This window comes from Pseudophryne corroboree, chromosome 6 (genome assembly GCF_028390025.1).
Source record: "Pseudophryne corroboree isolate aPseCor3 chromosome 6, aPseCor3.hap2, whole genome shotgun sequence".
NCBI classification, from domain to species: Eukaryota; Metazoa; Chordata; class Amphibia; order Anura; family Myobatrachidae; genus Pseudophryne; species Pseudophryne corroboree.
Genome location: NC_086449.1, coordinates 661134609 through 661278787, shown reverse-complemented (window position 1 = coordinate 661278787; position 144179 = coordinate 661134609).

Here is a 144179-nt window from a genome sequence, read left to right as displayed (position 1 = left end):
ACATAAAGCTGCACTACACAAAGCAGCATATCCATCCGAAGGACTATATTGTATGGATATGATACTGTGAGGAGTCGCAGTAATGGGGCATACAGTCCATATCCGTAGTAAACCTAGCGCATATCGCACCGCTTGTATACAGCTTGCTATGCCGATGCACGCTCCCGTGGGGTCGGCATTGCAAGTAAATATAGACTATGCAGGCAGGTCAATTTTGACTATAAAGTGTACAATCTAGTACATTGTATAGCCAAAACTGACCAGAGCCAAAATCGCACTGTGTGTATACTCAATATCAGTGGATTTTGGGTCTGGGGTGATAAAGGGATATTGCATAATGCAAATCTACCTATAGGCAGAATCGCACCATGTGCATGCCTCTTAAGATAGGTTTTCTATTTGTTTAAAAAAAAATATATATATATATATATATATATATATATATAATTCCAAATAAGGGGAGCACTCACCAGTCTTCAAGAAGGTATAAATTTTATTCAGGTCATCAATGACAAGCAGGTTAGATCGACGTTTCGGTCATGTTTCTGACCTTTGTCAGGATACCAGTACAGTGAACTGGTGCTACCTAAATACCCCCATAAGTCCCACCTCCCAATTAATCATAGCAACTCCCCCACACCCCATAACAAAAGATAATGTCATTAATTTATGTTATCAAATGAATCAACATACATACATGTAATAGAGAACAAGAGATCATATCAAATATCAGGCATAAATAATGTTATACTGACCTCCTCATGTAGTCACAAGCATGCAGTCACACACTATCAGCTTCGCGTGTGGCGTGCGTTCCACTGCGGCCCGTACTTCCGGTCCGTGGAACGCACATCCAGTACTTCCGGGATAGAGATCCCGGGGTGTGCATAGATGTTGCCAGGTAACCATGTGAAGATGCGTCGTCATGTGCCATTAAGGCACTTCCTGTGCGCACGATAGTAGGGAAGTTATGTATCAACATAATATGGTTGCTTAGCAACCGTTATCGTCAGTGTGGAATCACAGGTCACTATATCAAAGCAAGAGCAATGTAGATCTATATAAAACGGGTTGTTATATCATGATCAGTGATATAGAGTAAAGAAAGGGCATCACATACCCAGATCTGAATTTAGATATAAACAAATAAATAAATAAAGAGCGATGTCCCACTAGTCATATACTAGGGGTAATGATATATTATATTATAAGTATCCCCTTCTAAAGCTATAAGTTGATAATTGCTATTAGGTTCCCGTGGTCATTGCTGAAATGTGTGTGACTACAAATAGTGACCTGGCAACATCTATGCACACCCCGGGATCTCTATCCCGGAAGTACTGGATGTGCGTTCCACGGACCGGAAGTACGGGCCGCAGTGGAACGCACGCCACACGCGAAGCTGATAGTGTGTGACTGCATGCTTGTGACTACATGAGGAGGTCAGTATAACATTATTTATGCCTGATATTTGATATGATCTCTTGTTCTCTATTACATGTATGTATGTTGATTCATTTGATAACATAAATTAATGACATTATCTTTTGTTATGGGGTGTGGGGGAGTTGCTATGATTAATTGGGAGGTGGGACTTATGGGGGTATTTAGGTAGCACCAGTTCACTGTACTGGTATCCTGACAAAGGTCAGAAACATGACCGAAACGTCGATCTAACCTGCTTGTCATTGATGACCTGAATAAAATTTATACCTTCTTGAAGACTGGTGAGTGCTCCCCTTATTTGGAATTACATTGGAGTTGGAATTCTTTTCCCTCATTGGATGTCACCCCAGCATATGACTGCTCTAACGTGAGTGCGGACCCTCTATCTGTATGTAATGATTTGTAACCTGTTTCCAAATCTGGTCCTGCACCAGTGACCATATATCCTCATTTAAATGGAACATTAATATTGATGGATTGAATTTGGATGATTCTTGAATTTCCAGTGGATTGTACTGGTGGCTTCTATGGAAACTGGACGACAGTGGACTGTCTATTTTTGTTTGTCGTTTTTGATTTTTTCTTTTTTCTCCTTTTTCTAATTTTTTCAATTTTTTTATTTTTTCCTTTTTTATATAAAGAGGTCTCTTGACGTCCTCCTTGTAACATTCTTCTTTTTTGGAAGCCTAATTGGTGGTGTAAATTACCTCTATGGAAGGGATTGTTTCAACAGAATTACTATTAGCTGCTGAACGTGATGTATTAGTATTTACTGATGATGATGCAGAAAGGGTACTGTCTGAATTTAATGATTTTGAACAAATACCAGCTGGGAGTGTTATTGACATATATCACAAATTACTAAACCTTGAGAAACGTGAGATTGACCTTTTGCTGCATGGGCAGTTCCTTTCGGATTATTTCCGTAAAAAACAGATACCTAGAGGCTTTCGTCTCAACAATACCCCCACAATTGGGAGAGGTAATCCAGCCTTCTGCAGCAAATGGTGTTCTATTTTAAATAAATGTTCGTTTGATTTACTTTTACTAGTTATTGAGGAGGTGGGTAGCGAATTAAAAAAATTGAGAACAGAAATCGTTGACTTCAAACCAATAGCGGTTGAGACCCTACAGAAGGATAACACACAACAGTGGTTGACTAAACTTAAACAACATATTGACAAACATCGTAAGGATTTGATCACTTTTAAGAGAGCCAAACTAGAAAAAGTTGATAGAGACTATAAAGATCACAGAGTATATCGGTGGTTGGTGGGTAATGACAACTCCTCCTCTAGATATAGAGGCAATAGGTTTAGACAGGACCGCCCACAGTTTGAGAGTTACTCCTCCTCTGAGAGGGATTCCTCTGACTCCCAGGCATATAAAAAACCCCCATTACCAAGAGCTAACACACGATCGCGATTTGGTGAACAGAATTTAAACATAGAAGGCCCCACCTCCGGCGGGGCAACTACAAAAGAAAAGAAAAAAACGACCAAAGCCCAGAAGAATTAGTAATTAATTTATCTTCACATAAACTTACACCAGCGGAAATGAGTGTCCTCTCTAGGGGTTTAAGTTTTATCCCCACCCCCAAATTTGATGACTTTAATTGGTCAATTGATACATTTAAGACCAGTAGGAAACTGAGATTAGCAGAAAAATTTGCCAATGATAAACCTATGACTGAGACAGCTAATCCATTTAAAAATAAAAGTACATATGATCCAATATCCTATAACTCTAGCATTAGAACGTTCACCAGAATGCTTGACTCAGAAGTCAAAAAATCACTGACTAAACAAAAAATGATTAGACACAACCTTTCGGCCATTGAGAGGAAGGCACTATATGAGATTAGAAACAACTCCAGCATTACTGTGAGACCTGCAGACAAGGGGGGAGCAGTTGTAATACTGAACACCACAGATTATGATGCAGAAGTACGGAGACAACTTGCTGATGCAGGAACTTATAGACTATTACCGGGGGATCCTGGTGTAGTCTTTAAGAAAAGGCTAGATAATGTCCTAGACATGGCATTCACTCAGAACTGGATAGATGAGGATACTGTTGCTTTTCTTAAAACAGACTTCCCTATTACTCCTATCCTATACGTGATACCTAAAATACATAAGACTTTGGACAGACCTCCTGGCCGTCCAATAATTTCCGCACGCAATTCACTCTTCTCTAAAGTAGCACAATATGTAGACAGTTTTTTACAAGTCTGTGTTAAGAAGACCAACAGCTATCTAAAAGACACTGAAGACTTTCTAAGATTATTGAATCAACAGACCCATACTGGCCAGAGGATTCTGGTCACTATGGATGTGGCCTCACTATACACGGTGATCCCTCATAACCAAGGTCTAGCCATGACCAAACGAGCACTGACCGCATCACATAGGGGTCAACCCCCGATAGATTTTCTGATGGATCTGTTGGAATTGATTTTGAATTGCAACTATTTCTCCTACGGAGGGCGATACTATCTTCAAACGGCCGGGACAGCGATGGGGAGTAACATAGCCCCGTCGTATGCAAACCTCTTTATGGATGCATATGAGACCACTAACATCATACCGCCGTTTGGAGATAGTATCGCCTTCTATCGAAGATTTATAGACGATGTTTTTCTGATATGGGTGGGTACCCAGGAGGCCCTGGTGAACATGGTTGAGCATCTCAATGCTCTAGATTCCACAATTAGATTTACAATGCACTCCAGTACTGATACTGTGGACTTCCTGGATGTCAGTATTTACACCACCAATGATGGCTATGGTTTCAAATTGTATAGAAAACCGACTGACAGGAACAACCTACTGTCTTTTGACAGTCACCACCCTGGACCATTGAAGCAGAATTTACCAATATCTCAATTCCTAAGGGTCCTCAGAAACAATTCAGATGAAGAAGTAGCTGTCAAGCAACTAGATGAGATGAAAAAAAGATTTGAAAAAAGAGGGTATGACAAAAAGACCATCATGAGATGCCTATATAAAGCCAAAAACATCTATAGGGGAGCCTCACATAAAAAACATAAGAAGGATAATCCATTTGTCATCTCCACAACCTTTAACACAGCAGGTCCGGTTATCCGGAGAGCAGTTAGAAACCTATGGCCAGTGGTCAAAACGGACCCCGTACTCAGGAAAAAATTACCTGACAAACCACTACTCAGTTTCAGACGTGCACACAATCTGAAAGATATACTGATGCAGCCCGACAGGATGGTACAGCAAACATCCAATATGTGGCAGATACCCAAAAAATTAGGGTGCTTTAAATGCATCAACTGCACCACATGCAGAAGCATGACCACGGGCCAGTTTTTCCATCACCCACATACGGGAGAAAAAATAACCATCCGTCATAGATTGACATGTACCTCTGACTATGTGGTATACACCCTGACATGCCCATGTTCCCTGGTATATGTGGGGAAGACGGTTCGTCCATTCCGTGAGAGGATGGCCAACCACCGTCTCTCCATCAGGAATGCAATATCAAGTGGCACCTCGGACAAACCTGTTGGTAGACACTTCTGTGAGGCAAAACACTCTTTGGCATCCTTAAGAAGTATGGTAATAGACAGAGTGGAGGCACCGAGAAGAGGTGGTGACCGAGCAAAATTGCTATTGAAGCGAGAAGCCGCCTGGATATACAGATTGGACACAATAAGACCACGAGGCCTTAATGATGGAATACACTATAGTATCTTTTTATAAAGGACACTCCGTGTTGGTTTACCTCACATTAACCCTCCATGTGGGACTGTTCTGAAATTTTTTTATATATAATTAACATAATTCTATTTTTTCTTTTTTCTTTTTTCTTTCCTTTTTTCTATTTTTATATTTTTGTTCCTGTCGTCGGTTCTTTTGAATTTTTTCTATACAATCCTTGAAACCAAATACTAATGAGATATAAATATCCAATATATACCTGGATGGTATCTGATTATCTATCTTTGTATGTGATATTTATTTTTTGGAATTCATTCTTTGGGACCTCTATTTATACTTATGTTAAATGATACCCCAAACGACCTACCGCCCACCAACCTACTTACCCCCCAAGTGGTCACTATTTGTAGTCACACACATTTCAGCAATGACCACGGGAACCTAATAGCAATTATCAACTTATAGCTTTAGAAGGGGATACTTATAATATAATATATCATTACCCCTAGTATATGACTAGTGGGACATCGCTCTTTATTTATTTATTTGTTTATATCTAAATTCAGATCTGGGTATGTGATGCCCTTTCTTTACTCTATATCACTGATCATGATATAACAACCCGTTTTATATAGATCTACATTGCTCTTGCTTTGATATAGTGACCTGTGATTCCACACTGACGATAACGGTTGCTAAGCAACCATATTATGTTGATACATAACTTCCCTACTATCGTGCGCACAGGAAGTGCCTTAATGGCACATGACGACGCATCTTCACATGGTTACCTGGCAACATCTATGCACACCCCGGGATCTCTATCCCGGAAGTACTGGATGTGCGTTCCACGGACCGGAAGTACGGGCCGCAGTGGAACGCACGCCACACGCGAAGCTGATAGTGTGTGACTGCATGCTTGTGACTACATGAGGAGGTCAGTATAACATTATTTATGCCTGATATTTGATATGATCTCTTGTTCTCTATTACATGTATGTATGTTGATTCATTTGATAACATAAATTAATGACATTATCTTTTGTTATGGGGTGTGGGGGAGTTGCTATGATTAATTGGGAGGTGGGACTTATGGGGGTATTTAGGTAGCACCAGTTCACTGTACTGGTATCCTGACAAAGGTCAGAAACATGACCGAAACGTCGATCTAACCTGCTTGTCATTGATGACCTGAATAAAATTTATACCTTCTTGAAGACTGGTGAGTGCTCCCCTTATTTGGAATTACATTGGAGTTGGAATTCTTTTCCCTCATTGGATGTCACCCCAGCATATGACTGCTCTAACGTGAGTGCGGACCCTCTATCTGTATATATATATATATATATATATATATATATATATATATATATGTTAAAATAAAGATCGAAAATTAACGTAAAAGAATAAAAACACGGAGAGGTTGAGGCAAACACTAATAATAAGAGTGTACTGGAAGAGATGAGCAGAAGATTAAACTGAAGGTGGACAGTAAGTACAGGAGACTAAGGGAGGTATTCCAAAAAACGGCACTAATTCAATTGCAGGCATTTTCACCCGTTTTTTTTTTAATCCCAATTTCGCCCATGTTTCACTTATTTATTTAATTTTCCTCTTGCGTACTAGAGGATACTGCGTCTCTTTCTCATTGCGGGACAATTTACTAGAAATATTGGAAATCATTCCCCTAATGGAATCCAGCCAATCTGGCTCTGCCCCGCTAGCCTGGGAAGTTGCACTGCACTGAGTACACAGCAGTGAACCCCCCCCCCCCTGGAGAAGAGGAACACTGTGCCTTACATGAAACACACTCTTTGTCTGACATACTGTGTCAGTGATGGCACACACACAGGAAAAGGTTAAATGCACAATAACTCCACAAAGAGCCCTTCAAGAGAGATGCATAGATAGCCTGGAGCCAGCACACAGCGCCCTTACTGCTAATGCCAAGTTTAGCTGTGTCACAGACTAAGTACCCAGATTGGGGATTTAGTAGACTAGAAAGCGCTCCCTTCCCCTGCTATGACCCCCTGGTACAGCTGAGGTAATCTGGAGTCTCTCCGGAGGAGCTGCGCATCCCTGACAGTCAGCGTCTGTGTCCACTGCGGAGGGAAAATGGCATTGGTGAGCTGCTGGATCTGCTCATAGTGAAGTCCCTCCCCTTCAAAGGTGCGCATTTTTCGCTTTTTTTTTTTTTTATACTGGCTGAGGTAATTTTAGTGCTTAAAATGGAGTCAGCTGCTTTTTAAGTCTGTAATGCCAGTCTGGGTATTGTGTACACCCGTAGTGTACTTAGACTCACGTAGAAACCTTGCGTCTCCATACCCTCATGCCGCTAAATGGCCGGCGACCCGCTAACCGGGGCGCTGGCTTAGTACTCACCACTCTTCTATCTTCTGGCTTTTTTAAGGGTGGCGGTGTGCTGCGGGAATGTACGCTCGCCGTGGTGGGGATTGCGAATAGTTCCCTCAGGAGCTAGTGTCCTGTCAGCGGGGAACGGGACCATTAACCCTTCAAGAGGTTGGGCTGTCCCATGAAACAGGCAGGCTGGTGCCATCCAGACCTGCCTGAAAATAACATACAAAATTAATGCAGAAAACTCTTCAGAAGCTTCCAGCGATGTGACCAGCTCCGGGCACATTTTCTAAACAGAGTCTGGTAGGAGGGGCATAGAGAGAGGAGCCAGCGCACACTATCAAATTCTTAAAGTGCCCAAGGCTCCTAGTGGACCCGTCTTTACCCCATGGTACTATATGGATACCCAGTATCCTCTACAGCAGTGATTTTTAACCTTTTTTTTTTTTTTTTTTTTTTTTTTTTACTCGCGGCTCACCGAACAACATTTTAAAATTGTCAGTTCCCCACAGAAAAAAACAAAACACGCACATTCGTTCTCATAGTAAAAAAATAATAATCCACACATACATTGGCCTGCACAGAAAAAACAATCACATTGCTCCCCACATGAATTATTCACATTGTTTCCCCCCCATAAATTCTATTCTCCCACATAAATCCTTTTGAAATCCTATTGTTTCCCACAGGAGAAATAAAATAAATATTATAAGCTGTCCTCCTCCCTGTCCCTCAGTGGCGGGGGTTGTTCATAGTGGAGTTCTGCGAATACTGAGCAACAAGCGGTCAGGCAGGTGTGGATGTGGGTGGGCAAGGAAAGCTGTGTATGCAGGCGTGTGGGCTGGCTGGGTGGTGAGACGCGGCGGCTGTGACCTATGATATCAAATTGTTTTCAAGGCATAAGTCATGGCCGCAGCACGACTGATCCTCTAAGACAGGCTTTTTCAACCAGTGTGCCACGACCAGTTGCAAGGTGTGCCGCGGAGCCAGAGCAGCTTCCTGCACCTTCAGAGTGAACTGTTGGCCCGGGATCTTCTTAGAGGATCAGTCGTGCTGTGGCCATGGCTTATGCCTTGAAAACAACGTGATATCATAGGTCACAGCCGCCGCGTCTCAAAGGCATATGTCATGCCCGGAGCACGACTGATCCTCTTAAGAAGAGCCCGGGCCAACAGTTCACTCTGAAGGTGCAGGAAGCTGCTCTGGCTCTGCGGCACACCTTGCAACTGGTCGCAGCACACTAGTGTGCCACAGCACACTGGTTGGAAAAGCCTGCTCTCCGGAATACGAGAAAAGGATTTACTGGTAGGTAATTAAAATCCTATTTCTGCAGCGGGATACACTGGTATTCCACAGGGAATAACATCGGGGTGTACAGTTGGATCTCGATCCGGGGCACCAACAGGCTAAAGCTTTAAGCTTTGACTGTTCCCAGGATGCACTGCACCGCCTCCTCTATAGCCCTGAGTCCAGGCACTGGAGTTCAGTTTGTAAGTTGGTGCCTGCAGGTGGGGGTGCGCTAGGCAGCCCTGAAAAGAGCTTTTTTAAAGACGAAAAGACTTCAAAGGCTGCAGCACAGGCATGTCAGTCTGACATTCTGTGCTGCGGCTCCATCACCTCCCTCAGCGGCGCTGCATACTCCCGCACCCTGGTTGCTGGGTACTTGCAGCGGAGGCTCTCCGGTTCCCTTAAGGCACACATCACCGCTGCTGCTCTCCTGAATCGCGTGGCCGCACTTCAAGAAGGAGGTAGCTCCCCTAGCTGGGACCCACCGAAATCGCGATCCGGTCGTGGTCCCAGGAGACGGGCCGCCCCGCTGGCGTGGACACTGTGGCCGTGCAGTTACCGCACTATATCCACCAGAGCAGGAAGCACAGGTCAGATTTACTAAAATCCGTTTAACATAGGCTCCAGAGTATCCGGTGGTGAAGTCCAGCAGAGGTTATAAGGCGCTGACCTGTAGCCCCTCACCCAGCTCCAGGCGCCATCTACAGCAGGTGTTCCTGCCCTGGAGCTGCATCTCTCTCCCTCACTCCCTGTCAGCGTTTGGGCGCCATTTCACAGAGCTGCGCTGATCCTGGGACTGCTGGGCACTTTCTCCTCTGTAAAGTCGCCTGTCTCATCGGCGCTGTGCATTTATAGGACACTTAAGTATTCAACATGTTGTTTAGACAGCGTTAGTTAAGAACAAGTGCACTCTATATGAATATTTAGTACAAGTATTCTGTGATATACATCCAGTGTTTACTGTGCATTGTTATATCTGTAAACATAGCTACTGTATATGTAGTATTACAAGTCCAGTGCAGTTTTATTGATTATATGTAATAATTTCTGCATTGTACCTGTGACTGTGTGTGCCTATAGCTGCTGTGTGAATTCTTTTCTGTGTATCACACATATTGCTATCACTATATTCTGTACCCTGCGGATCTAAGTGCGTCAGGGTCCCATATACCGTATAGTGTTCCACAGGATATACTGTTTAGTATTTTTCACTGTGTGTTTCAGTCACTTGATACCGCTTAAATCCGCTGTTGTGCTGTGAATTTGCAATCACATAACACAGGGGGGTTTTGTCAGGTATTGTGTTTGTCTGGCTATATTGTACTGTTACGCCCTACGGTTACATTCCCAATAATGTCTGCTACACAGGGCGGGAAATCCGCAGACGCTCCTGCATCATGCAGTGCTGACGTCACGGATTTATATGAGGAAAAGATTGCTACTGAGGATTCAGGTAGTGGGTGTTCTTCCCCCCCCTAGTCAGCCAGCAGCACCTGTGGCACATCAAGACTCACCTTGGGCTGCATTTTCCAATATGCTGACTACGCTTGTAACAAGGCTTACGCCCCCTGTGGGACCTCCTGTGCCATTACAGCCACATATTGTCCCTGTAGTTAATCCACCATGGGCGATTACTCTGTCAACCCAGTTACAGCAATTAAATCAGTTCTTGGTTAAACAAAAACCTAACCCTTGCCTTACTGGGACCAAAGGGTCATTGAAGCTGGCAATTTCTTCCTCACAATCTACTAATATTTTGGATGATTCTTCTGATTCGGATGGGGAATATACTGATCCATCAGATGTTGATACTGCTGCTTCTGATGATGATTCTACAACACATGTTGATGTCCCTGACCTAGTGGAGGCTATCAAGCTGATTCTTCAGATTGATGATGACGTTGACCCTCCTGACACGTCTAATAGGCCCTACAAACTGGGCGATATCACTCAAAGATATGAACGATCTTGTTCATTAATGAACGAGATACCGTTCATATCTTTGAGTGTGGAGGCACAAGCGATGAACGATGCGCGGCCCCGCGCTCGTTAATCGCTGGTGCCCCGTCGGCTGTGCATGCAGGCCAATATGGACGATCTCGTCCATATATGCCTGCACTTCTATGGAGCAGGGTGACGGGGGGAGTGAAGAAAGTTCACTCCCCCCGTCACTGCTTCCCCGCCGCCGGGTCGGCCGTATCCGCCGTCGGGCAGCTCGGCGGTGGATCGGTCAATGTGTAGGGCCCTTAAGAAACCTGATAAGTTCAAACGTCAGAAGGTTACTAAATTAGTTTTACCACATTCTGACAATTTAATTGACATACGTCAAGAATCTTGGTCTTCTCCAGGAAATAAATGTTCCCTGTCTAAAAAGATTCTAGCTCGTTATCCTATTTCTGCGGAGTTGAGTAACAAGTGGGAAACCTCGCCACCAGTGGACTCAGATGTAGCCCGTCTTGTGGTGTCATCTACTCTGCCTGTCACTGCCGTCACCTCTTTGAAGGAACCGACGGATAAACGTGTGGAAGGTTGCTTAAAGTCTATTTACACCCTTACAGGTGCTGTACATAGACCCACTATGGCAGCCTCTTTGGCTGCAAAAGCATTGACGCATGGGTTCAAGCTACAGAGAAAGAACTACCTCTTAATTTTTCTACACTGCCAGACAATATCTTTCATATATTACCGCAGCCTCCCATTATATTCAGGAGGCGGCCTCTGATGCAGGTGTTATGGCAGCTAAGGCATCTACTACATCTATCCTAGCTCGCCGAATTCTGTGGTTATGGTCCTGGTCGGTGGACCTGGACTCTAAGAAGACCTTGGAGGTGCTCCCTTTTACGGGAGATATACTATTTGGGGAGGATCTGATCTGAACAAGATTGTGACCGACTTGGCGTCGGCCAAGACTGCGTTTCTCCCAAGTACTAATCCTTCGGCTTCGAAGGCTAAGAGTACTATTCGTTCCTTTCGCACTGCAGGTAAAGCAAAGGGGCAGGCATACCCGAGACGGTCTCGCACTTCAAAATCCTCTAAGCCCAAACCTAAACATTCTTGGGGTACCCCAGGGTGGGAGGCCGACTTCTGCAGTTTGCCCAGGTATAGTTAAAGACCACTTCGGACGCCTGGGTGATGGAAGTGGTCTCTCACGGGTACGTGATCTCCTTCAAGAGACGTCCCCCTCGCCAGTTTTGCTCGACTGTTATCCCTTCGGGTCCATTAAAAGCACAAACTCTACATTTGGTTGTACAATCCCTCCTGGATACTGGAGTGATTGTGCCGGTACCTCTGTCTCAGAGAGGCAGGGTATACTATTCGACGCTGTTTCTGGTTCTGAAGCCGAATGGATCCTCCTATACTCAACCTCAAATCTTTGAACAAATTTGTCAGAGTATCCAAATTCCGTATGGAAACCCTGCGCTCTATTGTACTGGCTTTGGACCCCAAGGATTATATGGTATCCCTGGACATATAAGATGCTTACCTACACATACCTATTGCCATGTCGCATAAGCATTATCTGCGGTTTGCTATTGGCAGCCTACATGATCAATTCCAAGCCTTACCTTTTGGACTGCACACGGCTCTTCGGATCTTCACCAAATTCATGGTGGTCATGACGGCCCTTCTCCGCCGTCGGGGTATCAGGATCCTGCCATATCTGGACTACTTGTTGATCCTGGCGAACTCCCCAGAGGTTCTCCTCCGTCATCTGGAACTGACTGTCCAATTCCTACAAGCCCACGGGTGGCTCATCAACTGGAAGAAATCCTCGTTGGTCCCTGCTCAGAGCATGGTGCACCTGGGGGCGTTACTGGACACACAACCAAAAGTTTGTTCTTGTCTCCAGAGAAGGTCCTGAAACTTCCAAGAGCGTTGATACACTCGGCGATGAAAGTACTAGGCCTCATGGTGTCGGCTTTCAACATGGTAGAGTACGCTCAGTTTCATTCCTGCCCTCTACAAAGGTTAATCCTTTCCAAGTGGGACGACCTGCTTTACCGGATCATGTCTCAAATGATCGCCTTGACTCCGGAGGTCCGTCTGTCACTGAGCTGGTGGCTACAGGACCAACAATTGAGCAGGGGTCGTCCCTTCTGGATCTCCAACTTTGTCCTCCTATCGACGGATGCCAGTCTGCAGGGTTGGGGTGCGGTGTTGGAGCAACACTCTCTTGAAGGTCGGTGAACCAGGGAGGAAAAACTCCTCCCGATAAATATTCTGGAATTGCGGGCAGTGATCAATGCGCTGAAACTTGCCCTGCCTCTGGTACAGAGTACAGTCAGACAACGCGACCACGGTGGCATACATAAATCATCAAGGCGGCACTCGAAGCCGCATGGCAATGATGGAAGTGTCAAAAATCCTTATATGGGCAGAACGCCATCTGCCAGCCATATCGGCAGTGTTCATTTCGGGAGTCCTCAACTGGGAAGCGGTCTTCCTTAGTCGTCAGGACGTACACGCCAGAGAGTGGAGTCTTCATCCTGAAGTCTTTCAACTCCTAGTGGACAAGTGGGGCCTACCAGATGTAGACCCGATGGCGTCTCGACACAATCACAAGGTTCCGGTCTTCGGAGCAAGAACAAGGGATCCTCAAGCAGCATTCATGGACGCACTGGCAATTCAGACGATATTGCCATCGTTGGTCTCATTGGTGGAAATGATGACTCACAATTTGTATCTGAAGTAGGTAGGTTGAAGGAGTCGAGTCAAGAAAATCACTTGATTCTTAATGTGAAAAAGACTAAGGAGATGATTATCGATTTTAGAATTAAAAATAGGTATATTTATGGTCCCCTAGTTTTAGATAAGCAAGAGGTGGAGATTGTAACATCTTTTAGATTTTTAGGCTTGACTATATCTAATGATTTGTCATGGAACTCTCATGTTAATGCTGCTACAAAGAAAGCTCAACAGCGTTTATATTTTCTTAGGAAGATGCGATCAGCAGGTATAAAAGAGGTGATTTTAATTAACTTTTATTCATGTATTATCGAGAGTGTTCTTACTTACGGTATTTTAGCCTGGTTTGGAAATTGTAGTATTATAGAGCGTAAGTCGTTGGAAAGAATAGTGAAAACTGGCAAGATTATTGGTTTACAATTGCCTAGTATTCAGTCTGTTTATGAGAAGAGGCTCCTTGCGAAGGCTGGGAGTATACCGGGTGATGCGACTCATCCGAATTATGGGATGTTTACTCTGCTTCCTTCAAACTCCCGCTATAGATCGATATTGTGTAAGACCAGCCGGCTGAAAGATAGTTTTTTTTCCTAGGGCTATAACAATACTTAATGGTTCTAAATGTAGATAGGATTGTTGTATCTGTCTATGTGTTACTATGTCCTTATGGCTCTTTTAAAGTATCTTATGGTATTGTTCTTGTGTTATACATATTTTGTGGTGTTTGTTTTTTTGCTTACATGAAAATTTCATTGATTGTTCATGCGTTGAATATTTAATGACAATAAAACCAAATTCCAATTCCAATTCCATGGAACTTTCGGCTGTCAAACGTGTTCCCTTCCGGTGTCTCTTCTGCCCAGGGTGATACGGAAGTTCAAGCAAGAAGGAGGAATATTACTTCTAGTCGCTCCAGCGTGGCCCAGACGGCATTGGTTCTCAGACCTGCAGGGTCTCTCCATAGAGCGGCCTCTTCTACTTCCTCAATGACCAGACCTCCTCACTCAGGGCCCTTGTGTCTACCAGGACCTGGCACGACTGGCTTTAACGGCGTGGCTCTTGAAGCTTCACTTCTGAGGGCCAAAGGATTCTCTGAGGTGAACATTCAAACTATGTTAAAAGCCCGTAAACCGGCTTCGGCTTGGATTTATTATAGGGTCTGGAATTCTTACTTCACCTGGGGTGCTACTAAGAATTATGATGCACACAAGTTCAGCACTGCCAGACTTTTGGCTTTTCTTCAATAAGGCCTGGACTTAGGCCTTCGTTTGGCCTCCCTCAAGGTTCATATATCTGCCTTGTTGGTGTGGTTTCAGAGAAAAATTGCATCTCTTCTTGACGTTCATACTTTCACTCAGAGTATTTTACGGATTCAGCCTCCCTATGTCCCTCCTGTGGCTCCATGGGATCTGTCTGTCTGTTCTGAATGCCCTACAAGAGTCTCCATTTGAACCTCTTGACTCTGTGGATCTTAACTGCCTTACGCTTAAGGTCGTTTTTCTGTTGGCTATTGCCTCTGCTAGGGAGGTGTCGGACTTAGGCGCTTTGTCCTGTCGTCCACCCTTTCTGATTTTTCACCGTGACCGTGCAGTTCTTAGAACTCGCCCTGGTTATCTACCCAAGGTGGTGTCATCTTTTCACCTTATACAAAAGATTGTGGTTCCGGCCTTTATCTCTCCTGGTTTGCCTTCCAAAGAGCAGTCTTTGGATGTGGTACGGGCTCTCCGTATATATCTGGAGAGGACTGCCTCCATCTGGAGGTCAGATTCTCTTTTTGTCCTTTTTGGTTTTCACAAACGTAGCTGGCCTGCGAATAAGCAAACCTAGGCCAGATGTATTAGAATGGTGATTGCACAAGCTTATGCGCAGGCTGGGCTTCCCGCTCCTGCTGCTATTAAGGCCCATTGTACTCGGTCTGTTGGACCTTCTTGGGCGGTCCGCCATGGCGCGTCCCCGGAACAATTGTGCAAGGCGGCTATGCGGTCCTCAGTGAACACGTCCATCAGTTTCTATGCCTTTGATACTTCCGCCTCCCAGGATGCTACCTTTGGACGCCTAGTTCTTGTACCCGCTACAGTGCGTCCCCTCCCATGAGGAACTGCTTTAGGAGACATCCCCGATGTTATTCCCTGTAGAATACCAGTGTACCCCACTGCAGAAAAGCAGATTTATGGTAGACTAACCATAGTTAAATCTCTTTCTGCGAGGTACACTGGATTCCACAGGGCGCCCACTCTGACGCACTTAGCTTCTTTGGGTTTGTATGGCATTAGCCGCTGGTACCTTCTCCTGTCGTGAGACTGGTTCAATGTGGCTAACATCTTCTGTCTCTATTTTACCTGCTACTCTATTGGGCTGGTTAATGCAACTGAGCTCCAGTGACTGGAGACGGAGCTATAGAGGAGGCGGTGCAGTGCATCCTGGGAACAGTCAAAGCTTTAGCCTGTTGGTGCCTCGGATCAAGATCCAACTCTACACCCCAATGTTATTCCCTGTGGAATCCAGTGTACCTCGCAGAAAGAGATTTAACTATGGTAAGTCTACCATAAATCTTTTTTTGTTGAATCGCAAAGGGGCAAAAATTATGCCAAAAATGGGCGAAAACACCCGGGAATTTGCCAAAATGTGTATGAGCGGTGTATTCGCCGTAACACGTGGTTTTCGCCAGTGCCACATTTTTAGACCAGTCAAAAAAAACGACACGGGCATTGAATAGGTCAAATGTAAATTCATCCTAAAAACGGGTAAAAAAAATGCAGTTTTTTTGACTGTTTGAAGAAAACGGCACTAATTGAATCCGCCCTAAAGATTTTGCATGATTTTATGAAAAAATTAAGTCTGATAAAAATGAGGACTCGTGCTTAAAGGACTTAGTGAAAATTAAATATTTTGATGCAAAAATACAGTGTAAATTTAAAATGTGACAAGCAAAGACCTAGTTTAGAACAATGTAGTATTTGTTTCAGCAAATACTAATCTGAAAGAATATTTATTTGAGCAGTGTTTGTTTGTTACTTTTATTACTATAAAAATTGTGTATGGGAACTTTTGCATGAGTCACAGCTCCATTCATTCAGATCAGTTTGCTAAGATTCTACTTTTGAATTGTGTCTAGTATAAAATACTAAAAGATACTTTGAGCTCCATTTGTTCCATGGAGTTCCAAACCGTTAATGTGCATTTTATTTTGGTCAGTGCGATTTTCATGTGCATAGGTTTATGGATACTGGTAAGTTCTATTTGGGTCAGTGCTTCACCTGTCATACACCAGTATACACCAGAGTTCTGACTATAGAAATGATTAAAATGATACAAAGAAGATATTTATAAAATCTGTATTTTTTATATTTTTGCCATTAGGGTGCCACTAAATATTTAATATGCAAATGTTAAGATTGAAATTTTGTTCTAGATGCATCAGAATGCAGTGGTAGTATTTCCTTTTAAAAACAGCGATAATACCATGCTCTGTTTTTGTATTTAATGGTTTTACTTTTTAAATCACAAGGACCACACTCCTGCAAGTCAGCTGCTTTGAAAACACTGCATAATAAATATTCCCCCAAACAAAACTTAAAGTGAGCAACTATACCTTGGCTGTGAATTATCCAGAGATTGGAGTTCACAAGCTCCAAACCATTATACCAGACTGAGCAAAGTGGTAGGAGTGAGGATAGATTTGAAGGTTGTATTGTTATGTGCAATGGGGGTAATTCCAAGTTGATCGCAGCTGGACTTTTTTTAGCAGATGGGCCAAACCATGCGCACTGCAGGGGAGGCAGATATAACATGTGCAGAGAGAGTTAGATTTGGGTGGGTTATTTTATTTTTGTGCAGGGTAAATACTGGCTGCTTTATTTTTACACTGCAAATTAGATTGCAGATTGAACACACCACACCCAAATCTAACTCTCTCTGCACATGTTATATCTGCCTCCCCTGCAGTGCACATGGTTTTGCCCATCTGCTAACAAAAGTCCTGCTGCGATCAACTTGGAGTTACCCCCTATGAGCCTAATTCAGAGTTGATCGCATCAGCAAATTTGTTAGCAGTTGGGCAAAACCAAGGCCCTCATTCCGAGTTGATCGCACGTAGCAACTTTTTGCTGCTCGTGCGATCAATTTGACGCCGCCTATGGGGGAGTGTATATCTGCGTAGCAGGGCTGCGATCGCTTGTGCAGCCCTGCTATACTTAAAAAGTTTCCTGCAAAACAAGACCAGGGTAAGAGTTACTTACCCTGTGCGACGGATCCAGCGACAAAGGTCCCGGGATTGATGTCAGACATCCGCCCTCCAAACGCTTGGATCCGCCTGTGTTCGCCTCACCACGCCTTGAAAACGGTCAGTTGATGCCCCGGAATGCTTCCCGCCTGTGTCAGTCTTCATGCGATCGCCGCTGCGATCACTTTCTGTGCTGGCGGCGTCGCTGCCCGGTGAAGACTGTCATCGGGTAATGACGCACATGTGCATTGCGGGCGCCGTGCAGCTGCAGTCCCTATCCGTTCGCACTGCAGCGAAGAACCGCTGCGTGCGAACGGGTTGGAATGACCCTCCATGTGCACTGCAGGGGGGGGGCAGATATAACATGTACAGAGAGAGTTAGATTTGGGTGGGGTGTGTTCAATCTGAAATCTAAATTGCAGTGTAAAATTAAAGCAGCCATTATTTACCCTGCACAGAAACAAAATAACCCACCCAAATCTAACTCTCTCTGCACATTTTACATCTACCCCTCCCTGCAGTGCACATGGTTTTACCCAACTGATAACAAATTTGCTGCTACGATCAGGTCTGAATTACCCCCAATGTTTAGCTTTCGGTCGGTTGCGGTGAAGGAGTTGACGATCGCATAGAGGCATATAATAGCAAAACACAGTGTTTCTACTCTGAACTAACTGACCTGTCTACATTCAGAGCAGTTGTGGTATTTATGGGGTTTATGTACTAAGCTTTGGAGGGAGATAAAGTACCAGCGAATCCTCTCCTAAATGCCATGTTGCAGGCTGTGTTTGAAAAATGACAGAAGCTGGTTGGCTGGTACTTTATCTCTGTCCACTTTATCTCCATACATGGCTTAGTACATAGACCCTTTATACCCCTTTCAGACATAGGACCCGGGAATTTCACCTCTGAAAAATCCGGTGTTTTTGCTGGGACCCCCTTTCACACTCAACCTGAGACCTGGGAAATTCCTGGGTCGTCCCCTTTCAGACATAAGCCAGGTCTGCCCTGACAGCCAGGTCAGACCAGGCTACTCTCATGTCACATGTCTTATATACACACACACAGTCACACACACGTCACACTCGTACATTTACACACACATCTTACACACACACATGTCACACTCAAACACACACATACATGTAATATACACACACATGCCAAATTCATACACACACACACACACACACACTCTCACTCACTCCAACAGGCTGCCTCTCTGTTTTTTGGCTGCGCTGGCTGCTTCAGCTACTCACAGCAGCACGGACTACAGCAGCCGGCGCACGCCTCCTCCAGGCAGCCCCGCCAATCAGGTGCAACCTGGGAGCAAATTCCCAGGTCGCACCTTTCAGACCTAAGCCGAGTTGTCTTCCCGGGACTTGAGTCCCCGGAAAAACCTGGTCAATTGCAGGGTTTGGCGACTCTGATTACGTTCCTGGGTCGGTGCCTTTCAGACATACCAAATTCCCGGGTTGATGCGTATTCATGTGCAAAATCCCAGGAATTTGGAGCATGTCTGAAAGGGGTATAAGTCACATGAGTAATAAGCCTCCATTGTATAGGGCAGGACTATAAGGTGGGTACTAAAATATTTGTCCCAGATTCAAAGAGGAGGCCTTCTGAGTATTGATGATCCTGCTTGTGAACTGCTTATTAACCTCAATCAGATGCCTGCCTGCAAGTAAGAAATTATTTGATACCGGTATAGGCTTTTATAGATCACCTATCATATTGGATGTCAGCATGTATTACACCTCACCACCTACTCTCCTTCATTCCCTTTCCCTGCTTCCATTCATGTACCTGCCATAAAAGCCATACTGTTTCCATAGTAATAGAGGCAAACATACTGTAAGTTACTCATGTGTGCCCCTGCCCTCCCTCACCTACTTCTTAAAAGTGCGTGTTACCCCAACGGTACCCAAAAGTGTGTCTCTGACCCTGCCCCTATGCTTAGCTGTCACTTTGGCTCCCCTCCCTGTTCCTGTGGGCTGCTGATCAGAAGCAGACTGAATGAATGGTGACAAGACAATATTCAACTCCACTTAACCTAAAGACACAGTACCATGTAAGCACAATTATTTTGTTTTTCATTTCAAAGGTTTACTCTAGTCTTGCAGTGCTCCACCTCTCTATTCAAGCTTCAACAAAGTGATTGCAACTCACTGGAAGCACACAGAGAGAGAACAAGTGCTGGTGCACTATACAAACATTACTGAATAATAATAATAATACAATTTGCAATATACATCTTTTTGCAGAACGATAGCCAGTGGAGTTTTAGTTCATGTTTTGATCAATGCATTTAAGCCTGCAGTTCCCGCCACGGGACCCCACTATACTGCAGGTCCCTAACAATCTCGGGGTTGAAGTCCAACACTTGACTTGTTTGTTTGTATATACGTAACAATTTAACACATTTATGTTTTCATCCCTATAACATGCAATATCTGCTCTTATTTATCCTATGCTCCTTCACACTTCACTTTCTTCACTAGTGTGATGCCTTGGGGTAGCTCTGGCTGGAGGTTTTTTTGGGGGGTGTCCTGTGCCTTAGACTTGAACCCCGAGATTGTTAGGGACCTGCAGTATAGTGGGGTCCTGTGGCGGGAACTGCAGGCTTAAATGCATTGATCAATACATGAACTAAATCGCCACTGGCTATCGTTCTGCAAAAAGCTGTATATTGCAAATTGTATTATTATTATTCAGTAATGTTTGTATAGTGCACCGGCACTTGTTCTTTCTCTGTGTGTAGCACTACAGGTCTCTGTATTGTGTATTTTTATACACTTGAAGGTTTCGAGATTACCTTCAGCCTAGATTAGCAACCCTCCCCCACCTGTCACAGATTGATTTTTAATAGAGAACCAAGCATCTTATGACTGCACCTTTAAAATCAGGCACAATGAAGGTAAGACCTATAAATTTATGTCAGTTGTGGGGGTAGTTTTTGGGGCGCAGGTCCCCCTGAATCGCTTTGGCTGGGTCGCTCCGGGGCATAACTATTATACCTACCGTAGCACTCTCCAACACTTGAATTGTTTGTTTTTATATATGTAACAATTCTAACACATTTTTTTTTTCACCCCTATAACACTAATACATGAAATATCTGCTCATATTTATCCTATGCTCCCTCACACTTCACTAATGTGATGCTTTGGGGTAGCTCTGGCTGGAGGTTTTTTTGGGGGTGTCCCGTGCCCTAGACTTGAACCCCGAGATTGTTAGGGACTTGCAGTATAGTGGGGTCCCGTGGCGGGAACTGCAGGCTTAAATGCATCGATCATTACATGAACTAAAACTCCACTGGTTATTGTTATGCAAATAGCCGTATATTACAAATTGTATTATTATTCAGTAATGTTTGTATAGTGCACCGGCACTCGTTCTCTCTCTGTGTGTAGCACTACAGGTCTTAGCTGGTAGCACCTTCATTACTGGCAGTTAGGGTGTGCAGTCTAGGGCCCCCTCTCCTTAGATCAACTGGAAGCACATCTGTCAACCACTGAGGTACAGTATAAGAGCCATTCCATTAAGGAGACAGCACAGCACTGAAACAGCCCTGGTATGCGTGTGCTTAATGGTCTTCTCTGATGGCTAGGGACAGAGGTGATTGTTCGATCTTCAGCCTATTTGCTGTAGCATTTGATACCATGGACCAGAAGCGTAACTAAGGTGGGTCGAGCAGGGCACATGCCCTGGGTGTCGTGACAGGCCCAGCAGAAGGGGGTGCCACCGGCCAGAGCATCGTACCTGCTCGCCCGCCCGCCTCCATCAGAGAGTAACCTGCTGACAGTGGGGGTCAGAGGAGCATGTGCTAAGCCCAGATTGGTGGAGCCCAGCACATGCTCATCTGACCCGAGTAGGGGGCGGGGCTACATCGTCATCTTCTACAGCTCTTCTCCTGGGCCCTGGCTGGCAGCGTGGAAGAGGAGGGAGCAGCTGCTGGAGGTTACACGTCATCAAAGGTGAGGGCACCTCTGTGTGTGTGACCCTGACTGCATGTGTCTCCATGTCCCTCTCCCCCTATCAGCAGTGTGTGTACGTGTCTCCATGTCCCTCTCCCCACCAGTGTGTCTCCATGCCCCTCTCCCCCCATTAGCAGTTTGTGTATGTGTCTCCATGTCCCCTTCCCCCCACCAGTGTGTGTCTCCATGCTCCCCCCATCAGCAGTGTGTGTGTGTGTGTCTCCATGTCCCCTTCCCCCCACCAGTGTGTGTCTCCATGCTCCCCAATCAGCAGTGTGTGTGTGTGTGTGTGTGTGTGTGTGTGTCTCCATGTCCCTCTCCCCCAACCAGTGTGTGTCTCAATGCCCCCTCCCCCCATCAGCAGTGTGTGTCTCCACTCTCCATGTCCCTCTCCCCACACCAGTGTGTCTCCATGGCCCCCTACCCCCCCCCCCATCAGCAGTATTTGTGTGTGTCTCCATGTACCCCTCCCTCTGCCAGTGTGTCTCCATGCCCACTCCCCCACCAGCAGTGTGAGTATCTCCATTCAACATCGCAGGGCGATGTTAATTGCATATGTTAGTACATATGCGATTAGCATCGCTGCGGTAGGTGGCGATTGGCGGCAATGTATTTTAATACATCCCGCCCTCTATGTCAAAATGCCAGCACAGTGAGCTCAGGTGTGGTGCAGTCAGCATGGGCTCTCAGTGCATGGGACACACACACAGAGACACAGAGTGCAATGGTGTGTGCTGAATGACGACTCAGGGGGAGGTGATGTTGTGCTGAATGATGACCCAGGGGGAGGTGATGTTGTGCTGAATGATGACCCAGGGGGAGATGATGGTGTGCTGAGATACATTGCAGGAGGAGGTGATGCGGGGGGTGGTGATGGTGTGACTGAGAAATGACACGAGAGGAAGATGATGGTGTGGTTGAGAGACGCAGGAGGCAGGATGTGAGTCTTGTTGAACCGCTGTTGTATGATGCTGACCTTGTTAATATCCCTACACAAACAGGCATCTTCTGGACGATGGGATCTCCTACATGAATAGTGATTACCGACTGGAGATGCCATCTGCCTCAGAGGATACAGGGGGCCATTCCGAGTTGATCGCTCGCTAGCAACTTTTTGCAGCGCTGCGATCAGGTTAAATCTCAGCAAAACTGCACATGCGTATGCACCGCATTGCGCAGATGCATCGTACGGGTACACAGAGGATCGGTGCTGGGCGATGGATTTAATGAAGAATCCTTTCGCATAGCCGATCGCAAGGTGATTGAGAGAAAGAGGGCGTTTGTGGGTGTCAACTGACCGTTTTCTGGGAGTATTTGCAAAAACGCAGGCGTGTCCAAGCGTTTGCAGGGCTGGTGTCTGACGTCAATTCCGGGACCAAAAAGATTGAAGTGATCGCAGCGGCTGAGTGAGTCCAGATCTACTCAGAAACTGCAAAAAAACGTTTTTGTGCCGTCGGCTGCAAAAGCGTTCGCATACACTCCTTCATAGGCAGCGACTATCTGATCGCAGTGCTGCAAAAAGTTGCTAGCAAGTGGTCAATTCGGAATGACCCCCACAGTTCTTCAGAGGTTCCATATTGTGAGAAACCATCATACAGGTGAGGTGCATGTTGAATTGAAAAGAATGTTCCCAGTGGGACATGAAACAGGTGGTGTGTCATGTTGTCACGCCCCATTTTCAGTGACCACGGCCATTTTTTCAGCACGCGCCACAAAATTTCTTTATAAGGCCTATCTTTTCTTTCTTTCTTTTTGTTTAGGGGGAGGGGACGCCATTCCTAATCTTGCCCTGGGCTCCAAAAACCCTAGTTACGCCTCTGTCATGGACGCATGGGATTCTGATTTCTATATGGCACTGTTCTAAGATTGTACAAATGCTAGAGAAAAAAAAAAGTATCTTCAGGAGTATTTGATTGCGGCAAATGTAATTGTCTTTGAGTGTCCCATAGAGCTACTACAGTACAGTTTGAGACATCTGCTTTAGAGTACAGATATTTTTAGTGTTAATGCTAGTATTGTATCTATTGGTTATGTAGTGGTGGCTTCACTGAAACAGCAACTTAACCTATGCAAATAAATTGCCATTCTCATTATTGCTGCAATTACCAAGGTACTAGAAAAAAGAAGAGGTGTTTGGGTTTTCACTAAAAAGTCACTATACATTATGTAAGAGACATCATGCTAGGTAATTTAAAAATAGTAACAACTCATACCTCCCAACTTTTTCAAATCACAAAGAGAGACCTTGTCGTGCGTGAAGCGCGCAGCCAAAAGGGGTGTGGCCTATGTAAAAGGGGGTGTAGCCTCACAGCAGAGCCGCGGTCGTGAGCCACGCCCCCATTTACAGTCAATGAGGGGGCATGCCCAGCGCTCTGTGAGCTGCTGGCATGTCCCCTCTCCCTCTGTCACCTGTGAATAGACGCTGTGCACAGCGTCTATTCACCGTTGCTCTGCAAAGCAGAGCAGCAGTGACAGGAGCCTCACAACTGCCCCCCACTGCAGGACACTGCGGCCCGCAGGTGGGACAGCGAGACAGTCCCAAAAAAAGCATGCTTATTAGTTATTACCCACCAGGCCAACTCCTCCTTCAATCAGATCTAGCTCTTTTTCTCCTCATTTTAAACCACCACAGTGCATCCTGAAAGTATTCACAGCGCTTCACTTTTTCCACATTTTGTTATGTTACAGCCATATTCCAAAATGGAATAAATTAATTTTCCCCTCAAAATTCTACACACAATGGGGCTGATTCCAACCCAATTGCACGCTGCACTTCTTCGCAGCGGTGCGATTGGGTCTGGAATGTGCATGCGCAGTGTGCGCATTGAGCCCCCGGCTATCGCCGGGCAACGACACTGACTACGTGGAAAGCGGTCGCAGCGGCGACCTCAAGAAGATTGACTGCAGGAAGGCGTTCCGGGCGGCAACTCACCGTTTGGAGCCAGTGTTAGGGAATGGTAAGAAAAACGCAGGCGTGTCCAGGCGAACGGAGGGCGGATGTCTGACGTCAAAGCCGTGACCCTCATTGCTGGACACGTCGCACAGGGTAAGTATGTCCAGCCCTGGTCTTGTTTTGTGTGAAACTTTTTTTAGCATAGCAGGGCTGCACAAGCGATCGCAGCCCTGCTATGCTAAAATACACTCCCCCATAGGCGGAGATTAGTTGATCGCAACAGCAGCAAAAAGTTGCTTGGTGCGATCAACTCGGAATGAGGGCCCATACCCCATAATGACAACATGAAAAAAGTTTTTTTTTTTTTTTTTTGCTAATTTATTTCAAATAAAAAACTAAGACATCACATGTACATAAGCACTGTATTCAAAGCCTTTGCTCAGTCATCACGATCCTACAGCTTAATTGGAGTTCACCTGTGGTAAATTCAGTTGATTGGACATGATTTGGAAAGGCACACACCTGTCTATATAAGGTTCCACACTTGACAGTGCATGTCTGAGCACAAACCAAGCATGAAGTCAAAGGAATTGTATGTAGACCTCCGAGATAGGATTGTCTCGAGGCACAAATCTGGGAATGGGTACAGAAAAATATCTGCTGCTTTGAAGGTCCCAATGAGCACAGTGGCCTCCATCATCCGTAAATGGAAGAAGTTTGCAACCACCAGGACTCTTCCTAGAGCTGGCCGACCCAGCACCCGATAGTCACTCTGTCAGAGCTACAGCATTCCTCTGTGGAGAGGGGAGAACCTTCCAGAAGGCCAACCATCTCTGCAGCAATCCACCAATCAGGCCTGTATGGTAGAGTTGCCAGATGGAAGCCACTCCTTAGTAAAAAGTACATGGCAGCCAACCTGGAGTTTGCCGAAATGCACCTGAAGGACTCTCTGACCATGAGAAACAAAATTCTCTGGTCTGATGAGACAAAGATTGAACTATTTGGTGTGAATGCCAGGCATCATGTTTGGAGGAAACCAGCCACTGCTCATCACCAGGCCAATACCATCCCTACAGTGAAGCATGCTGGTGGCCGCATCATGCTGTGGGGATGTTTTTCAGTGGCAGGAACTGGAAGACTAGTCAGGATAGAGGGAAAGATGAATGCAGCAATGTACAGAGACATCCTGGATGAAAACCTGCTCCAGAGAGCTCTTGACCCCAGACTGGGGCGACAGTTCATCTTTCAGCAGGATAATGACCCTAAGCACACAGCCAAGATATCAAAGATGTGGCTTCAGGACAACTCTGTGAATGTCCTTGAGTGACCCAGCCAGAGCCCAGACTTGAATCTGATTGAATATCTCTGGAGAGATTTGAAAATGGCTGTGCACCGATGCTTCCCATCCAACCTGATGTAGCTAGAGAGGTGCTGCAAAGAGAAATGGGTGAAACTGGCCAAAGATAATTGTGCCAAGCTTGTGGCATCATATTCAAAAATACTTGAGGCTGTAATTGCTTCCAAAGGTGCATCAACAAAGTATTGAGCAAAGGCTGTGAATACTTATGTATATGTGATTTCTTAGTTTTCTATTTGTAATAAATTTGCAAAAATCTCAAAAAAACTTTTTTCACACTGTCATTATGGGGTATTGTGTGTAGAATTTAGAGGGAAAAATGAATTTATTCCATTTTGGAACAAATAACATAACATAACAAAATGTGGAAAAAGTGAAGCGCTGGGAATACTTTCTGGATACACTGTATGTTACAATATCCAAGGTACTTTAGGGTTTCATTATCACGTTCATTAAAACACTGGTGCTCCCAGCTATATTATGCATTAAATAAGTAAACTGACTAATGAAACCATCACAACCATATACATAATAGCTACATGTTCATGTTTTAACTCTGTCCACCAATGTAAACACACTGTCCACCATGTTTATCACTGCACACTGCCCACCACCACCCATATCCCTCAGCGCACATGTGCATTCTGTATTTACTATATATGTCTCCCATTGCTGTCTCAAAGTGGGTTTAACCTGTTGATGCCCATCTTGATTACACCCCACTGTACCCCTATTGTGTCCCATTGCTTACTGCTGTCCCAAAGTGGGTTTAGCCTGTTGATGCCCATCTTGATTACCCGCCACTGTAACCTTAGTGTGTCTCATTACTTACTGCTGTCCCAAAGTGGGTTGTGTTGATGCTTAATGATGACACATTGCTTTCCAAACCAACTTTATTTCTATAAAAAATGTCAACCATAACATTTTAAAACCCTAATAAAACAACACTAAATAAACAAATAAAAACATAATCATAACTAAAACAAAATTTTAAACTTTTTTTTAGTCTTTGTTATGTCTTTAGACAAGAGCCTTGACTTTATTAGAAGCTTCTTAGAATTATTCCAGTCCAAGGAGTGTCTTTGGAAGGCAATGTACAAGGACTATGCTAACAAGCACAAGCGTCTTGCGGCCAATGAAGATCTGGTCAAGTTCTATAAGCCATGTTATGCAGCCGCCAATGTTGAGTGGGTGAAAAAGAAGTGGCAGAACCTGCAAACTGGGTTCCGCAAAGAGCACAAAAAGATGGAGGACTCAAATCGGTCCGGCGCAGGCACAGACGACATGTACAAGCCTAGCCTGTAGTATTTTAACCTGATGACATTCCTTGTGGAAAAAGAGCCAGCAAGAGGTGGATTTTCCTCCCTCCCATGGCCTGATGCAGCGGAGTCTGAAGTGGGTGAAGCGTCGCAGGCCACATCTGTAAGTACTGTATATTGGGGGTCATTCCGAGTTGTTCGCTCGCTAGCAGATTTTAGCAGCATTGCACACGCTAGGCCGCCGCCCTCTGGGAGTGTATCTTAGCTTAGCAGAATTGCGAACGAAAGATTAGCAGAATTGCGAATAGAAAATTCTTAGCAGTTTCTGAGTAGCTCGAGACTTACTCCTACACTGCGATCAGCTCAGCCCGTTTTGTTCCTGGTTTGACGTCACAAACACGCCCTGCGTTCGGCCAGCCACTCCCCCGTTTCTCCAGACACTCCCGTGTTTTATCCTGGCACGCCTGTGTTTCTCCGCACACTCCCAGAAAACGGTCAGTTTCCACCCAGAAACACCCACTTCCTGTCAATCACACTCCGATCACTTCAACGATGGAAATTCTTCGTTCGGACGTGAGTAAATCTACAAAGTTTTGAGCTAAAATACTTGCGCATACTTGCGAATTTTCGCCTTAATCGCTCCGTTGCGAAAATCGGCAACGAGCGAACAACTCGGAATGACCCCCATTGTCACTGTCCTCCATAACTTTTTGCACAGGAAAGCCAGCTAGCATAGGACATTCGGCACGACTAACTGGAGGAGGTTATATCGTTGTCGTCCCTGCAAGTACCTCCTCTTCTCTCCACGGGGACTGCACGCACAAACCAGGTCAGGGAAGAGTACCTGGCCTATTTTAATGGAGTAGGTGCAGTCCACTGGAAGGAGAAGTCCATTATGTAAAGTGGAGTGGAGTGTAAGTGAAGCGGACTGGTGCGGACTGTGGGACATTTTAAAAAAATTTCCCAACATCTATAAAGATAAACTTGTAGTTGGCATTGACCACCGCCATGAGAACGATGCTGAAGTACCCCTTATAGTTGTAATACAACGAACCGCTGTTGACAGGAGGGATAATGCGGACGTGTTTACCATCAGTGGCTCCACCACAATTAGGGAAATGCCACCTGGTTTCAAACTCCTCTGCAATGTCTTGCCCCTCTTCTACACTTGCAGGGAACCAGAAAAAAAATGATTAACATGTGATAAATGTGTTTTTGACACACAGATTTCCACTTCCGCGCACGATGTGACTGGCACCCCAGACCTCAGCCTTCTTGCAGACCCTGAGGACTCATCCCAAGTGCCACCAACACTGCAAGAAAGCACTGCGCCTCAGCCTCCAGCCACCCTTCCCCAAGCTCCATGGAAGAGAGGCAGGAAGAGAAAGCATACCCAGGATGATGAGGAGGAGGAGGCCCTGTGCTTTCATCAGGTTAAAAGGGCATTGTCAACCCCCCCAACTGGTTTGACCAGTTTGGGACATACATTGCCACATCCATACGCCCTGCCCCTCTCGCTCAAGTGGACCACTTCGAGACTGGCCAATTAAATGTTTTTGCTGAGGAGAGGCCATTTAGATGATGACACGGTGATTGGTCACTGTTATACTACCCTCTCTGCTTATCCCACCCAACTCCAGCCTATTCCTCCCACCCAACTCCAGCCTATTCCTCCCACCCAACTCCAGCCTATTGCTCACACGGAACCCAAGGGTATTCCTCCCACCCATACACCTACTCTTCTGCTATGTATACAGCTATGCTGGAGGCAGAAGATGATGATATGCCCAATTATTCTGACTTTTAGTTTTTTACTTTTTTCTTACTTTTTAATTCACAATAAATATGGTGCTGTATAGTGCTATATGGTGCTTTGGATGCAGACTTTTGGTGGAGGTTATACACATGCTGCAAGTACATAATCATGGGCCTGGGACCATTGATTCTGCACTTACAGCATGTGTATATTCTCCTGTACAAATCTGCAGCCAAAACACCATATGTCTCTCGGAATATTTATACCGCACCATATTTATTGTGAATTAGAGGGATTGGGTATAAACCAGACATGGCCAGATCCCCAAACACCAGACCGTACTGAACCCCCACACTAATCAAGGCCACTTTTGGAAAAAGTACTACAGGTTCCCATCCAGGGGGGTGGGGGAGGGGGGTGTCTTTTCCTGGGGGGTTTATGTGACAGCAGTCATTGGGGAGAATGGGAGGGGAGATTACAGCTGTTCTGCATGATCCAGGTATGTTTTTAAAAACTGGAACAACCTAGATCATACAGAGATGCTGTAATCTCTCTCCCCGTGTTCTGCAATGACCGTTGACATATATACCTCACCGGGCTGGAGACCCCACAAAACGGGACATATGGGGATGTGCAGTACTATCTCCAAAATTGCTGGTATTGCTGCAGAGATCCGGTCCGGTGTGGGGTATGGGACTCCGGACAGTTCTGGCTTTTACCCAATCCCTCTAATATTAAAGTTTTAGTATTTTACACTGTTTATAAGGGTGTATTTATGCTTGTTGAAAGCCATGCTGGCTTCACTGAAAATATATGCCATGTTGGCCAAAAAAATAACTTTTTACCTTAAAATTGTATGCTACTATAGCAAAACATTTTACTACTTAAGCCATGTTGGCTACTACTTATGCCATGTTGTCATTTGTGCTGCACTTTTTCGGAACATATATTTAATTGTTTTATCCTACGATAAAAAATGTTACTACTCAAGTAAACAAGTGTGTTGTGTTGTTCTTTTACCTTTAAATACTCGTTCTGCAGCACCTTCACGATGGCCTTGCAGGTGTCAGGAATGATCCACCCCAAAGTTTGAGCAGAGATGAGAGTCCCGAACTTTGGATCTTCCAATGGAAGGCCGGTAGTCAGATACCTCAAGGTAGCCGTCAGTCTCTCCTCAGGCGATATGGCCCTCCTCATCTTGGTATCCTGCCTCTGAATATAGGGAGTCACCAGGGCCAGTAACTCCTGGAATGTATCATCATTCATACGCAATTAGCTACAATAGTCCTCTGGGTTGTTCTCCTTTATTTCAGTCAGGAGAGACATGTGAGAGAGAATGTCCCTCTTCTTCAGCCAGTTCTTTGTCCAGCAGGACATTACCCTCCTCCTTTTCTGAGCCCTGTCATGTCTCCCCTTCAGAAATCTATAGGCTAGCAGAATAGGTTATAGCACTTTGTTGCGACAAGCCAAACAAAGCAGTGCACGGTTGCAATGTGGAACGCTCGGTAGGTGTAACCCAGCCTCACTAATCACAAAGCAGAGTATGCCCAGAGTTAAAAATGGCTGTTGTTGACATATGCTTATTTAGCCCCTCCCACCAGATAAATCTGATGTGTAAATTGTTTGTTAAAAATGTCCTTTCAGATATATCACATCAGATGGTTTCACGCTTGATAAATTGGATGTGATACATCAGATGTAAAAAAATAGGATTTTAATTACCTACCGGTAAATCCTTTTCTCGTAGTCCGTAGAGGATACTGGAGTCCACATTAGTACAGGTTGAGTATCCCTTATCCAAAATGCTTGGGACCAGAGGTATTTTGGATATCGGATTTTTCCGTATTTTGGAATAATTGCATACCATAATGAGATATCATGGCGATGGGACCCAAGTATAAGCACAGAATGCATTTATGTTTCATATACACCTTATACACACAGCCTGAAGGGAATTTTAGACAATATTTTTAGTAACTTTGTGCATTAAACAAAGTGTGTCTACATTCACACAATTCATTTATGTTTCATATACACCTTATATACACAGTCTGAAGGTCATTTAATACAATATTTTTAATAACTGTGTGTATTAAACAAAGTTTGTGTACATTGAGCCATCAGAAAACAAAAGTTTCACTATCTCACTCTCGCTCAAAAAAGTCTGTATTTCTGAATATTCCGTATTTCGGATATTTGGATATGGGATACTCAACCTGTACCATGGAGTATAGACGGGTTCACTAGGAACCATGGGCACTTTAAGAAATTAATAGTGTGGGCTGGCTCTTCCCTCTATGCCCCTCCTAACAGTCTAGAAACTGTGCCCGAGGAGGCGGACATACTCCGAGAGAAGGTTTTAACTGAACAGTGGTGAGATTCGAACCAGCACACACAACAAGAGGAAAGCCAAGCTAACCCAACTTGAATAGAAACAGCAACGGCTGAACCAATAACAATACTTAACCAAGTAACAGTGCAGAAACAAAGCACCGGGCGAGCACCCAGTATCCTCTACGGACTACGAGAAAAGGATTTACCAGTAGGTAATTAAAATCCTATTTTCTCTTTTACGTCCTAGAGGATACTGGGGTCCACATTAGTACCATGGGGATGTACCAAAGCTCCCAAACCGGGTGGGAGAGTGCTGAGGTTCCTGCAGAACTGATTGACCAAACTGAAGGTCCTCAGCGGCCAAAGTACTGGACTTGTAGAACTTAGCAAACATGTTCGAACCCGACCAAGTAGCTGCTCGGCAGAGCTGTAAAGCCAAGACACCCCGGGCAGCTGCGCAGGACGAACCCACTGACCTAGTAGAGTGGGCCTGTACTAATTTCTGAACCGGCAAACTGCCGTAGAATAAATATGCTGGATAAGTAAGCCTGATCCAGCGAGCAATAGACTGCTTAGAAGCAGGACACCTAATTTTATTGGGATCATAGAGAACAAACAGCGAGTCAGATTTCCTGTGACTAGCTGTCCGCTTCACATAGATTTTCAAAGCCCACACAACGGCCAAGGACTTTGAAGAAGCAGAGTTGTCAGTGTTAGGGTCTCCTGCCCTGTGCTGCCACGTCGTCATGGCAACCGGGAGACAAGTGCTAGCGGAGTAACCTGAGCGCAGCTGATACTCCGGTTCGGGTCTTTTGCTGTGCAGTGGTTATAGGCTCTGTGCACGGCAGGGGATCCGGTGCTGGTTTTTGTGCTCACAGTCTGTGAGGTCTGAGTGGGGCGTGGACAGCACCTGCTTTATAAGGCCTCTTCTCAGGGTAAGCAGATGCTGCTGAATCTTTGTTGGTTAGTCAGTTCCTGAAAGTTAGCCAGTACTGTGTAGCTTTGTATTTGTTTGTTGCTTACTGCAAATAGGCCTGGGGATTTGGTATTACACTCTGCCAATCCAGACCTAGCAGTAAGACTGGAGTCAGTCGTTTAGCTTGCTGGGGTTCTGTTACTACTCTGTGAACTTAGCAAGTTTGCGGCTGTATTCTAAGACTTGCCTGTCTAATCCTGTCTCACTGTGCTAGGTGTCAGGGGTCAGTTTAGTGGCAGTAAGCTGAACCTGTGCACTGCAAGTGAGAATTAGGATTGTGGAGACTCTCCTTGTGTCTATCATTCCATCTCTGACCAAGGAGTTTACTGCCACACCCGTTGGTAACCTTTTAGGGTTTTGCTGTTGCCCTTAGCAACAGCATTTCGGGTTCTCTACGTATTAAAACACAACATCTTGCTTTTCCCATCTGAGCATTTCTAATACAAGGGAGATACCCAGTTCCTTAGCCTCTGGGCTTCTCTGTTCACTTTGTGTGTATGTTGTTACCCTATCACCTTCTGTGTACGTTATGTCATATTCCCCAGTCTGTCTGTGAGTCCATTTGTTTTGCATAACAGTTCAAACACCAGTACATTCCTGCAGGCACTGGAGTGCATAACAGTTCTGACACCAGTACTTTCCTGCAGGCACTGGTGTGCATAACAGTCAGTAATCACCAGAACCACAATAGGTTGGTTGATATGAAATGCAGACACCCCTTAGGGAGAAACTGCTGACGCGTTCTGAGCGCAGCACGTAATGAAAAATCAAATAGGGGCTCTTGTGAGACAATGCCCCCAGTTCCAACACACGCCTGGCCGGAGCCACAGCCAAGAGTGGAACGGTCTTCAACGTAAGGAACTTTACGTCCACAACCTGTAAGGGTTCAAACCAATCCGATTGGAGGAACTGCCACACCACGTTGAGATCCCAAGGTGCTGTAGGAGGCACAAAGGGCGGTTGGATGTGCAGAACACCTTTCAACCAGGTCTGAACCTCCGGAAGAGACGATTGTTTCTGGAAGAAAATGGACAAGGCCGAAACCTGGACTTTCAAGGAGTCCAAAAGAAGGCCCACAGCCACTCCTGCCTGCAGAAAAAGGAGAAACTGTCCCAGTTGAAATTCCGCTGCAGGAATTTTCCTGTTCTCACACCAAGAGACGTACTTTTTCCAAATACGGTGGCAATGCTTAGACGTTACCCCCTTCCTGGCTTGGATCAAGGTAGAGATAACCTTGTTCAGAAACCCTCACCGGGCTAGAAATTTGACAATCAACTTCTATGCCATCAAATGTAGCCATGGTAAGTCTTGATAAACGAACGGCCCTTGTTGAAGAAGGTCCTCTCGAAGAGGAAGAGGCCACGGGTCCTCCAGGAGCATCTCCAGTAGGTCCGTGTACCAGGCCCTTCTGGGCCAATCCAGAGCAATGAGAATTGCTTGAACCTTTCCCTTTTTATCCTTTTGAGAATTTGTGGGATTAACGGAAGTGGTGGAAACACGTACACCATCTGATAGATCCACGGGATCACCAGAGCATCCACCACCACTGCCTGCAGGTCTCCCGACCTGGAACAATACCACTCGAGCTTCCCATCAAGACGAGAAGCCACCACGTCGATCTGCAGAATTCCCCACTGACGTGTCAGGGACTCAAACAGCTGAGGGTGAAGGCCCCACTTTCCTGGATGGAGGTCGAGTCTGCTGAGGAAGTCTGCTTTCCAGTTGTCTACTCCCGGAATGAAGATCGCGGACAACGCTACCGCGTGTCTTTCTGTCCAGAGGAGAATCCTTGTGACCTGTGACATTGCAGCTCTACTCTTCGTTCCGCCCTATCAGTTTATGTATGATACCGCCGTCACATTGTCCGACTGAACTTGGCTGGCATGATCTTGAAGAAGATGGGATGCCTGTAGAAGGGCGTTGTATACGGCCCTTAGTTCCAGAATGTTGATTGGAAGAATGGATTCCTGACTTGACCATTTTCCTTGGAACTGTTCCCCTTGGGTGACAGCTCCCCAACCTCTGAGGCTAGCGTCGGTGGTTAGTAGACTCCAGTTGTGAATCCCGAACCTTCGGCCCTCGATCAGGTGGGAAGTCTGAAGCCACCACAAAAGAGAAATCCTGGCTTTAGGCGACAGACGTATCCTCTGGTGCATGTGAAGATGCGATCTGGACCCTTTTGTTCAGTAGATCCATCTGGAAGGGCCTTGCATAAAACCTTCCGTACTGCAGTGCTTTCCCAGGAGGCGAATGCAGAGATGCACCGTTATCCAGGTCGGTCTTAGAAAGTCCCACACCATTGATTGGATCACCATTTGCCATTGGAAGAAACACCTTCTGTGATTCCGTGTCCAGTATCATCCCCAAAAACGGAAGCCTCCATGTTGGTTCCAGGTGAGATTTTGGCAGGTTCAGAATCCACCCGTGATCCTGGAGAAATCTCATTGATGGCAATGCTGTTCAATAACTTTTCCCTGGACGGTGCTTTGATCAGTAAGTCGTTCAGGTATGGTATATTGTTCACTCCCTGCATGCAGAGAAACATAATCTCTGCCATTACCTTGGTGAACACCCTCAGTGCCGTGGAGAGGCCAAATGGCAAGGCCTTGAACTGGTAGTGACAGACCTGTAATGCAAACCTGAGATAAGCCTGATGAAGGAGCCAAATTGGTACATGAAGGTAGGCATCCTAGATGTCCAGAGACACCAGGAATTCCCCTTCCTCCAGACCTGAGATCACCGCTCTCAGAGACTCCATCTTCAATTTGAATACCCGTCAGTACGGGTTCAGTGACTTGAGGTTTAAAATTGGGCCTTAGCGAACCGCCCAGTTTCGGTACTACAAACAGGTTGGAATAATAACCCTTGTTTTGTAGGTGCAGAGGGACTGGAACAATGACCTGAGTTTGTACCAGTTTTTGAATTGCTGCCTGTAAAATCAAACTTGCTTCTGGAGAAGCTGGAAAGCCGGATTTGAAGAATCTGGTAGGTGGGAGTTTCTGAAACTCCAGTCTGTATCCCTGTGTGAAAAGATCTATGACCCAGGGATCCTGGCATGATGTTGCCCAAACGTGACTGAGATAATGTAACCGGGATCCCACCTGCCTGTCTTCCGGGCAGTGCATTCCACCATCATGCTGAAGGCTTTGAGGAAGCAGACAATGAGGCCTGTTCCTGAGAACCTGCAGCTGCAGGTTTTCTGGGTGTACTTCTATACCGCTTGAAGGCACTAGAAGAACCCTTGGATTTGCCCTTAAATTTTGCTGTCCGAAAGGACTGCAACAGTGGAGCAGTGTAGGTTTTCCTAGCCGGGGTCGCTGTGGAAAGAAGATATGTTGACTTACCCGTAGCCTTGGATATTAATGAATCCAGTTCATCCCCAAACAGAGCCCCGTCCGTGAATGGTAGGCTCTCCACGCCCTTTCTGGAATCCGCATCCGCAGTCCACTCGCGCAGCCACAAGCCCCTTCGTGCTGACACTGCCATGGCAGTGTTGCATGCATTGAGCCAACAAATTTCTTTTATGGCCTCCACCATAAAGTTTGCAGAATCCTGGATATGCTGCATGATTCAAGAAATCAACCTTTTAGGGATCTAAAATTTGTTTGTCAGGGTTTACCCAAGTCTCTTCAAAGAGGGCATTTAATTCCTTTGAAGCGGGGAAAGTAACAGAGGATTTATTTTTGTATTAAAATAAGATTCCTCCTCAGTCTTCTCTGTCTTGTCAGGGATATGTAGGACAGGTTTGACAGCCTCCATGAGGGCCTGAATTCCCTGTGACAGGACGCCATCCACCCCACTCTCATCCACGGCACCCTCCTCAGGATCTGACGTATCAGGATCCGTATCACCATGCGTGATTTGGGCCAGAGTACTTTTTTGTGGGCAAATGGCGAGAGCTTGGGGTGCAGGCATGGGAACTGAATCTCTATGTATCAGGTCATACATAGACTGCCTCAAGAATTGTCTCTTTTTCATAATTAGCCAGTTTAGTTGACATATTTGAAATCATCCCTTTAATGGAAACCAACCACGGGGTTCAGCCCCCACTGGACTGGGAGTGAACACTATCCTGAGTACAGGGTAGTGAGTCCCCAGGGGATGAGAGACATGCAGCTGTACAAGAAACACAGTCCCTGGACATGATTGTAAAGGGACACCTACACACATACACACACACACTAGGTGAAAACACGGTCTATGTAGGCAGAGTCTCAGAGAGATAGAGATTTCAGAGCCAGCCACACAGCGCCCCTTTAGCAGTAGTAAAACTAAGCTGGGTTGCAACAAACAAGCACCAGAGTAGTGCTTATAATATGTACACTGCTCCCCTTCCTCACTAAGACCCCCGGAACCGCTGAGGAGACTTGGGGTCCAGTAAGAGGAGATGCGCGTCTCTGTGTAGAGCTGTTAGTCTGAGATGCAGAGGGAAATGGTGCTGGAGAGCCGCTGAATCCGCTCAGTGGGAAGCCCCGCCAACTATAATGGCGCACAGCTTCCCACCTTTTTATCTTATTTATACTGGCTATGAGGTATTTTTGTTTGCTAACTAAGTGTAGAAATGCTAGTTAGTAGTATTGATCAGTGTGGGTATGTAGGGTGGCCCAGCGAGCCCCTCACAGCGGGACCCGCCACAGTGTGTGTCCTTCTGAGCCTCCCTGGAGCACAGCCTGCACTCAGAGCTGCGCTCCTACCCTAGTGCCGCCATTCCCGCCGGCGACCCGCTAACCGGGATGCCGGCGCTGTACTCACCACTCTTCAATCTTCAGGCTCTGTTAGGGGGTGGCGGCTTGCTGCGGGAGGGTACACTGCACCATGGTGTGGCTTGCGAATAGCTCCCTCAGGAGCTCAGTGTCCTGTCAGCAGAGAAACGGGACCATTAACTCTCAGGAAGTTTGGCCGTTCTCCCCCCTAAGTCCCACAAAGCAGTCAGGTAGTTGCCTTAACAGCCCTGACTGAAAATAACAAACATTAAAAATAAAAGTAGAAAACTCTGCAGGAGCTTTCCAAAGTGTGACCGGTGTGCCTGAAGGAGCACATTTTCTAAACTGAGTCTGGTAGGAGGGCATAGGAACCAGCCCACACTATTAATTTCTTAAAGTATCCATGGCTCCTAGTGGACCCGTCTATACCCCATGGTACTAATGTGGATCCCAGTATCCTCTAGGACGTAAGAGAAAACCCCCACTACTTGTAAATCGTAATCGCAAGACTCCCTGGAAGCTGCCGGGAAGGTGGGGGGAAATTTGGATCCGACTTTCAGTTCAGACAAGTCTCATTAGTGGATGTGGTCCTTTAGTTTGCATTAACAAACTCCCGTGTTGCTTTGACCGCATCTTTTGGATCTTTGTCCATCTGTACTGGTCAGACCTATGCATATTAGTGTTCTACTGTATAAAACAATTTTTTTTATAAAACAATTTTTTTCTGAAAATGTCCCCAAAATTGTGGATTTCAAATTATGTAAACAGCCATTCAGTATAATTTTATTAACAAATCTGTATATTTATCAATATAATTATACTGATGCGGACCCAAAGGCCATTATTTATATAACTTCATAAGAAAATTAAGTGGTAAAATGCAGGTGTTTATTACCTACAGTATCTCTTACAGACAAGCCAGGAATTTACATCACCAGCTGGCAACTGCAGCAAGTTGTCAAAGATACAAGTGCAGGAAGGACATAACATACTGTATCTTGCCCTTGTTTATTGTGAGTACTGTATTTTGTTATTGGCCCTCATTCCGAGTTGATCGGTCGCAAGGCGAATTTAGCAGAGTTACACACGCTAAGCCGCCGCCTACTGGGAGTGAATCTTAGCTTCTTAAAATTGCGACCGATGTATTCGCAATATTGCGATTACTAACTACTTAGCAGTTTCAGAGTAGCTCCAGACTTACTCTGCCTGTGCGATCAGTTCAGTGCTTGTCGTTCCTGGTTGACGTCACAAACACACCCAGCGTTCGCCCACGCACTCCCACCGTTTCTCCGGCCACTCCTGCGTTTTTTCCGGAAACGGTAGCGTTTTCAGCCACACGCCCCTGAAACGCCGTGTTTCCGCCCAGTAACACCCATTTCCTGTCAATCACATTACGATCGCCGGAGCGAAGAAAAAGCCGTGAGTAAAAATACTTTCTTCATAGTAAAGTTACTTGGCGCAGTCGCAGTGCGAACATTGCGCATGCGTACTAAGCGGATTTTCACTGCGATGCGATGAAAAATACCGAGCGAACAACTCGGAATGAGGGCCATTGTGTTTATTTAGCCTCTGTCTGAAGAGAGGAGCATCTTGTGCTTAAAGTGTATTTATGTTTTATGTTGCCTGTGGGATAAAATCTTTTTAGCCTGAACACTGATTTGGTCTCAGTGTCATCAGACTGAGATAAAAGATAAGGGGATTTAGTAGTGTATAAAATGATACATCCTTAAGGCTGTTTACACACTAGTATGATGTGCGCCCAATGTGATATTGTATACAATTTCCCGACATATGATATTGGGCATACACACTATACAATAAAACAATATGATAAGATGGAATTATATCTTATGGAGCTGGAGTTGTTTTTAAGGGAGCAGAAGAAGGATGGGAGGGTCCAGGCTGACGTCAACGCCCTAAAATCGTATGGTTGTATGTACGCACTACAAAAAAAGCTCATGATATTGCACCACCAAGACTGCATGCAGGCAGGGCCGGTTCTAGACCTTGTGGCGGCCAGGGCGAGACGGCGAAACAGGGTTAGTGCGCGCTGCAGGGGCGCGTAAAAATGGGGGCGTGGCTTCAGAGAAAAGGGGCATGGTCAATTTTGCTCCCTGTAGTTTTGCCCCCTGTAGCGTTGTGCACCCTGTAGCGTTGTGCACCCTGAAGAGCTGTGCCCACAGTAGCTGTTGTGCCCCCTGCAGCTGTGCCCCCAGTAGCTGTTATGCCCCCTGCAGCTGTTGTGCCCCCTGCAGCTGTGCCCCCAGTAGCTGTTATGCCCCCTGCAGCTGTGCCCCCAGTAGCTGTTATGCCCCCCTGCAGCTGTGCCCCCATTAGTTGTGCCCGCTGCAGCTGTGCCCCCATTAGTTGTGGCCCCAGTAATAGTGCCCCATGCAGCTGTGCCCCCATTAGTTGTGGCCCCAGTAATAGTGCCCCATGCAGCTGTGCCCCCATTAGTTGTGGCCCCTGTAGTTGTGCCCCCCTTAGTGTGCCCCCTGCAGCTGTGCCCCCATTAGTTGTGGCCCCAGTAGTTGTTCCCCCCTTAGTATGCCCCCTGCAGCTGTGCCTCCATTAGTAGTGCCCAAAAGTAGCTGAGCACCTAGTAAAAAAAATAAAAAATACTTACCATCCCCGTTCCTGTTCCCGATCACTGCACTCTGTCTCCGGCGCCGCTCCTCTGCGCTATGGGAGAGACGTCATGACATCTCTCCCATAGCGCTGCACAGAAAGGTCCTCTCCGCTACCTCACTGCGCGTCTAGATTCCCTTCGCGGAGAGGACCTTTTCAAACCCACCGCCACCGCCATCCTAGTTAATAGCGGCTCTTGCCACGGCGGCGGCACCCCGGGACAGCGGTGCCCCGGGCAAAAGTACTGCTTGCCCGTGGCAAGAGCCGCTACTGCATGCAGGTCAGATGTTGGCTGTCCACGGGAGCGTGCATCATAAGATCAATCGTGTGTACACACTATGCAATATTGTATGCAATCATACAATGTCAGCTTGTATGCTATATCTCATAGTGTGTATGCAGCTTAAGAGTGCAGTGTTAACTAATATGGTTTGTGGGAAAAAATGATATACAGTATATATCATTGTAACATACAGTATCATTCTTTCTGAGGTTTTGTGAATGCATTTCTCCTATGTAGACATTGGTATCGCTGGACACTGAAGTTTTTATATTTATTCTTTTGTGTACTAGAAATTGGCTGCTTTGCTGCAGGTTTTTCCAACCAAATGAACACCCATTTCTCTTACAACAATCTCACAACTATAACAGAGTATCTTATAAATGACCATAGGGCGTATATGTACAGGATATCCCCTGAAAACACACTTTTTTTTTGGGGGGGGGGGGGGGTACCTGCATGCAAATATTAAGGATTTCTGGGATTTAAGAAGGAGGAACTGCAGCCCACCTCACTGCCTTCATTTCCAACCACTAAACTGTCAGATTACTCAAGCTCCAGAATGCTGAATATAGCATTTGCCTATAGTAGCCTATGGCCTACTATAGCACAGATCTTTTCAAAAAGGGATCCCTGGAACCCTATCTGTAGGCCCCATGTACCGCATGCCATTACAAGTTGGCTTTGCCTTGTAAATGATTGCTGCTTTAAAAATACGGCCAGACTCACACAAAATTGCTGCACCTCTTGAACTCAGAGGTTATTACATTTAGCCACCTGATTTTAGTTGTAGTCACAGTCAGCTGTTTGGGTGTGGTTTATCAAACAGTCAGCTGTTTGGGTGTGGTTCATCAAATCGACAGTGTCTAGGTCGACAGTCACTAGGTCGACATGGATGGGAGGTCGACATGTGCTAGGTCGACAGGTCTAAAGGTCGACATGAGGATTTTTATTTTTTTTTGGTGTCGTTTTCTTCGTAGAGTGACCGGGATCCCAAATTAGTGCACCGCGTCCCCTCGCATGGCTTCGCTCGCCATGCTTCGGGCATGGTGCCTTCGCTCCGCTACCGCTTCGCTCGGCACACTTTACCGTTCCAATCGTAGTCCACGTGGATAGTTAAGTATGAAAAAATTCAAAAAAAGAAATTTTTTTTTGAAAAACTCATGTCGACCTTTAGACCTGTCGACCTAGCACATGTCGACCTAGAAACCCTGTCGACCTTCCATTCATGTCGACCTAGTGAGTGTCGACCTATAGTGGTCGACCTAAACATTGTCGACCTAGACACTGTCGATCTTCAGACCGGATTCCCAGCTGTTTGAGGGTTGTTTTTGTAAGTTTGCACTTTGGGCAAGTAGCACGCAATATTCACGTAATGAGCGCAAACCCCTAAATGCTTGCACGAGACGATCTGTCCCAGAAATCCATTTCCAAAAAAATAATTAGTATATTATTTAATTTAAATTCAAAATCTTTCTGCCCCACTAGGGGGCAGCATTGTACAGCTATAAATATTGGAGTTATATTATAACTTGTATAGGCTATGTTCTAAAAAGAAAAGAAAATTAAAAAGAGCTATATAAAGAAACTGAATAGGGCGTTGTGACGCTGTGAGTCCATTTCTGGATGCAAGTCCAAATGCAGACGCATACTGCGAATATCTGAAACTGCACATGCGCTGTAGTAAGTATTGGCAGGCTGTGCATGCGCCACATGGATGGACACTGGAAGAGCGGATGGTTTGATCCATTTATTGACAAATCATGTTTTCCATTAAATGGACGTTTCTGGGCCGCACCCATGAGATTGCACAGAACTGATCCATCTGCCATGTAGGCCGACATCTTGACTCTTCTGGAGCGTGCACATATAGATGGGACGCCTGCTTCTGATGGCTCTTGTACACCCAGCAGTGGTGGGTATAAGCGCTGATATTAATAGCTGTGGATGGGAAAACAGTGGGCGGGCCACTCAGCTACACAAAGACAGACGTACAATCAGCATAACCTGATGGCAGAGCCAGTCCTAGGCATAGGCAAATGTCTAGGGCATTAGATATTCCTAGGGGCACAGCAGCTTCTGCTTATTGAAATGACATGCAGCATGCCTATAGTCTGTGTGTGACTGTAACTGCATATGAATGCTATGCTACAGTGTATACCAGGAAATTACTGTAATGTAGCATTCCGTATGCAGATACAGCCACAGTCGCACACAGAATATAGGCATGCCGCATATCATTTTAATCAGCAGTATCTTGTACATCCTAGTTACATAGCAATGCAAATAAGGTGCATTTTCGGCAAAAAAAAGGTGCCTGATGTTAGCATAGCTGACCAGGATCTGACTCATGCCAGGCATTTCCTGCTGTACGGTGTATTGAAGCAAGATGTACTATATGAGGACACATCTGTATCCAAGCAGAGGCAGAGGTCCCAGTGTTAGTGGCCGTGTGAGTGCTGCATGCAGGTGGGTTGGTTGTGCAATCAGTGGCGCTGAAAGAAAGGGGTAGAGGGTACAAATGACCTGGGCCCAGGTCTGATAGAGGGGCCCAGGCCCATGCCCCCTGTGATTAGGCCTTGGCCCTGAAAAGTACCTGGGCCCAGCCAGGCTCTCTACTGCCCTGGCTGGGAGGCATGCCGTGCTCCTGTGAGTGGGTGCTTCTCATGTGCTAGACATGCCCCCAAAGAGGTGTGGTTATACTCCCAGCATGCTGTGGTCACAGTCCCTCCAGGGGGGCATGGGGGGCCCAGGAAGTTGTTGTGCCAGGATTTCTCATGGCAGCCCTGTGTGCAATAGTGTTCGGCATATGTGTAAGGGGCATTATGTGTGTCGTGTATAAATACATTAATAATGTGCGGCTCATGCGTAAGGGACTTTATGTGTATAAGGGCATTAATAAAGGTTGGCATAATGTGTAAAGCACATTATGTTTATAAGGGCATTAATAATGTGTCATGTGAAGGCATTACTGTGTGGTATTATGTGTATAAAGGCATTACTAAAGTGTGGCATTATGTGTATAAGGTGCTCTACTGTGTGGTGTAACATTTAGAAAGGGTACTACTATATGGTCTAATGTGAATAAAGAGCAATATGGTGTGATGTAAATGTGAATAAGGGGCACTACTGTGAGGAGTAACATATATAAGGTAAAGTGGTACTACTGTGTGATGTAACATGAATTAGGGACACAATTGCATGATATAATGTGAATAAAGTTGCACTACTGTATGGCATACTTTGAACTGGAGGTACTATTGTGTGGCCATGCCCCTTCCCAGCAAAAACATGCCCCTTTTTGGATAGCAAATGTGCGCACTTTTCCTATTTAAAATATAGAGGGTAGGAGCACCAAAATGAGAACTGCTATGGGTGAGGGGTGATGGGAAAGGGGTGCGGGGTCAGAGGTGGAACTAGTGGCAGTGCTAGGGGGCACCAGCCTACGGCATCATATCGGTTAGGGCCGGCTCTGCCTGTTAGCATAAGGTAGCAAGCAGACTGCAGTGGTGGGAAGGAAAGGCTGCCACATTTATCTTAAGGCCCCCATCCACTAGTCAGATTTGGGCAGTTTTCTTCAGATTTCGATGCATCTGACCGTCATATCTGAAGAAAAGTGTCACATTGGATGGCTCTTCAGATCCAATGCTCACTCCCGTGTCAGATATGTCTGAACTACAGATCTCTGAGGCTGCCCCAACTATTTATCTGAATCTGAAGAAAACAGGTGCACATCGGATTGTTTTTTTTACTTCAGATGTATCTGATCAGATTCATCTGAAGCGTCACTTGACTGGCATCTCCCTGACCACTCCCACCCACCAAGAGGTGGAACAGTGGCAGCAGCAGCATCAGATAAATCACATTTAGCATGTGTGCATCAGATATATCTGATGCGATCTGGCACATGATATATTGCATCAGATATATCTGAAGTGAATGTAATGAAAATTAAAGCCAGGGTCTGATCCGATTCCCGGGACGCTCCCTGGAGAGTTCAAGAGAAATCTGATGCTATCTGTAGTTCAGACAAGTCTGAGTAGTGGATGGCCACCTTTAGACTCAGAATCAGGCCCTATATGGGCCAATAAAACATGTACTTTCAATATACCAATGTCTGGAATTGAGGGATGCAGAAATATTATTCCAGAATAACCTTGATCAACTAATGGCCTGATTGATGATCGGAAATTACACAATCACAGCTATTTGTGGTGGATTCAGATCAGGTGACCATAACATATGGATAATATTCTATACTTATTAAACCATTAAACAACCATGGTACTCTGTAGGTATGGCAGTGTCTTCTCTCATGTCAGAAAAATAATATAACAGCATGGGATAAAGATGCTTACTCACTACCATTAATGACCTTGCCTCTTAAGGGAGTAACATTAGGGCTGTTGCGTTCTGGAAGTTGGCACTGAGAGCACGGTGAAGAATGATTCATCTGAGCTTCATCTTCCTCCATCTATAGCTGGTGCTGCCTATAGAAACCTATGGACATGTTTTCCCAAGAAGCCTGTGGAGCTGATCCCTCTCCATTCCCTGCTAATTGTGCATGCGCAGTACGATGGCCAAGCATGTTCTATAAGACTCCTGGGCCATACACCTTTCTTCGCAAGGGACAGCTCTTATCAGAATAGCACTGCACATGTGCAGCTCAGTGGATGTGATGACAGTTGCAGTGCCCCCTAAACCTGAGCATGATTGGACATAGTCTAGCCTTTTGGGGACAACAGTGAGCACTTTCGGAAAAATGGGAAATTCTCTGTCCTGTTTTCCAGGGCATGCCGAGGCCAGTGGCTTTTTCTTCAGACGCAGCTTCCATGCCCCAGAAGCATGGAAACGTACTGATGGTTACTCAGATGACAGATGTTCATGCAGATGATCCAATGCTGCATCTTTGGACACAGCAGCGGATCACAGAAGCCAGCAGGAGGCGCCTATTTACACAAGACACCTCCTACGGCATTAGCATATTTTGGCACAGCAGCTGCATCCAATGATGCAGCTGCTGTATGAACTGAGTCCACCTCTAGATCAGGCCCATAATCTCCTGCTGTGAACATTGTAATCCTTTACTTACTACTAATGTTCAGATCTTAAAATAAAGTCTCTGAAATAAATGAGTACAGTGCCTATATATACAAACCCACTTTTGGCTGTACTATACAGGGACATTTTTTACTTCTGTATTGATGGATCCATTACTGCTCAGTCTAAGGCCCTAATAAATCCCCTGGGACTTTGCAAAACAAAGAAAATGAAGTGTTTGTTTGGAATGTTTTATTGCTTGGTACCCTTTGTAAAGTATCTGGCACAAAACAGAGAAGAGCCATGCTTTATTTACTTAATCTGGATTGCCCTGCTCAGTGCGTTACCTAACATGGCAGCTCTCTAGGTTTTTAATTCTGACCTTAAGTAGCAGAAGTCATAAGTAGCTATTCTCAAAAGAGCACCAAGTGCAGGAATAGATTAAACAGGAAGCCTGCAATCCAAGATACCCCGTTTCATAGGAATTACTGTGCAATTTTCTTGTATTCAATTTAAACTACAGTTTACATTTACCTTAATTGCCATAATCTGGTGAGGAGAACATATATTTCATATATTTTCTCCCTATTGTTTATTTCTGTTAGGATAAGCACAAAATATCCTTAGTACAATTATATTAGAGATGTACACCGGACACTTTTCGGGTTTTGTGTTTTGGTTTCGGATCTGGATCTCCGCTCGTGTTTTGGATCTGGATTGGTTTTGCCAAAACCACCCTTTCGGGTTTTGGTTTTGGATCTGGATTTTTTTGAAAGAATAAAAAACATAAAAACAGGTAAAATCACAGAATTTGGGGGTTTTCTTGTTCCTACAGTTTTATTAACCTCAATACCATTAATTTCCACTCATTTCCAGTCTATTCTGAACACTGAACACCTCACAATATTGTTTTTAGGCCAAAAGGTTGCACCAAGGTAGCTGGATTACTAAACTAAGCGACACAAGTAGGCAGCACAAACACGTGGCCCATCTAGGAGTGGCACTGCAGTGGCAGACAGGATAGGCCCCAAACAGCACATGATGCAAAGAAAAAAAGAGGTGCAAGATGGAATTGTCCTTGGGCCCTGCCGCCCACTCTTATTTTGTATAAACAGGACATGCACACTTTAGCAAACCAATCATTTCAACGTCAGGGTCTGCCACACGACTGTGGTTGAAATGATTGCTTTGTTTGGGCCCCCGCCAAAAAAGAAGCATTTAATCTCTACTTGCACAAACTGGCTCTACAGAGGCAAGATGTCTTCCTCATCCTCCGACTTCCCTTCCCTTCAGTGTATACATCCTCATCCTCACAGAGTATTAGTTTGTCCCTGCTGGAATCCACCATCACAGGTCCCTGTGTACTTTCTGGAGGCAATTGCTGGTATAGATGAATTTATAATTAATTTTGATGAACATCATCTTCTCCACATTTTGCGGAAGTAACCTCCTACGCCATTCTCTGACAAGGCTACCTGCTGCACTAAACACTCTTTCTGCAGCAGGGTACACTGGGTTCCACAGGGAAACTTCGGGGTGTAGAGCGAATCTTGATCCAGAGGCACCAACAGACTAAAGCTTTAGGCTGTCCCAGGATGCATTTGGGCCTCCTCTATAAACCCCGCCTCCAGGCACTGGAGCTCAGTTACAAGTTGGTGCCTGCAGCAGCAGGTCACTTAACAGGGGGGCTGCACTGGGCAGCCCTGAAAAGCTTTCTAAGAAGACTTCAAGGGCCGCAGCGCTGATATGTCAGTGTGACATTCTGTGCTGCGGCTCCATCACCTCCCAAGTGGCGTTGCATACTCCCGCGACCTGTTCCTGGGTACTTGTGGCGGAGACGCTCCGACTTTAGGCACATGGTCGTAGACCCTCTCCTGGTTCGTGTGGCTGCTACGGGGAGGAGGTAAGACTCTGTAGTACCTGCGGTGAGGGCCAGCATAGGGGAGCCAGCGCTTGACCGGTAGCCTCTCCCCTGGCCCAGGACGCCATCTACTGCAGATGTTCCCGCTCTGGAGCTGCCTCACACTTTCCCTCACTCCATGACTGAAATGCTGGGCACCATCTTCTAAGCATAGCTGTGGCTGGTCTCTTGGACTGCAGGTCAAGGTCTCCCTTGTAAATCCACCTTTATACAGTGCTGTGACTTAACAAACACTTGAGTATTCTACATATCTTTATACAGACAGCGTTAGTTAAAAAAGAGTGTACCTATTACAGGATATATTGTACGAGTATTCTGATATATACCTCCAGTCTAGGACCGCGCTGTGTTATATATATATCTGTACATATACTAGTACAGTGCAGTTTTATTGTCATAATAATTATCTGCATTGCCTGTGACTGTGTGTGCCTGTATCTGCTGCGTGGTTTCACTTTCAGTGTTTCCCAGATATATCTATCACTATATTCTGTACCTGGACTAGGGGCCTAATTCAGAACTGCTCGTAGCAGCAAATTTGTTAGCAGTAGTTGGGAAAAACCATGTGCGCTGCAGGGGGGGCAGATGTAACATGTGCAGGGAGAGTTAGATTTGGGCGGGGTGTGTTCAATCCGAAATCTAAATTGCAGTGTAAAAATAAAGCAGCCAGTAACTACTCTCCACGGAAGCAATACGTATAACCCGCCCAAATCTAACTCTCTCTGTACATGTTAAATCTGCCCCCCCCCCCCCGGCAGTGCACATGGGGCCTAATTCAGACCTGTTCGCTAGCAGGCGACTTTGCACTGCTGCAGCATGTGTAGCTGAGCTGTACAAACAGATTTTGTGCAGTGTGTGAGTAGCCTAGGACTTACTCAGCCGATGCGATCGCTTCAGCCTGTTCAAGACCAGAACTGACGTCAGACACCTGCCCTGTAAACGCTTGGACATGCCTGCGTTTTTCCACACACTCCCAGAAAACGGTCAGTTGACAACCACAAACGCCTTCTTCCTGTCAATCTCCTTGCGAACGCCCGTGCAAACGGATCCTTTTTGTACAAACCTATCGCTGAGCAGCGATCTGCTTTGTATCCGTGTGATGCGCCTGTGCATACACATGCGCAGTTTAGACCTGATGGCCCGCTGTACAAAAACGCAGCCTAATGATCAAGTCTGAATTACCCCAATGGTTTTGCCCAACTGCTAACAAATTTGCTGCTGCGATCAGATCTGAATTACCCCTTATGTGCGTCTGAGTCATATATATAGTGCGTCATAGTATTTACCCATTACGTGTATTCTACTGTGTACTCAGTCACATAATACTGGATTTATTCGCAGGTGTTGTGTACTGTGTATTCAGTCACATACTAACGGATTTATTTGCAGGTATTGTACTCTGGCTTTATCATACTAAACCGCACTGTTGTTGCATTTGTGTACAATGTCTAACAAGAAGACCAGTAAGTCTGTGCATGATGGTCTGTGTACTGTGTGTCATACATCTCCCAGTCAGTCCACAGCTCCTGTAACCAGCCACCCTGGACTGAGTTCACAAACCTACTAGGACTCTGGTGGAACGCCTTAAGCCCCCTATGGGACCACCTGTGCCACTACAGCCACAAATTGTCCCTATGGTTAATACGCCTTGGGTGGAAATTTTGTATAACCAATTGCAGCAATTAAATCAATCTTTGTTCAGACAAAAGTCTACTCCAGGTCACTCCCATGTCTCTGGGTCATCTAAGCGGACTGCTTCCTCCTCACAATCCACGAATCTCTCAGAGGTTTCATCTGAAGAAGAGGGGGAGCATACTGTCCTGACAGACATTGAATCAGGTTTTTCTGACGAGCATTCTCCATTGCAAATTGATGTTCCTGCCCTAGTGGTTGCTATTAAGCAGATCCTACAAATCACTGATGATGAGGATTCCACTACTGTGGCTAAGAAAACTGATATGTTTAAACGGCAGAAGGTGGTTAAAAATCTATTACCCCATTCTGACCATTTGGTGGAATCCTGGTCTAATCCAGGGAAGAAATTCTCTCTGTCTAAATGGGCCTTGGCTCGCTATCCTCTGCCTGCAGAGTTATGTAACAAGTGGGGAAATCCACCGCCAGCGGATTCTCATGTAGCCTGCCTAGTGGTGTCATCCACTTTGCCTGTCACCACTGTCACTTCACTGAAGGAACCAACAGATAAGCGTGTGGAGGGAAGCCTGAAATCTATTTACTCCCTTACAGGTGCTGTACATAGACCCACTATTGCGGCATCTTGGACTGCAAAAGGTATTGAAACATGAGATCAGGCATTAGAGGAAGAGCTGCCTGAGGATATATCTGACAATGCCAGACAATACCTGTCTCACATTACCACCGCCGCCTATTACATTCAGGAGGCGTCCTCTGAGGCGGGTGTGTTGGAAGCCAAGGAGTCAACTACGTCTGTCCTGGCTCACCGTATTCTGTGGTTGAGGTCATGGAAGATGGACCTACACTCCAAAAAGACCTTTGAGGTACTCCCCTTTAAGGGGAACATTTTGTTTGGGAAAGACCTTAATATAATTGTGTCTGAGTTAGCAGCTGCCAAGACTGCTTTTACCCCAAATACTATTCCTTCTGCACAGAGGACAAAAGGTACCACTTTTCGTTCCTTTTGTCCTCAAAGGAAAGCAAAAGATCAGGCATACCCGAGTCAGTCTTGTGCTCCCAAAACCACTGAGCCCAAGGCTAAACAATCCTGGGCAGCCCGTCACCCTGCTTCTAAACAAGACAAGCCTGCTGCATGACGGGGCGGGCATCCCCCTGGAAACCCCAGGGTGTGAGGCTGACTTCTGCAGTTCACCCAGGTCTGGTTAAAGACCACTTCAGACACATGGGTGCAGGAAGTTGTCTCTCGTGGGTATGCAGTCTCATTCAAGAGATGTCCCCCTCGCCAGTTTTGCACCACGGTTATCCTTTCGGATAAAAGGTTGTGAGTTCCCTCCTGAATACAGGAGTGGTAGTGCCGGTACCTCTGTACCACAGAGGCAGAGGTTACTACTCAACCCTTTTTCTAGTTCCGAAACCCAATGGGTCTTTCCGGCCTATACTCAACCTCAAATCACTGAACAAGTTTGTGACAGTGTCCAAGTTCCATATGGAAACACTGTGCTCAATTGTACTGCCTATGGAACCCAGAGACTCTATGGTATCCCTGGATATATAGGATGCATACCTGCATATACCTATTGCTATCTCGCATCAGCAGTATCTGCGGTTTGCTATTGGCGACCTCCACTATCAGTTCCATGCTCTGACATTTGGATTGGCTACGGCTCCTCGGCTCTTCACGAAGGTCATGGCCGTAATGACGGCCCATCTCCATCGTCAGGGAGTCAGGATCCTGCCGTATCTGGACGACTTGCTGATTCTGGCAAACACCCACAAAGTCCTCCTCAGTCATCTGCAACTGACGGTAAGCTTCCTACAAGCCCACAGGTGGCTCATCAATTGGAAGAAATCCTTGCTGGTTCCAGCTCAGAGCATGGTGCACCTGGGGGCACTCCTGGACACACACAGTCAGTGACTGTTTCTGTCTCCAGAAAAATTTCTGAAGCTTCAGGACGGGATAAGATGCTTCCTTTGTCACCCCAGAGTGTCCATACACTCGGCGATGCAAGTACTTGGCCTGATGCTGTCAGTATTCGACATGGTTCAATTTCATTCCCGCCCTCTGCAGAGGTTAATTGTTTCCAAGTGGGACGGCCTACCTCATCGGATCAGATCTCACATGATCACTTTGACTCCGGAGGTTCGTCTGTCGCTGACCTGGTGGCTACAGGACCAGTAATTGAGCAGGGGCCATCCCTTCTGGATCCCCAACTAGGTCCTGCTGACAACAGACACCAGTCTGAGGGATGGGGTGTGGTGTTGGAGCAACACTCTTTTCATGGTTGATGGACCAAGGCGGAATCACCACTGCCAATAAACATTCTGGAGTTGCTGGCGGTGTTCAATGCATTGACTCTCGCCCTGCCTCTGCTACAGAACACGTCAGAAGTACGGTCAGACAGTGCAACCACAGTGGCATACATAAACCATCAAGGTGGCACTCGACGCCACATGGCTATGTGTCAAAAATCCTTCATTGGGCGGAACGCCATCTGCCAGCAATATCGGCAGTGTTCACTCCGGGGGTCCTAAACTGGGAAGTGGACTTCCTCAGTCGCCAGGACATGCACACCGGGGAAGTGGAGTCTTCATTCGGAAGTCTTTCAACTCCTAGTGGACAAGTGGGGCCCACCAGACAGACCTGATGGCGTCTCAACACAATCACAAGGTTTCGGTCTTCGGATCAAGGAACAGGGATCCTCAAGCAACGTTCATGAATGCACTAGCAATTCCATGGAACTTTTGGCTGCCCTAAATATTCCCTACAGTGTCACTCCTTCCCAGGAGCCTGCGGAAATTCAAACAAGAAGGAGGAATACGATTGCTCCAGCGTGGCCCAGACAGCATTGATTCTCAGACCTGCAGGGTCTATTGACAGAGTGTCCCCATCTACTTCCTCAGCGCCCAGACCTCCTCGTACAGGGCTCTTGTCTTTATCCGGACCTGGCCAGACTGGCTTTGACAGCATGGCTATTGAAGCATCATTCCTGAGAGCCAAAGGATTCTCTGAGGTGGTCATCCAAACTATGCTGAAAGCCTGCAAACCGGCATCTGCCCGGATTTATTACAGGGTCTGGAATTCTTACTTCACCTGTTGTGTTGATAAGAATTATGATGCATACAGATTTAGAACTTCCAGAATTCTGGCTTTTCTGCAACGCGGCCTGGATTTAGGCCTTCGTCTGGCCTCCCTCAAGGTTCATATATCTGCCTGGTCAGTTGGTTTTCATAGAAAACTTGCGTCTATACCTGACGTTCATACAGTCACCCAGGATTTCTTATGGATTCAGCCTCCCTATGTCACTCCTGTGGATCTATGGGATCTGTCTGTTGTCCTGAATGCCCTGCAAGAGTCTCAATTTGAACCACTTGAGTCAGTGAACTTTAAATGGCTAACAGCTAATTACTGGCTTTTGCCTCTGCTAGAAGGGTGTTGGACTTAGGTGCTTTGTCCTGTCCTCCACCCTTTCTGATATTTCATTATGACCAGGCACTTCTTAGAACTCGCCCGGGTTATTTACCCAAGGTGGTACCATCTTTTCACCTTAACCAAGAGATTGTGGTTCCGGCCTTTATCTCTTCTAATTTGGATGTGTTAAGGGCTCTTTGTATATATGTGGGGAGGACTGCCTCTATCAGGAGGTCAGATTCCCTTTTTGTCTTGTTTGGTTTTCACAAACGTGGCTGGCCTGCGAATAAGCAAACCTTGGCCAGATATTTTAGAATGGTGATTGCACAAGCTTATGCGCAGGCTGGACTCCCAGCTGCTGCTGCTGCTATTAAAGCCAATTCTACTCGATCTGTTGGACCTTCTTGGGCGGCCTGCCATGGCGCGTCCGCAGAACAATTGTGTAAGGTGGGTACGTGGTCCTTAGTGAACACGTTCATTATTATTTATTTATTAACAGTTTCTTATATAGCGCAGCAAATTCCGTTGCGCTTTACAATTTGAAATAACAATAACAAACTGGGTGATAACAGTCATAGAGGTAGGAAGGCCCTGTTCGCAAGCTTACAATCTATAGGGAAATAGGCATATGTACACAAGGAAAGGTGCTATCTATTGCATAGAATGAGAAGACATGTGAGGATATGTGTGGACTGTCCAGAGTGGATGCAATTTGATAGGAAGGTTTATGAAAGTTATGTGGGCGGTTCTGGAATTTGATACACTTGCATAAAGAGGTGAGTTAGGTTCTATGCCTTTGATACTTCCGCCTCCCAGGATGCTTCCTTTGGATGCCGGGTTCTCATACCCGCTAAGGCGAGTCCCCTCCCTTGAGGAATTGCTTTAGGACATCCCCGATGTTTCCATGTGGAATATAATGTACCCTGCTGCAGAAATTGAGAGTTATGGTAGACTTACCATGGTTAATTCTCTTTCTGTGAGGTACATTGGGTTCCACAGGGCGCCCACCCTAATGCACCTAGCTTCTATGGGTTTGTATGGCATTAGCCGCTGGTCCCTTCTCCTGTTGTGAGAATGTAGTTCTATGTGACCAACATCTGCCTTCTCTCTTGCCTGCTCCTGCATTTGACTGGTTAATTAAAGTGAGCTCCAGTGCCTAGAGGCGGGGTTTATAGAGGAGGACCCAATGCATCCTGGGACAGCCTAAAGCTTTAGCCTGTTGGTGCCTCTGGATCAAGAACCACTCTACACACCGATGTTTCCCTGTGGAACCCAGTGTACCTCGCAGAAAGATCGTTAACCATGGTAACGATGGTTTTCAGAGTACACACTGGAGGGGGGCAACTTAGAGGCAGTTTGTGCAAGGGCCTCCAAATTGCCTCTTTTTCCTGCCGGTATACATACCGTCTGTATGACTACTTGGATGCTGTCACTGATATAATCCTTCACCATTCTTTCAACAGTGACAGCATCATATGCAGTGACAGTAGACATGTCAGTAATTGTTGGCAGCTCCTTCAGTCTCGACCAGATGTCAAAACTTGCTTCTGACTGCCCTTCATCACCGCCAGAGGGTCGGCTAGGAAATTTTATTATTTTCCTTGCAGCCCCAGTTGCAGGAGAAAATGAAGGAGGAGCTGTTGACGGTTCATGTTCCGCCTGAGCTGACAATTTTCTCACCAGCATGTCTTTGCACCTTTGCAGACTAGTGTACGCCAGAAAGAGAGATACAATGTAGGCTTTAGACCTAGGATTGAGCAGGGTGGACAAAAGGTAGTGATTTGATTTCAACAGATTGACCACCCTTGAATCCTGGCAAAGCAAATAAAGGGCTCCATCCACAAGTCCCACATACTTAGTGGAATTGCTCCGTCTTAGCTCCTTCAATTTCTCCAGCTGCTTCTGCAAGAGGAATGACCTGACTCAAGATGGCAGTGTCTGAACTGACTTCACGTGTGGCAAGTTTGAAGGGTTGGAGAACCTTGCACAACACGAAAATCATTCTCCACTGCGTCTGAGTCAGGTGCATTCCCCCTCCTTTTCCTATATCGTAGGCAGATGTATAGGCTTGAATGGCCTTTTGCTGCTCCTCCATCCTCTGACGCATATAGAGGGTTGAAATCAACCTCGTTACTACCTCTTGTTTCAGGTGATGGCAGGGCAGGTTCAAAAGTGTTTGCTGGCACTCCAGTGTTCGGCTTGCAGTGGCTGAATCTCGAAAGTGACCTGCAATTTTTTCGGGCCATCGACAGCCAGCTCCTGCACGCTCCTGTAATTTTTCAAAAAATTCTGCACCACAAAATAAATTATGTGAGCAAAACATTGGACATGCTGGAATTTGCTCAGATGTAATGCTTGCACAATATTGGTGGCGTTGTCAGATATCACAAATCCATTGTGATATCTAACAACGCTAGATATCAGATAAGCCATTGTGCGATGATATTCCTCAGTTTCTGTAAGAGGTTCTCAGCGGAAGGCAATACATCTACCCAGTGGGCTGTCACAGTCATGTAGTCCCTAGTTTGCCCTGCTCCACTTGTCCACATGTCCGTGGTTAAGTGGACAGTGGGTACAACCGCATTTTTGAGGATACTTATCTTAATGTCCGTGTACAGTCCGGGAATCGCTTGCCTAGTGAAGTGGACTGTAGAACGGGATTTGGTACTGGGGACACAGTACGTCCATCAACTGTGTAAAACCCGCTGCACTAATGGCAGATACCGGATGCACGTCTAACACCAGGATAGTTGCCCTGGCAGGCCCAGCATGCCTCAGCCCCGCTGGAGCCCTGTCTCTCGGCCGAGCTGCTACAGCTGCCCAAGGCAACCCAGCACCTCCGTCCGCATCTCCATACCATGCCGGCACCCCTGCAGCGCGCCTAGGCCTACTCGCCATCATAAAAGGGACAGGAAAGGGAAACGAAGGGAAAGAAAAAAGGAGATTTAAGGAAAAAAGAAGAAATGAGGGACAGCAAACAGAGAAAGCTGACAAAGGTAAAGAGAAAGATATCAGAATAGGGACACTAGACACAGCAAAACACCGTACTTATCCTTCCAACAAATTAACAGGAAAGAGAAAGAACTTTCTAGATTCACCACTATAACAGCACAAAACACGCCCTAAAACCTGCAACAACCAATCAAATTCAAATGACTCAAACCACGTTCCTCCCTTTAAACAATGTCCCCAGCTGCCTGAGGATAGAGCAATATGCTAATATGCCCAGTCTGGAGAGTTTATGCTACTCCAGGCACACTGGATGCCCTACGCAGTCTTCTGAAGCACCCCCGCAAGAGCATCACAGCACCCCAGGGTTCCTAGGCACACAGTTTGGGAACCACTGGTCTAAGTTATAATAGAGCGCCTCCTGCTGAAAATACTTAAGCATTAGCATTCAGCAAGAGGAGGTGTGCCAACCTCACTGAAAGAGATTTTGAATTTTGAAATAGCAGAATGAATCTGGAAGAGAAATACTAAGCCAGTGTTTCTATGTAAGTGCCTATTGGGGAGAAATATATGCACAGCAGCACTTTTTTGATCAGAGAAAATAAGGCTAGCTCCCTGAGCCAGTGCAAGGTCTCTCTGCACCCTAGGCAAAGTTTCAGCCTAGCGCCGTCTAACCTGCAAACCCCGAGGGGAGATGCAGGTGGCCACTAGGTGGGCTGGGGTGATATGCATCATTATACAGAGGTAGCCACGCTCATCGAGCTTGGCTACATTGCACACGTGCACTGCTGGCACGTCTAGCCGTGCCAGGGCAGCGCACAAAGATGCTCCCATACATGCGAGAGGGGCTATAGATGTACATGTGCCCCAGACGTGCCAGGGCCCTGCAATCGACGTGGCGCGGGCTTGCGCGGATGTAACCACGATGAACGTGGCTACATCTGTACTTATACAGAGAAAAGGAACAACACACAAGGACTTTTAAAGTGAAAAAGTATATTGTAAACAAAGCCACAAAATTTGGTGACTTTGAACCCTATTCAGCCTCAGTTGCAGCAAAACTATCACATGTTGGGGGCCACCCAGCATGCAAATTGGCACCTAGCAGTGCGATCGCAATTCAGTTGCGATTGCATCGCTGACCCTGCAAAACAAGGGTGGCCCCGTGAATGCGCAGCATAACTGCAATGCAATGTTTTGCATTGCAGCGGCCGCCCAAAAAACAGCTCCACCCCCCCTCATTTTCACTGTCCCACCTCAGCAAAGCTGCATTGACACCTCTGTCCACAGGCAGGCAGAGGTGTTCGCATCAATGCAATGCAATCGTACTGGCTGGCACATGCAGAACGGATCTTGCACGTGTGCATTGGGCCTCACAATGGGATAATGCGATCACATGGCGGATGTGTGAATGGCGGCGGAGCTCGTAGAACTTCAAAGGTAATAATGGATACTCAGACCTCCTATACAGCGTTCAACATTTAAATTTTCCTGATGAATTTTTTTATAAAAATGTAAACATTGAACGCTATATAGGAGGTCAAAGTACCCATTATTACCTTTGAAGACCTACAAGTGCCGTCATCATTCACACTTATATTACGTTTCACATGGAGGGCACCATGGCAATTACAGGATATTAATTGTGAGTGCGGAGTGTCAAACCACGTACTGTATATATTAGGCGTGTGCACGGGGCCATTTTCAGGTTTTGTGTTTTGGTTTTGGATCTGGATTTTCTTCGTGTTTTGGATCTGGATTTGTTTTGCCAAAACCACCCTTGCGGGTTTTGGTTTTAGTTATGATTTTTTTCAAAAAAATCATCAAAACAGCTAAAATAACAGAATTTGGGGGTGTTTTTATTCCTGAAGTATTATTAACCTCAATAACATTCATTTCTACTCATTTCTAGACTATTCTGAACACCTCACAGCTCACAATATTGTTTTATCTAGTTTAGGTGAAAAGGTTGCACCGAGGTAGCTGGACGAAGCAGCAGCAGCCCTTGGATGTATATACTGGAAGTACAAAATATATATATAAAAAAAACAACAAATTTATATAAAAAAAGACGCGTTAGGCAAGGCACAAGAGTTCAGTTCACAAAAAGATGATTGAGGCAAAGAAGATTTAAAAATACAATATTTTAGATTTAATTTATTTAAATTTAGTTAATTCTATTTATTTAGAATCAAATTCTTAATTTAATCCAAGATATCTTCGATATGCAGAAAGTTCACTATATGTGGAGCATTTATTTATATTAGTTTAATTAAAATGTATCCAATTTATAATTATTATTATTATTAATAATATTAATTTGAATTAATTACAAGGTGGTGATAAGAAGAGTTATGAAAATAGGACAAAAAGTTATAATCAGAATATGAGCTACAGACACCACACCCTGAAATGGATAGAACACGCCTGGATGTATTCTGGGAGGATACAGCACAAAATATTTAAAAAAAGATGTCTTTTATTTTGGGTGGACTGACAGAACATGGACGGAGCAGCTGCAGTCCCTGAATGTATACTGGGATGACAAAGCACAAAATATTAATTTAAATCAAAATATATATATTATTTTTTATATAACACACTGCGGTTACAGTGTCGCACAAATAAATCAGAAATATATATAATAATTACACACTGTGGTTGACTACACCGACAGCGTTGCACAATGCGTTTATGAGTAGGAAATAATATACTGCAGTCTGACCGTCAGTGTCACAGTACTTATGAAAATAAAATAAAAATTGTATAGTACACTGGGATACAGCACAAACAAAAAAATAGAATTTTTCTTTATAATTATAATTTTAGGTTTCTTGTTTTTAGATTTTATTATTTTAATTTTACACTGGTCCAGGACAGATCACCCCTTTCAGATACATAATAGAAATATATTTTTGGCTTTGGATCACACACAGATATATAGCGGTGGTGTACGGCAGCCGCAGTACTAATAGAATATATTTTTTGCTTTGGATCACACACAGATATATAGTAGCAGTGTTTGGCAGTACTCTTAGTATTCACTGAGTGACGCACCAATAGAAATATGTTTTTTTCTCTGGATCACACACGGAGGATATAGAGCAGTAGTGTACGGCAGCCACTGTACTACTAGTCAGAGTGACGCACCAATAGAAATATATTTTTTGCTTTGGCTCACACACAGAGGATATATAGCAGTAGTGTATGGCAACCGCTGTACTAGTAGTCAATAGTACCAATAAAAATATATCATTTGCTATATTTTTATCACATACAAAGGATATATAGCAGTAGTACACAGCCCCTTATAGACCGAGAACAACACCTGGTCCTATTCACAACCTCAGTATGCTATATGCAGTGCACTGTCTACTATGCAGAGCCTAACACAGTGACAGTCACAGCACACCTACATAAGCAGCACCCCAGATTAATTCAACTCTCCTGCTGCAACCCCTCTGCTCTCTCCTGCACCCCTTCCCTAACCTGCCTATCCAATTACAGCACAGAATACAGCATAGAAGGAACACGTCCTTACTGTACACTCTCCAAGTCCAGAGTGAAGATGGCGCCCATATGTAGAATCCAAAACCTGTGAGATCTGATAGAGATGATGACATTTTGCCTCATTCTCAGATCTGAGTTACAGTAGGTGCGAAAAACCGAGCCTGACTCGGATCCGGGTTCAGATCTCAAAGTTCAGGGGGGTTCGGTTCTCAGAGAACCGAATTCGCTCATCACTAGTATATATATATATATATATATATATATACATATATATTCCATAGACAAAAAACCTTACGGTTTCACGTGTCCCATTAAGGCTTCTTACACATGATCTGGCATTTCTGAAATCCATTGTTAGTCAAATCCACTCAAACTCCAAAAAGCAATGAAATTCTGATCATTAAAGATGGTGCCTTAATGGACGTGTTTCTTGCGCAATACAGATATAGTATGCCATCACAGCCTGTGGGTAAGTGCAGATTCAGCACTCTCACAGAGTGAGATTGCTGTCACTCACACAATGGTGGAGCTGCTAATTCACAGATTTGTGTACTCATTGGAATACACACATGCAGTCTATGCAACTGAAGGTCTGAGCAGTTATGTGGTGCACCCATCCCACTCAGTACCCACAGGGCAGTAGAGAGTCTGGCTGGGCCCAGGTACTTTTCAGGGGCTATGGCCTATTCACAGGAGGCATGGTCATGCACCCTCTGAAAAAATACCCCCCAAAATTGTATTTTAAGTGCCATTATGGCCACACTACAGTCCAGCAGTCAGCAGCATGTGCTGGACTTAGGAGAAGAGCTGCAGCTGCTGTTGCCAGTTAAGGTGGAGGAAGACCAGGGCCCCCACTGGGCCCCTCCATCAGACCTGGGCCCGGGTCATTTGTACCCTCCCCCCTTTCTGCACTACTGAGCACCCACAACCATCCCATTCAGTCACATCAATCTCACCTTGTTCCAACATCCTTCTCACTCCATACTTTAGTATACACATTTAGCTTCCTCAAACATCTTGGTTAATTGGTAAAACTATAATACCCCATCTACGGTCTATGCATCTACACTTACTTCCCCTATACGCCTACATGCTGCTCTGTCTTCTCCAATCCCTACTGCTGTATTCTCCCATCTGTGCTACTCTGTATTCACTTATCTGCACCATCTGTCTTTCCCCTTCTGTGCCTAGTCCGTACCATCGTTTCCTTCTCTCTGCACTGCTCAGTGTTTCCCTCTTCAACATCACTCTGCCTCCTCGCATACATGCCACACTGTCTTTTATCTCATCTGCACCAGTATTCTATCCATCCATGGCAGTGTTTTCAACCCATCTGCATAATTGCCCCTCCATCCACTCCACTCTGCCTCCCTTCCCATACGTGCTGCTTAATCTCTCCCCTATCCACTCAACTCTTACCACCTTCATGTAGCTGACATTGCCGACATCCCAAAGGTAAGTATTGGGGTCACTGTTAGGGTAATGGCCCGGGGTAGGGGGTGTTAGCCCTAGCGACCACCCCTGAGGATTAGGCCTGGCTGCTATCCCCCCAAGGGTTGGTAAACATACTTACCCCCTCCGATGTCGGGAATGTCTTCCCCTCATCAATGCTACTCTGCCCCCCTCATCCATGCCACTGTTTATTTCCATCTGTACTGCTCTCACCCCCTCATTCACACGGCACTGTCCACTTATCTTCACCGCTCTGTCTCCCCACCATCTGTGCCACTGTCTTTCCCCCAACTGCATCATTCTCTTTCCCCATCTGTGCCACTCTCTTTCCCCATCTGCTGCACTCTGTGTCCCCCTCAACTGCATCACTCTATCTTACCAACCCCCGCTTGCACCACTTTTTTCCACCCGTCTGTGTTGCTTTGTCTCCCCCACCAGTGCTGCTTAGTCTTCCCCCTATCCAAACATTTCTGTCCCCCTATCCACACTGCTCTGTCTCTTCCCTCCAATCAACACCACTCTTACCTCATCGTAGCAGCTTTGTCTTCTGCTCAGACCTTCAGTTGCATAGACTGCATGTGTGTTCTCCAATTAGCAAACAAATCTATGAATTAGCAGCTCCATCATTGTGTGAGTGACAGCAATCTCACTCTGTGAGAGTGCTGAATCTGCACTTACCCACAGGCAGTGATGGCATACCATATCTGTATTGCGCAATGAACACGTCCATTATTGATCAGAATTTCAGTGCTTTTTGGAGTTTAAGTGGAAGAGTTACAACAGGTTTCTGAAATGCCATATCATGTGTAGAGATGAGCGCCTGAAATTTTTCGGGTTTTGTGTTTTGGTTTTGGGTTCGGTTCCGCGGCCGTGTTTTGGGTTCGACCGCGTTTTGGCAAAACCTCACCGAATTTTTTTTGTCGGATTCGGGTGTGTTTTGGATTCGGGTGTTTTTTTCAAAAAACCCTAAAAAACAGCTTAAATCATAGAATTTGGGGGTCATTTTGATCCCATATTATTATTAACCTCAAAAACCATAATTTCCACTCATTTTCAGTCTATTCTGAATACCTCACACCTCACAATATTATTTTTAGTCCTAAAATTTGCACCGAGGTCGCTGGATGACTAAGCTAAGCGACCCTAGTGGCCGACACAAACACCTGGCCCATCTAGGAGTGGCACTGCAGTGTCACGCAGGATGTCCCTTCCAAAAAACCCTCCCCAAACAGCACATGACGCAAAGAAAAAAAGAGGCGCAATGAGGTAGCTGACTGTGTGAGTAAGATAAGCGACCCTAGTGGCCGACACAAACACCGGGCCCATTTAGGAGTGGCACTGCAGTGTCACGCAGGATGTCCCTTCCAAAAAACCCTCCCCAAACAGCACATGACGCAAAGAAAAAAGAGGCGCAATGAGGTAGCTGACTGTGTGAGTAAGATAAGCGACCCTAGTGGCCGACACAAACACCGGGCCCATTTAGGAGTGGCACTGCAGTGTCACGCAGGATGTCCCTTCCAAAAAACCCTCCCCAAACAGCACATGACGCAAAGAAAAAAAGAGGCGCAATGAGGTAGCTGACTGTGTGAGTAAGATAAGCGACCCTAGTGGCCGACACAAACACCGGGCCCATTTAGGAGTGGCACTGCAGTGTCACGCAGGATGTCCCTTCCAAAAAACCCTCCCCAAACAGCACATGACGCAAAGAAAAAAAGAGGCGCAATGAGGTAGCTGACTGTGTGAGTAAGATAAGCGACCCTAGTGGCCGACACAAACACCGGGCCCATTTAGGAGTGGCACTGCAGTGTCACGCAGGATGTCCCTTCCAAATAACCCTCCCCAATCAGCACATGACGCAAAGAAAAAAAGAGGCGCAATGAGGTAGCTGTGTGAGCAAGATTAGCGACCCTAGTGGCCGACACAAACACCGGGCCCATTTAGGAGTGGCACTGCAGTGTCACGCAGGATGTCCCTTCCAAAAAACCCTCCCCAAACAGCACATGACGCAAAGAAAAATAAAAGAAAAAAGAGGTGCAAGATGGAATTGTCCTTGGGCCCTCCCACCCACCCTTATGTTGTATAAACAGGACATGCACACTTTAACCAACCCATCATTTCAGTGACAGGGTCTGCCACACGACTGTGACTGAAATGACGGGATGGTTTGGACCCCCACCAAAAAAGAAGCAATTAATCTCTCCTTGCACAAACTGGCTCTACAGAGGCAAGATGTCCACCTCATCATCATCCTCCGATATATCACCGTGTACATCCCCCTCCTCACAGATTATCAATTCGTCCCCACTGGAATCCACCATCTCAGCTCCCTGTGTACTTTGTGGAGGCAATTGCTGCTGGTCAATGTCTCCGCGGAGGAATTGATTATAATTCATTTTAATGAACATCATCTTCTCCACATTTTCTGGATGTAACCTCGTACGCCGATTGCTGACAAGGTGAGCGGCGGCACTAAACACTCTTTCGGAGTACACACTTGTGGGAGGGCAACTTAGGTAGAATAAAGCCAGTTTGTGCAAGGGCCTCCAAATTGCCTCTTTTTCCTGCCAGTATAAGTACGGACTGTGTGACGTGCCTACTTGGATGCGGTCACTCATATAATCCTCCACCATTCTTTCAATGGGGAGAGAATCATATGCAGTGCCAGTAGACGACATGTCCGTATCCGTAATCGTTGTCAGGTCCTTCAGTCCGGACCAGATGTCAGCATCAGCAGTCGCTCCAGACTGCCCTGCATCACCGCCAGCGGGTGGGCTCGGAATTCTGAGCCTTTTCCTCGCACCCCCAGTTGCGGGAGAATGTGAAGGAGGAGATGTTGACAGGTCGCGTTCCGCTTGACTTGACAATTTTCTCACCAGCAGGTCTTTCAACCCCAGCAGACTTGTGTCTGCCGGAAAGAGAGATCCAAGGTAGGCTTTAAATCTAGGATCGAGCACGGTGGCCAAAATGTAGTGCTCTGATTTCAACAGATTGACCACCCGTGAATCCTTGTTAAGCGAATTAAGGGCTCCATCCACAAGTCCCACATGCCTAGCGGAATCGCTCCGTGTTAGCTCCTCCTTCAATGTCTCCAGCTTCTTCTGCAAAAGCCTGATGAGGGGAATGACCTGACTCAGGCTGGCAGTGTCTGAACTGACTTCACGTGTGGCAAGTTCAAAGGGCATCAGAACCTTGCACAACGTTGAAATCATTCTCCACTGCGCTTGAGACAGGTGCATTCCACCTCCTATATCGTGCTCAATTGTATAGGCTTGAATGGCCTTTTGCTGCTCCTCCAACCTCTGAAGCATATAGAGGGTTGAATTCCACCTCGTTACCACTTCTTGCTTCAGATGATGGCAGGGCAGGTTCAGTAGTTTTTGGTGGTGCTCCAGTCTTCTGTACGTGGTGCCTGTACGCCGAAAGTGTCCCGCAATTCTTCTGGCCACCGACAGCATCTCTTGCACGCCCCTGTCGTTTTTTAAATAATTCTGCACCACCAAATTCAAGGTATGTGCAAAACATGGGACGTGCTGGAATTTGCCCATATTTAATGCACACACAATATTGCTGGCGTTGTCCGATGCCACAAATCCACAGGAGAGTCCAATTGGGGTAAGCCATTCCGCGATGATCTTCCTCAGTTGCCGTAAGAGGTTTTCAGCTGTGTGCGCATTCTGGAAAGCGGTGATACAAAGCGTAGCCTGCCTAGGAAAGAGTTGGCGTTTGCGAGATGCTGCTACTGGTGCCGCCGCTGCTGTTCTTGCGGCGGGAGTCCATACATCTACCCAGTGGGCTGTCACAGTCATATAGTCCTGACCCTGCCCTGCTCCACTTGTCCACATGTCCGTGGTTAAGTGGACATTGGGTCCAGCTGCATTTTTTAGGACACTGGTGAGTCTTTTTCTGAGGTCCGTGTACATTTTCGGTATCGCCTGCCTAGAGAAGTGGAACCTAGATGGTATTTGGTAACGGGGGCACACTGCCTCAATAAATTGTCTAGTTCCCTGTGAACTAACGGCGGATACCGGACGCACGTCTAACACCAACATAGTTGTCAAGGCCTCAGTTATCCGCTTTGCAGCAGGATGACTGCTGTGATATTTCATCTTCCTCGCAAAGGACTGTTGAACAGTCAATTGCTTACTGGAAGTAGTACAAGTGGGCTTACGACTTCCCCTCTGGGATGACCATCGACTCCCAGCAGCAACAACAGCAGCGCCAGCAGCAGTAGGCGTTACACGCAAGGATGCATCGGAGGAATCCCAGGCAGGAGAGGACTCGTCAGAATTGCCAGTGACATGGCCTGCAGGACTATTGGCATTCCTGGGGAAGGAGGAAATTGACACTGAGGGAGTTGGTGGGGTGGTTTGCGTGAGCTTGGTTACAAGAGGAAGGGATTTACTGGTCAGTGGACTGCTTCCGCTGTCACCCAAAGTTTTTGAACTTGTCACTGACTTATTATGAATGCGCTGCAGGTGACGTATAAGGGAGGATGTTCCGAGGTGGTTAACGTCCTTACCCCTACTTATTACAGCTTGACAAAGGGAACACACGGCTTGACACCTGTTGTCCGCATTTCTGTTGAAATAGTTCCACACCGAAGAGCTGATTTTTTTGGTATTTTCACCAGGCATGTCAACGGCCATATTCCTCCCACGGACAACAGGTGTCTCCCCGGGTGCCTGACTTAAACAAACCACCTCACCATCAGAATCCTCCTGGTCAATTTCCTCCCCAGCGCCAGCAACACCCATATCCTCCTCATCCTGGTGTACTTCAACACTGACATCTTCAATCTGACTATCAGGAACTGGACTGCGGGTGCTCCTTCCAGCACTTGCAGGGGGCGTGCAAATGGTGGAAGGCGCATGCTCTTCACGTCCAGTGTTGGGAAGGTCAGGCATCGCAACCGACACAATTGGACTCTCCTTGTGGATTTGGGATTTCGAAGAACGCACAGTTCTTTGCAGTGCTTTTGCCAGCTTGAGTCTTTTCAGTTTTCTAGCGAGAGGCTGAGTGCTTCCATCCTCATGTGAAGCTGAACCACTAGCCATGAACATAGGCCAGGGCCTCAGCCGTTCCTTGCCACTCCGTGTGGTAAATGGCATATTGGCAAGTTTACGCTTCTCCTCCGACAATTTTATTTTAGGTTTTGGAGTCCTTTTTTTACTGATATTTGGTGTTTTGGATTTGACATGCTCTGTACTATGACATTGGGCATCGGCCTTGGCAGACGACGTTGCTGGCATTTCATCGTCTCGGCCATGACTAGTGGCAGCAGCTTCAGCACGAGGTGGAAGTGGATCTTGATCTTTCCCTAATTTTGGAACCTCAACATTTTTGTTCTCCATATTTTAATAGGCACAACTAAAAGGCACCTCAGGTAAACAATGGAGATGGATGGATACTAGTATACAATTATGGACGGACTGCCGAGTGCCGACACAGAGGTAGCCACAGCCGTGAACTACCGTACTGTACTGTGTCTGCTGCTAATATAGACTGGTTGATAAAGAGATGTCGTAGTATGTATGTATAAAGAAGAAAGAAAAAAAAACCACGGTTAGGTGGTATACAATTATGGACGGACTGCCGAGTGCCGACACAGAGGTAGCCACAGCCGTGAACTACCGTACTGTACTGTGTCTGCTGCTAATATAGACTGGTTGATAAAGAGATGTCGTAGTATGTACGTATAAAGAAGAAAGAAAAAAAAACCACGGTTAGGTGGTATACAATTATGGACGGACTGCCGAGTGCTGACACAGAGGTAGCCACAGCCGTGAACTACCGTACTGTACTGTGTCTGCTGCTAATATAGACTGGTTGATAAAGAGATGTCGTAGTATGTATGTATAAAGAAGAAAGAAAAAAAAACCACGGTTAGGTGGTATACAATTATGGACGGACTGACGAGTGCCGACACAGAGGTAGCCACAGCCGTGAACTACCGTACTGTACTGTGTCTGCTGCTAATATAGACTGGTTGATAAAGAGATGTCGTAGTATGTACGTATAAAGAAGAAAGAAAAAAAAACCACGGTTAGGTGGTATACAATTATGGACGGACTGCCGAGTGCCGACACAGAGGTAGCCACAGCCGTGAACTACCGTACTGTACTGTGTCTGCTGCTAATATAGACTGGTTGATAAAGAGATGTCGTAGTATGTATGTATAAAGAAGAAAGAAAAAAAAACCACGGTTAGGTGGTATACAATTATGGACGGACTGCCGAGTGCCGACACAGAGGTAGCCACAGCCGTGAACTACCGTACTGTACTGTGTCTGCTGCTAATATAGACTGGTTGATAAAGAGATGTCGTAGTATGTATGTATAAAGAAGAAAGAAAAAAAACCACGGTTAGGTGGTATACAATTATGGACGGACTGCCGAGTGCCGACACAGAGGTAGCCACAGCCGTGAACTACCGTACTGTACTGTGTCTGCTGCTAATATAGACTGGTTGATAAAGAGATGTCGTAGTATGTATGTATAAAGAAGAAAGAAAAAAAACCCACGGTTAGGTGGTATACAATTATGGACGGACTGACGAGTGCCGACACAGAGGTAGCCACAGCCGTGAACTACCGTACTGTACTGTGTCTGCTGCTAATATAGACTGGTTGATAAAGAGATGTCGTAGTATGTATGTATAAAGAAGAAAGAAAAAAAAACCACGGTTAGGTGGTATACAATTATGGACGGACTGCCGAGTGCCGACACAGAGGTAGCCACAGCCGTGAACTACCGTACTGTACTGTGTCTGCTGCTAATATAGACTGGTTGATAAAGAGATGTCGTAGTATGTATGTATAAAGAAGAAAGAAAAAAAAACCACGGTTAGGTGGTATACAATTATGGACGGACTGCCGAGTGCCGACACAGAGGTAGCTACAGCCGTGAACTACCGTACTGTGTCTGCTGCGACTGGATGATAAATAATGATATAAAAAATATATATATATCACTACTGCAGCCGGACAGGTATATATATTATATAATGACGGACCTGCTGGACACTGTCTGTCAGCAGAATGAGTTTTTTATAGAATAAAAAAAAAAACACCACACAAGTGAAGTCACACGACGAGTGTTTAACTTTTTCAGGCAATCACAATATAGTATACTACTAACTATACTGGTGGTCAGTGTGGTCAGGTCACTGGTCAGTCACACTGGCAGTGGCACTCCTGCATCAAAAGTGTGCACTGTTTAATTTTAATATAATATGTACTCCTGGCTCCTGCTATAACCTATAACTGGCACTGCAGTGCTCCCCAGTCTCCCCCACAATTATAAGCTGTGTGAGCTGAGCACAGTCAGATATATAATATATACATAGATGATGCAGCACACTGGGCTGAGCAGTGCACACAGATATGGTATGTGACTGTCTTGTACTCCTGGCTCCTGCTATAACCTATAACTGGCACTGCAGTGCTCCCCAGTCTCCCCCACAATTATAAGCTGTGTGAGCTGAGCACAGTCAGATATATAATATATACATAGATGATGCAGCACACTGGGCTGAGCAGTGCACACAGATATGGTATGTGACTGAGTCACTGTGTGTATCATTTTTTTCAGGCAGAGAACGGATATATTAAATAAAACTGCACTGTCTGGTGGTCACTGTGGTCAGTCACTAGTAAACTCTGCACTCTCTTCTACAGTACTCCTAAGCTCCAGTAAATCAGGTCAATCTCTCTCTCTCTCTCTCTCCTAATCTAAATCACTGTACTCCCTAACAGCTGCTCCCCGTCCCCAATCCTCCCCACAATTATAACTAAGTCACTCAGTCTTTACTCTTTTCTACTATAACGGAGAGGACGCCAGCCACGTCCTCTCCCTATCAATCTCAATGCACGTGTGAAAATGGCGGCGACGCGCGGCTCCTTATATAGAATCCGAGTCTCGCGAGAATCCGACAGCGTCATGATGACGTTCGGGCGCGCTCGGGTTAACCGAGCAAGGCGGGAAGATCCGAGTCGCTCGGACCCGTGAAAAAAAACATGAAGTTCGTGCGGGTTCGGATTCAGAGAAACCGAACCCGCTCATCTCTAATCATGTGTAAGAAGCCTTAATGGGACACGTGAAACCATAAGGTTTTTGTCTATGGAATTTCATTGCTTTTTTTTTTTCAATTTATTTTTTTCATTCAGAAATGTAGAATTTCACTGTAAGAATAAATATTTGATTTTTTAAATGTTTAATGAAAATGTTCATCACTGTTCTGTGCAAAATGCAAAAATAATTTTATTTACCAAACAGACTTGTTTATACTTTTAACTTTGGTCAAAATACTTTGCTGCTTTTGCGGCTGATGCAGGGAGGGGGTAGGTAGCAGCAGCCTGTGACAGCGTGTGTGTGAGGTGCCGCGTGTGTATGTAGTACCACAGATGTACGTGTGTGTGAGGAGCTGCGTGTGTACTTGTGTACGTGCAGCGTGTGCATACGTACCTGTGTGTATGTGGTGCCGCCGCGCATGTACGTGTATGAGATGCCGCGCGTGTATGTGTGTATTTGTCAGGTGCCGCACGCATATATGTGTGTGTGTGTTAAATGCTACGTATGTGTATATGTGTGTGTCAGGTTCTGCGCATGTATATGTGTGTGTCAGGTGCTGCGTATATGTGTATATATATATATATATATATATATATGTGTGTGTGTGTGTCAGGTACTGCGCGTAAACATATGTGTGTTTCAGGTGCTGCATGTATATATGTATGTGTGAGGTGCCACGCGTGTACATATATGTGTATCAGGTGCTGAGTGTGCACATGTGTCAGGTGCCGTGCATGCACGTGTATGTGAGGTGCCACGTGTGTATATGTGCATGTGTGTGTGTGTGTGTCAGGTGCCGCATGTGTACGTGTGTGTCAAGTGCTGCGCGTGTACGTTCGTGTCTGAGGTACCATGCGTGTACATAGATATGTGTGACTGTGTGTGTGGTGCCACCGCGTGTGTATGTACGTGAGGTGCCATCTGCGTTTGTATATGTGTGTCAAGTGCTGCATGTATATATGTGTTTCAGGTGCTGCGTGTTTATATTAGTGTGTCTGATGCTGCGTGTGTATGCGTCAGCTGCCGCGTGAGTGTGTGTGTGTCAAGTGTTGCGCATCTATATATGTGTGAGTGTCAGGTATTGCGCATGTATATGTGTGTGAGAGTGTCAGGTGCTGCACTTTTATATGTGTGTGTGTCAGTTGCTGTGCATGTATATGTATGTGTGTGTCAGTTGCTGTGAGTGTACATTTCTGTGTGAAGTGCCGCTCATGTACGTGTCTGTGTGAGGTGCCGTGCGTGTGCGTGTCAGGTGCCACGTGTGTGTGTGTGTATATGTGAGGTGCCACGCGTGTATGTGTGTTTGAGGTGCCATGTGTATATTTGTGTGTGAGGTGCCACATATGTACATGTGTGTTAGGTGCCGCGTGTGTACGTATGTGTGTGAGGTACCGCATGTGTACATGTGTGAGGTGCTGCGCGTGCGTATACATGTGTGTGTCAGGTACCGCACGTGTATATGTGTGTGTTGAATGCTACATGCGTGTATATGTGTGTTTGTGTGTCACGTGCTGCCTGTTTATGTGTGTGTCAGGAACTGCGTGTGTATATGTGTGCAGGTGCTGCATGTATATATGTGTTTCAGGTGCTGCGTGTTTATATTAGTGTGTCTGATGTTGCGTGTATATGTGCCAGCTGCCGCACGTGTGTGTTAGGTTTTCCACATGTATATGTGTGTGTCAGGTGTTGTGCGTTTATATGTGTGTGTGTGAGTGTCAGGTACTGTGTGTGTATGTGTACGTCAGGTGCTGCATGTGTATATGTGTGTGTCAGGTTCTGTACGTGTATGTGTGTGTGTCAGGTGTTGCATGTTTATGTGTGTGTGTGTCAGGTGTTGCGTGTGTGTATATGTGTGTCAGGTGCTGTGCGTGTATATGTGTGCATGTGTCAGGAGCTGTGCATATATATGTGTGCATGTCAGGTGCTGCGAGTGTGTGTCAGGTTGTCGAAGTCGAAAATATTATACCCACGTGCATCAAGTACAAACACCACACAGAGTGACCTCTGTGCGTGTGCTTGTTCTGCCATGCGTGCGCATACTCGCAGTTGCGTATACTGGCTCACGAGGTTCTGCGTATTACCGCGTGGTATGAGTAAATACGGTAGCATATGCATTTGCATGGAAAAGTGTTATGAGCCACGGCAGTGGCTCATTCCTGTTTTGCATTTTGGTTATGTATTTTATGTTATAATTCTGTTTCTGTTCCCCGTGGGTGTCATGGGGTGTCCGGAGCCCACCCTTAAGGAGAGGGTACTGTTATGAACCACAAGTAGTGGTTCATTCCTGTTTTCCGTTTATGTATTTTATGTTATAGTTCTCTTGCAGGCCAGGATTTCCCTTTGCTCTGGTTTAGAAGACTCTTGTTTGCTGCCGGTGGTGAGTCTGTGTAATTGCAGCCTGTTTCCATGTGTTTAGCCTCACCTGTCTGTTAATTGCACCTGTCAGTTGTGCAGCAGGGCAGCTGCACAACATAATTAATTAGGTTCTCTGCAGCTATTGGAGGGCTGCCTGTCATATTCTGTCTCAGTGCATTACACAGACGCCGGTGATAGTTTCTGTCTAGCTGCTTCCAGCCTTGAAGCATTCTGATCCAGTGTCTGATCCAGTGTCTGATCCAGTGTCTGATCCAGTGTCTGATCCAGTGTCTTGCCTTAAAGCGTTCCTGTCCTGAAGTCCAGTGGCTTTGTCTGTTCCTGATCCTGATTCCGTGTCCACTGCTCAGTCGTTGGAACTCTGCCTGTCCACCGGTCCTGAGAGCCTGTGTCAGCTACATTGGGGGTTCCTGTCCGTTTGCCAGTATTTGTACGGGTTTCGTGAGTAGCGGCTTTGCCGCGTCCGTCGGCCAAGGCCGCTGTATTCTTTAGTTATACTAGTTACTGGTGTTTTGCAGAGGGTTCTGCATATGCTGTCACCGCCGGTACACAACAGTATTGTGTCGGCGTGTGGACAGCATTTCCTTTGTTGTTGTTTATCCTGGCGGCTGTGCCGCATATACGTTTAGTTTTAGGTCTCTTTGTAGCCCCTAGCTCTCAGTTTGGTTTAGTTAGAGGCCCCCTTGTTATCATCCCGTCTCAGTTTACGCCTTGTCTCACATTAAGACCTGGGGGCATCGGAGTTGGGCAGACCTAATCCACCCTTCAAACGCGGCTGCCGTAGACCCAAGAAACCACAGTCTCACAGGCGTAAACTGACCACGCAGGTGGACACATCATGTCAAACCAAATTACTTGGCTTTTATGAAACCGTAAGTGCGAACCTTGATCAGGGTAAGGAGGTGGATGTAATCCAGTTTTTATACTTTGCCAAAGCTTTCGACACATTACCACACATGTGACTTATCTATAAGCTTCAAGAAATAGGGCTAGGGAGCACAATATGCACTTGCGTCAGAAATTGGTTAGATAATAGGGAGCAGCGCGTTGTGGTTAATGGATAATTTTCAAATTGGACTGATGTGCTAAGTGGTGTGCCGCAAGGGTCTGTACTAGGACCATTATTGTTCAACATTTTCATTAACGACCTAACAGTAGGTCTAGAGAGCATGGTGTCAATTTTTGCAGACGATACCTAATTGTGTAAGGTTATAAATATGGAGGGGGATGCTGAGTCTCTTCAGAATGACTTAGTTAAACTAGAAGCATGGGCAGCCAAATGGAGAATGCGATTCAATACAGACAAGTGTAAGGTAGTGCACTGTGGTAGCAAGAACAAAAATTACACCTACATACTAAATGGGGCAATATTAGGGGAGTCTGTATTGGAAAAGGACTTAGTCATTCACATAGATAGCAAACTAAGCAGCAGTACCCAAAGTGGGATTGCAGCAAAGAAGGCTAATAAGATATTAGCATGCATAAAACGGGGTATTGATGCAAGGGCCGAGAGTGTTATACTCCCATTATATAAATCACTAGTGAGGCCACATCTTGAATATGGTGTGCAATTTTGGGCACCAAACTACAAAAAGGATCTCCTGGAGCTAGAAAAGGTTCAGAGGCGGGCGACCAAACTAATTAAAGGGATGGAGACGCTGCAGTGCGAGGAAAAGCTTGCAAGGCTAGGCATGTTTACACTGGAAAAGAGGAGACTAAGGGGGTCATTCTGAGTTGATCGCTAGATGAAAATGTTCACTGCGCAGCGATGATGCAAAAAAAAGGCACTTCTGCGTATGCGGCGTAATGCGCACGTGCCACATACTTTTACAATGGCCGATGTAGTCTCATACAAGGTCTAGTGAAGCTTTTCAGTCGCACTGCTCAGTGGCGCACCCAGGGGGGGGGTTTCCGAGCACCCAGAAACCCCCCTCCGCTAAAAAAAAAAATATATATATATAATTTTTTTTAGCTGCATGAGTATTATTAATGGCTGTCTAGCGTCCTCTGCAGCCTGCTGTCTTCCTGGTGGCACTTACTTGCAATAAAAGTTTACTTTATTTTAATTATAGTACATATATATCCATGTGCATACATATATACACATGTATATACATACATACATATAAACACACAGACACATGATATATATACATGTGTATATATACGTGTACTGTATGTGTATATATATATATATATATATGCATGTTTAATATGCTATGTATATGTGCATATGTATGTGTGTGTGTGTATATATATATATATATATATATATATATATATATATATATGCACACACGGTATATATATGGGGTGGTCTTCAGTATGTTACTGACGGGATCCCGGCGCACAGTATACCGGCGCCGGGATCCTGACAGCCGGCATACCGACAATTGTTCTCCCTCGTGGGGGTCCATGACCCCCCTGGAGGGAGAATAAAATAGCGTGCCACCGTGCCCGTAGCGTGGCGAGCGCAGTGAGGCTGCAAGGGACTTATTTGCGCTCGCCACACTGTCGGTAAGCCGGCGGTCGGGCTCCCGGCGCCGGTATGCTGGTCGCCGGGAGCCTGTCGGCCGGCATACCATAGTGAACCCTATATATGTGTAGATATGTATGTATATATATATATATATATATATATATACACACACACACAGACACACTAGTTTTATGGACCCAGCATATACTGGGTCACCTCAGTCCCCACCCCCGTGATTGGCTCCACCCAGTTCTGGAAACCCCCCCATGCAAATCCTGCGTTTGCCAGTGCTGGCCGCAGGGTGATTGACATGAAGTGGGCGTTTCTGGGTGTCAACTGACCGTTTTCAGGGAGTGTTAAAAAAAAAAGCAGGCATGCCAGGAAAAACACAGGCGTGGCTTGGCGAACGCAGAACGTGTTCGTGACATCAAAACAGGAACTGAACAGTCTGAAGTCATCGCAAGCGCTGAGTCGGTCTGAAGCTACTCTGAAACTGCACAAAATTATTTTGTAGCCGCTGTGCGATCCTTTCGTTCACACTTCTGCTAAGCTAAAATACACTCCCAGTGGGAGGTGGCATAGCGTTTGCACGGCTGCTAAAAACAGCTAGCGAGCGATCAACTCGGAATGACCCCATAAGAGGGGACATGATCAACATCTACAAATATATAAGGGGGCAATACACAGAGCTTGCACTGTTTTTGGTAAGATCAGCACAGAGGACACGTGGACACTCGCTTAGGTTAGAGGAGAGGAGATTCCGCACAATACGGTGTAAAGGTTTTTTCACGGTAAGGACAATACGTGTTTGGAATTCCCTGCCTGAGGGAGTTGTAATGGCGGACTCAGTCAACACCTTTAAGAATGGGTTAGATAAATTCCTAATGGATAAAGATATCCAGGGTTATGGTGCGTAGTCACACACTATAGTTACTATAAAAAGAGGAATAAAACACAATGGGTGACATCAGCATCACCCAAATTTTAGACCAAAATAATCCTGCATAGGAGACCACAAATAGGTTGAACTTGATGGACAAATTGTCTTTTTTCAACCTTAGATACTATGTCACTATGTTATGTTAGGGCTTGTGTAATAGAGACCCCCACTTGGCTTCTGTGATCAGATGATGCGTTCGAGGACAGAGCATTGGATCATCTGCGAAAATATCAACCATCAGAGTACCCCTCAGGTTATGCAGGATTGCCGGTGTTTTCACTCTGCTGGGGCCAGGAAGATGCAGAAGACGCAGACTCTGGCCAGGACATGTCTACAGAACAGGGTTGATACTGGTTTGTATACTACTCTGAATCCGACCCATAGTTAGTAAAGTTACACTTTTCCCTAAATTCACACGTTTCCCCAAATCCAACAGCCCATCATCAATAAATTACAATCATATTACCCCAGATCTGACACCCCCTTCCCTAAAATGCAATCATACCCAAAATCTACCATCTCTATCATCCATAAATTGTAATACAACCGCATATCTGACAGCCCCCTCCTATCTGAATTAAAAATCATAACCCAGATATACAGTAACAATAACCTCTCACAATTATAATCAACTCCCTGAACTGCACAACTCCTTCCACAATAGATCCATAACTGCCCCTCCCCCTACAATAATAATGACCCATTACGGCCTCTCTCCTCACACAATTATAATTGTTCCATAACTGCCCGCCTCCTCACAGTTATAATAATGCCCCATAAATGCCCCTCTCCTAACACAGTTATAATAATGCCCCATAACTGCCCCCCACCTCATATAACTGTATCCATGTCGTCCCCATCGTGTTCTCCCTCATAAAGGATCCATTTCATTGTCAGACTGCAGCCATTTCCTACTGCTCAGTGCTGTCCACGGCCTCTCCTGCACCACCTTTCCCAGTGCATAGCCGTTACTTCTGATTAGTGGATAGCTCCAGCCATCCACCATTCAGTGGTGGGCCTACATCAAGAGTTCTACATGTGGCCTCTCATGCTGGAGATGCAGGCATCCTGGGGAGGGACAACACCAGGGGAGCAGCAGCCATTTGGCCATCCCTGGATTCAACAGCAAATTAGTGGAGCGAGAAGACTGGTGAACAGTGAATACAGTGAGAGAATAGTGGAGATTGAATGACAGGCTGACTCACAAGGTCTGGCCATGCTGACAGGAGCAGTCCTGGGATTTCCCAATCCTTCCACAGCAAGAAACTGTGCTGGATTTAATGCAGCCTGTCCACGGGTGGGCCCAAGGCAGGCGCCTAGGTTGCCTAGTGGTAAATCCGGCCCTGCACTGTCCATGCTACCCAATAATAACATTCACAAGTGCATATGTAGAATTTACCATATTATACAGTAAGATTTGCTTATAAACCTAATGGGTTTGGAGGAAATTTGACATGTTTGACATTGATTGAGTTAAATAACATATATGTATATATATATATATATATATATATATATATATATATACTGTGTATACACACACGCATATATACAACAATACTGTGCGAGAAAGCAATTACTGTCTGGAGAGACACAACATAGAATCATGAAAAATTATCTTGATAAGCAATTTTCTATTACAGTTATTATGGTGCTTTCCTCATTTTTCATTGCTGCCTTTGGTGAGTACATAATTACTGTTATTAAATAGTTAAATACATTCCACATAAGTATTCGATTGAGGTCTATATTATACTGACAACTTTATTTCCCAATAACAAAGGGTTGAGGACATCTTCATATGGATGTAGGTGGACCTGCCAAAAATGAATAATACACCAGGTCTTTTTCCAACCATAATAGCAGTATAGCACCATTACTAGTTACCTGGAACAGACTGGGACACGCAGACAGAATGTACGTTAATTCTAGGGTACGCATATCAAATTTACTGTGCTATGGATGGACATGAAATACAGTAACTCTTATAGATTGGTGTACAAGGAATATACACTCTCCTTATGGTAATTGCTGATTACAGTTTTTCTAGAGCTTGGCAAGACAAATTTGAAAATGGGCACATTTAGAGGGGAACTCAATTCGACGAGAATAAACATCGGGAGCGAAAAACTGAGCGATTTTTCCAGACGTTTATCCTATATTTTTCTTTACAGAGAAAAATACGTTCTCTTTCATAAACACACAGGTTCAGTGAAACAAGTGTGTTTTTGGGAGAAACTGGGCTGTTTTTGGGGATTTGATTCTTCTGCCTGAGACAGGAGAAACAAAATCCCCTATAAACCGCAGCTCACACCGGGTTATCAGGGATTATTGAATAGGTGTGTGTGTGGGGGGGGGCTAATTCAAATATGGTTGCAACTGTACTCTGTAGTGCATGCGTATAGGTTGCAATGCACATGTGCTGCGATGGTATTGTTCTGACGGTTACAGTGAAGATTTATTTGCAAAGCGAGTGACAGGGAGGGAGCGTATGTGGGAGGTAAAGGGGGTGAGGAGACTCGGATGCACGTGAATTGCTTCCATTTTAGTGGTGCATCACAGCTTGTGACTGTGATCCTGTACGCAGTTACTAATGTTCTAGTGTCTTCCAACAGTCATCAGAATGTTGTGCATCCAATGTCTGTGTCTTCATTCACAAGTGGCGAGTCTGAGGCATCTCCAGTGGGCCTCTCAGTACAAAGACCGGCGGTTGCGACATTTGCATATGTTCGCACAGCTGCTGCGTACTATATCACAGCTGCAACAGCATTTGCATACATCTCTGAATCAGGCTTGCCAAAGACTGACAATGTGTGCTTAGTTTTATGGACTGCCTCATAACTGGGTTACAACAGACACATAGATTCCTGCGCTAATTAACTCTACAGAATGATATGGCTCAGAGTTTGCTTGACTCAATAAAAACAAAACAAAAAGGATAATTAAATATACTTTATATGATTCTTTTTTATTTTTATCACACATACATACATGTATGTTTAAAAATTAATTTAAGAATAAATTGATTAGACCGGTCTAAATAAAACATAAATCAAAAAAGCAAAAATCAGAACATAATAATAAGCTAATAATAAGCTAAAGGAGGTGGATCATAAGTAAACTCCTGTGCACAGAAAAATCAATAAAAATACTAAAAATAAGTCCTTTGTATAGGATCGTGCAAATAGTTTGACCAGCTATAAATTGCAACAGTGTCTCGTTATGTTTTGTAGTGTTTAGACACTCTTCATCAAATTGCCACTCAGCCAAAAAGTGCAACAGGTAAGTGTGACAAACGCTCCACAACGGAACTTTACATATGGTTCGCACCTGAAGCTGACATGCGGAACAGGAAAATAATGTGAGACGGTCTCGGGCTGCGGGAAGGCGCTTCGCTGGCGCCTGGTATGTTATTGTTAATTACCCCGACTTCCAGGCTCTGAAAGTCCACGTCTTCGGGTGCCGTATGCAGACACCTGCGTCCCGTTAATAGGCACACCTTCACCGTTGATTCTCCTGATAATGCCTCTGGAGCCCGGCTTCCAGGCTCTGTGAGTCTCCGGGTGCCGTATGCAGACACCTGCGTTTTAGTGTTACTCACACGTTCACCATCAATTCTCCAGATAATGTCACTGGAAAAGATATGCTGTAAAAGTGCAATATAGCTGGTGCACAAAGGTCCAAATAGGCTGCTCCTCTGGGAGAGGAGCAGCCTATTTGGACCTTTGTGCACCAGCTATATTGCACTTTTACAGCATATCTTTTCCAGTGACATTATCTGGAGAATTGATGGTGAACGTGTGAGTAACACTAAAACGCAGGTGTCTGCATACGGCACCCGGAGACTCACAGAGCCTGGAAGCCGGGCTCCAGAGGCATTATCAGGAGAATCAACGGTGAAGGTGTGCCTATTAACGGGACGCAGGTGTCTGCATACGGCACCCGAAGACGTGGACTCACAGAGCCTGGAAGTCGGGGTAATTAACAATAACATACCAGGCGCCAGCGAAGCGCCTTCCCGCAGCCCGAGACCGTCTCACATTATTTTCCTGTTCCGCATGTCAGCTTCAGGTGCGAACCATATGTAAAGTTCCGTTGTGGAGCGTTTGTCACACTTACCTGTTGCACTTTTTGGCTGAGTGGCAATTTGATGAAGAGTGTCTAAACACTACAAAACATAACGAGACACTGTTGCAATTTATAGCTGGTCAAACTATTTGCACGATCCTATACAAAGGACTTATTTTTAGTATTTTTATTGATTTTTCTGTGCACAGGAGTTTACTTATGATCCACCTCCTTTAGCTTATTATTAGCTTATTATTATGTTCTGATTTTTGCTTTTTTGATTTATGTTTTATTTAGACCGGTCTAATCAATTTATTCTTAAATTAATTTTTAAACATACATGTATGTATGTGTGATAAAAATAAAAAAGAATCATATAAAGTATATTTAATTATCCTTTTTGTTTTGTTTTTATTGAGTCAAGCAAACTCTGAGCCATATCATTCTGTAGAGTTAATTAGCGCAGGAATCTATGTGTCTGTTGTTTCCAAGTTACCAGGGACTTTAAAGTGCTGGTTTCTCTCTGTTTGACTTGATTTACCCCAAGTCAATTTTTTCTTGCAGCTTGAACATATATTGTATTGGTTTAAATATTGATATTAAACATTGTATTAACACAACCATTTTAGTTGGGTTGTGGTATATTAGCGCCTGGTTAATTTTTGCATGGTAGTTCATAACTGGGTTAGTGGCACAAAAGTTGGCATAAGGCAGGAGTGCTTCCAATCTTCATAAAAGGAGCAAAATTACAACCAGGGAATTATAGACCTGTGAACTGGACTTACAGTAGGTCATTCATAAATTATTTTAAAGGATTCTTTTACACAATATGTACAGTATGTTTATGATGTGTATGGTTTTATGTGAGGACTGGATGGGCTAAACAAATATAATTCATATTTACGAGAAGTTTTGTAGAGCAATGCAGTTTATATTTGGATTTTGTGAAAGGATTAAATATGTAACAGTTTGTAATATATCTTTATATGTTTCTATTTGTGTGTTATTTTTTATTCTTGTTTGTACGGCCAATTACGGCATGCTTTTTGGTGTACTATTATACCCCTTTCACATCACAAAAATAACCCGGTATCGACCCGTCATATTGCCAGGTCGATACGGGTCAGTGTGCGATGTGAAAGGGGCCTTGGAGAATTTCCGGGTCGCCTGACCCGGTAATTCAACCCGGGTAATAAGAAGGGTTATTCCCGGGTTGAATACCGAGTCAGTGGCAGTGTAAAGGGGTTCCTGGGTCGATGCGACCCGGGACCCGTTCACCACATAGGGAGAGATGGCGCAGAGATGAGCTCATCTCCCAGCACCGCCTCCACCCTCGCTGCCAGCTCCACCCCCCACCGCTATGGCAACCGGCCCGGCATATTATGCCGGGATGGGAAGCCAGCGCAGAGGCTCCAATGCCGGATCCCACCCGGGAAGGACCCGTTTCCAATTCCCGGGTGCGATCCGGCAATGGTGGTTTCCACGTTATTTTCCATATCACTCTGTTACTGTATGCCCACTCCACAAATTCCCATGTTGACGAAATTGTATTTTGGATCTGTTTCTTTATATTTAATATCTTTAAAACAAAAATGTTAGATCTTCCCTAAGGATACGCATTTTAGAACTCTCTGTAGAAAATAAGCATCTGTTGTTTTTTTTAAGTAAAATAAAGTGTCCCTTGAGTTTTGCATCTTAAAACGAACGACACATTTCTCATCATCACAGGACAGATGCAGCTAATGAATTCCAGAACAAAACGAATCAGATGAAGTGCTGTGAATGATAAGGCGATAGAATCCCACTCAAAGTGATAAAAGCCCACATAGAGACTTATCTTCATTGTTCATCTTATAGTATCTTGTAGCTCTCCACTTGCATTTTATATTTATGTCATGGGAATAAGAAGCTGAAGAAAGTACTAATCCGGTGACTACATTTCTGTTAATCCTGGTAATGATGCATAGGCGGATCCAGGGGGGGGGTACTCGGGCCCGTGCCCCCCTGTCATTTCTGACTTCTTCTTTTTTTTCAAAAGGAGAACAGCGGCAGCACTACTGCTATTTACATCAGTCAGATTTGATATAAGAGCTGGCAGGCACTAGGACCCGCCACGGCTCTACCAGCAAGTCCGTGTGGTAACCAATTGGGAGGCTGGAGCTGCAGCTCCAGCCTCCCCCTGCTCACACTGCAACCTACCTCTGGCTTGCTGGCCACTGCCAGCAAGCCAGAGTCCAGCCCAGGCGCGGGGTTTAAATCGAGTAAGACTGTTACTTATGATGGCGCAGAAGGCTTCATTCAGCCTGTACTGCACTGCACAATAATCCCAGCGCTTCCTCCTCCACTTCCTTTACCACCATTCTCGGTGCAGTCACACTCAGCCTCAGCTTTGAGAAGGTAGCCCGTGTGATTGTGACAGGGCTGTCCTGCAGATGTCTTATGCTGTTTGTTGGAGATCCAGCTGACAGCTTCTGCTAATCAAAGATGGGACGTTCGTGTCCTGCAGTCTCAGTGCAGTGCCCAAAACAAGGTATGCTGCACCTGTCAACACCAACTGAAAACTATAATAATTATATTGTGCTGGGGTGCCTTCTAGGTGACAGGTGACCAACATTTCAAGGCCCAATCAGCCTTTTCATCAGCGGTGACTGGCAATAACCAGGATGCGCTCCTACAGCCAATCATTACCTTATGGCGTATTCTGTGAGGCCACGCCCCCGTGATACCACACCCTTATATGGGAGCACGCGTGCCTCAGGTGCATGTAAATATAACTATTACCATTCCCCTATCATGGTGTCCCCCCTTTCATTTTCTTCTGGATCCGCCCCTGTATTGATGTATAACTATTTAGCTTAGGACACTTACAGATCATTAATGGCTGCAAAGTAAACTAATGACAATGAGGGCCTGATTTTGAGTCGTACGCACAATGTTCACGTAGTTCAGTAATTTTTAGAACTGCACATGTGCAAATATTTCTAAAAGTATCCTCTATTGCGCAGTATAATCCCCTATGGCGCATGCGTGAAACAGGGTGTACACACAAAGTTGCTGTTGCGATTGGGTCAGATGGTATCAGAAAGAGGGCTACTACAACAGGGGAAGGGTTGATACAAGCATTTACATATACTCACAGCCACACTCTGGCAACAGAGCGAACACAGATGCATCCGTCTCTGAATCAGGCCTGAATGTCTGACCGTAGCTCATGGTATGAGGACAGTGAATTGCTGGTAGATAAATCATCCATTACTAGTATTTACTGTAAAAGCAAATTCTGCCACCAAGGATATATGTGGACATGGGGTTGAAAAGCCAACATTCAGCCTGTTGTTTTCATTCCACAACAGTCCTCTTTATTGTCAGCCTAAAGATAGCCAATGTGATCTAGAAGTTAGGCCAAACCATTTTAGGAGCTCCAGGAATTCTGAGGGGCTGATGATGGCAAAAACATGTTCCTACAGCCACTGGGTGACAAATATTCAGACCTGACAGATAAACTCTTAAGACCAAATACTCAATCACATACAATACATTTGTGCAATTTCTGGAACATCTGGTAGAACTCTCCCAAGTGTTCCGCTCCCCCAACCCACTTTCTCATGAACTGCAGCAACAATAACAAGCCTTGTATATGCTAGTAGACAAAGTATTTTAGAGTACAGCTATCTGTTGCATTATACAATAACTGTAAAACAAACCACTGGTGGGATGTAACAAAGCAAAAATGTGTTAAAAACCACAACTATGGGCTACTTTCTGCATCGCTCTGTAGGGGTTATTTAGGTTTGTTAGTAAACCAAAAAAAGTTAGCAATTGGGCAAAACCATGTTGCACTGCAGGTGGGGCAGATATAACATGTGCAGAGAGATTTAGCTTTGGGTGGGTAATATTGGCCCTCATTCCGAGTTGTTCGCTCGGTAAAAATCTTCGCATCTCAGCGATTTTCCGCTTAATGCGCATGCGCAATGTCCGCACTGCGACTGCGCCAAGTAAATTTGCTATGCACTTAGTAATTTTACTCACGGCTTTTTCATCGTTCTGACGATCGTAATGTGATTGACAGGAAATGGGTGTTACTGGGCGGAAACAGGCCGTTTTATGGGCGTGTGGGAAAAAACGCTACCGTTTCCGGAAAAAACGCAGGAGTGGCCGGAGAAACGGAGGAGTGTCTGGGCGAACGCTGGGAGTGTTTGTGACGTCAAACCAGGAACGACAAGCACTGAACTGATCGCAGATGCCGAGTAAGTCTGAAGCTACTCAGAAACTGCTAAGAAGTGTGTAATCGCAATATTGCGAATACATCGTTCGCAATTTTAAGATGCTAAGATTCACTCCCAGTAGGCGGCGGCTTAGCATGAGCAACTCTGCTAAAATCGCCTTGCGAGCGAACAACTCGGAATGACCTCCATTATTTCTGTGCAGGGTAAATACTGGCTGCTTTATTTTTACACTGCAAATCAGATTTCAGTTTGAATACACCTAGCCCAGGGGTGGCCAACCAGTCAGTGACAAAGAGCCAAAAAACCTTGTTAGGTATGTCAAAGAGCCGACATCGCGCCGAAGGCGCGCATTCAAAAATGGAATGTGACTTTGTGTCTGCTAGACCACACCCCTGGTATAAAATACATTGGAAAAAGCCAAAAAAAATTAAAGTCAGATCCATTGAAAAAGCCACTTTCACATAAAATAATTGAAAAAGCCAGATTCACATAATAAACTTAAGTTCCCCCATGTGCCACTCCAGCCAGCTCCCCATGTGACACTCCTGCTAGCACCCTCCTATGTCACTCCAGCCAGCTCCCCATGTTACACTCCTGCTAGCACCCTCCTATGTCACTCCAGCCAGCTCCCCATTATACACTCCTGCTAGCACCCTCCTATGTCACTCCAGCCAGCTCCCCATGTTACACTCCGGCTAGCACCCTCCTATGTCACTCCTACCAGCACCCCCCATGTCACTCCAGCCAGTTCTCCCATGTGTCACTCCTGCTACCACCCTCCTATGTCACTCCAGCCAGCTTTCCCATGTGTCACTACTTCCAGCACCCTCCTTCATCACTCCAGTCAGCTCCTCCATGTGTCACTCCTGTCAGGACCCTTCTGTGTCACTCCAGCCAGCTCCGCCTTGTGTCACTCTAGCCCACCCTCATGTGTCACTAAAGTTCCCCCACCAAGTCGTGCCATTGCTACAGCCCCTAATGTGTTCTCTGTTTGCCAGTGGGTGTCTCGCCTCTAGTATCTGGCTCCTTCAATTTTCAGTCCCTGTAGTGCTGCTGCATGTCTGGCTGGAGTGCAGCAGTTTCTGTATCTGTTGTGGTCACATGATTTAGAGTGTTGGGAGCCACATTTAAATAAAGAAAGAGCCTCATGCGGCTCAAGAGCCACTGGTTGGCCACCGCTGACCTAGCCAAATCTAACTCTCTCTACACATGTTATATCTGCCCCACCTGCAGTGCAACATGGCTTTGCCCAATTTGCTAACTTTTTTGTTTTGCTAACAAACCTGATATCACATTCTGGGAAATTTGTGGATCCGGATTCAGCTCAGGAGACTCTAGAGTCCCAGGATCTTTGCAAAAAAGATGTGCGGGACGAATGAAGGGCTTTTGCATGGATGTTATTAATGTAGCAGTGAGCAGTAGTTCCAGATTAGAGTATTGTCCCAATTCAACATGGAAAGTTCAATACAGCTGCTGGAGGTGGGAAAAGCTGGTTCCCGTAATCCGAGGCTGATGGAGGACTCCGGGGTTTTAGGTAACTGTGGACCGAGGCTCGGAGGTAGGGTAGGCTGCAGAGTACTGGAGAATACCAAGGCTGGAATAGGATTTAGCAAGACCGACTGGATATGATGCAGCTGGGAGCTGGTTTCAGACAAATGCTGCTGCGGAGCACAGAGAACTGTTGCCTCAGCCTAGGCTGTGGAGGACGTTGCACTGGTCAAATTCTGCTTCCTGGTCTCCCAGATTTATACCTGTGGCATGGATCCCATTGGTTGCTGCAGCCAGAACCTCTTCCTGAGAGAAGGAAGGGCAAAACACACCTTTGCCAGAATCCAAGATGGCGACACCAGGAGCAGGCCCTGATGACACTACACCCAGCCTGCCTCTCTCCTGCTTCCTCACACAGGCCTCAGCATGCCGGTGTCTTTCCGGCTTCCTCAGAGAGGCCTCAGCATGCCTGCCTGTTCACCTCGCCCAGCAGCCCGCACCCCCACCGGAGGGACCCTGCCTGAGCACCCGGACTGGTAAGTCCCAGTCCTCCTGCACCTGCCGAGGTAAGACCGTGACACCTGAATAAGGCCCTATGTGAGGGATCCGATCCCTCTCAGCATGCCCTGCGGCCACCGCGTCCCTTTGTGCATGTGCAGACAGACTCCCGGGGCCGATACCCAGAAGTCCAGGGACAGAGGCACATTGCGAAGGACAGCTCAGATCGCAAGAGATGTCCTTCTCAACACTAATCGCATATGTTAGTGCATATGCAATTAGTGTCAGTGCGATGTGTGGCGGGATGTACCGCAACAGGTTATTACATCTCGCCCACTGTCACAAAACATCCCCGTTTTGGCTGCCGCTGGGTTACTCACTTGTCACCCCATTCCTAATTCTGGCTCCTCAGCAAGCATGTTGAATCTGTCAAGAAAGTCTGAACCTCAGGGAGAGCAGCCAATTGTTTCTGGAAGAAAATGGACAGGGCCGAAATCTGGACTTTTATGGAGCCCAAGCGTAGGCCCACATCCACACCTGCTTGCAGAAAGAGGAGAAACCATCCCAGTTGAAAATCCACCGTAGGAAACTTCTTGGATCCACACCAAGACACATACTTTTTCCAAATCCGATGGTAATGTTTAGACGTTACTCCCTTCCTAGCCTGTATCAGGATAGGAATGACCTTTCTCGGAATGCCCTTCCAAGGTAAAATCAGGCGTTCAACCTCCATGCCGTCCAACGTAGCCTGCAGATCAGCATATCCTGCTGTGCAGAGTTTCTTGCCTGAGAAGTGTTCTCAGCATACAAACTGCAACACATTCTGTTTAAGCATGGGACAGAGGGCCTTAATCAGCCTGCATTGAACCCATTATGCGATCGCATTCTGTGTGAGGGCAGGCCAGCAACTGCAATCGCATTGCTTTGATGCGAATGCCTCTTCCTGATTGATAGGCAGAGGCATTCGCAGGGCGGTCTGGGGGCGGCATGGAGATAGGAATGCAGGGGAGTCTGGGCCGTTTCGAGGTGGCAGCACGACATCACACGCGGCCGCTGTGGCAGGTAAAATAGCCATGCATTCTGATTCCTGCTATCTCCTTCCACCCGTTGTATTCAGGTACCAGTACTGGGAAACCCGGTCAGAGGACGCGACCTGCACAGCTAAGTCCAAACTCACTTGCGTGGTCCCTGGTGAAGAACACCGACATGTTAGACTCTGTGTCTCTGTACTCAGTAAATTCCTGTGTACCAGCCAGCATCCTCGTCTATTCCGCGTCTAGTCTGGCTCCATACGGGAGACTACAGTATTCCGGTTGCATTCCAGTTACTGCAGCATTCCAGTGACTTCAGCTATTAGATCCTATCTGCCTGTACGTGTCTGCTCAGAATCTATCCACTGGTTTAAAACACACAAGTGCATCCAAATGCCATTTATTCTTGTTCTATACCCATGAGCAGGAGTTACATTATACCTCCCAATCCAGCCAAGTACTCCAGTCTGACTCCACAGACAAACCCAATCAGGACAACAAGGCTCTGACAGGATCAAAGAAGGACCACCCCAGCTGTATGTAGCAGTAACATTCAATAAAACTCCACATACACATCACTGATCATGTCCTGTTGAGGACAACTTCGAGAATGATAGAGAATTCTGGACATTGCCGTCTGAATGAATGGGAGTGCTCTAAATGGTCAGAGCATGGGAACACCCATGCGCTGAAAAAAATAGAGCATTCTCATTTATTTCTGGGAGACAGCTGTAATCTGTCATTCATATGAGGCCCCCAAGTACTACAGCGTATACATTTTTTTTAAGGTGCCAGGGTGCCTACAAGGATCTAAGAGTACCCATCTATAAACACTTGAGGGAGCAATACAGTGGTAAACAAAGGTGTGTGTGCCATTTAAATTGGGCATGACAGGGTAAGCTAAATTGTGCAGGACACACAATATATTATTATTAACCCACTGTACCAGGCGTTTGGGAAATAGCCATAGTGCTATGAGCATGGGATTATTCTGCCTAGAGTGGGAATGTACCCAATTCATCTAGGGATTCTACCCTGATGCTGACCAACCTAGGGCTGGTTGGCACTATGGCATGAGAACCCCACACACTGTGGTCCAGATTTATCAATCCTTGGAGAGTGATAAATTGCATGGTGAGAGATTACCTACCAACCAACCAGCTCCTAACTTCCATGTTACAGACAGTTAGGAGCTGATTCGTTAGTTCTTTATCACTGTTCAATTTATCACTCTCCAAAGCTTAATAAACTGGACCTGTGTGTCTATTGGCCCTCATTCCGAGTTGTTCGCTCGTTATTTTTTTCCGCTACGGAGCGATTAGTTGTGTCAAAGTCAAAAAATATCATGATTCACTATTGCCTTGTACTAACCCCAATGCACGTGCCCGCTGCTCGTGCACGACTCCCCTCAGGTTGCGTAAGGGACGCTTCGACGTCGCCTGCGCATGGGGATGTGTAGTTACGGTAGAGTTTGTGGGCTTGTAGCGGGCGACTCGATCGCAGCATATTTAACCTTTATAGTGTGTTTTGTAGATAATATTCCCCTTAATAATGTCTGCAAGTATGTTTAGTGTAAATGGTTCAGGGACTTGGGAATTCCTCTTTGCATGATACGAAGGGTCTGACAAAGGTTGAACAGTGGTGTCTAGTACCTAACTGAAGAGTATTTTATTAGAAACAATCCGGTGTTGGTTAGGAAGAGATTAATCGCTCCTGCGTATAGTTATGTCTACGAGTAGTTTATGGACATTTACTGTATTTGCAGTTCATTATCCATGCGGCGGGAATCCTGAGGATACCTCCCATCTGAGCAGTTTGAAATAGTCACAGCCCACCTGTTCGAATCCACCTATGACCTTTTGTTATAATGCAGAGGGACATTCCTGTGTCCAATGAACAATGAGATTATAGGACCATTGTATTGTACAGTATACTGTGTATATAAAGACCCCCATAGCCAGACCAACTCACTTCTCTCCACAAAGGTTTTCCCCGTGATGACTGAGAGCTGGTTTCCAGATAGCGCCTGCGAGTCATTCCCACGTGTGTAAGTTTCTCTGTGGCCATTTCGTTACTCTGTGTGTATGCGATTGTTCTCTTTTTTGTTATCCTATAAGTATTTGCCATTTATTCTCTTAGTGTTTATTCTATTTGTGATCGTTCGCTAGTGTTTATATTTCTGTTTAGTTATTGTGTTTAGGTATTAATGTCAGGTCTGTAGTGTATAAGCTGTAAACTGTTTTTCTTTTCCCTTTTACTTACTAATATCGTCTATAAAGGTGTTGGAACCTTAGCAAGTAGTGTGTGTTTTACTAGTTATTATAAAGGGTTTCTGAGCGTCTCAATCGCTCAAACAGCTTTCATATGATCAGGGTTAATCAGCGTTACATTGTGGTAATATTACAGTACTGAGGTTTACAGCATAAGCATACCCTTACAGTGTGTTGTTAACAAGGTTTTCTGTGTGTAATTCAGTGAGCGTCAGCGCAGCTCGTATCCCACTCTCGCGGTACAGCGTCCGCTACGCCAATAGCGTAGCATTACGGTACTCGGGCCGCCTATAGCGTGCTCGATACTAAGCATAAGCCGTGAGCGAACGTGCCGCTCGTGCGTCTTGACCACGGCCTAGCGTCTGCTACGCTAAGTGCGTACCATTACGGCACCTCGTGCGCCTATTGCGTACATTGTCTATAATAAGTATATAGCTTAGGTTCAAGGTAAATATTTAGCTTTATCAATTGGGGGCTAGTCCGGTCCACCTCATATCCGCAGTCTGGCGAAAACACGCAGACTTTATCGATCAGCAAAGGGCGGATAGGCAGTATCCTGTAGTGCTGATCGGATGTGCGTCTGCGTCTGATTCTCTTGGTTTGTAGGGATGCTGGTGGAATCCGAGGAAGGTAAGAACATACAGCTATTGTTTTAAATCTGTTTTCTCTCTCTCTCTCTCTGTTTGGCGCCAATTGCGCACACAATACACGCACACACACCTGTATTTTTATTTTGTGTATTTTCGCATAGTCACTCTCTTGTTGCCATAAGAATTGATTGTTAGACACGTGCTGAGGAAATTTGGTGCTATTCAGTTAATATTATAAGGAATAATATTTTAAGGGAGTAATTACAAAAAGCACGCACGCAGCATAGCAGATACTGTGTGGTGCTCGGTAAGCGATTACAGTTGGACATCGTTTACATTTATAGAAGAGTGTTATTTGCGTTACTGTGAGCGTATCTGGACTTTGTGCATACGTGTCTCGGGCAACGTGCGAGATTACGTACGTGACGCAAAGGCGTACACACATAGCGTATATTACGCAACCTGCATACAGATACGCCCACTAAACTCAAATCACACGATAGCATTGTTTTAGTGTGGGCGGTATAGCAGCCACGCGATAATAGCACAAGTTTGTTCAGTTTCCAAAAGTTTTAGTTTAAAGAGAACCTTTTTCTATTGCAAAACCCGGGGATTGAACTACTGCCTGAATGAAAGTAATTTCTGTACAGAAAAATCAGTGTGCATATGAGTGAATAGGAGTGAGTGTGCAAATAAAGGTATTCTTTTGTGAACCCAGAAATCGGGATCCCGTCGGAGACCACATCAGGTGAGTGGACACTTGGTGGCGTGGGACTGGCTTGCCCACGTTAACATTATATAAGGTAAAGGAGCAAATAGTAAGGTTAGAAAGCGCAGCCCGGGGGGTTGGCGTATTACCCATATTCCGTTCAGTAATAAAGCTCCGGCTGAAGGTTTCGCAGCCTAAACAACCGATTCCGTTGGTCGTACAGCGTATAAATAATAGTTATTTATACGAAGTGCGACTGTACCGCATGTAACTGTGTACATTAGTTAGTTCACCTTGATACCCACTAAAATTTGCTGTGGGATCATAGACGCTATTTGTACATTCTAACGTGATTTGTGTAGGTTTTTGTTATTTTAAGGGAGTTTCGCTGTTCACTCAGGAAATCTCCAACAACCAATACTTACTGGGGAGGGTAGCATACTCCCACAAGCCCCAGTAAATAGCGGTTCACAGGGGCCCTGGGTTGAGTACAGCAGCGCTAAAGCAGTTTCTGCGTGTATTGGTCAACGTGGGCGTGAGTGAGTGAAGGCACTCGTTGAACTTTCACCGTCGCCTTATCTCGGGAAACTTGGTTTGTTTTGTAAGAATTCGCTGAGACAGCAATATCTGCAAACGATGGGGGCCAGTTGCTCAAGTAAGGGACGACCAACAAGGGTTCACGTTGGTGTTTGTTGGCCCAAAGGGTCAGCACGGTATATAATGTGTGAGAAATACGGATCACACACACAGGTATTATGCAAAGAATGGGAACGTATGACTGTGAATGATGGAGAACAGTTCCCCAGGGTGGGCAGTTTGAATCCTGAGGTATTGCAAAATCTAAGAAAAAGGATAAGTTTAATAAAATCTGCAAAACAGAGGATTAGACATTATGATTGTTTACATTTATGGCAACAGGAAAGTGAGATACAAAGGGAATTAACTTACACAGGTTGTTCTCACTCTAATAGGAAACATATGGCAACTGGAGAACAAATGGCTGCAGAGAATGACATACTGGGATATGACGATAATTGTGCACTTAGTAACTGTATTAATGATAAGAGTAAATGTAATAACTGTAATAAATGTAATAATGATAGAAGGAAAACTGATAAATATACAAATTCTAACCCGTGCAAGTCGCACCCCATGTTAAACTTCCCTCAGGATTACAAGCAAGAAAGTGAGCCCAGCACGATGTCGGCACCTCTTCCAGCAGCCATCATACGAGACACCCAGGTGGGCACGGCCCAATCGGTAAAGGCAGTAGTCAAGCCCCCTAACGGAGGGTCAGGTGAGGTCGTGTCCAGAGGTTTATTAAAGAACTGGGTAACTCCTCAGAACCCACTAACAAGGATTGGCAGACCGTACTGCGGGCATGTTTGCCCTCCACTATTGACCCTTTGAAATTCATTTCTGATTGTAGGTTAGACAAAGAGAGACCTCTCACTGATGCATACAATCAGGAAAATATTAAACAGATCAACATTCAATTAGGAGTATATTTCCCAGCTGTTGTTAAGTGGAACAAAATCTTCTCCATAAGACAAAAAGAAGGTGAAACTGCTCCTAATTATTTCAATCGAGCACTGCAAGTAATGGCTAGATACACTGAGATCGCGGACATTGAGGAAAATGTACATCAAAGAGAAGTAGTGGTTTATGTATTAATGGAAGGTTTAACAAAAGTGTTGAGAACAAGGGTATAGACCACTCAACCTAACTGGAGAAATATCTCGGTGGCTGCATTAAGAAAGTCCGCTGTTGGGCACGATCGAAATATCAGCAAGCACAGGGAGTTACAGGGGGGTAAGAAGCCCCAGACCCCTGTGGGTAAGTCGAATGTGTTAAGATGTTATAGCTACCAGAGGGAAGGTCATTTTGCACGAAATTGTAGGTTTTGAAGACACACACAAGGTAGATAAACCCCCTAGACAAGAACACGAGCAGAGTTATGACACTCGAAAGTGTAATCAGGGATCACATATAACGAATTTTTGGGCCACACCTGTAATTTGCAGCCAGTAAAGTTGATCATTAGCCTTGATAGTAAGCCTGAGGTTACAGTTAATGTAATTGGGAGGTCAGTTCCTTGTAGACACAGGGACAACCGGGTAAACTTTGTAATTTATCTTTAAATGTTTTCTTCTCATCTGTAACTTTCACCAGCAGACCTCAAACGTCACATGACTACTTGGTCTTTTCAGAGGTCTACCTAACCCCAGTATGTCTTACCAGCATCATTGTGTTTGGCCAGATGCAAAAGGTGGAGAGGGGAAGTACTGGTGGGGGGGGGGACTATGCGGAGATACTGGTGGACATGTTGATGCGACAGCCTGCTGATGAGAATCTGATAATGTTTTTTTTCTCTTTTCAAATTGTTCTCTCTCTTTTTGTTCTTTCATGTTTTACGGATGGTATGTCACACATCAGTTAGACAAATGGTAATGCAAGATTTTATGCTCCTTACGGAAGGATCGCTGATTTGGAAAGAATATTGTATCACCGGAGTGTTCGTTTTGGGAAGACTGAGAGACAGCACCTTTGAGATGACATCTGAGCAAGAAGAACAACAAGACTAGAGGACAAATCATCGTAACAAGTTTTTTTCCCCCTTCAATTATTATCTGTACCCCCATTACAACTTTCTCTTTCTCCTCCTGTAAGATGGACTCGCCCCAAGAGACTGCAGTCCGTGTTTTCCTGTTGACCCTGTTGTTGACCAGAGCAGTCTGTTTCGGTGAGAGTACCAGAGAGGCCAAAGAGGGATCTGGAATGGATCTGATGATCAGGATGGAGGCGTAGAGTTCCAAGAACAACACAATCACCGAGCAAAGGCGAGTATCAGAAAACGATCTGGTAGCCATGTTATTAATAGACATTGTGAAGGATTGTTAGCTGAAGAGAATTGTATCTGTAGGAATTGTGACAACGTAGTTGAGGACGGCTGCATCAAGGAATGTCAGTCCCGTTTTAATATCAATATGGACCGGCATCCATTGAGTGACTACCACTCATTGGTGGGTAAAGTGTTAAACCAGACAGACTGTTGGGTGTGCTCACAAGTACCTCAAGGTCATAGAAAGTCAGGACTAGTGCCATACCCTTTAACGGTAGATGAGGTACTTGAGTTAAAGGATGGGAGACCGGTGGACAAGAGATTTAATATTTCTAGTCCTCCTAGTTTGAAGCTCCATCAATACCATGTAGATAGGTCCCTAATATGTTTTAACATTTCCAATCCCCGAAAGCCGGGAAATTGGGAGGTGTCATGGAACAACCAAACCATGACATTTTCACACAGAGCCGACAGAATGCCCATAGATTCAGAGCTTATACGCCACATAGCCGACAGTGGAAAATATTTCCAGTATAGGTACACTCTAGGAAATAGGATCATGCGAGTTGGAGAAGTATCACCAGGATACTGTGCACATGTCATACAGCCTGATACGTGTACTAGACAGATGAGAGAGTTAGGGATAGGACTGTTTTCATGGAAGGTTTGTAATATGGTTATGTCATTTTCTATCCCATATGTTCTCCCCGATGATTCATATTTCATATGTGGGAGAAAGGCATATAAGTGGCTTGCCCCAAACTCAGAGGGATTGTGTTACGTTGGAAAAGTACTGCCTGAAGTAATGACCATTGCCCATAACAAAATGAAAGACATTCACCGCAGTGCCCAAGCTCCTTACACTCACACTCATTACGAACACATCGTTAAAAGACACCTTGTAGATAGGACAGAGCATGCGGCCTCTGATTTGATTCACGAATCCACCGGGATTCAATTCCTACTCGCGTTAGATATCACCCGTACCGCCAGAGGAGTTATAAATTATAGGTATATATCTGCGCTAGCGAACCTGTTAGATAATATCACCGAGATGTATGATGACACCTTCAGGTATACCGGGAGAGAATTGCAAGCTTACAAAACGGAACTGGTACAGCACAGGATGGTTCTAAATTACCTCACAGCAGTGACAGGAGGGTATTGTGTCACCCTAGCAACTCAGTATGGTGTGAAATGTTGTACATATATCACAAACAGCACTGAGGACCCAACAGAGGTCATAGATCAAAAGATGGACGATATCTTGCAATTAAAGTGGGAGTTCCGAAGGAGGCACAACCTAACCCTTGCTTCTGTGGGTAATGAACTAACCGGCTGGGTATCATGGTTGATCCCACAAAATTGGTTCTCAGGTTTAGGAGAATGGGCTCAAAATTTTATCGTTACTGTAGGGAAGTTCCTCCTATGTATCCTAGGAATTGTCGTAACGATTGGTCTGATATTCAGATGTGTTTGGATTCTAACAAATTGCAAGCGTAGTACCAAATTGATGAGTCTGAGGAGTGAGGGCATTGTAACAACAACTAATTTGATATATGACCCATCAATCGAGACAATGTTGTGATAAAATGTGATTCCACGGTCCGTTTCTTTCACCCGTTTCTCCTTTGATTTTCTCCGAGGTACCAAGAGATCCACCTGGAAGAAGAATGTGATGACCATTTATACAAGACCACTGATGAACTGTGTCACAGACACCTAATGAGCTTTTTAGAGACTGTAATTCTTTCTTTATGGACACTTGAAGAAGCTTATGTTTGCCAATAAACCTTAAAGCTACAGTAAAGATACGACAATCCAGACAAGACGTCAGACAAGACATCAACAAGACCCCAATCGGCGACTGCATACTAAATCTCACATAGTTATATGACTGCATTTATAACGCTTGTTTCTTATTTTCATCTCTACAACCTCCAGGTAGTACCCCACATAGTCGACAGGTGATTTTCACATATTAGCATCCACATACTCTCCCCCTCCATGTATCATCAACTAATGTGCACCCCATTTGTTGTAACCAAAAGCCGAAAAGAGCTTGGTAGAGTTTGACAGCCCATCCACAGACCCTTAATACGGGATAAGGATTCAAATGTATACTTCGCAATACCTCGAAGCTTGATTTAGAACACGTACGGCACGATGATACATGACCCCTCAGACATGGATTTCATACACACATGCTTTCACTATCTCATTAGGTCATATCTTTCCCACCTTCTCCTCTCCTCCCTCTACCCAATCATAAAAAGGTATGCCATGATGACATATATTTTTCTGTTTGAATTGTTTAGGAAGTGGCAGTTATTGGTGACTGCCAAAGGGTGGACTGTCAAAGTCGAAAAATATCATGATTCACTATTGCCTTGTACTAACCCCAATGTACGTGCCCGCTGCTCGTGCACCGACTCCCCCGTGCGTACGCATCCCCTCAGGTTGCGTAAGGGACGCTCCGACGTCGCCTGCACATGGGGATGTGTAGTTACGGTAGAGTTTGTGGGCTTGTAGCGGACGACTCGATTGCAACATATGTAACCTTTATAGTGTGTTTTGTAGATAATATTCCCCTTAATAATGTCTGCAAGTATGTTTAGTGTAAATGGTTCAGGGACTTGGGAATTCCTCTTTGCATGATACGAAGGGTCTGACAAAGGGTGAACAGTGGTGTCTAGTACCTAACTGAAGAGTATTTTATTAGAAACAATCCAGTGTTGGTTAGGAAGAGATTAATCGCTCCTGCGTATAGTTATGTCTACGAGTAGTTTATGGACATTTACTGTATTTGCAGTTCATTATCCATGCGGCGGGAATCCTGGGGATACCTCCCATCTGAGCAGTTTGAAATAGTCACAGCCCACCTGTTCGAATCCACCTATGACCTTTTGTTATAATGCAGGGGGACATTCCTGTGTCCAATGAACAATGAGATTATAGGACCATTGTATTGTACAGTATACTGTGTATATAGAGACCACCATAGCCAGACCAACTCACTTCTCTCCACAAAGGTTTTCCCCGTGATGACTGAGAGCTGGTTTCCAGATAGCGCCTGCGAGTCATTCCCACGTGTGTAAGTTTCTCTGTGGCCATTTCGTTACTCTGTGTGTATGCGATTGTTCTCTTTTTTGTTATCCTATAAGTATTTGCCATTTATTCTCTTAGTGTTTATTCTATTTGTGATCGTTCGCTAGTGTTTATATTTCTGTTTAGTTATTGTGTTTAGGTATTAATGTCAGGTCTGTAGTGTATAAGCTGTAAACTGTTTTTCTTTTCCCTTTTACTTTCTAATATCGTCTATAAAGGTGTTGGAACCTTAGCAAGTAGTGTGTGTTTTACTAGTTATTATAAAGGGTTTCTGAGCGTCTCAATCGCTCAAACAGCTTTCATATGATCAGGGTTAATCAGCGTTACATTGTGGTAATATTACAGTACTGAGGTTTACAGCATAAGCATACCCTTACAGTGTGTTGTTAACAAGGTTTTCTGTGTGTAATTCAGTGAGCGTCAGCGCCGCTCGTATCCCACTCTCGCGGTACAGCGTCCGCTACACCAATAGCGTAGCATTACGGTACTCGGGCCGCCTATAGCGTGCTCGATTCTAAGCGTAAGCCGTGAGCGAACGTGCCGCTCGTGCGTCTCGACCACGGCCTAGCGTCTGTTACGCTAAGTGCGTACCATTACGGCACCTCGTGCGCCTATTGCGTACATTGTCTATAATAAGTATATAGCTTAGGTTCAAGGTAAATATTTAGCTTTATCAGTCGCAAACTGCGCATGCACAATGTTCGCAGTGCGCCTGCGCCAAGTAAATTAGCACAAAAGTTTGGTATTTTATTCACGGCGTAATGAAGTTTTTTCATCGTTCTGGTGATCGGAGTGTGATTGACAGGAAGTGGGTGTTTCTGGGCGGAAACTGGCCGTTTTCTGGGAGTGTGCAGAGAAACGCTAGCGTTTCTGGGAAAAACGCGGGAGTGTCTGGCTGAAAACTGGGTGTGTTTGTAACGTCAAACCAGGAACGGAACTGACTGAACTGATCGCAGTGTAGCAGTAAGTCTCGAGCTACTCAGAAACTGCTAAGAAATTTCTATTCGCAATTCTGCTAATCTTTCGTTCGCAATTCTGCTAAGCTAAGATACACTCCCAGAGGGCGGTGGCTTAGCGTGTGCAATGCTGCTAAAAGCAGCTAGCGAGCGAACAACTCGGAATGAGGGCCATTGTTATAATGACACCATTCCTGGCTGGTAAAGCCTAGTACTGTTTACTGGAAATTTTGGGGTGACTTCACTTTGTTCGCCCAATTTGCGTGAGGACCTCATGCAGTTTCTTTAAAAAAAAAAATAATTCACTTTTTCTTCAGGATCATAGGCTAGGAACCAACAGGTTACAAGGGAGAATCTGTGCCAGACAGCAGCAGCTCAAGGAGTCAATGTTGCGACCCACCAATTGTGTCGATGGTATAGAAATCGGATCTACCAGCACACTTGAGCATTGCTCAGAATTGCTCACTTGAGCATTGCTCATAAATTGCAATTTATGTTTATTAAGGACCAACAATTGGCAAGATTAGCAAGCAATCAATTATACAAACATATCAAAGACAATAAAACATGAGGGATGTGTTAAATCAACTAGTACAAATAAAAGGTTGGACCAGGATTTACAGTAAACAAACTGGAACGAAACATATATAGTATCAAATTAAAATAGGATTTTAATTACCTACGGGTAAATCCTTTTCTCGCAGTCCGTAGAGGATGCTGGGGTTTCATTTAGTACCATGGGGTATAGACGGGTCCCTTGGGAGCCATGGGCACTTTAAGAGTTTAATAGTGTGGGCTGGCTCCTCCCTCTATGCCACTCCTACCAAACTCAGTCTAGAAACTGTGCCCGAGGAGACGGACATACTTCGAAAGAAGGAAACACAGATAGTGGTGAGATTCACACCAGCTCACACTGAAATGAAAAACCATGCTGACCAGCATGCAACATGGAGAAACCATGCTAACCAGCATGCAACATGGAGAAGCCATGCAAACCAGCATGCAACATGGAGAAACCATGCAAATCAGCATGCAACTTGAAAAAATCAAGCGAACCAGCATGAAACATGAAGAAACCAAGCCAACCGGCATGCAACATGAAGCAACCATGTTAACCATCATTCAATATGAAGAAACCATGCTAATCAGCAGGAAAGAGGAACAGCAACAGCTGAACCAATACTTAACCAAGTAAAAATGTAGGCAAACTAAGCGCTGGGCGGGCGCCCAGCATCCTCTACGGACTACGAGAAAAGGATTTACCGGTAGGTAATTAAAATCCTATTTTCTCTTACATCCTAGAGGATGCTGGGGTTACATTTAGTACCATGGGGATGTACCAAAGCTCCCAGTATGGGAGGGAGAGCGCTGAGGCTCCTGCAGAACAGATTGACCAAACTTAAGGTCCTCAGAGGCAAAAGCATCGAACATGTAGAACTTAGCCAACGTGTTCCACCCTGACTAAGTAGCTGCCCGACAAAGCTGCCTAGCCGAGACATCCCAGGCAGCCGCCCAGGAAGAACCCACTTTACGGGTAGAGTGGGCCTCAACAGAATTTGGACACGGCAATCCTGCCGTAGAATAAGCACGCTGGATAGTAAACCTGATCCAGCGAGAAATCGTCTGCTTAGAAGCAGGACACCGAACCTTGTTGGGATCATAAAGGACAAACAGAGCGTCCAACTTTCTGTGACGAGCAGTTCTCTTCACAAAAAACTTCAAAGCCCTTACAGCATCCAAGGATTTTGAAGTAATTGAGGCAGTAGCCACTGGCACCACAATAGGTCGGTTGATATAAAAAGCCAACACAACCTTTGGAAGAAATTGCTGACGTGTTCTGAGCTCAGCCCTATCTTCATGGAAAATCAAGTAGGGGCTCTTGTAGGACAATGCCCCCAATTCTGACACACGCCTAGCAGATGCCAATGCCAACAGTGTGAGAGCCTTCCAAGTAAGAAACGACCTCAACCTCCTGAAGAGGTTCGAACCAATCCGATTGCAGGAACTGCAGCACTGTCACTGACCTAGGTTGGAGGTGTTGTGAACTCGGGGGTTCTCCCGATGGAAGGGAAGAGGAACCACAGTTGGGTCGGAACAGGGATGGCTTAATATAGGTCTTCCTCATACAGGACTCTGACAGTAAAGCTTGGTGAAAATATTAAAGAACTTTATTGCAGGAAGAGAGCAACACAATGTCACATGGCAGAGAAGGAACGTATGGGAAATGTCCAGGCCTATAGGAGAACTTGTAAGCAATGCTAAGGATTCCAGGAAAATAAGTACTTGTGAGTGTTGGTACAAAATAATAATGACTGAAGAACTTGTAAGTGATGTTTTTAAAGATACCGGTGATTTGAAGAACTGGTGAACGGTGGTTAAAGACTCTGACAATTTGAAACACTTGTGAGCGGTGGTTAAAGACATTGATGATCTGTAGAACTTGAGAACGGTGGTTAAAGACACTGATGATTTGTAGAACTTGAGAACGGTGGTTAAAGACACTGATGATTTGTAGAGCATGTGAACGGTGGTTAAAGACACTGATGATTTGTAGAGCTTGTGAACGGTGGTTAAAGACACTGATGTTTTGTATGACTTGAGAGCGGTGATTAAAGACACTGATGATTTGTAGAACTTGAGAGCGGTGGTTAAAGACACTGGCAACTTGCAAAACTTGGGAGCGGTGGTTAAAGACACTGATGATTTGTATGACTTGAGAGCGGTGATTAAAGACACTGATGATTTGTAGAACTTGAGAGCAGTGATTAAAGACACTGATGATTTGTAGAACTTGAGAGCGGTGATTAGCCCGCAGCACACGCTGACTCCAAGAAGCACTGGTGACTGGATTGCAGAGAAACACACCAGCCGCAGTATACGCTGAACTGTGCAGCAACTGGCACCTGGAAGTGCCTGAGACACTGGGGTACGACTGCAGAGAGATACGTCGGGAACAAGAGCACTGGCATCCACGTCAGGGGAAAAGACGATACTCAGGCGCCGAGGCTCTGCCCGGCGTCTGACTTTGAATCTCGCGCCTCCGCTGGATTGGTGGAACAGTCCGATGACGTCACCTGCTCCCCGCCCACGTGATGCCGGGTGTCATGGTGGTGCCCCTGCCCCGGGGAAACGCCAGAAGCCGTGCCAGCCAGACGCCGGAGCCTGTGAACCACCGAAGGCGGAGGCCGCAACAAAGACCAGCAGGCACGCAGGGGTAAGCGCGGTGAACGCCGCCTATGGCGTGTGACAGTACCCCCTCCTCCAGGAGTGGCCCCCGGACACTTTCCAGGTTTTGTTGGATGTCTGGAATGGAAAATCCGCACCAGTCGGGGAGCCATAACTTCAGTAGCCTTGACCCAGCTCCTCTCCTCGGGGCCAAAACCTTTCCACTCCACTAAATACTGTAGATTCTTGTGAAGATAACGAGAGTCAAGAATAGCTTTGATTTCAAAGTCCGTTCCAGCTTCAAACTCTGCAGAGGTTGGCCTCGGGGGCTTTAAAGGGAACCGGTTTAAAATAAGGGGGCGAAGGAGAGAAACATGAAAGGAGTTTGGTATCCGGAGGTGGGAAGGCAATCCCAATTTGCAGACAACCGGATTCAGGACTTGTAACACGGGGTAAGGACCAATAAACTTTGGGGCGAACTTCATAGTGGGCACCCTTAACCGGAGGTTGCGGGTAGAGAGCCATACCCTGTCACCAACCTTGTATTGGGGAGCTGCTCATCGCTTCCTATCCGCAAAGAACTTATAGTGGCCGGAGACTCTCTTGAGATTAGCATGAACTCGACTCCAAATTTGACTGAAGTGCCGAAGAGTAGAGGCTGCAGCAGGAACATCCTCCGGAGGACAAATGGGTAATTCAGGAACTTGAGGATGGAACCCATAATTAATGAAAAATGGGGACTCACCAGTCGAAGAGTGGTACAGATGATTATGGGCAAACTCGGCCCATGGCAACAGTTCCACCCAATCATCTTGCGAGGGAGAGAGATAAACACGGAGAAAAGTCTCTAAATCTTGATTGACGCGTTCAGTTTGCCCGTTGGTCTGTGGATGGTAAGCGGATGAAAACTTGAGTTTTATTTATAAGGCCGTACAGAAAGCTCTCCAGAATCTTGCAGTGAATTGTACCCCCTGGTCAGAGACGATTTCCTGAGGTAAACCGTGCAGGCGGAAATGTTCTCGGATAAACAACAAAGCCAACTTGGGCACTGATGGTAACCCGGTCAAAGGTACAAAATGTGCCATCTTAGAGAAAAGGTCGATAATTACCCAGATAGTATTGTGACCATTGGAGAGGGGCAATTCCGTGACAAAGTCCATAGAGATATGGGTCAAAGGCCTCTGAGGAATGGACAGTGGATGCAACAACCCCGCAGGAGGCAAACGAGGAATTTTGTGCTGAGCACACTGAGGACATGAGTTGACATAATCTTGAATATCCTTCTTCATAGTGTCCCACCAGTAAGACCTTCGTAGAAACTCCCACATCTTTTGAACTCCAGGATGACCGGAAAACTTGGAGATATGAGCCCACTGCAACAACCTTGGTCGAAATTTAGCTGGCACAGACATTCTCCCAGGAGGAGGACCCAGAGCGGTGGGAGCCGCCGACATAGAAACTGGACTGAGAATCAAAGCCTTCTCAACGGAATTCTCCTCATCCGAAGCTGTTAAGGAACGGGATAAAGCATCAGCCTTGGTGTTAAAAGTCCCAGCCCGTTACTTAATGACAAATGAAAACCGAGTAAAGAAGAGCGCCCATCTAGCTTGCGGGGATTCAAGCACTGGGCCGTCTTGAGGTACAGCAAATTCTTATGATCAGTGAAAATTGTAATTAGGTGTTTAGCACCTTCCAAAAGATATCTCCATTCCTCCAAGGCAGATTTTATTGCCAAAAGTTCTTTGTCTCCAATGGTGTAATTCTGTTCCGCAGGAGAGAATTTGCGAGAATGGAAACCACATGGATGTAACTTCCCATCTGGAGCGTACTGCGTAAGCACGGCACCTATGCCTACCGTGGAAGCATCAACCTCCAAAAAGAATGGTTTTGAACAATCTGGTTGCTGAAGTACTGGAGCGGACATAAAGGCTGCCTTTAACTGAGCGAATGCTGCTATAGCTTCGGAGGACCAATGACTTGGGTCAGAACCCTTCTTGGTTAGGGCAGTAATAGGTGCCACGATGGTAGAGAATCCCTTTATGAATTTCCAGTAGTAATTTGCAAAGCCCAGAAATCGTTGTACCGCTTTCAAAGAAAGAGGCTGAGTCCAGTCCCGGATGGCAGTGAGTTTCTCTGGATCCATACGAAGCTCCGTGCCCAAAATTATATAACCAAGAAATGGAATAGAAGAAACCTCAAAGGTACATTTGGAAATCTTGCCATAAAGATGATTCTCTCGTAATCGAAGATGTACCTCTTTGACCTGTATTCTGTGCTCTGAGATTTTTAGAAAATATCAGAATGTCATCCAAATATACCACGACACTTAGGTATAGCATATCCCGAAAGACTTCGTTAATGAATCCCTGGAAGACGGCAGGAGTGTTGCTGAGGCCAAACGGCATTACCAGGTACTCGTAATGCCCGTCCCTGGTATTGAAGGCCGTCTTCCATTCGTCTCCCTGTCGGATTCGTATATAATTATAAGCTCCCCTTAAATCAAGTTTGGTGAAAACTCGGGCTCCGCGAACTCTATCAAAGAGCTCCGTAATGAGCGGCAAAGGATACTTATTCTTAATGGTGACATCATTTAGACCACGATAGTCAATACATGGTCTCAGCCCTCCGTCCTTCTTCTTCACAAAAAAGAAACCCGCCCCCGCCGGGGAGGTAGAGGGGCGGATGAATCCTTTCTGCAGATTAGACTTGATATAGTCTGACATAGCTTGGGTCTCGGGTAATGATAAGGGATAAGTGCGACCCCGAGGTGGCATTTTCCCTGGAATGAGCTCAATGGGATAGTCCCAGGGTCTATGCGGTGGTAGCAGATCGGCCGCTTGCTCCGAGAACACGTCAGAAAACTCCCGATAGGCCTCCGGAATGAGCCCTTCATCTGACTTGGAAGATACACGGAGCGGATAGACAGGGGTGAGACAATTTGAATGACAAAAAGGACTCCAAGATGTTATTTGTGTCGAACTCCAGTCGACGTGAGGGTTGTGAAGTTTAAGCCAAGGAAGGCCAAGAACCAGATCGTGGGGCATCTCCCGAATCACTAGGAACTCCAGATGTTCTTGATGCAGAGCTCCCACTTGCAGTTTGATTGGTACTGTACAACTTGAAATCAGACCGTTAGAAATTTGGGTACCATTGATAGCAGTCAACATAATAGGTCGTTCGACCGACCGTAGCTGAAAACCCAGATTCTGAGCACAGGAAAGGGAAATAAAATTTCCTGCAGCCCCTGAGTCCAGCAGAGCCTTAACGGGTTTGGCTATTGACTCGGAGAACAGAGACACGGAGAGTAAACAGTCCACTGACGGAGAAGGTTTAGAAGAAACCCCTAGCTCGACTCCTCCGGAACAAGCTAGGACTGCCCGTTTTCCCGGACGAGACTTGCAAAACTTGAGAAAATGATCCGCGGCTCCACAGTAGAGGCAGAGTCTACCCTCACGACGACGCTGACGTTCTTCTGGGGACAGCCGAGATCGATTAATCTGCATGGGTTCATCAGGACTTGGAATAACCGTTTGCTTAGATGGAAAAGATCGGACCCTTGATCAATCTGACCGACTACGTTCGCCACCTCGTTCCTGCATGCGAAGATCCACCTTTACACAGAGCGAGATCAACTGTTCTAAAGAATCCGGCAAATCTCTAGTGACCAACTCGTCCTTTAGACGATCGGAGAGCCCGTTCCAAAAGGCAGCCCGAAGGGCATCATTATTCCAACGCAGTTCTGAGGCTATGGTCTGAAAATTAATCACATACTGTCCCACTGAACGAGAGCCTTGTCGGACACGAAGCAAGTCTGCAGAGGCAGCGGTCGTCCTGCCTGGCTCATCAAAGATCCTCCGGAATGACGCAATGAAATTGGTGTAACTAGAAACCAATGGATCAGATCGCTCCCATAACGGAGACACCCAATCCAACGCTGAACCCTCGAGCAACGAAATAATGTATGCCACCTTGGACCGATCAGTAGGGAAGTTATGTGAAAGAAGTTCAAAGTGTACTTCGCACTGATTGAGAAAACCACGGCAATTCTTAGGATTCCCATTATAGCGAGAAGGAGTAGGGAGCTGAAGGCGTGACCTGGTTCCAAAGGAGGATGGAACATTACTGGAAACAACCACTGGAGCAGGCACTGGAGCTGGGGCCGGTACTACTGAAGCCAGAGAAGTCTGAATTTGATCCAGCCGGCCAGACAATTCCTGGAGATAATGCATCACCTGGCCCTGTGCTGCTTCCTGACTTTGTACTCGAGAAATCAAGTCCTGGATGGTACTTGCCTCTGGGCTCCGGTCCATGAGGCCTGAGTATACTGTCACTGACCTAGGTTGGAGGTGTTGTGAACTCGGGGTTCTCCCGATGGTAGGGGAGAGGAACCACAGTTGGGTCGGAACAGGGATGGCTTAATATAGGTCTTCCTCATACAGGACTCTGACAGTAAAGCTTGGTGAAAATATTAAAGAACTTTATTGCAGGAAGAGAGCAACACAATGTCACATGGCAGAGAAGGAACATATGGGAAATGTCCAGGCCTATAGGAGAACTTGTAAGCAATGCTAAGGATTCCAGGAAAAGAAGTACTTGTGAGTGTTGGTACAAGATAATAATGACTGAAGAACTTGTAAGTGATGTTTTTAAAGATACCGGTGATTTGAAGAACTGGTGAACGGTGGTTAAAGAATCTGACGATTTGAAACACTTGTGAGCGGTGGTTAAAGACACTGATGATTTGTAGAACTTGAGAACGGTGGTTAAAGACACTGATGATTTGTAGAACTTGAGAACGGTGGTTAAAGACACTGATGATTTGTAGAGCTTGTGAACGGTGGTTAAAGACACTGATGATTTGTAGAGCTTGTGAACGGTGGTTAAAGACACTGATGATTTGTATGACTTGAGAGCGGTGATTAAAGACACTGATGATTTGTAGAACTTGAGAGCGGTGGTTAAAGACACTGGCAACTTGCAAAACTTGGGAGCGGTGGTTAAAGACACTGATGATTTGTATGACTTGAGAGCGGTGATTAAAGACACTGATGATTTGTAGAACTTGAGAGTGGTGATTAGCCCGCAGCACACGCTGACTCCAAGAAGCACTGGTGACTGGATTGCAGAGAAACACACCAGCCGCAGTATACGCTGAACTGTGCAGCAACTGGCACCTGGAAGTGCCGGAGACACTGGGGTACGACTGCAGAGCGATACGACGGGAACAAGAGCACTGGCATCCACGTCAGGGGAAAAGACGATACTCAGGCGCCGAGGCTCTGCCCGGCGTCTGACTTTGAATCTCGTGCCTCCGCTGGATTGGCAGAACAGTCCGATGACGTCACCTGCTCCCCGCCCACGTGATGCCGGGTGTCATGGGGGCGCCCCTGCCCCGGGGAACCGCCGGGAGCCACGTCAGCCAGACGCCGGAGCCGTGGACCACCGAAGGCGGAGGCCGCAACACAGTCCAGCAGGCACGCAGGGGTAAGCGCGGTGAATGCCGCCTATGGCGTATGACAAACACCACATTAAGATCCCACGGTGCCGTAGGAAGCACAAAAGGTGGTTGGATGGGCAGAACCACTTTCAAGAAAATCTGAACCCCAGGGAGAGCAGCCAATTGTTTCTGGAAGAAAATGGACAGGGCCAAAATCTGGACTTTTATGGAGCCCAAGCGTAGGCCCACATCCACACCTGCCTGCAGAAAGAGGAGAAACCGTCCCAGTTGAAACTCCACCGTAGGAAACTTCTTGGATTCACACCAAGACACATACTTTTTCCAAATCCGATGGTAATGTTTAGACGTTACTCCCTTCCTAGCCTGTATCAGGGTAGGAATGACCTTTTTCGGAATGCCCTTCCAAGGTAAAATCAGGCATTCAACCTCCATGCCGTCCAACGTAGCCGCAGGAAGTCTTGATAGGTGAACGGCCCCTGTTTTGCGAAGATGAAGAGGCCTCGGATCCTCCAGCAGTAAGTCCAGAAGATCCGCGTACCAAGCCCTTCTGGCCCAGTCCTTGGGATGAGGGGAATTGGAGGGAACACATACACTGACTGGAATTACCAGGGCGTCCACCGCCACTGCATGTGGGTCTTTCAACCTGGAACAGTATCTTCGAAGCTTCTTGTTGAAGTGAGAGGCCATTATGCCTATCTGAGGTACACCCCATCAGCTTGTGACCTCTACAAATACCTCCAGATGGAGGCCCCATTCTCCTGGAAGGAGATCGAGTCTGCTGAGGAGTCCGCTTCCCAGTTGTCCACTCCCGGAATGAAGATTGCTTTCAGTGCCACCGCGTGATTTTCTGCCCAGAGGAGGATTCTTGTCACCTCTAACATTACAGCTCTGCTCTTTGTTCCACCATGTCGGTTTATGAAGGACACCGCCGTTACATTGTCCGACTGAACCTGAATGGCTTGAAGAAGATGTGCTGCTAGTAGAAGGCCATTTAACCTGGCCATTAGCTCCAGAATGTTTATCGGAAGGATGGATTCCAGACTTGACCACTTTCCGTAGCAGTGTTCCCCTTGGGAGACAGCTCCCAAACTTCTGTCGAGAAGGTGAGAAGTTTGCAGCCACCAGAGGAATGAAATTCTGGCTTTCGGCAACAGGCGTATATGCTGGTGCATGTGAAGATGAGATCCCTATCATTTTAATAGGAGATCCAGTTGGAAAGACCATGCAAGGAACCTTCCTACTGTCGAGCCTTGTAGGAGGCAACCATCTTCCCCATAAGGTGATTGCACTGATGAACCAATATCTGGGCTGGCTTTAGGACATCCCAGAACATTGATTGGATCACCAACACTTTCTCCACCGGTAGAAACACCCTCTGCACTTCCATGTCCCAAGATCCCGGGACAGTTGATGTTAGAGAGCAACACTCTGTAACAACATCTCCCTGGAGGATGTCAAGGTCGTCCAGATACGGAATTATGTCCACTCCTGGTCTGTGGAGTAGGAGCACAATCGCCTCCATGGCCTTGATAAACACCCCCGGTGTTGCATAGAAGCCAAGTGCAGTGTTTGGAACTAGAAGTGATATAGTTGTAGTGCAACCTTAGATAGGTCTAGAGAGGCGGCCAGATTAAAATGTGAAGGTACGCACCCCTGATATCACGAGATACCAGGAATTCCTCTATATCTCGGCAAGAGATCACCACTCTCAGACTCCCTCCTGAATTGAACACCCACCATTAGGGATAGTAACCCCTGTTACGTAAATGAGGTGGAAACGGAATAATGACGTGTTTGACAAATGTTAGAATATCTTCCAGCAGTATTGTATTTTCAGCCTGAGAAGCTAGTAAGCCTGATTTTAAGAATCTGTGAGGCTGGAGTACTAGAAACTCCAGTCTGCACCCCTGGGCAGCCTAACGTTTCCAAGGGAACTATGCAGGATATCGCCTAGATGTTTTACTGAAATCTTTTTAGCCTCTCTCCCACCTGCTTGAACCCCAGGCAGTGAGGTCCATTGTCAAAACGAAGGTTTTGAGCATACCAGACCTGAAACTGTTCCTAGGAACCTGGCGGTGCAGGTCTTCTGGAATTCCCCCACCGTCCTCTAAAGGAAGTGCAGTACAGGACAAAGGCCCTTAAATATGGTACAGTGGGTTACAGACACCCAGGAAAATGTCAACACAGTCCCCCCCCCCCCCCCCCCACGAATATCTTCAGAGAGTTACATGGTACAAGAAGCATGGCACAGCGCACCCTTATAGGCTTTTATTATGATAAGAACCCCCGATGACTAGTTTAACCTTAACAGGATAGCTAGTACATAATTCACTCTCCCCCCTTGTTTATAACACCTTGTTCTCGCAGTGTATATATATACATATATAATATATATATATATTTATATGGAGGACAGTGCTCCCTGTCAGCGTGTCTGCAGAGAGAAGATGGAGCTTGTGAGTGCTGTATGCTGCTCTGAGGAGAAGCCCTGCCCCGCAGTGGCGTGCGGTGAGGTCAGTGGCTGGTGAGGCACTACAGCCATAATGTCCACCGAATCTGCCGATGACCCCTACCGCCGCCGAGTAAATGCCCGCTACTGACCCTGAGTCGATGCCCTGTGCCACCACCAATGGCTTACAAACTCACCCACCATCAACTGACCCAGCCCTCCGCCACTAATTTGCATCTCAGTCCGATGCTGCCAATGCCCGCTGCCTGCCTGCTCATCATACTTGTGATATATTGTACATTTTTATAGAAAAAAAAAATAGTGTTTGGGACTGGGAAGGGAGTGGGAGGAGGACATGAATGCAATTTTGTTGTCCAGGGCTTCCATTAACTTAATGGAAAGGGTCTGAATGGGTTAAAAAAAAAAATGCGTGAGGTCCCCCCTCCTAAGTGTAACCAGCCTCGGGCTCTTTGAGCCGGTCCTGGTTGTTTAAATACTGGGGAAAAATTGGACAGGGGTTCCCCGTATTTAGACAACCAGCACCGGGCTCTTAGTCCGGTCCTGGTTCCAAAAAATACGGGGGACAAAAGACGTAGGGGTCCCCCGTATTTTTGAAACCAGCACCGGGCTCCACTAGCCAGGGACATAATGCCACAGCCGGGGACACATTTACGTAGGTCCCTGCGGCCGTGGCATTACCCCCCCAACTAGTCACCCCTGGCCGGGGTTCCCTGGAGGTGTGGGGACCCCTTAAATAAAGGGGTCCCCCCCTCCAGGCACCCAAGGGCCAGGGGTGAATCCCGAGGCTGTCCCCAGCACCCCTAGGCGGTGGGTGCCAGGCTGATAGCCATAAGTGTGTAAAAAAAAAAGAGTATTGTTTTTTGTTGTGGAACTACAAGGCCCAGCAAGCCTCCCTCGCTTGCTGGTACTTGGAGAACCTCAAGTACCAGCATGCGGGGAAATAACGGGCCCGCTGGTACCTGTAGTTCTACAACAACAAAAATACCCAAATAAAAACACAACTCGCACACCGTGACAGTAAAAGTTTATTAAAAACACACTTACACACTCACACATACTTACCTACATCCCACGCCGGTCACGTCCACTTGTCCAGTAGAATCCAATAGGTGGTTCCTGTAAAAAGAGAGAGATTACTTACCTACATCCCACGCCGGTCACGTCCACTTGTCCAGTAGAATCCATATTGGAACCAGGCACCTGGAACAAGAATAGAAATAAATACTTACAGGAGAGAGAGAGAGAGAGGGAGAGAAGTCCTAGGCTCACTCTCACTCACAGCCAGCTCCCGGCCCGTTGCTTAGCAACGGGACGCGCCTGGCCACACAAGTCACAGTGCCGCAGGTAGGAAGGAGGCGGCAGCGGCTGGAGGCGGAGGGCCAGGAGGAGAGGTGAGCACTACCGGGACAAGACAACACAAACATACAAACATAGAACTCACCCCTCACTCCTGCTTCAGGCTCGTCGCTCCAACGCCAGTCACAGCCGCCGGTTCCCGCCGCCTCTTTCCCCTCCAGCGTTGTGTTGGTGATTGGACAGCGGATCCAGCACTGGATCCGCTGCCCAATCACAGGTGCCTCGCTGACATGGGGGTGGTGTCCCTGTCAGCGAGGCACTTGTTTCAGTGCCGCTTTCCTGCTTTGTTTCAATGGGCTTTTACAGCCCAGTGTTTGGCCCCGCCCCCCGCTCTGCCCCGTTCCCATTATCCACGGGAAGCACTGCTATCAGTGCCTCCCAAAGTCATTTAAATGCATCAAATTATTAGAATTAAATAAAGAAGATACTTATGACACAGACTATGTGTCATAAGTATCTTCTTTGTATGATTTTAATAATTAATCACAGGGGAGGCACTGCCTCCCCTGACTGCACGTCCCTGCCGCCCCGTGTAATGGCGCGTCTTCCCGCACTTATTGTATTATACTGGCCTGAGGTAATTTGCAGCTAACAGATAAGTCCCTGGTAGCCTTCTGTGACCAGTGTAGTGTGCTTGTGCTGGCTCAGGACGCCCCTCACAGCGCCATACACAGTGTGCCTCTGAGCCCTCCGGAGCGCAGCCTGTCAGAGCTGCGCTCCCACCCTTGTGCCACCATTCCCGCCAGTGACCCGCTTACCGGGGTGCCGGCATCATACTCACCTCTCCATCTTCTGGCTCTGTTAGTGGGTGATGGCCGTGCTGTGGGAGTGAGCTGTCGCCTCGTGGGCTTGCGATCATCACCCTCAGGAGCTCAGTGTCCTGTCAGCGGAGATAGGATCAATTAGGGGGGGAGAGTAGGATCCAACTTCTAGGGTTGGATCCTACTCCCCTCCCCTAAGTCCCACGAAGAAGGGAGGCTGTTGCCAGCAGTCACCCTGTACCTAACTCTTTTAAAAAACAATAAAACTAGAAAAACTCCTAGGAGCTCCCCTATCTGTGACCGGCTCCACCGGGCACATTTTCTAAACTGAGTCTGGTAGGAGGGGCATAAAGGGAGGAGCCAGCCCACACTATTAAACTCTTAAAGTGCCCATGGCTCCCAAGGGACTCGTCTATACCCCATTGTACTAAATAGAACCCCAGCATCCTCTAGAACGTAAGAGAAAACTAGAGATGAGCAGGTCCGGTTTTCCGCGAACCGGACCCACCCGAACTTTGGAATCCGAGTCCGGCTCGGGACTTCCCGCCTTATTCACATCCCAAATCGAGGCTGAACGTCATCATCCCACTGTCGGATTCTCATAGGTTTTGAATTCTATAGAGGTTCCTGGTGATCAGCGCCATCTTCACTATGGCTGTGGAAAGTGTACTAGATGGACGTGTTCGTCTCAGTACTGTGTTGTCTGGCGTGGGGCGGGTGCTCTGTCTGCTGTATCTGAAAGAGGTGCTCTGTCAGCTGTATCTGAAAGAGGTGCTCCTCCTGCTGTATCTGAAAAGGGTGCTCTGTCAGCTGTATCTGAAAGGGGTGCTCTGTCAGCTGTATCTGAAATGGGTGCTCTGCTGTATCAGTCCAAGCGGGGTGCCGTGTCTGCTGTATCTGAAAGGGATGCTCTGTCAGCTGTATCTGAAAGAGGTGCTCTGCTGTATCAGTCCAGGTGGGGTGCTCTGTCTGCTGTATCTGAAAGGGGTGCTCTGTCTGCTGTGGGTGGTCTTCAGGTTGCCGACTGTTGGGATCCCGGCGCACAGTATACCGGTGCCGGAATCCCGACAGCCGGCATACCGACATATTCTCCCACGTGGGGGTCCACGACCCCGCTGGAGGGAGAATAAATAGCGTGGCACGTGTAGCGCGCTACCGTGCCCGCAAGGGGCTCATTTGCGCTCACCACGCTGTCGGTATGCCGGCGGTCAGGCTCCCAGCGCCGGTATGCTGGTCGCCGAGCGCCTGGCCGCCGGCATACCATACTACACCAGTCTGCTGTATCTGAAAGAGGTGCTCTGCTGTATCAGTCCAGGTGGGGTGCTCTGTCTGTTGTATCTGAAAGGGGTGATCTGTGCATCCATCCATCTGTGCATTTTGTTTGTGCTGTACCACAGTGTACTATACAATTTTTATTTTGTTTTCATAAGTACTGTGACACTGTCGATCAGACTGCAGTAGATTATTATTTCGTACTCATATATATACTCATATATATATTGTGCAACACTGTTGGTGAAGGTCAACCACAGTGTTCGATCACTATTTCTGACGCACACACGTATTGTGTAATGCTGTGGGTGAAGGTGGTACCACAGTAATATATTCCATTTCCTACTCATACACGTATTGTGCGACACTGTTGGTGAAGGTCAACCGCAGTGTTCGATTACTATTAATGACGCACACACGTATTTGTGTGATGCTGTGGGTGAAGGTGGTACCACAGTAATAGATTTTCTTTCCTACTCATACATGTATTGTGCGACATTGTTGGTGAAGGTCAGCCACAGTGTTTGATTACTATTTCTGACTCATTCGCATATTATGCGACACTGAAGGTGGTACATTATTTTTACAAATTGTGGTGTGTGCTGTACTCCACTTCATTCGTGTTTATGGATAGCTATGGAGGATGAACAATTGAGAGAAAAGCAAGAAGCACATACTAGTTTAGCAGGTGTTGCCACCAGTCATGATGATACAAGTCCGTCAGTGTCATCTACGAAGGCAGATGCCCATTGGCATAGAGGGCTTAAGTCAGGGCACGTCAAATCATTTAATTTGACAGTAGTAAAGAAAAAAACATCAAAAGGAAGGTTAGTTGCAGAGGCAATAAGACAAACTGTGCATTCAGAGTCAGAACCATCAGACATTCTTGAGGAACGTTTAGAGGTGTCCACATCGGCTAAGTGTGCGTCTGACATTTCTCACACTGTCCTCATAGAGAAGCCTCTTTCACCTCCTTCCACCATTTCTGAACCATCTGCACATGTGGGGAGCAGTACAAGCAGGGCCGGCTCCAGGCGCGTTCCAACAGAGAGGCCGAACAGGGCACCACACTTAATGGGCGCTGCTAGCTCGTGTTGCCATATTGGAGCCTGCCCTGGAGCCAAGTCCCTGCACTTCAGCCGCAGCATCTGGCCCGCCTCCCACAAGCGCCCATGTAAGCGGCGCCGGCCCGTGAGCTAATCAGATCTCGTGGACCAGCAGCTAAAGCTCCTGATTGGCTACTGGATTGCGAGCTTTGATTGGCTCGCGGACCGGCGCCTAATTGGAGCACCGCCGGCGGAGACTAATGGGCAGGAGAGGCACACACTGCGCTCTCCTCTCCGCCCAAGAGAACAGTCAGCAGCAGAGCGGTGAGCAGCACTTTGGGGGAGGGGAGGCACTGTGTGTGGGGACATGTATATGTATCTGGCACTGGGGGCATATCTGGCACTGTGGGGCATGTGTATCTGGCACTGGGGGCATATCTGGCAATATGGGGGCATATGTATATGGCACTGGGAGCATATCTGACACTGTGGGGGCATGTGTATCTGGCACTGGGGGCATAACTGTCACTATGGGGACATGTGTATCTGGCACTGGGGGCATATCTAGCACTCTGGGGGCATGTGTATCTGGCACTGGGGGCATATCTAGCACTCTGGGGGCATGTGTATCTGGCACTGGGGGGGCATGTGTATCTGGCACTGGGGGCATATCTGGCACTGGAGGGACATGTATATCTGCCACTGGGGGCATATCTGGCTCTGTGGGGGCATGTGTATCTGGCACTGAGGCATATTTGGCACTCTAAGGGCTTATGTATCTGGCACTGGGGGCATGTGTATCTGGCACTGGGGGCATATCTGGCACTCTGGGGACATGTGTATCTGGCCCTGGGGGCATATCTGGCACTGTGGGGGCATGTGTATCTGGCACTGGGAGCATATCTGGCACTGTGGGGGCATGTGTATCTGGCACTGGGGCATATCTGGCAATCTGGGGACATGGGTATCTGGCACTGTGGGGACATGTGTATCTGCCACTGGGGGGCATAACTGGCTCTGTGGGGGCATGTGTATCTGGCACTGGGGCATATCTGGCACTCTGGGGACATGGGTATCTGGCACTCTGGGGACATGTGTATCTGGCATTGGGGACATACCTGGCACTCTGGGGACATGTTTATCTGGCATTGGGGGCATATCTGGCACCCTGGTGACATGTGTATCTAGCACTGGGGACATATCTGGCACTGTGGGGGCATGTGTATCTGGCACTGGGGGCATATCTGGCACCCTGGTGACATGTGTATCTGGCACTGGGGACATATCTGGCACTGTGGGGGCATGTGCATCTGGCACTGGGGGCATATCTGGCACTATGCGGACATGTGTATCTGGCATCGGGGGCATATCTGGCACTGTGGGGACATGTGTATCTGGCACTGGGGGCATATCTGGCAATATGGGGGCATATGTTTCTGGCACTGGGAGCATATCTGACACTGGGGGCATGTGTATCAGGCACTGGGGGCATATCTGTCACTATGGGGACATGTGTATCTGGCATTGGGGGCATATCTGGCACTCTGGGGACATGTGTATCTGGCACTGGGGCATATCTGGCACTCTGGGGACATGGGTATCTGGCACTCTGGGAACATGTGTATCTGGCATTGGGGGCATATCTGGCACCCTGGTGACATTTGTATCTGGCACTGGGGACATATCTGGCACTGTGGGGGCATGTGTATCTGGCACTGGGGGCATATCTGGCACCCTGGTGACATGTGTATCTGGCACTGGGGACATATCTGGCACTGTGGGGGCATGTGCATCTGGCACTGGGGGCATATCTGGCACTATGCGGACATGTGTATCTGGCATCGGGGGCATATCTGGCACTGTGGGGACATGTGTATCTGGCACTGGGGGCATATCTGGCAATATGGGGGCATATGTATCAGGCACTGGGAGCATATCTGACACTGTGAAGGCATGTGTATCAGGCACTGGGGGCATATCTGTCACTATGGGGACATGTGTATCTGGCATTGGGGACATACTTGGCACTCTGGGGACACGTTTATCTGGCATTGGGGGCATATCTGGCACTGTGGGGGCATGTGTATCTGGCACTGGGGGCACATCTGGCACTATGCGGACATGTGTATCTGGCATCGGGGGCATATCTGGCACTGTGGGGACATGTGTATCTGGCAATATGGGGGCATATGTATCTGGCACTGGGAGCATATCTGACACTGTGAAGGCATGTGTATCAGGCACTGGGGGCATATCTGTCACTATGGGGACATGTGTATCTGGCACTGGGGGCATATCTGGCAATATGGGGGCATATGTATCTGGCACTGGGAGCATATCTGACACTGTGAAGGCATGTGTATCAGGCACTGGGGGCATATCTGTCACTATGCTGACATGTGTATCTGGCACTGGGGGCATATCTAGCACTCTGGGGGCATGTGTATCTGGCACTGGGGGCATATCTGACACTGTGGGGACATGTGTATCTGGCATTGGGGGCATATCTGGCACTGTGGGCGCATGTGTATCTGGCACTGGGGGCATAGCTGGCACTATGCGGACATGTGTATCTGGCATCGGAGGCATATCTGGCACTGTGGGGACGTGTATCTGGCACTGGGGGCATATCTGGCAATATGGGGGCATATGTATCTGGCACTGGGAGCATATCTGACACTGAAGGCATGTGTATCAGGCACTGGGGGCATATCTGTCACTATGGGGACATGTGTATCTGGCACTGGGGGCATATCTAGCACTCTGGGGGCATGTGTATCTGACACTGTGGGGACATGTGTATCTGGCATTGGGGGCATATCTGGCACTGTGGGGACATGTGTTTCTGGAACTGGGGGCATATCTGGCACTTTGGGGGCATGTGAATCTGGCACTAGGGGCATATCTGGTACTGTAGGCCACATATCTGGCACTGTGAGGACATGTGTATCTGGCACTGGGGGCATATCTGACACTGGGGACATGTGTATCTGGCACTGGGAGCATATCTGGCACTGTGGAGGCATGTGTATCTGGTACTGTGGGGGCATATCTGGCACTGTGGGGACATGTGTATCTGGCACTGGGGCATATATGTATCTGGCACTGGGGGCATATATGTATTTGGCACTGTGAGGACATGTGTATCTGACACTGCTGGGGGCATATCATGTGTATCTGGCACTGCTGCAGGGTATATCATGTGTATCTGGCACTGCTGCGGGGCATATCATGTGTACCTGGCACTGCTTTGCGGCATATGTGTATCTGTCACTGCTGTGGGGCATACCATGTGTATATGGCTTAGCGGGTGTTCATATCATGTGCATCTGGCACTGCTGGGGGAACATCATGTGTAGCTGGCACTGCTGGGGGGCATATAATGTCTATCTGGCACTGCTGCGGGGCATATCATGTCTATCTGGCACTGCTGGGGGCATATCATGTCTATCTGGCACTTCTGGGTGGTATATCATGTGTATCTGGCACTGTTGTGGGGCAAATCATGTGTATCTGGCACAGCTGAGGGCATATCATGTGTAGCTGGCACTGCTAGGGGGCATATCATGTCTATCTGGCACTGCTGGGGGGCATATCATGTGTATATGGCACTGCTGTGGGGCATATTATGTGTATCTGGCACTGCTGGGGGGCATATCATGTGTATCTGGCACTACTGGGGGGCATATCATGTCTATCTGGCACTGCTGGGGGGCATATCATGTGTATATATCACTGCTGTGAGGCAAGTCATGTGTAGCTGGCACTGCTGGGGGCCACATCATGTGTATCTGGCACTGCCGGGGGGCATATCATGTGTATCTGGCACTGCTGTGGGGCATATCATGTGTAACTGTGTAATTGTCTACTTGTCACCCTCTCCATCACCCACTATCTCCATCACCCCTGCTTCCTCAGTCACCCAGTATCTTCCTGTCACCCTTTCCCAGTATCCCACTATCTCCCTGTCATCCACAATCTCCGTCACCCACTATAGCCATCACCCCTACCTCCCCAGTGACCCACTGTCTCCCTGTCACTCACTATTTCCGTTACCCCTCCCCTCTCCATTCACCCACTGCCTCCAGTGCTGTGTGGATTGTGTATATGTACCGGTCAGTAATCCCCCGATGGCAATACAGGTTGAGTATTCCATATCCAAATATTCCGAAATACGGAATATTCCGAAATACGGACTTTATTGAGGGAGAGTGAGAAAGTGAAACCTTTGTTTTTTGATGGCTCAATGTACACAAACTTTGTTTAATACACAAAGTTATTAATAATACTGTATTAAATGACCTTCAGGCTGTGTATATAAGGTGTATATGAAACATAAATGAATTGTGTGAATGTAGACACACTTTGTTTAATGCACAAAGTTATAAAAATTATTGTCTAAAATGACCTTCAGGCTGTGTGTATAAGGTGTGTATGACACAAATGCATTCTGTGCTTAGATTTAGGCCCCATCACCATGATATCTCATTATGGTATGCAATTATTCCAAAATACGGAAAAATCCGATATCCAAAATACCTCTGGTCCAAAGCATTTTGGATAAGGGATACTCAACCTGTAGTGGCTTTTTGAAAAAAGGGACAGCCAGGAACAGTGCTGTGCCTTTGACAATGACAGCTGCAGATGTCGAAATCATTAGCTGCAGTTGTCCGAAACAGTCAGTGCTGCTGACCAGTCATACATTTTTTGTGCAGATAGGAGCGCCGATAATAATGGGGTGCATAGGACATTTAACAGAAACATTTGCAATAGTACATACAGAGAAGATGCGCAGATACAGTACCACTGAGGCACATAACGGAGGATCATACATCTGCCCCCTGGTATTGTGTGTATGGTTTTGCTGGGGGCAGAGTTGTGGCCAGACGGCTCATTACAGAGAGCATTAGTCTCTCTCTACCATCTGACATAAGGGTCTAGGCATACTAACGTTGGCCGACACGCAACATGTAGATCCCCTGGGCAAATAATAATATGTCACTCATTCAGTATTTCCTGGTGGTAGTGCAATAATTGTATTTTTCTCTGACGTCCTAAGTGGATGCTGGGGACTCCGTCAGGACCATGGGGAATAGCGGCTCCGCAGGAGACAGGGCACAAAAGTAAAAGCTTTAGGACCAGGTGGTGTGCACTGGCTCCTCCCCCTATGACCCTCCTCCAAGCCTCAGTTAGGTTTTTGTGCCCGGCCAAGAAGGGTGCAATCTAGGTGGCTCTCCTAAAGAGCTGCTTAGAGTAAAAGTTTTGTTAGGTTTTTTTATTTTCAGTGAGTCCTGCTGGCAACAGGCTCACTGCAACGAGGGACTTAGGGGAGAAGAAGTGAACTCACCTGCGTGCAGGATGGATTGGCTTCTTAGGCTACTGGACACTAGCTCCAGAGGGACGATCACAGGTACAGCCTGGATGGGTCACCGGAGCCGCGCCGCCGACCCCCTTGCAGATGCTGAAGAGAGAAGAGGTCCAGAAATCGGCGGCTGAAGACTTCTCAGTCTTCATGAGGTAGCGCACAGCACTGCAGCTGTGCGCCATTGCTCTCAGCACACTTCACACCAACGGTCACTGAGGGTGCAGGGCGCTTGGGGGGGCGCCCTGGGCAGCAATGAAAGTACCTATGCGGGCTAAAAATACATCACATATAGCCCCTGGGGCTATATGGATGTATTTAACCCCTGCCAGGTTGTCAGAAAAACGGGAGAAGAAGCCCGCCGAAAAGGGGGCGGGGCCTATTCTCCTCAGCACACAGCGCCATTTTCCTACACAGCTCCGCTGCTAGGAAGGCTCCCAGGCTCTCCCCTGCACTGCACTACAGAAACAGGGTTAAAACAGAGAAAGGGGGCACTTATTTGGCGATATTATTATATATTAAGATGCTATAAGGGATAGACACTTATATAAGGTTGTCCCTGTATAATATAGCGTTTTGGTGTGTGCTGGCAAACTCTCCCTCTGTCTCCCCAAAGGGCTAGTGGGGTCCTGTCCTCTATCAGAGCATTCCCTGTGTGTGTGCTGTGTGTCGGTACGTGTGTGTCGACATGTATGAGGACGATGTTGGTGAGGAGGCGGAGCAATTGCCTGTAATGGTGATGTCACTCTCTAGGGAGTCGACACCGGAATGGATGGCTTATTTAGGGAATTACGTGATAATGTCAACACGCTGCAAGAGTAATTTCCTCTTGATCAGATCTGTAGCAATAACAATAAAAAATATACAGCAGTGCTCTAAATGCATTGGTACGTTTTAACTTCTTAATATGGATTATATCACTTAAAATTGATGTTTTACCAATGTATTTATTGTTTTTGCCAGAAAACTGAAGAATGGTCTCAGCCTTTAAGAAAGATCAAGGCCACACAAGAAGGATCATGCTAAGTATAATGTTAAGATGGTCACTAACTGGGAAAGCAAAACATGAATATCCTGTAACTCTGCATGATTCATCTGTGGATGACTGAAACAGTGCAAGGTTGCAGCTGTAGTCCCTCGACATGTTCTGCCTCACAAGAAAATAGAAGTCAGCATTACTGATCTGGACTAAAACAGACCAACATTTGTTCTGCAATAAATGATTAAACATGTAACGTGTACTAAGATTTATATATCAGTTTATTATAAAACATGTTATAGCATTATTTGACACTATTAGAGCCTGACTGAATTTTACAGACTTTGTAAAACCAATAATAGATAATATTATAATTTATGTATATATAAATATATTTATGTATACATAAAATTTATATATAAATGTGTGTATAATACCTGAAATAACATGTATGTTTATACTTCTGCACAACCCTTATAATACAAGCTGACTTTATTTTTCGTAATGCTGTGAGGCACTATCAGTACATGATTAATATATATGTCATAGGAAATTGCTTGACTATTTGACCTTGGATATACACACTGTGGTCCCTTTATTATATAGACCTATCCAGTTCGGAGTAGTACCTGCAGTATTTGTGGCATGGATCCAGTAAAATGCTGGAAATATTCCTTAGAGATTTTTGTCCATGGTGACATGACAGCATCAGGCAGTTGTTGCAGATTTGTCGGCTGAACATCCAGAGCCGGCCCTAGGCATAGGCAAACTAGGCAAATGCCTAAGGGCACAAGCAGCTTCTGCTTATTGAAATGATATGCAGAATGCCTATATTCTGTGTGTGACAGCAGCTGTAACTGCATATGAATGCTATATGCTACAGTGTATTCCTGGAAATCACTGTAATGTAGCATTCCGTATGCAGATACAGCCACAGTAGCACACAGAATATAGGCATGCTGCATATCATTTTAATCAGCAGTAGCTGCTTGTGCATCCTAGTAGCAATGCAAATAAGGCGCATTTTTCGGCAAAAAAAAGGTGCCCAATGTAAGGATAGCTGACCGGGATCTGACTCACGCCAGGCATCTCCTGCTGTATGGTGTATTGAGGCAAGATGTACTGTATGATGACACATCTGTATCCAAGCAGAGGTCACAATGTTAGTGGCCGTGTGAGTGCTGTGTGTGGGTGGGTTGGTTGTGCAAAGTGCAATAGTGTTCGGCATATGTGTAAGGGGCATTATGTGTGTTGTGTATAAATACATTCATAATGTGCGGCTTATGTGTAAAGGACATTATGTGTATAAGGGCATTAATAAAGGTTGGCCTAATGTGTAAAGTGCATTATGTTTATAAGGGCATTAATAATGTGTGTCATGTGAAGCCATTACTGTGTGGTATTATGTGTATAAAGGCATTACTACAGTGTGGCATTATGTGTATAAGGTGCTCTACTGTGTGGTGTAACATATAGAAAGGGCACTACTGTGTGGCCTAATGTGAATAAAGAACAATATGGTGTGATGTAATGTGAATAAGGGGCACTACTGTGAAGAGTAATGTATATAAGGTGAAGTGGTACTACTGTGTGATGTAATGTGAATTAGGGACACTATTGCATGATATAATGTGAATAAAGTTGCAGTACTGTGTGGCATACTTTGAACTGGGAGTACTATTGTGTGGCCATGCCCCTTCCCAGCAAAAACACGCCCCTTTTTGGGCTGCGCTTTTCCTATTTAAAATATATGGGGTAGGAGCCCAAAATGAGAACTACTATGGGTGAGGGGTGATGGTGCTGGGAAAGGGGTGCAGGGTCAGAGGTGGAACTAGTGGCAGTGCTAGGTGGCACCATCCAAAATCTTGCCTAGGGCATCATATTGGTTAGGGCTGGCTTTGTAAACATTCATGCTGTGCATCTCCCCTTTTACCACGGTATCCGGACTATAGGTCAACAGTATCTAGAAAGACACTAAGCAGAAAGACAAAAGGTCGACAGTGATTAAGGTATACAGGTTCAAATGGTCGACACACATATGGTCCACACATGTCTTTTGGGGGTTTCATGTTTTTTCAACTTCTGCTTTATTGACTAACCATGTCACAAATCATAACCTTTAGTAACTTTATGGCATGCAAAGTGGAGCAGAACGAGACACTATGCCCGAAGAGTGACGAGCACACAGCAAGTCTGCAAGGGGACACATTTCAGAAAATGGTGGTCACAGATGAGAACAGAATCAAAAACGATGTTGACCATTTATGTGTCAACTTTTGTCATGTTTACATTTTGTCCTTGTCGACTTTTTGTACCTGTTGCCCTTTTCCATTGTCTACCTTTTACGCATCAACCTTTTGACCATGTCGACCAATTGGTATGGACCTAATGACTGTTGACCTTTTTACTGTAGATCTACAGTACTGACCCATAACCTTTCACCACATAACAAAGGTGCTCTGTTGAATTGTGACTTGGGGGTTGATTCAGAGTTGATGCAGATGCGTCTATTGGCCTGTAACTTTGTGGAAACCCCGCTACAAACTCCTTCCCCTGTATACTTCCATGCTGAGACTCCCACTATCAGCATCCATACATGCAGTAATACTGATTGGTGCGCCACCAATGGTCGCACCATTGAAACTATTTCCAGTCCTCCTTAGGCAGTTGTAGTTTCTCCATCCGAGTATCCTCCTATGTGAGTGGTCAAGCACCTGTATATGCAGTCTCTGTCACTGACATCTAAAAGCAGGTGGAGTGAATCTTTTGGCGCTTCACAAGAAAACGTAGCAGCCTCTTAGCTTCACTAGTGGACCTATCCCAAAGGTCCAAATTACATATGGAAAAAGATTGGGTAAGTGAAGAAGATGGAGCTGTTTACTAAAGTGGAAGAAGTGGATAGTGGATGGAAGGCTATTTGATAAATATACTTATCTAGAAGGGTGGATCTAGTATTGTGATTTTTTTGTTATTTCTATTGCTCCATATTCCATTAGGTAAATGTTGATGTCATATGGTACATGAAAAATATGAAGTACAAAAGAGAATTTGTGTACTAAATTCCAATATCCTTTTGTCTGCTCAAACGTTAGGATTATCTTTAATCACAAGGATGATTTTTTTTATGAGGTAGCATACCTCAAGGTTTCTTTAGATATTCAAAGTAAAATTCTAAGATAGAATTTTGAACTAGAATTCCTGAAGCCGTTTTGTACATTCTTGTATTCTTCATTCTTCTCTGATGAAGGGTTTGGGTATGATATAGTTCTTGTTTATGAACCCTGCACCACAGATGTTTGCTGGTCTGGAGTGCCATCTTGTATACCACTATATATAATATAGTCGTATATATTATACTGTGTGTGTGTACATATATACACTGCTCAAAAAAATAAAGGGAACACTAAAATAACACATCCTAGATCTGAATGAATGAAATATTCTTATTAAATACTTTGTTCTTTACATAGTTGAATGTGCGGACAACAAAATCACACAAAAATTATCAATGGAAATCAAATTTATTAACCCATGGAGGTCTGGATTTGGAGTCACACTCAAAATTAAAGTGGAAAAACACACAGGCTGATCCAACTTTGATGTAATGTTCTTAAAACAAGTCAAAATGAGGCTCAGTAGTGTGTGTGACCTCCACGTGCCTGTATGACCTCCCTACAACCCACACAAGTGGCTCAGGTAGTGCAGCTCATCCACAGGTAGTGCAGCTCATCCACACATCGCATTGATGGCACATCAATGCGAGCTGCGTCAAGAAGGTTTGCTGTGTCTGTCAGCGTAGTGTCCAGAGCATGGAGGCGCTATCAGGAGACAGGCCAGTACATCAGGAGACGTGGAGGAGGCTATAGGGGGGGAACAACCCAGCAGCAGGACCGCTACCTCCGCATTTGTGCAAGGAGGAACAGGAGGAGCACTGCCAGAGGCCTGCAAAATGATCTCCAGCAAGCAACAAATGTGCATGTGTCTACTCAAATGATCAGAAACAGACTCCATGAGGGTGGTATGAGGGCCCGATGTCCACAGGTGGGGGTTGTGCTTACAGCCCAACACCATGCAGGATGTTTGGCATTTGCCAGAGAACACCAAGATTGGCAAATTCACCACTGGCGCCCTGTGCTCTTCACAGATGAAAGCAGGTTCTCACTGAGCACATGTGACAGACGTGAAAGTCTGGAGACACCAAGGAGAATGTTCTGCTGCCTGCAACATCCTCCAGCATGACCGGTTTGGCAGTGGGTCAGTAATGGTGTGGGGTGGGATTTTTTTGGGGGGCCGCACAGCTCTCCATGTGCTCGCCAGAGGTATCCTGACTGCCATTAGGTACAGAGATGAGATCCTCAGACCCCTTGTGAGACCATATGCTGGTGCGGTTGGCCCTGGGTTCCTCCTAATGCAAGACAATGCTAGACCTCATGTGGCTGGAGTGTGTCAGCAGTTCCTGCAAGTCAAAGGCATTGATGCTATGGACTGGCCCGCCTGTTCCCCAGACCTGAATCCAATTGAGCACATCTGGGACATCATGTTTCGCTCCATCCACCAACACCACAGACTGTCCAGGAGTTGGCGAATGCTTTAGTCCAGGTCTGGGAGGAGATCCCTCAGGAGACCATCGCCACCTCATCAGGAGCATGCCCAGGCGTTGTAGGGAGGTCATACAGGCACGTGGAGGCCACACACACTACTGAGCCTCATTTTGACTTGTTTTAAGGACATTACATCAAAGTTGGATCAGCCTGTAGTGTGTTTTTCCACTTTAATTTTGAGTGTGACTCCAAATCCAGACCGTCATGGGTTAATAAATTTGATTTCCATTGATAATTTTTGTGTGATTTTGTTGTCAGCACATTCAACTATGTAAAGAACAAAGTATTTAATAAGAATATTTCATTCATTCAGATCTAGGATGTGTAATTTTAGTGTTTCCTTTATTTTTTTGAGCAGTGTGTGTATATATATATATATATATATATTTATTTTTTATAAGTGCACGACCACCTACAGTGGTTATACTCAGAGTAGCTTCGAATGGGTGTACAAATATGGCCGACTTTGAAGCAGGGTCTGCCTGTTTCTGCAAGGCCACCTTCCCCTCCCCGGGGTGAATTCTACTCTACAACAAGCCCGGGTGATGCGGCCATTGTATGTACAGCGAGATTGTGAGTGAGGCAGAGGCTGGTACTTACCATCTGAGATAAGAGTGTGAGATCGGTGGTGTAGGGCAGGAAGGCGCTGTAGTTGGGAGTGCTGTACGGACTGGTGTACATGCCCATCACAGAGGTGACAATGGTGGTGGAAGTGCTGCCCAGCTCTGACCCTGCAGGCCCACCTGATCTGGCTGCGGCCGCTGCTGCCACGGCCAGAACCCCCTGCCTGTCCACTCCATAGACTGCCACCTAGCCTGCACTGAGGTAGCTGTGGGAAGGACATGTCTCTGCCTTGGGCTCTCTCTCCGGCAGGGGAAGGTGACAGTGGTGGTGGAAGTGCTGCCCACCTGTGACCCTGCAGGGCTATCTGATCCGGCTGCGGCCAGAAGCCCCTGCCGGTCCAGCGCTGAGGTACTGGTGGTAGCCCAGCTTCGGGAAGGGCATGTCTCTGCCTCGGGTTCTGTCTCCGGCAGGAGAAGGAAATGCTGATTCTCCGGCACAACAACAGGGAGCGCTGAGCTGCAGGAACACAGCACTGGAAGAAGGAGGAGACCAAACTCCTGGCCAAAAAGTGAGCAGTGCAGTGATCAGCCGCCTGATCTTTCCCTCTCTCTGGGTGCAGAGGTATATTCTACAGAGAGAGCTGGGATGGGAAGAAGGAGAGAGGTGTGTGGGATGGATAGGGTGTCCCCCCCAACCTCAAATCTCAGCTCATCTGTGCTCCTAAATCCCTTAGATGTGATCTGATCAACAATTGAGCTCCAACTGATGTGTCTGCCCTTAGGTCCTGGGCTGATCGTTCAGATATAATTTGAGTTGATGCTTTGACTGGCATCCACTTGAGCTGCAGTCCCCTCCTCCTCTGCAGCATGTGGCCTGCCCCTGTACTCTGTACACACACTCACGCATGGCACCTGGCACACACATATATGTACACGTGCAGCACCTCACACACACATACACAAATATATATGCACGGAACCTGGCACATGCACACATAGCATCAGACCCAATAATATAAACACACAGCACCTGAAACATATACACAAGCAGCACCTGATACACACATACACATGCAGCACCTGACACACATACACATGCAGCACCTCACACATACATATACACGCACATCAGACACACTAATATACACATGCAGCACCTTGATAAAGTCTGATTAACTTACAGGAAGAAAAAAAAACAATACCTTAAAAACAGAAATGTTCAGGCTGCTGCAACCCTCTAAACGTGTGTGTGAAACCCCTATGAAATGCATACACGTTGCGTAAGCACACTGTCACGCTGTAAACACAAAGTAGCTACACGAGCGGCGGAATATACTTTATAACCCCTAACAGGAAAGCAATGTGACACCAGTTGTTATGTAATGTTGTGGTCCAACCTAGCAACAAATATTTATTCAAAAAGCGGGTACAACAGAAATACAATAACACAAGAGAAAAGGCTACAATCAATGGATACATACGTTTGTTCGCCTGCGCAACCCGGTTCCGGTCCTCAGTCAATCTGGATAGATGACCTTCAGAGAATACACTGAGGCCAGCCAGGAGGCTTGGTTTTATACAATGGTCCAAAGCATGAAACAAAGGAAAATGTAATCTCTTCTTTCATAGGTCAAAGAGCTGGTCATTTACAGTACATGAGGGGTCATAGGTAGGTTTGAACAGGTGGGCGATGCTTAGTCCAGGTGTACTTGCAGATGTCTTCCACTGGGTTCCTGCCGAATATCAATAGTACAGTACATACAGTGTGATAATAATATATTCCTGTGCATATCTATGCGCAGGAGCATGCTACTTTCTGCAAACTGCCATCGGAATATTGCCCTTGAAATACTGTACAACTGGATACCAAACACCACCTCCTAACCTAATTCTGTCTCCTCATTGTAAAGTTGAATCCCTCTATTGTTCCATTTCTAACGTAAATGTAACTTGCTGGTGTGTCTGTAGGCTATGTGTAAATTATGTGCTATGTGGATTTAGTATGAGATATGTCTTTGTGGCTTTTCTATGCGAATGCATATGCTACCATATTTACTCATACCACGCGGAAATACGCAGGACCTCGTGAGCCAATATACGCAACGTGCGAATATGCGCACCCACGGCATTACAAGTACACGCACGGAGGCCACTCTATTATACCCATGTGCATCAAGTACAAACACCATCAGTGTGGTGTTTGTACTTGATGCACGTGGGTATAATATTTTCGACTTCGACAGTCCACCCTTTGGCAGTCAACAACTGTCACATATAACTAATAAAACTGAAAATATTACATATACATTATATACAAAAATAATGTATCCGGAGAAGATTTGTAGGTGGGAAATGTATAGCCTAGTGGGATAGGAAAAGCGTGTATGTATGAATTAATGTCTGAGGGGCATGTATCATTGTGCCGTATATGTTCTAAGTAAGCTTCGAGGTATTGCGAAGTATACATTGAATCCTTCTCATCCCGTATTAAGGGTCTGTACATGGGCAAACAAACACTACCGAGCTCTTTTCGGGCAAGGGCTTTTAGCCCTCACCTTTCCGGCTTCTTATACCAACAAATGGGGAGCACATTTATCTGATGACACATGGAGGGGAAATGTATGTGTATGCTACTATATGTAGATAACATTTATCGACTATGTGTGCCATTAACTGAAGATTGCAGAAATTAGGGTAAGACACATAAAAATACATTCACATAAATTTGGGTATGGTTGAAGTCTTTTCCGGTTGGATGTTTCTGGGTAGAGGGGGAAACAGAAAGAAACGGTGAAAGAAACAGGCCATGAAATTCATTTGCAATCCTTATCATAACACTGTTTCTACGGATGGGTAATAAATCAAATCTGCTGCTGTAACAACGCCCTCCCTCCTTAGACTCATCAAATTTGTCCTGTTTGCGCCGCATCAGAATTCGAACACATCTGAATATCAGACTAATACACCCAGGATACAAAGGAGAAACTTTCCTACACTCGCAATTACACTTTGCGCCCACTCTCCTAAGCCGGAAAACCATTTGAGTGGGTTCAACCATGAGGCCCAGCCGGTCAGTTCATTACCCACAGCCGTCAAGGTAAGGTTGTGTTTCCTTCTGTACTCCCACTTTAACTGTAAGATCTCATCCATCTTTTGATCGATGATCTCCGTGGGGTCGTCAGTGCTATTCGTAATATATGTACAGCACTTCACACCATATTGAGTTGCCAGAGTTACACAGTACCGACCTGTCACAGCCGTGACATAATTCAGGACCATCCTGTGCTGGACCAGCTCTTTTTTGTAGGCTTGTAACTCCCTGCCCGTATACCTGAAGGTGTCATCATACATCTCAGTGATATTATCTATCAAGTTTGCCAGCGCATGGATCTACTTATAATTTATAGTTCCTCTGGCAGTACGGGTGATATCTAATGCGAGAAGGAACTGAATCCCGGTGGATTCATTGATCAAATCAGAGGTTGCGTGCTCTGTCCTATCTATGAAGTGTCTCTTGATGATGTGTTCATAATGGGTATGAGTATAAGGAGTCTGAGCATTGTGGTGAATGTCTTTCATTTTGTCGTGTGCTATGGTCATAACCTCTGGTAGTACTCTGCCAATATAACACAACCCTTCAGAGCTCAGAGTAAGCCACTTGTACGCTTTCCTCCAACATATGAAGTAGGCATCGTCTGGGAGAACATAAGGGACAAAATGCAACAAAACCATATCACATATCTTCCTTATAATGAAACCGGTCCCCAGTTCTCTCATTTGCTCAGTACAAGTATCGGGCTGGATAAAGTGGGCACAATACCCCTACGACACTTTCCCAGCCCACATGGTTTTAATCCCACGTGTATACCTTGTGGCTATCTTACGTACAAGTTCGAAGTCGATAGGTATTTTATCAGCTCTGTGTGAAAAGGTCATTGTCTGGTTATTCCATGTCACTTCCCAATTTCCTGGTTTTCAGAAATTGGACACATTAAAACACAATAGTGACCTATCTACGTGGTACTGGTGGAGCTTCAAGCTAGGGGACCTAGATACTGTATATTGAATTTCTTGTTCACCGGTCTCCCACCCCATAATTCGAGTACCTCCTCTATCATTAAAGGGTATGGCACTAATCCCGACTTACTCTGTCCTTGAGGTACTTGTGAGCACACCCAGCATTCTGTTTGGTTTAAGACCATACCCACTAATGAGTGGTAATCACTCAACGGATGTCTGCCAATGTCAATATTACTGTTTGACTGACATCTCTGGATGCACCCATCTTCGACTATGTTATCGCAATGTTTACATATACAATATTCATCAGACAATAACCCTTCACATTGCCTCTGAGCTCCGTGACTACAGATCTCTTACTGATACCAGCCTTGACTAGAGTGATACGCTACTCCTGGGGTCCTAGGAATCCGTACTCTCCATCAGAACCCATTCCAGATCCTTGCTCAACGTCTCAGGGGCCCTCACAAAAACAGATTGTCTTGATCAAAAACAGAGTCACAAGAAAAAGCCGAAACACAGTCTCTTGGTGTGGGTCCATTTCGTTAAGGAGCAAAAATAGGAAGAGAAACAAAAATAAAAAAAATGCAGTGGGGGGAGGTGTGAAAAAAAGATAAATGGTACGACAACCGTCCTTGATCTTGTTGTTCTCCGCGCAGGGGTACAGTATATGACACACCGCATTTTACACAACAAATCTCTGCCAAGTAGATTAGTCAGAGCCGATGCAGCCAACAGAAAAGAATGTTTGGTTTGCAAGGGCCCTATCGTAATCTCTGCAGGTCTACTCAAAGGGTATTGTAGCACCTTTCCCATTACTCCCATTGCCGAAATCGTTTTACCCGTGGTTGTTACACCTGTGGTGGAGTTTAGCACTGATCTGGCTGCCCCTGTATCTACAAGAAAAGGTAGTGGTACACCAGCTACATCAATCATGACCTCAGGTTCACTACCAAGGCCAGCAATCTATTTAACTGGCTGCAGAGTACAGGTATGGCCTAACCTCTATTGTATAGTGGGACCCTCCTGCAGGGCATTGGCAGCTACAATATGTGCGGGGGGTAATTGTGAATTTTCAGGGGCCTGCCAGTCCCTCCTTGGTGGGTACCTCCTTGTTTCCCCTCCATGTGGCTCATAACCCCTTCTATGTGTTCCCTGATCCCAACTATGTGTCTGTTAACGTGGTTCGTATTCAGGTCTAGGGGGTCTATATACGTTATGTGTCCCGTTACTTCTGCAATCCCTTGCAAAATGTCCTTCTCTTTCAAAAATAACATATTATTGACCTTGACTTACCATCAGGGGTCTGGGGTTTAGGCTGATGGGACTTCCCTGTAAGAGCCTGTATACTTACCATCATCAGCTTATCCCCTTGCGACTCCCTGTGTTTAGTGATGTTGCGATCATGCTCGATGGCAGACTCTCTCAGTGCAGCTACCGTGATACCTCTCCAATTTGGCAGAGAGGTTTGCACTCTGGTCCTCAGTGCCTCCTTTAATTCATCCATTAGAACAGAGACAGCTACCTCCCTGTGGTTGGCATTCTCCTTAATATCCTCTATCCCAGTGTATCTAGCCATTTCCTGCAGTGCTCTATGGAAATACTCAGATGCCAATTCACTGTCCTTCTGTCTTATTGAGAAAATTTTGTTCCACTTAACAGTAGGGAAATGTCACAACTGAGGGTTTTGGCTGACAGGAGAAAGCCTCAGTTGTAGGGGCTGAGAGGAACTTAAACCGGGGAGGTTTAATTAGACCCCTGGACATGTAAGTGTTAAAAGGAAACCCGAAGGTGTGACCATGACAACCAGGTAAAAGTCAAAATAAAAGTTTATTAACAGACTCCGTGTAAACAAACAGCATTCAAGGTAAATAATGGCAATGATAAATAATATGATTCCTGGAGCACTCTGACCATGAAATGGTTACACAGGACACTGGTAGGTAAGAACAGCTGTTACAGTCCTTAGATGGAATAACCTTACCAGGCCTGGCTGTAGTAGGGAGGATATCCAAGGAACATGCCAGTAGATGGAACAGATGAAGTTGGTAATTTGAATCAGCTGTTGTAATTGCTGGATGGAACCAGCCAGGTGGTAAGACACGGAGTGGATGCGGAATGGAATCAGCCAGATGATAAAGTCACTGAATGAATGCTGGGTGGAACCAGCCAGGTGATGAAACACGGAGTGAATATAGTAAGATGCTAGGGAGCGTGGAAACAGAGGAATTGAAGGATGATTACCGGTGGTAGTGGATACTGCTGGAAGCAGATGAAATAGCTGGAAGCTGGAAACTGGATCAGCCACGGGGGACTGCAGAGTCAGGCTGCACCGCAGGATGGTAGGCAGGTGCGGGTCTCTTTGGTGGATGCTGGAAACAGGAGCTGGAACCTGGAAACACAACCACAGGAGAGAGACTGGAACAAGGTATGACAAACAAAGCACTGACCATTTCCTGGCCCAGGCACAGGATACTTATACCTGCAGCAATGCAGGTATTGGCTGGGCAATTATGCAGATTTCCAGGCAGTGGATTGGAGGAACTGAAGCATGTGATTAGATCCAACATGGCTGCGCCCATGTTAGAACTTGGAGGGAAAACTGGCTTGGGAACCATGTGGAAACATAACTGTAATGGCGGCGCCGGCCACAGAGGACAGGAGACGCCAGACTGACAAATGTATGCTGAGACTCGTGGATGACAACGGAGGCCGCGGCAGGCATGGAACACCACACTGACAAACCTGCACCTATAACACAGGAGCGGCGGCGGAGAACGGGAGACGCCATGCAGGATTCAAACATGGCGCCGCTGTGACAGCATCTCAGCGTGACAGGAGGAATGTGCAGTATGTGGACACAGATGAGATCCGGCCTTGGAACGCTGAGCAAGCCTCAGGAGACATCTGAAAGGCAGGTAATGGCGTCCAGATACCCGGATTGTGACAGCACCCCCCCCCCCCCTTTAGGAGTGGCCCCAGGACGCTTCTTAGGCTTTAGAGGAAACTTCGAGTGGAAATTCCGGACCAAGGCAGGAGCATAGACATCAGACGCATTGGTCCAAGAGCGTTCTTCAGGACCATAGCCCTTCCAGTCAATAAGATACTGCAACTGACCGTAACGGAAACGTGAGTCCAGAATCTTGGCCACCTCATACTCGATTCCCCGTTGAGTCTGAACTTTAGGAGTTGGAGGAAGTGCAGAATGAAACCGATTCAGGATCAGCGGTTTCAACAGGGAAACATGGAATGTCCTGGGTATTTTCAAGAAGGGAGGTAACTGGAGTCTGTAAGCAACAGGATTGATGACTTGTTCAATTTTAAAAGGACAGATGTAACGAGGAGCAAATTTCATGCTGGGAACTCTCAACTTCAAATTCTTCGTGGACAACCATACTCGATCACCCACCTTGAGAGCAGGAACCGCTCTACGCTTCCTATCGGCAAACTTCTTGTACCTAAATGAGGCTTTAAGCAGGGCTGCGCGGACATTCTTCCAGTTGTTTGAAAACTGACGCAAGGTGACATCCACTGCTGAAACAGAAGTTGCTGGAAGCGGTTGGAATTCTGGAACCTTAGGGTGAAATCCATAGTTGATGAAGAATGGTGTTGAGGAGGATGAGGAATGGTATTGATTGTTGTGGCTAAACTCGGCCCAAGGAAGGAGTTGAACCCAGTCATCTTGGGAGGAAGACACATAAATGCGGAGGAAGGCCTCCAAGTCCTGATTCACCCTCTCGGTTTGACCATTGGTCTGAGGATGGTAAGCTGTAGAAAACTTTAACTTGACTTGGAGGGCTTGACACAAACTTCGCCAAAATTTGGCTACAAATTGTACTTCACGATCGGAGATGATCTCTTCAGGAAGACCGTGAAGTCGGAAGATCTCTTGGATAAACACTTGGGCCAACTTGGAAGCTGACGGGAGACCGGTGAGGGGTATGAAATGTGCCATCTTGGTGAACCGGTCAACTACCACCCAGATGGTATTAAACTTATTGCATATAGGCAGATCTGTAACAAAGTCCATCGACAAATGGGTCCACGGTCGACTGGGAACAGATAATGGAACCAGTTGCCCCGCAGGAGACTGGCGGGGAACTTTGTGTTGGGCACACTTTGGGAAAGAGGCAATAAACTCCTTGACGTCCTTCTTCAGAGTTGGCCACCAGTAGGACCTAGAGATAAACTCGAGGGTTTTCTGAATGCCTGTATGTCCGGCAAAATGGGAAGCATGGGCCCAATGCATGAGCTTCTTCCTTAACACCGGCTTCACAAAACTTTTCCCTGGTGGGGGCATAGAGTCCATCCCTACCGTGGAGAATGCCAACGGATTAATAATAGGATGCTTGTCTGAAGACTCTGACTCGTTTTCTTGCTCCCAAGAGCGGGAAAGGGCATCGGCCTTGCGATTCTGAGAGCCCGGACAGAACTGGAGTTTAAAGTCAAACCTGGAAAAGAAAAGTGCCCATCTGGCCTGACGGGGGTTAAGACATTGTGCGCCTTTCAGGTATAAAAGATTCTTGTGGTCGGTAAGTATCGTGATTGAATGAGAAGCTCCCTCCAACAGATATCTCCACTCCTCAAGAGCGAGCTTGATGGCTAGCAACTCCTGGTCGCCAATGGCATAGTTGCGCTCAGCTGGGGAGAACTTCCGGGAGAAGAAACTGCAGGAATGTAGATGGCCATCTTTAGCCCTCTGGGATAACACCGCTCCTAATCCAACGGAGGAGGCATCCACCTCTAAAATGAAAGGAGAGTCGGTGTCGGGCTGTTTCAGAACTGGTGCAGAGATGAAACGTTGTTTTAGAAGATGAAAAGCTTGCGTAGCTTCTTAAGACCACTTGGACGGGTTAGCACCCTTCTTGGTTAATGCAGTGATAGGCGCCACAATGGTGGAAAAGTCTCGTATGAACTTTCTGTAATAATTGGCGAACCCTAAGAACCTCTGGACCCCTTTGAGGGTTAAGGGTATTGGCCAATTCTGGATTGCTTGTAGTTTCTCATGATCCATCTCTAGTCCGGAACCGGACACAATGTAACCTAGGAACGGAATGGATTTAACTTCAAAGACACATTTCTCCAATTTGCAATAGAGATGATTGACACGGAGATGGGACAGAACCTCCTTTACCCAGAAACGATGTTCCTCTAGATTATTGGCAAAGATGAGGATATCATCTAGATAAACCACGACATGGCGGTATAAGATGTCTCTGAAGATCTCATTCACGAAATGCTGGAAGACAGCTGGAGCGTTGCTCAATCCGAAGGGCATGACAAGGTACTCATAATATCCATCACGGGTGTTAAAAGCGGTCTTCCACTCGTCACCCTCACGGATCCGGATGAGATTGTAGGCACCCCTCAAATCCAACTTTGTAAAGATGGTTGCTCCGCTGACTCTATCGAAGAGCTCTGTAATCAAAGGTAAAGGATACCGGTTCTTGACGGTAATGTCGTTCAGACCTCTGTAATCGATGCACGGTCGCAGACCACCGTCCTTCTTCTTTGACGAAGAAGAAGCCTGTGCCAGCTGGAGAAGAAGAAGGTCGGATAAAACCTTTCGCCAGGTTCTCTTTGATGTACTCCTCCATGGAGTGCGTCTCAGGCAGAGACAACGGGTAAGTTCGGCCTCGAGGTGGAACCTTCCCTGGAATGAGATCAATTGGGCAGTCCCATTCTCTATGAGGAGGAAGGGATATCAGCAGAAGCCTTACTGAACACGTCCGTGTAGTCTTGATATGGAGGAGGTGGAACATCAGACGACCTGGGGAAAGAAGAACAAACAGGAAGCACTTTGGACAAACAAGTCATAGCACAGGAGGGACCCCATGCTAGTATTTGCGTAGTCGTCCAGTCAATCGACGGATTGTGGAGACGGAGCCATGGAAGGCCCAAAACCACTGGATGTGTGGCTCTTGGAATCACTAGGAAGGAAATAAATTCTGCATGAAGAACTCCCACTCTCAGACGAACTGGTAGAGTCCTTAGAGAAATAACTGCGTCAAAAATCTTGCTGCCATCTACTGCAGTTAAGGAGATGGACGAAGGAAGTCTCTCGGTGGGTAGGGACCACCGTTTAACATAAGCTTCGGTTATGAAATTCCCAGCTGCTCCGGAATCAAGGAGGGCAATGACGTTCCTGTAACGTTGAGCAATTTGGAGCGAGACTGGGAGATTACAATCATGAGGAGATGGAGAGGAGATCATTACTCCTAGCCGGCCCTCTCCTTGGCGAGCTAGGATTTGGAGTTTCCCGGACGTTTGGGACAGGCATTGATAATGTGAGACGGAGCTGCACAATAGAGACAGAGAGACTCAGAGAGACGTCTTCAGCGCTCAGCTGGAGATAGACGGGAACGGCCAATTTGCATGGGCTCATCCTTGGATGGAGACGGTTGACGAAGAGGAGGAGCAGAAGATTTTGGAGCAGACGATCTTCCTCGCTCGGTTGCTCTCTCTCTGAAACGTAGATCAACCTTCGTGCAAAGAGAAATTAGCTCATCCAACTTAGAGGGCAAGTCTCTGGTAGCTAACTCATCCTTGATGCGTTCTGATAAGCCATGCCAGAATGCAGCATACAGGGCCTCTTCGTTCCATGCCAGTTCGGATGCCAGGATTTTGAACTGTATGAGATACTGTCCCACAGTACGTGTTCCCTGGCGTAAACGGAGAATCTCAGATGAAGCAGAGGTTACCCGGCCTGGCTCGTCGAAGATGCGCCTGAATGTTGCCACAAAGTCCGTATAGGAGAACAGCAGGGGATCAGACTTCTCCCATAAAGGTGATGCCCAGTCAAGGGCTGAGCCGCTGAGAAGGGAAATGATATAGGCAATTTTAGTACGGTCGCTGGGGAAATTGCCAGGCTGAAGCTCAAAGTGGATTTCGCATTGGTTAAGAAATCCCCTGCAGAACCTTGGAGATCCGTCAAACTTTGCTGGCGTTGGGAGATGAAGACGTGGAATGGAAATGGGTAAGGTGGGTAGGGTTACAGCTGGTGTCACTGTAGTGGACGCACCGGACGTGCCAGGTCCACGGAGGGTCGTTTGAATCCCATCCAGCCGCGTAGAGAGATCCTGGAGACAGCGGATGATGTGGCCTTGTGCAGCCTCCTGATGTTCGAGTCTGGCTGCCAGTTCTTGCATCGGCCTAGCCGCTTGATCCTGGTCTCCGGCTGGATTCATATGGTCAGTGCTTACTGTCACAACTGAGGGTTTCGGCTGACAGGAGAAAGCCTCAGTTGTAGGGGCTGAGAGGAACTTAAACCGGGGAGGTTTAATCAGACCCCTGGACATGTAAGTGTTAAAAGGAAACCCGAAGGTGTGACCATGACAACCAGGTAAAAGTCAAAATAAAAGTTTATTATCAGACTCCGTGTAAACAAACAGCATTCAAGGTAAATAATGGCAATGATAAATAATATGATTCCTGGAGCACTCTGACCATGAAATGGTTACACAGGACACTGGTAGGTAAGAACAGCTGTTACAGTCCTTAGATGGAATAACCTTACCAGGCCTGGCTGTAGTAGGGAGGATATCCAAGGAACATGCCAGTAGATGGAACAGATGAAGTTGGTAATTTGAATCAGCTGTTGTAATTGCTGGATGGAACCAGCCAGGTGGTAAGACACGGAGTGGATGCGGAATGGAATCAGCCAGATGATAGTCACTGAATGAATGCTGGGTGGAACCAGCCAGGTGATGAAACACGGAATGAATATAGTAAGATGCTAGGGAGCGTGAAAACAGAGGAATTGAAGGATGATTACCGGTGGTAGTGGATACTGCTGGAAGCAGATGAAATAAGCTGGAAACTGGATCAGCCACGGAGGACTGCAGAGTCAGGCTGCACGGCAGGTGGTAGGCAGGTGCGGGTCTCTTTGGTGGATGCTGGAAACAGGAGCTGGAACCTGGAAACACAACCACAGGAGAGAGACTGAAACAAGGTATGACAAACAAAGCACTGACCATTTCCTGGCCCAGGCACAGGATACTTATACCTGCAGCAATGCAGGTATTGGCTGGGCAATTATGCAGATTTCCAGGCAGTGGATTGGAGGAACTGAAGCATGTGATTAGATCCACCATGGCTGCGCCCATGTTAGAACTTGGAGGGAAAACTGGCTTGGGAACCATGTGGAAACATAACTGTAATGGCGGCGCCGGCCACAGAGGACAGGAGACGCCAGACTGACAAATGTATGCTGAGACTCGTGGATGACAACGGAGGCCGCGGCAGGCATGGAACACCACACTGACAACCTGCACCTATAACACAGGAGCGGCGGCGGAGGCCGCGGAGAACGGGAGACGCCATGCAGGATTCAAACATGGCGCCGCTGTGACAGCATCTCAGCGTGACAGGAGGAATGTGCAGTATGTGGACACAGATGAGATCCGGCCTTGGAACGCTGAGCGAGCCTCAGGAGACATCTGAAAGGCAGGTAATGGCGTCCAGATACCCGGATCGTGACAGGAAATACAATCCTAATTATATGTTAATTTGCCTTACATTCTCCTGGTTGTACTCATCAGTGAGAGGCAATTCTGCAACTAGTTTACAATCAGTTATGAATTTTTTGGATGTCAATATTTGAGGGTAAACTCGCTCGCAGCACTGTCCGCCAATCTTTGTTTGTGGGCTCATGGGCATTACCCAATTCTCTAATAAATTTCTGGCATCTGACCAGATCTTTCTGGGATCAGGGAATTCTGATATAATTGATCACAGTTCTGATCGGGACCAAGGACAACGCATTGCAATGTTCCTGATGGGAGTTACTCCCTGATTATCAGTCTTCCCATTGGGGACTGCAATCATGCTGACTGGGTTTAGCTCAACCACTTCATTTCTATTTGTCACTATAATACGGGGAGCTATTGTCTCTGCATAATGTATGGTGCCGTACTTACCAGTGGACACGACCTCACTCACCCCTCCACTGGGGGGCATCGTCACTGCTCTTGGTGGTTGGGCTGTGCCCACCTGAGTGTCCTGTATGGTAGCTGCTAAAGAGAGTGCTGATATCGTGCTAGGCTTGTCATCTTCCTCACAACCTTGGGGAAAATTCAAAACAGGAAACAACTGGCAAGGGTTAGGGTTAACAGTTTGATTAAGCATTTTGCTATCCTTTACCGATGCAACATTGGTTGTAGCCAATTTCTCCCCATCGACATATGGCGGTGGTGGTGCGCTCTCAATCGCTTTCCTGTCAGGTTTGGAACCTGCTGTGCGAGCCAGTTCCATTTGCACATCTCCCTCTTTTTGCCACAGATTTAAACAGTCAGTATGTCTGATCCTCTGTTTTCTAGATTTGATCAGACATATTCTAATCCTTATGCTCTGCAGTACCTCTGATTCAAAACTACCCACCCTAGGGAATGATGCCCTATCTTCAGCAGTCATGCGTACCCATTCACCACAAAAAGCCTCCGTGTGTGGACCATACTTCTCACACATTATCAACCTTGCTGACCCCTTGGGCCGCAACTCTCCAGCTTGAACCCTGGCTGCCGAACACCCACCGCTTGTGCAATTGGATCCCATCGTGGACTTTTTGCCTTATACACAATCCCCAAATGCACAACACGAGTAGACGGTGAAAGTTAACCCAGCGCTTTCACTCGCTCCTTCTCCACTGGCCATACCACGACTCACTCCAATAGTGAACACCGCGTACCCAGTGAGGACCCTAACTGGTTTCTATTCACTGGAAATTTGTAGGACCGATCACCTTTTCCAGTAAATATCTACCGTTGAAGATTTTCCTGAGAGAGAAACAGCAAAAACTTCCTTCTACTATACACAAATCACGCTTGCGTATGCTCTACGCAACGCGTATGATAACGCAACTTACGCAAAAGCATGCAAACTGGGATCACGTTGCACCACGTATCGCATACACAAACGCGCGGTCCAATCGCACAGCGTATAGATGCTTGTTATCTATCCGCCCTATGAACAGTGGAATCAAATTCACAAGCTGCGCTCCTCAGCTGGAGCGTAACACAAAATCCTTAAACTTCAATTAACAATTCTATACTCTATCACGCTCCTGTGCAAGTTTCCTCACAACTTGCGTACTTCTCTATTGTTGACATAAGGTAGCTCACCTTATGCCACCAAGCTTCTGCTTACTCAGTGTCTCCACGGGATCCCGGATTTATGGGGTTCACTCCTCTCACTCTTACTTTCAGCTCACACAAATACACAGTGTTTTTATGTACAGAAAAAAATCTCACTCCCTTTGACTGATAGCTTTACCCCAGAGGTAGTACAGTTTAAACAAAGTCTTACAATAATCTGCTTTTGAAATCGGATAGTTATGTGCTATAGTATTAAATGTATACTATCCCGCCTTAAATTGAACAGCTATCGTGTGGTTATACCTTGCGCACGCAACTCTACGCAACCTTGCGTAAACACATGACCGTGCGTGTCTCTACGCCACGTGCGTGACCTCACGTTCCATACCACGTGTACAAACGTGCGTTCGCAATTCAATAAACCACACTATCTCGATAAATGTGAGCAACAAAACTACTGTTGCTCACTAACACAACACACAATTGTTCTGTACGCTCGCCGGAAGTCACCCACATGGACAATCTCCTTTTGAGTGTAAACCTAAACGTTTTAGGCCGGAACTGCATTTCGTGTTTTACAATTACACCCTTACCACACTATTTCAAATATATATATATATAGCAAACAAATGTATCCGATTTCACACAGATCTATAATGACTGTTAACTTATGGCAACAATATGTGAGAATGCATGCAAAGTATCGGTGCGCTTTGTGTACGCTTTCGCGCCAAAATTACACACAGATAATAAATGGCTTTTTTTTTTCCTCCTGTTTGTCCCTAGGGATACACCAGCACCTCTAAGACTACAGAACAGACATGGTCTAACAACACAAAAGAGCGTTTCAAACACAAAGCAACAAAGCAAGGTTACTTAAGATGCGTCTCCACTCTTTGTTGGTAGATCAAAGTCTGTTTATGGTCTGCAAGTCTGTGAGTGTGAGATGAACCGGACAGAGCTCCCAATTGCTAAAGTCTGATTAATTAACAGGAAGAAAAAAAACAATACCTTAAATACTGAAATGTTCAGGCTGCTGCAACCCTCTAAGCGTGTGTGTGAAACCCCTATGAAATGCGTACACGTTGCGTAAGCACACCATCACGCTGTAAGCACAAAGTAGCTACACGTGCGGCGGAATATACTTTATAACCCCTAACAGGAAAGCAATGCGACACCAGTTGTTATGAAATGTTGTGGTCCAACCTAGCAACAAATATTTACTCAAAAAGGGGGTACAACAGAAATACAATAACACAAGAGAAAAGGCTACAATCAATGGAAACATATGTTTGTTCGCCTGCGCAACCCGGTTCCGGTCCTCAGTCAATCTGGATAGATGACCTTCAGAGAATACACTGAGGCCAGCCAGGAGGCTTGGTTTTATACAATGGTCCAAAGCATGAAACAAAGGAAATCTGTAATCTCTTCTTTCATAGGTCAAAGAGCTGGTCATTTATAGTACATGAGGGGTCATAGGTTGGTTTGAACAGGTGGGCGATGCTTAGTCCAGGTGTACTTGCAGATGTCTTCCACTGGGTTCCCGCTGAATATCAAGAGTACAGTACATACAGTGTGATATTAATAATATATTCCTGTGCATATCTATGCGCAGAAGCGTGCTACTTTCTGCAAACTGCCATCGGAATATTGCCCTTGAAATATTGTACAACTGGATACCAAACACCACCTCCTTACCTATTTCTGTCCCCTCATATCATGTAAAGTTGAATCCCTCTATTGTTCCATTTCTAAAGTAAATGTAACTTGCTGGTGTGGTGTGTGTGTGTAGGCTATGTGTAAATTATGTGCTATGTGGATTAAGTATGAGATATGTCTTTGTGGCTTTTTGTTACGTTCTTGGTGCTCAGCACGAACGAGGTGTTGCGTAATGAGTCCAAAGCACCAGAATGTGACGCTGAAATAAAGGCAAGGCGTAGTTATAGCCCCTAGCAGCCTACCTCCGTTGTTTCACCCGCGTGGTCAGTTTACGCCTGCGAGACTGTGGTTTCTTGGGCCTACGGCAGCCGCGTTTGAAGGGTGGATTAGGTCTGCCCAACTCCGATGCCCCCAGGTCTTAATGTGAGACAAGGCGTAAACCGAGACGGGATGATAACAAGGGGACCTCTAACTAAACCAAACTGAGAGCTAGGGGCTACAAAGAGACCTAAAACTAAACGTATATGCGGCACAGCCGCCAGGATAAACAACAACAAAGGAAATGCTGTCCACACGCCGACACAATACTGTTGTGTACCGGCGGTGACAGCATATGCAGAACCCTCTGCAAAACACCAGTAACTAGTATAACTAAAGAATACAGCGGCCTTGGCCGATGGACGCGGCAAAGCCGCTACTCACGAAACCCGTACAAATACTGGCAAACGGACAGGAACCCCCAATGTAGCTGACACAGGCTCTCAGGACCGGAGGACAGGCAGAGTTCCAACGACTGAGCAGTGGACACCAAGGAACAGGATACGGAATCAGGAACAGACAAAGCCACTGGACTTCAGGACAGGAACGCTTCAAGGCAAGACACTGTATCAGACACTGGTCAGACACTGAATCAGAATGCTTCAAGGCTGGAAGCAGCTAGACAGAAACTATCACCGGCGTCTGTGTAATGCACTGAGACAGAATATAACAGGCAGCCCTCCAATAGCTGCAGAGAACCTAATTATGTTGTGCAGCTGCCCTGCTGCAAAACTGACAGGTGCAATTAACAGACAGGTGAGGCTAAACACATGGAAACAGGCTGCAATTACACAGACTCACCACCGGCAGCAAACAAGAGTCTTCTAAACCAGAGCAAAGGGAAATCCTGGCCTGCAAGAGAACTATAACATAAAATACATAAACGGAAAACAGGAATGAACCACTACTTGTGGTTCATAATAGTACCCTCTCCTTAAGGGTGGGCTCCGGACACCCCATGACACCCAGGGGGAACAGAAACAGAAGTATAACATAAAATACATAACCAAAATGCAAAACAGGAATGAGCCACTACCGTGGCTCATAACAGTACCCCTCCCCCCTTGAGGAGGGGCCAACGGACCCCAAAATTCAGACTTTCCAAAAGAAGGGATACACTAAAAAACCTGACACTGGAACAAACAGACAATGGCCCTCATTCCGAGTTGTTCGCTCGTTATTTTTCTTCGCATCGGTGCGATTTTCCGCTAACTGCGCATGCACAATGTTCGAACTGAGGCTTCGTCAAGTAAATTTGCTAAGAAGTTTGGTATTTTACTCACGGCATTACGAGGTTTTTTCTTCGTTCTGGTGATCGGAGTGTGATTGACAGGAAGTGGGTGTTTCTGGGCGGAAACTGACCGTTTTATGGGTGTGTGTAAAAAAACGCTGCCGTTTCTGGGAAAAACGCGGGAGTGGCTGGAGAAACGGGGGAGTGTCTGGGCGAATGCTGGGCGTGTGTGTGACGTCAAACCAGGAACGAAACTGACTGAACTAATCGCAGTGGCAGAGTAAGTGTCGAGCTACTCAGAAACTGCTAAGAATTTTATATTTGCAATTTTGAGAATCTTTCGTTCGCAATTCTGCTAAGCTAAGATTCACTCCCAGTAGGCGGCGACTTAGCGTGTGCAATGCTGCTAAAAGCAGTTGCGAGTGAACAACTCGGAATGAGGGCCAATGACAAGAAACAGAAACAAGCTGTGGCAACAGCTTGTAACAGTCCCCCCCCCCCCCCCCCCTTGACGGTGGCCACTGGACACAAGGCAAGAAAAAACTGATGGTACCTTCCAGCAAGGCTGGGTTCAATCCAGAGATTGGTTCTTTTACCTTGGGAGCTGAACTTTCAGGCAAAGTACTACTACTAGAAGAAGACAGGAAAGCACATCCTGCAGTCAAAGAATGGGCTGACATTTTTGTGCCGAGTTTACAGTATACGGCGGACTCTCAGCAGATAAGACGGGTGACCTAGAGGAACCTGAACCAATTTCTTTGGAACCATATCTCTTAATAACTGCATCACTGAATGCCGGGGGATCCTGAAGAATGGGATCATTATTTTTAATTAAGTTGGACGCCCATTCAAAAGGCACCCCTCTAAAGGAATATATCAGATAGAACACCAGATTCTCTGAGGTGATGCCCAAAAATGGTCTAGGCAACATAATGGAGAAGTAGTGTTTGTAAAGCGCCAGAAATTGGACTAAGTCCCCATCAAAGATTATAGATGTTGAGATATCAACAGAGTCAGGATCTGCTTCCTTCCCAACTGACTGACTAGAGTGCTTTGCTAGGGCCAGGTCACTACTGACCTTACTCGAGGCTGTGGCCTTTGGGGCAGTGACCTTCGGAACCCCCTCTAGGGCAGTGGCCCTCGGAACCCCCTCTGGGGCAGTGACCTTCGGGAACCCCGCTGGGGCAGTGGCCTTTGGGAACCCCGCTGGGGCAGTGGCTTTCGGGAACCCCGCTGGGGCAGTGGCCTTCGGGAACCCTGCTGGGGCAGTGGCCTTCGGGAACCCCGCTGGGGTCAGCACCTCGGATTCTTTTACTGGGACCAGGCCGTCGGCCTCCCTCTCTGGGACCGGGCCGTCGGCCTCCCTCTCTGGGACCGGACCGTCGGCCTCCCTCTCTGGGACCGGACCGTCGGCCTCCCTCTCTGGGACCGGACCGTCGGCCTCCCTCTCTGGGACCGGACCGTCGGCCTCCCTCTCTGAGTCGATAATTATCGAGACTTCTCCCGGGATTATGACCTCCAGGACTTTTGCTGAAGCTATGACCTTCAGAACCTCCACTAAAGCTATGCCTCTTGAGTCCTTCCCTGGGGAAGCGACCTCTAGACCCCACTTGGGGATATTACTTTAAAGATCCCTTCTGGGGTTTTGCTTCTCGAGTTCCCTTCTAGAACTATGGTTTTAGATACCCTTTCTGGGGTTGCGCTTTTCAAGTCCCTACCTGGGGTAACAGCTTCTGAGACCCCTTCTGGTATTGACACCTGAGCAATTATATCCGATGTCCCTCTATGACCCAGAGCATTGGGTACCGCTCCAGGACTCTGGGCATCGGGTACCGCTCCGGGACTCTGGGCATCGGGTACGGCTTCGGGACCCCGGGCATCGGGTACCGCTTCGGGACCCCGGGCATCGGGTTCCGCTTCGGGACCCTGGGCATCGGGTACCGCTTCGGGACCCCGGGCATCGGGTACCTGCTTCGGGACTCTGAGATTCCACTAACGGGGTTTGCAACTCTGATTCAACAGAAAAGTCAAGAGAGGAGAGAAACATTCTCCTTTGGTTCCTGAATCTATAATGAGGCTCCCTAGCCCAAGGACCCCAATTATAGGACAGAGTGCTTTTTAGTGTGGGTTTTGTGACAAGTACCTCTGCCACAGTGGAGACAGGAGTAGGTCTTAAACTCTGACTCAACTTGGCCAGAGGGTAGGACTTGTCGCCACACTTTAGCTTGCGCAACTCACAGGTCTGCAGATAGTGGCCTAAACCCCCACAATATAGGCATACATTTAAGTTTCTGCGATGCAGACGCTCCTCTTCTGAAAGCCTGGGCCGCAGAAAACTTTTAAACCTTTTCTCTCCAATTAAACCTGAGGATTCTCTTGTCACCATATTGTGAACAAGAGTCTCTTTAGAGATCGATGAACTCTCAACGACTTCTGGCAAGATAAGCAAAATTTTGGTAAGAAGGTTTTGCAGTTGCTTTAAGGATTGCTGCAAAGCTTCCAGCCGCTCAGGTTTCAAAGCACTGAAAGCAGAGTTCAGGGCTGAGAGAGACGCCAGCAGGGCTTGCATAGTTGACATGGGAGGATTTCAAACTAGACAAGACTAGACTAGACAAGGCTGGACCGGATTTTTAAACTAGACAAGACTGGGTTCTGCACACTGGACTGGGTTCTAGACAGGACTGGATTCTAGACAGGACTGGACTGGGCCAAAAAAGAAAAAACTACTATTTAGCTTTGTTTCTTTTTTGTTGTATGGCCGGTGATAATGTTACGTTCTTGGTGCTCAGAACGAACGAGGTGTTGCGTAATGAGTCCAAAGCACCAGAACGTGAAGCTGAAATAAAGGCAAGGCATAGTTAAAGCCCCTAGCAGCCTACCTCCGTTGTTTCACCTCAACTGGAGTAGCATGAAACCAGATAACATATGAACTAACCACAGCAACAAGCTGAACATAACTGATACACAAACCATGTGTAACCGAAAATAACCAGTATCAACTCAACTGCAAGGAATAGTTCGCACTGGGATGGGCGCCCAGCATCCTCTACGGACTAGGAGAAAAGGATTTACCGGTAGGTATTAAAATCCTATTTTCTCTTATGTCCTAGAGGATGCTGGGGACTCCAAAAGGACCATGGGGTCTATACTAAAGCTCCAGGATGGGCGGGAGAGTGCGGACGACTCTGCAGCACCGATTGAGCAAACATGAGGTCCTCATCAGCCAGGGTATCAAACTTGTAAAATTTAGCAAAAGTGTTTGAACCCGACCACGTAGCTGCTCTGCAAAGTTGAAGTGCCGAGACCCCTCGGGCAGCCGACCAAGATCAGCCCACCTTCCTGGTAGAATGGGCCTTTACTGACTTCTGCAACGGTGGCCCAGCCGAAGAATGAGCTTGCTGGATCATATTACAAATCCAGCGTGCAATAGTTTGCTTAGAAGCAGGATTTCCAATCTTGTTGGAAGCATACAGGACAAACAGAGCCTCTGACCTCCTAGTAAGAGCCGTTCTGGCGACATAAATTTTCAAAGCTCTTACAACATCAATAGACTTTGGGACCGCCACAGCATCTGTAGCCACAGGCACCACAATAGGTTGGTTTATGTGAAACGAAGAAACCACCTTCGGCAGAAATTGTTGACGAGTCCTCAATCCGCTTTATCCGAATGAAAAATCAAATATAGGCTCTTGTGAGACAAGGCCGCCAACTCGGACACTCTTCTGGCAGACGCCAGAGCCAAAAGCATGACCACTTTCCAAGTGAGACTGTTAGGAATGTCTGTTTGTGTTGCCCTGTATTGTCCCATTCCTGCCTCTAGGGGTCTCACTTGCTGCCTTGGGTCTGAATGGCAGTTGCACACTCTTTCCCTGCAGGTTGAATACCTGATTGTGAGCAGCTGTGGCCAACACCTTGTGCTGCTATTTAGCTCCAGCTCACCAGCATCTATGTGCAGATCATTGTGGTTCCGTCTGGAGTGCGACTAGGCTCTCTCCAGTAATCCTGTCCTGATTCTGCCATACTTACATCTTGGAGACATTTCCTGCAGTTTGCCGTTACATATGCCTTGCTACAAGACTTCTAACCCTGCCGGTTCAACATCTGCATTTCTGAACTATTATTTGCAGTCTGTTTCCACCCCTGCCTGATTACTACGTTCTGGTATGTTATTTTTCCCCTGCTTAGTTTAAACCCGGATATCTTCATGTTTATTTCACCTCTGTAATTAACCTGGACTATATCTATACTTGAGCATAACCATCCTCACTGTTTCTATTACGAGCCATTACTATTATTTGGGAATATTGTGTTCTGTTCCATGTTAATCAAGGATCCAGTTTCTGTATGCTGACATTTTGCTAGTTCTTTTTCCACAATAAACCTTGTTTAATTTTC